Source organism: Nicotiana sylvestris, chromosome 4, assembly GCF_000393655.2.
Source record: "Nicotiana sylvestris chromosome 4, ASM39365v2, whole genome shotgun sequence".
In the NCBI taxonomy this organism is placed as follows: Eukaryota; Viridiplantae; Streptophyta; class Magnoliopsida; order Solanales; family Solanaceae; genus Nicotiana; species Nicotiana sylvestris.
The window spans coordinates 61,343,340-61,456,251 of record NC_091060.1 but is presented as its reverse complement, the minus strand read 5'-3'; the positions used below and the strand labels follow the sequence as shown (position 1 = coordinate 61,456,251).

Genomic DNA, 112,912 nt, shown 5'->3' with positions numbered 1-112,912 from the left:
ATAGAGAAGTTTTTTTGTTTACAGAGGTAACTCAAGGATGCACCTTAGGTTTGAGCTATAGTTAAGGGATGATTTTAGCCAAAAACTCTAAAATTACCAACAAAGAAGAAGAAAAATAAAAGGACGATGGGGTCATCTGTGTACAGTCTTATAATGCGATTTCATTTGACTTCGAATTTAGTGTTCTTTTAGTTAGCTTCCTCTTCCCCATCCACTAGGTTAAGTCGGCAAATATCCATTTCTAGGGCTGCTATACAGGGATTAGCCAATATTTATTTTATTCTTAAAATTTAAACTAAAGATCTTAATTTCATAACTTTGTGTCCTGAAAAATTGAATTGAAAAATTAAAATTCAGAGCACATTGGCTAATTCCTACGTCGCAACACTCTATAATGGCTATCTAGTCTCATTCTACAAAGGAATCTCATAATGATATGGATTTGGAAAATTCATATTCAATGAGATAGTTTAATCTAAATAGCCGTTCATCCAACTGTTTAAGCTAAAAATATTTGGCGGATGTGTAATATATCTATAATTCATATATTTTTTGTATATAATCGTATAAAATCTATGTATATCGACTAGAAAAAATTAACAAGAATCCAACCAGATATCCATTTAAAGATTCAATAATTGGTTGATAAAAGACTATCTTTTAGCATTTGACATACATAGCCTAAATTTAATATTTAAGAATCTTCTCTCAACCATCACCTTAATAATAAGCTTTCATTTTCTTTTAGTTAGTAGTCGAAAATCGTTCAAGATTTTATCCCAAATCTCTACAACCTAAGTATTCGAAAATCTTTCTAGATTTTCTCCCAAATTTCAATAATCTTTTTTTTCTGTTTTTTTAATTATTTTTCACAAGCACTAAAAATATAAAAAATTATAAATATAGTTGTATATCACAGTGTATAACACAATAATAATATGTAACTCAAAATATATAACATAATAATAGTTACATTATTTGTATATCACAATGTATAATAAATAATATGTATCACAAAAATTATATATCACAATTTATTAAACAAAAAGAAATAATTATTTTAAAGAAAAATATTACACCAATTTTTTAGTTTGTATATTGTGAGCACGTAATTTTTGCCTCACGAAAACTACTCTACAATAAATCAAAAAATAAAACAAAAATTCTCTTAGTATGCAGTTTTTAGAATTTATGTGGCGTTTATTAATTATTTGTATTTTGTCCGTAAATGTTTACTTTGTTATAGTTAAATAATAATAAATAAAACAAAAAATACATGTTGCATGCATATCTAGGATTTAATTATGCATTTAAAAGATAATTAAAAGAAAATCACAAAAATATGCATTTACCTTATTTTGGTCATTTAATTATGTCATTGTGTTATTAATGTTTTGTCTATGTGTTAATAATTGTTAAAAGGTAATTAATATTTTTTGTAAGGGTAATTTTGTTTTTATAATTAAAACTAGGAATTTAATAATTAAGGAATAAAATTAGAAAAGGAAAAGAGTTGATTAAAATGTAAAGAAAAACGGACTGGGCCATTTATTTGACAAAAAATTCAGGCCCAAAACAATGCATTTTACCCAGCCCAGGTCAGTCAACCCAAAGACCATCAAACGACGTAGTATAGGGCAAATACTACACCGTTTGATGATGCCCGGTCATTTAATTACAAATGCAAACCATACGGCGTCGTATGGTTGAAATAGATCGGGGCCGTTCATTATTTCTGATCCAAGGGCTCCCAGGATTTTGACCTAACCCGTGATCCCTACCCGATCCAGTACCCGGGCCAACCCATACCCCAGTTTAATTCAAACGACACCGTTCCTCTCATACCAATTAATCCAGGCCTTTGATCTCGGCTAATCCGACGGCCCTGATCCATCCACCCCAATCCTATATAAATCTAAATCCCTACCCCGACCCCCTAACTAAACACCCCCCCTTCTCTCCTGTTCATCGTCATCTCCGAAACACACCCCTAACCCTAGCCGCCCTAATTCCCCATTGCCTGAAACCTGGCGGCAACAACGCCGCCGGTCACCTCCTAAACACCCTCGACTCCTCACAACCCCCTCTTTACGGATCTAATATTAGTTTCCTTCGAATCAGATCATATAGTCTCGAATCTTCGATTGAAGGTTGGTCTGAAAAACCAACCTTCACCGATGGCCTCCAAATTAACACCACAGTCTCCCCTGTCCATCCTCATCACGGATCTGTTAGTGGCATGGTTCGAATCCGCCTGGAATTGCTCGAATCTTCATTTGAAGATTCGAGTGAAACCTGACCCTATCCCAACCTACCTCAAACTCACACCAGTTATCCACCTCACCCCCTCGTGCCTAGAACACCATTGCTTTGATTCGAATATACCTAGAAATGTTCGGATTTGAGATCGAAGAATTTGAAACCCTAAAAATTTCCAGTCATGGAATCTGTTCAATTCAAGTGAGGGATTGAGGTCTAAGAGACTTTAATCGAAGTATTCTCAATTGAGAATACTTCGAATAAAGTTTGTTTAACCTCAAAAAGGTCCGAATTCAAAAGTTAAGCTTGGGTCCGTATTCATTTGAAGATTCAGAGGTATTTTCTTATTTCTTTCTGTATTTTATGTGTATATTGTTGCCTGTTTCAATAGCCTGTGTGCTTTTCATATTTGTTTATTTAGTTTTGTGATTCTGTCTCATACCCGTTCCTGTGATCAAATAATGGCATTTGTCTCTGTATGTTATGTTTGTTTACAATGTGTGTAATCGACTCGATTAGGTTCGTCGATTAGTTATATTATGGATTCCCGTTTATGATAATACTGATTGAAACAATCTGTTTACCTATTGTTTGTTGACAATTGTTATAGATAGTCAGTTGATTAGTCTTTTAAATCATGCTTGTTTGTAAATCAATGAGTCCGTCAAATGGATGTTGTGTGTATATTGATTTCTGGGCAGTTAGTTTCAGGTAATGCCAATACTGACAATTCCCCTGCATTCATGCCAACTTCAATTTCGATTCAAATTTTTGTTCTGTTAAGTTGTTTTTTGTTAATATGTTTGTATGCAAGTTCAGTGTTAAATCTGAATTTAGCTTTTGTACATTAACTATTGCATTTCCTTATTTAGCATAGTCTGTAAGGACAGAATGTTTGTTTGATTTAGGAATTGGTTATTAGCTGCTAAATAGTTTAATTCAGATAAATCTGTTAAGGTTTAGGCAGTCTTTGGTCTGGGGCAGTAATAACAGTAATATTAAGGGATTTTCAAGGGTATTTCTGGGATAAAAACAGTAGGGTAATGTGATAATAGTAGTGTGCTGATAGTGGAGTGATAATGGCTATTACTTAATGAGATAATGGGAAACAAAGGGTAATGAGAGTGCTGAAAATCAGGAAAAGTTTTACTTAATGGAACTTAAAGTAATAAAAACAGAATTTCAGTGGGATTTTCTGATTTTAAAAGAAAGAAGGGGTCCGGGCAGCATTAGGGGAATGAGTTATATAAGAGAGGAGTTGGGACTGATTTTGAAAAAAAGAAAGAAAAAGGCAGACCTGTAAGAGAGAGATAGAGAACAGAACAACCATATAGAAAGAAATCTGAAATAAGAGGAAGATAGAAAGAAAGGAAAGCAGAAATAGTAAAACAGAATTCTACATCAGAAACTAGTATTGAAGCTGATTCTGTGTTTTGAAATTGAAAGCTTTTTTTTCAGTCTGCCTTGTCCTAAGTCTCAAAAATCAGAAATATTATTTTTCATTGAATCTGTTCGGATATATATGATCCTATTGTTCAGTTAAAAATCTGAAATTTCTAAAAAAAAAAAAAATACTGCTATTGTGTATCTGGGTTTCACGGGTCCCATTTGTTGCTCAAATCTGCTGAGTTATTTGGCGCTTTCTGCTGATTTTGTTACTGCTGCTACTGCTGAAATTTACCCCTTCTGCCCTCATTTCCAGGTACATATTTTTTAAGACTCATATTGTGAAAAGAACATTGGAAGAAAAAATGAAGTTTGGGATTATGATTATGTCTTTTACTCGTTTAAATCTATTAGTTTAAATTTCAGTTTTGTTTTAGTTATTTAACATGGTAGTATGCTTGACATAACGACTATAGTTAATCATTCCCATTTGAAGTTCGCATAAGTGTTGTAATAGTGTTATATATTTCAGAATTTCATTATGTATAGTTGTGATTGAATTATCAAGAAATAGGAAATATGGCATAAAGTTGGCCATTAATTAAGTCTTGTGGCATTGTTAGTTAAGTAAAGAATAGTATGGAAATGGCAAAAACTATATCGCTAGCCTATTTTGTCAACCATCCGATTTAGTTGTAGATCAAATGATGTTAGTTTTATTTTGTTCATATATGGCATAATAATGGTTATGTTTATAATCAATAGTTGAAAGATGCATTAGTACAATCCGCCGTTATGTTCATAATGTTGAAATATGGTGAATAATGTTATATGTAATATCATCTTATTAAGTCAACAGGTAGATTTGTTCTCTTTCTTAATAACAAATGGCCTAGGAATTTATACAATGAGAAAGTTAGTGTTTAGCAATAGTTCACATAGATTGAGAATCAAATTGGTTTGATTATATATATATATATATCCCAAACTCAATCATAAGCAGAATTAATCAAAATAATTTTGCCTATTAGATTAAGAACAAACGATGTAGAAGTAGATTAGATTTATAATGTGTAACAATTTTAAGAGTGCAAAAATAGCATTCGTTACAAATAGAATAATGAAAATTCTTCAAAAATAGCACTCTCTGTCGTGAGTCAGATTTTTTTTAGTTTCATATACATTCGCATTTGAGTATACATATATTGTATTTACGAGAAAAATGTTAGTATTAATCACACGTTGTTTATTTTATTCTTTAAATTAGAATGGCTCGGAGGAATATAATTTATACGCGAAAAAAATATAATTTGCGATCAACGAGGAATTTAGAGACTAGAAAAATATTGATTTCTCATGACTTTCACATAAAAATGCATGGACGTAATAAACAATTTATGGAAAATCTATACTACTATTAAGAATATTTTGCGTGATTAGGGATGCGTTCGCGTAACCTGATTATATTTCTAAAAGCAATTCGGATTATGCGTTCGCGCAACTTCGAGCGAACATTTAATAAAAAGGGGGTTCTTCGGAGAATATCAATATTAATTTCACATAACCCGAGATATGCAGTCCACTATTTAATCATACAAGAGCGACGAACGTTCTTAATTTTAAGCACAATTTCGAACATAAGTCTATTTTGTATAATAAAAATAAACAAGAAATAATATTATTAACCTTTCTGTGTACACGTATGCGTGGCACGATTTTTTACAAAGGGAATATAATACGAATATACGTACGCGTGATTCGTTTACATAATTGTAAACAATCTAAACAAAAGCGGTAATAAAATTGGGCAACAAATAAAAAATGTATTTAACAAATCAAGATAATTAAGCCAAATATAAAAATGGTTAAGCGACCGTGCTAAAACCACAGAATTCGGGAATGCCTAACACCTTCTCCCGAATTAACAGAATTCTTTACTCAGGATTTCTGGTTCGCAGAATAACAAACAGAGTCATATTCTCCTCGATTCAGGGATTAAAACCGGTGACTTGGGACGTCTTAAAATTCCCAGGTGGCGACTCTGAAACAAATAAACAAATCCCGTTTCGACTGTCCTTTAATTGGAGAAAACTCCTTTGCACCCTCGCGGGGGCGGAAAAAGGAGGTGTGACATATATCACAAATATTGTATATCATAATTACTTTTTCGGTTTTTTATGTCTCACAAGCACTAACAATATAAAAAGTATAAATATAGTTTGTATATCACAGTGTATAACACAATAATAACGTATATCTTGTATCTAAAACCATAATAATAATTGCATTATTTGTATATCATTATGTAAATACAATAATAATGTGTATCTGAAAATGTATATCACAAATTTGTATATCACAATTTTTTAAGGAATTCTACATCAATTTTTAGTTTGTATATCACAAAAATTGTATATCATAATTATTTTTTTCTGTTTTTTTATTTCTCATAAGCACTAAAAATATAAGAAATTATAAATATAGTTTGTACATCACAGTGTATAATACAATAATAATGTATATCTAGAGATATATAACACATTAATAATTGCATTATTTGTGTATCCCAATGTATAATACAATAATAATATGTATATCAGAAATATATCACAAAAATTGTATATCACAATTTTATTAAACAAAAAAAAAAAACAATTTGCTAAAGAAAAATATTACACCAATTTATCCCTCTTAAAAAGAAAAATAAATAAAGAAACAAACTTTACCATCCAGCAACTAATCCAAAAATAATTTTAATAAAAAGGTACTACAACAGTTTTGTGAGAAAAAAAGACCTCATCAAAGCTTCGTATCATATAGATCCTCAAAAATGACAAGAATTTCAAGGAGTTGTTATCAATCAAAGGAGAAATTGAAGCATATAAAGTATTTTCAAAGAAAAAGAAAAAAGAAAGTACCTGAGTATAGAAACGAAAGCGAGATCTATTAAGAAGATAGTTACTATATTTGTGGGAGATGGCTATAGAATGCCAAATTGTTTTTGGCTTTTTTGCCAAACATAATCTAAGGCTAATAGCCTGTTTGACCAAACTACAAAAATCAGCTTATTTTGAGAAGTATTTTTTTTTTTAAAAGTGCTTTTCTCAAAAGTACTTTTGGTGAGAAGCAATTTGTGTTTGGCTAATTAGTTTGAAAAACACTTTTGAGCAGCAATTAGTGTTTGGCCAAGCTTTAAAAAACTGCTTCTAAGTGTATTTTTCTCAAAAGTGCTTCTCAAAAAAGTGCTTTTTTAGAGAAACTACTTTTTTCTGCTTCTCCTCAAAATCATTTTTTTCCTTCCAAAAGCTTGGCGAAACTCCTCAATTTTTGGCCAAAAGTGCTTTTGGCAAAAAAAGAAGAAGCACTTTTGGCCAAAAAGAAGCTTGGCTAAACATGCTATAAAACTATGCCAAATTTTCAAAAATTATTATTGTTTAGTGGTTATTAATTTTCAAGAGCTACCATATACATATTTACTTCCTATAACTACTATTTAGTTGTTAGGCGACTGTATTCGCTGTATTCCAGCTACTGTATTCATGAATAGGGAGTCCAGTTGTACGACTTTATTCGTTGTATTCACACTATTATATTCATGAATACAGTAGTGAAATTCGCCTAAAAATAAGGGAGTCCAGCTATTTAATAACGGAAAGAGAATCAATTAGCGGGTATCATTTCTAATTTAACTCAACAAATTCAATTCTACATAAATTTCGCTACTACGTGGCCGTACTCGTTGTATTCGTGCTACTGTATTATAAGAACCCGGTCTGTCGTTTTGAGAATTAACGCTCCAATCCCCTATTAACTGCTTTTTCCGTGTCTTTTCTGCTATTGTGATTTGCCGGGATGATTCATTTTGAATTTCGGAGTGTTTTGGGATACTTATTCCCTAAATGAGAGTTTAAGTCTTAAAATTTAGACCGTAGTCAGAGCAGTGTGAAGACGACTCCGGAATGGAATTTCGTCGATTCCGTTAGCTCCGTTGGATAATTTCGGGCTTAGTGGCATGTCCGGATTGTGTTTTGGAGGTCCGTAGCTTATTAAGGCTTGAAATGGCGAAAGTTGAATTTTTGGAGTTTCGGGCCGATAGTGGAATTTTGATATCGGAGTCAGAATCCGACTCTGGAAGTTGGAATAGGTCCATAATGGTGAATATGACTTGTGTGCAAAATTTGGGGTCAATCGGACATGGTTTGATTGGGTTCGGCATCGGTTGTAGAATTTTAGAATTTCAAGTTCATTAAGTTTGGATTGGAGGGTGATTCGTGGTTTTAGCGTTGTTTGATGTGATTTGAGGGATTGACTAAGTTCGTATGATGTTTTAGGATTGGTTGAGGTCCCTGGGCCTCGGGTGAGTTTCGGGTGCTTTAATGGATGAAAACTTGGACTTGAGCAAATTCTGAAGTTAGTTGCTTCTGGTGTTTTTGCACCTACGATGGGAAGCCCGCAGAAGCGAGGAAGGAGGTCGCACGTGCGGTTTGAGGCAAGAGGACCAGTGGTCGTAGATGCGACTCAAGATCCGCAGAAGCGGAGCCGCATCTGCGAAGAAATGAGCGCAAGTGCTGTGTTTAGAGAATTAATAAAATTCCGTAGATGCGGAGCTATAGCTGCAGAAGCGGGACCGCTGGTGTGGTCCTGGGAGCACAGATGCGGAAATCGCTGGGCAGAAAAGAGGATTTCGAGGGTTTGAAATTTCATAACACAAAATTTGATTTGGAGCTCGGTGGGAGGCGATATTTTGAGGGATTTTGAAGGAGAACTATTAGGTAACGAATTCTAACTCTAATTTGATCATAATACATTAATCTATTATATTCCTCATCTAATTAAGGAATTTGAGTGTGGAAGTTTGGAAATTGGGAGAAAAGTTCCCCAATTGAAAATCTGAGGTTTGAATAGGAATTTGACATTGGATTGGGATGATTTTGGTACGAGTGAACTCGTGAGTGAATGGGTGTTCGTAATTTGTGACTTTTACCCGTTTCCGAGATGTGGGCCCGAGGAGAATTTTTGGGATTTTTCCTATTTTTTGCCTTAGCTTTTAATTCATTAGCTAAATTAGTTGTTTATAGTTATATTTACGTTATGTAATTGATTTGATTAGATTTGTGCCACTCGGAGTTGGATACTCGTGGCAAGAGCGTGATTTCAGATTGATTTGAGCTTGGTTCAAGGTAAGTTGCTTGCCTAACCTTGTGTGGGGGAACGCCTCTTAGGATTTTGGTATTATTGATATATGAGTGTCGTGTACGTGAGGTGACGAGTGTGTACACGACTATTTATTGTAAAACTCCATTTTTCACTAAGTCTTAACTGTTTTCCTTGTTGGACTACATTAATATATGTTATTACCTTGATTAGGTTAGAAAAACATGTTTACGTGTTACACTGTCTATTTGAACTCTGTGCAGCATGTTCTAATAAAACTTCCTGTTTTCCTTAAATGCAAACTTAGTTTAAACTTTAAATTTCTTTGATATAACTATTGTTTGTATTGACTGTGCTGCATATTACTTTGGGACTACGGAATGGTATTCCGGGAGATCCCCCTGCATATTTACGTTTGGGACTACGAGACGGTATCCTGGGAGATCCCATGTTGCTATTTTTGTGTTTTTGAGATATTGTTCTTCTATGCTTATTTCCTGGTTAAAACTTTAGTATTTACTTCTTAACTGCGATATTTCTTTCTGTTAAATTTTATTATATTAAAATCAGTAGGGCTCTGACCTGATCTCGTCATTACTCGACCGAGGTTAGGCTTGACACTTACTGGGTACCGCTGTGGTGTACTCATACCTTTTTCTGCACATGTTTTTCGTGTGTAGATCCAGGTACCTCTTCTCAGCCATACTTCCAGTGAGGCAAGGCGATCTTAGAGACTTCAAGGTACATCTGCCGCGTCCGCAGACCTAGAATCCCTCTCTATTCCACCTTCAGTTATAGACTTCATGTATTTTCATCATTGATAGATTTCTGTAGTTAGAAACGCTATGTACTTCTGTAGCTTGCGATTCTATCACGACCAAACTTCTCCCTCCGTGAACTGTCGTGATGGCACCCAGTCTGTACCACTAGGTAAGCCTAACAATTTACGAAAAAAGGAAATAAAGATACGAAACTAGCAATTTATGAGTAATATAATAGAGAAATTTAAAATGCCGCTCGACATATACAATAATAACACTCTCGACCAATAAAAACACTACCAAAATCCGGAATCTCATGAATGCTCCAGAAGTCTAAACAAAAGTAATTACAAAAGGTCTATAGCTAAAGGGAGAATAGAGAGGGACTTCTCGGTCTGCGGACGCGGCATATATACCTCGTAGTCTCTGAAAATTGCCTCGCTTCACTGATGGTATGGCTGAGCAAAAGAACCTGGATCTGCATACGAAAAACATGTGCATGAAAGGGCATGAGTACACCACAGCGGTACCCAGTAAGTGCCAAGCCTAACCTCGGTCGAGTAGTGATGAGGAAGGTCAGAGCCCTACTGGTTATATACATATAACAAGGTAAAACAGTATGAAATGTGACAGTATAATTAAAGTACTAACAGTCGATAAAGAATAAAATCACAGAAAGAATATAACTTGGTATACAGAGATAGCAACAGGGTATCTCCCAGGATATCGTCCCGTAGTCCCAAACGTAAATGTGTATAGGATCTCCCGGGATATCGTCCCGTAGTCCGAATCATAAATATGCAGGGAAATCTCCTGGCATACCAATCCGTAGTCCCAAAGTAAATATCCAGCATAGGGGAAATCTCCCGGGATGTCGTTTCGTAGTCCCAAATATAAATGTGCAGGGGGATATCCCGGAATACCGATCCGTAGTCCCAAAGTAAACATGCAGGGGATATCCCAGGATATCGCCCCGTAGTCCCAAAGTAAACACACAACAGTCTCAAGAAAGAATCTACAGAATAAACAAGAATTTATACTCTAAATATGCTGCACCGAATCCAAGTAAGCAGTTAAAGCAGGTAAGATAATTAGGTCACATAAGCATACTTTTCCTAAGCTAAACAGGAGGCTTCAAGTACAAGTATTTCTCAATTACAAGAAAAACACAGATATTTACTTAATGAAAATGGGGGTTTTCAACAATTAGCACATGTACTCACTCATCACCTCACGTACAAGGCACTGATATAACAACAATACCAAAATCCTAAGGGGAGTTCCCTCACACAAGGTTAGGTAAGCCACTTACCTCGAACCAGCTCAAAATCAATCCGAAATCACGCTCTTGCCATGAGTATCCAACTCCGAGTGGCCCAAATCTAATCAGATTAATTTCATAATGTAAATATAACTACAAACAACGAATTTAGCTAAAAGAATCAAAGCTAAGGTAAGAAAGTAGAAAAATGCCCGAAAATCCTTCCAGGGCCCACATCTCGGAATCAGGTAAAAGTCATAAATTATGAACACTCATTCACTCATGAGTCTAACCATACCAAATTCACTCAAATCCGATACCAAAATCTTGATCAAAACCCCAAAATTAGGCTCTCAAATTTTCCCAATTTTTCATCCCAAATACGAAATTAGATGATGAATTCATGTTTAGATTAATGGGTTATAATAAAAAAGGAGTTAGGAATCATTACCCACAAATTTACTCCGAAAATCTCTCCAAAATTTGCCTCCTACCGAGCTCTCAATCAAATTTTTGAGTTATGAACTCAAACCCTCGATTTTAAAATTTAAATTCTGCCTAGACGCGTTCTTTTTCGCGAACACAAGGCTACTATCGCGAACGCGATGCACAAAAATCCCACTGGCCAATTTCCATTTTCACGAATGCGAGGGTCCACTCGCGAATGCGTAGCTAGCACTGGCAGACCCTTCGCGAATGTGAGGACCATGTCACGAACGCGGGAGCTTCATTGCGAATGCGAAGCACAACTCAGCTCCCTCTCCTAGATGCTCTTCGCGAACGCGATACCCCTCTCGCGAACGCGAAGAAGCGTTTCTCTGTAACAAAACACCAGAAAAATCTGCCACTCCTCTAAGTCCAAAAATGACCCGTTGAGCATCCGAAACACACCCGAGGCCCTCGAGACCTCAACCAAACATACCAACTAATCCTAAAACACCATACAAACTTAGTCAAGCCCTCAAATCACCTCAAACAATGCTAAAATCATGAATCACCCTCCAATCCAAACTTAATGATCTTAAGATTTCAAAATTCTACAACCGATGCCGAAACCAACCAAACCACATCCGATTGACCCCAAATTTTGCACACAAATCACATTTAACACTACGAAGCTATTCCAACTTTCGAATCGGATTCCAACCCCGATGTCAAAATCTCACTATCGATCCCGAAACTTCAAAAATTCAATTTTCGGCATTTCAAGCCTAAATAAGCTACGGACATCCAAAACACAATCCAAGCACGCCCCTAAGCCCGAATCACTCAATAGAGCTAAAAAATCGACAGAATTCCATTCCGAGACCGTCTTCATACTGTTCTGACTATGATCCAAATTCTAAAGTTTAAACTCTCATTTAGGGACTAAGTGTTCCAAAACAGTCCGAAACTCCAAAGGAATCCTCCCGGCAACTCACAATAGCAGAAATAAACACGGGGAAAACAGTTAATACGGGATCAGGGCGTTAATTCTCAAAATGACCGACCGGGTTGTTATATCCTCCCCCTCTTAAAACATTCATTCGTCTTCGAACAAGCATAGAGACATACCTGAAGTGGTGAAAAGATGAGGGTAACGGTTGCGCATATCCTGCTCGGTCTCCTAAGTCGCCTCCTCGACCGGCTGTGTCACGACCCAAACCGATGGGCCACGACGGGCACCCGGTACCTTACTCAACCGAGTAACATCGTAACATATTTGTCTTATTACATTATCATATACACGTGACATACGGGCCTAATAGGCCAACATGATCTTTTATAAACACGAAACATAGGCCGACAAGGCGGCACAATCTTTCACGTACACGACATATGTCTACAAGCCTCTAAGAGTACATAAATGTAATAAAGGTCGGGACAGAGTCCTGCCATACCAAACAATACACGTCTAAATCATACTAACCAAACTCGCAACTCCAAAGAAAGTGGAGCACACTAACATCTTTCGTTGAGCTGATAGCCTACTAGGAGGGCTCTCGACCTATCTATCTAGACCCGCGGGCATGAAACACAGCTTCCCCAAGCAAAAGGGACGTCAATACGAATAATGTACCGAGTATGTAAGGAACATAAATAAATACGTCAGAGACATGGAAGAAATATAGAGTACATGACTCAACCTGTAAGTCTGAATAACTTTGTAAGTCATAAATTACTTTTAGCGTCATGCATATGGTATGAATGTCATGTCGTGCATAGGTATATGTTTCATAACATCATCAGACTCTGAGGGCATCCCATCATATCATATTGGCCACTGTGGGCAAAATCATCAACGTATACTAGCTGATCAGGTGGTGGTACGTATATAATTCTATAACCTTTCCCATATCCTATATACATACATATATATTGTTACAACCCATATCCACATGTGTTAGTTCATGACATATATTAGTTAACATAAATCCAAGAAGGAATTATCTTTGAGATGATAAGAAGTCAATCCTATTGGTCTTAAGTGATACAAGAGTGTATAAGGGTGATTAACTAGTATTAGAAGTTAAACGAATCAAGGATGTTGTAACTCGTATTTTCAGGTAATCTAGCGGTGCTTAATACACTCAAGAGGTCATTTATTAAGGTATTTTAATCATATAATATCCGTATCATAAGTCTTGAAGTCAAACGAGTTATGAAACAAAAGTCGACAAAAGTTGTCGCAACTTAGGTTCATAATTTTACTTAAACATTAGGTCAAATGTTTCTAAACTTTTCTCATAATATACAAGGAATTACGGGGTGATCTACCAACAAAATTAAATATCTATGAGTCTAGTTTCCAACGCATTAAACCGTTCATCGATACGATCTCGTAGTAGAGAGATATTCACGTTTTCGCGAGACTGCGCCAAGCACCTCTCTATGGGGCCCACTAAGGCGATTTAAGATATTTGGACCTATATAGGATGCCTCCAACCCGTTTTAAGTCATTTCTTCTCACTATTTTCAGACCTTAGAACCCTAGGAACATCCTCTCAAGGTTCTCTCAATATTCAAGACCCAAAAAGGGCAAACAACACAAATCAAGTGTCGGAAATTCCGTGGCGCTAGTAAGTCTCTTGTTCTTCTTGTTGTTGCTCATTTTTGTCTTTACAGCTCGTGTGGGAGGTTGTTTTAAAGGGTTTATGTTCTGTAAATACTCCCTCATGTTCTTAATATCAATCCTAGGTGATTTCAAGCCTTCTAAAGTGATTCTAGTGCCGAAAAACAATAATTGATCGCTAGTTTCGCTTTTTTGTTGTTGTGGCAGCATTGGAGGGATATTTCATGGAAATTTAAGGTCAAATTGGAGTTGTTCTTTATGTATAAAGGTAAGGAACCTATTACTCTATATGTATTTAAGATTATCCAAGTTGCGGCTAAGCCATTGAAGCTAGAACTTGTGAGATATATATCGAAAGGCTTGGTAGTAATGCTATTGTTTTGTGGACTGTTCTGCGTTGTTGTTGGGCTGCGTATTTTACTACTATCTTGTGGAGTTTTGGAGGAGGAAGGGTGTGGATAAACACCATATATATGTAGGGTTATGGTCTGATAGTTATTCCTAACATTTCCAGGTTGTTTGACACGACTACGGTGGTCGTCGTATGTATGGAGTGATTAGGTTGTGTGTGGACTATTTTGGGAGGCTCAATATGTTTATTATTGATGTTGTTTGGGCTGTTTGGTGACTGTTTTGAATGGTGTGAGGTCATATATATAGGGGAGGTGCTGTCCGTTTCATCGTAAAATAGGTTGTGGTCGATACATAATAGTTATGACGCTTAAATGATAACGATAGTATCGTTTCTCTTATTGTAGACTAAGGAGTTTTGACAATTGCATAGCTTGAGATTGGGGCAGTATATACAAGGTATGTGAGGCTATCCCTTTCCTTCTTTTGCACGACTCCGATTGTACATAATGTAATGAACGAGCTTCCAAGATACTCTACTCTTAGAAGCTAGCAGTACTTACATTGTTTTCCCTCTTATGGAACGATTAATGTTAATGTTACTTCTCTTATTCTTATGTTATCAATGTTGTTCGTACTTCCTAAATCTTATAAGGTTCATAGTGAAGAGTTAGTCCTAATAACGTGTATAGAGGATACCGACCTTACGTCACTCCGAAAGGTTTAGAATGTGATTCCATGAGTCGAGCATGCATTATATATATGTATCTATTTTACTCTACCGAGCCACGCTATAGTTGGCCGGGTACGACACCTATTGTGCAACCACTGATCAGTTGGGTTTTACCGAGCTCCACGTGGCCGGGTACGATTCTACCGAGCCTATTATGGCCGGGTACGATATGATGATGATGATGCCCACAGAGGCGAATGCTTTAAAGGTTTATGTATTTATACATATGTATCATGCATTTCATGTAAGTAGCCCTCAGAGGTACTAAGATGTTACAGGTTGTATATTCTCTATCCTTGCTTACATTACTGATCGTATTTATGGTTCCTTGCCTTACATACTCAGTACTTTATTCGTACTGACGTCCTTTTATTTGTGGACGCTGCATGTCGTGCTGCAGGTCCTGATAGACAGGCAGGTGCAGCTCCCCCACCACAGTAGACTGTCCAGTTCAGCGGTGATTGGCGAGATCCCTTCTCCGGACTTGCCTTGGTCTTGGTATGCAATTTTTGTTATAGACATTATGGGTATGTCGGGGCCCTGTTCCGGCTATGTTGCAACACTTATGTTCTTTTAGAGGCTCATAGACAGGTGTCGGCTCATGTATAGTTTGGTATGCCTTGTCGGCTAGTTTTTGTTGTATAGTCTTTCATAGTAGCGTGGTAGCTCATACCTTATATGTAGTTTCTTGATTGTCTGGTCATCCCCTGCTATGTATGTTCATGTCGTCATATTTTATTGCTGGTTGTCCATGATCTAGGTCTACCATTTATATTGATCTCGTCAGCCCTAAAAGATAATAATGAAGGTTAGATGAAATGTACGTTGGTGCTCGGCAAGTGTGGTCGGGTGCTAGTCATGGCCCTTCAGTTTGGGTCGTGACAAACTTGGTATCAGAGCAAGTCTGTCCTAGGGGTTGTCTATGAGCCGTGTCTAGTAGAGTCTTGATTATGGATGTGTAGCGCGCCACATTTATAATCAGGAGGCTACATGACATCTAGGGTTGTTACCTTCTTCCTGAATCTAGATCGTGCGTAGAGTTGAGTCGTAAGTGTTCGTCTCTAATATTCACCTTGTTTTTTTCAGTGATGCCTTCGACTAGGAAGCAAACGATTAGTAGACGGCTTGATACAGCAGCGGGAGAGGGTACCAGTCAGGTGCCCCAAGTCAGAGCAGGACAAAGTGAGGCTCAAAGTGAGATGCCCTCTCATACCTCATCTACTCCATCTCCTCCAGAGGATATTAGAAGGCACCCAGCGCCTCCAGTTCCTCCGTCTGGCACTCCAGACCAGGATATGCGGAGTGCTTTGCAGTTATTGACTAGCTTGGTAGCTGCTCAGGCTCAGAGGCAGAATACAGGTGCTGCTGAGAAACCAGTTAGTACAAGAGTTCGTGATTTTATTAATTTAGACCCTCCAGTGTTTACCGGATCAGACCCCAAGGAGGACCCACAGACTTTTATTGACCAGGTTCATCGTACACTTCGGGTTATGCATGTTAGTGATACAGAGGCAGTAGAGTTGGCTTCTTATCGGTTACGGGATTTAGCGGTTCTCTGGTATGATAGTTGGGAGAGATCCAGGGGTCCGAACCCTCCTCCAGCTGTGTGGAAGGAATTTTCTGAGGCCTTTCTTCGTCACTACTTGCCAGTTGAGATACGACGAGCTAGAGCTGATAAGTTCTTGAACCTTAGACAAGGTAATATGAGTGTGCGAGAGTACAGTATGCAGTTTGATTCTTTGGCAAGGTATGCTCCCCATATGGTGGCCGAGATGAGTGATAGGGTGCATATGTTCGTGAATGAGTTGGGACCACATCTAATAAATGAGTGTACGACAGCCTCCTTGGTGGAGGGCATGGATATTTCCCGTATTCAAGCTTATGCCCAGACCCTAGAGGATCGTAAGCGCCAGCAGAGGGCAGTTAGGGAGCAGGATAGAGGCCAGCATAAGAGGGCGAGATTTGCAGGGTATTCTGATGACTTCAGAGGCCGCATCAGGCCACAGTTTTCGAGGAGTTCGGCGCCACCTGTAGCTAGTGCTCCTCCACAGTTTCAGAGGCCTCGATATGATCGATCCTATTCTGGTCCAGGTCAGAGTTCGCGGGCATCTGGCTCGCAACATCACAGGGATACTAGTCAGATGAGACCCCCAACACCACATTGTGATCAGTGCGGCAAGGCCCACTTTGGACTGTGTCGTCGAGGTTCTGATGCATGCTATTCGTGCGGGCAGCCTGGCCATATGATGCGGGATTGTCCTAATAGAGGAGGTGATGGTATGGCTCAGCCGACTGGATCTGTGTCTGGTTCTTCCTCATCAGTTCGACCTCCAGCACGGGGTTTTCAGCAGTCGACAGGTCGTGGTAGGGGTAGAGGTGCAGTGCCGAGTTCGAGTGGTGCTCAAAATCGAACCTATGCTCTAGTAGGTCGACAGGATCTCGAGTCGTCTCCAGATGTTGTTACAGGTATTATATCTGTGTTTTCTTATGATGTATATGCGCTGATTGATCTGGGATCTACATTATCATATGTTACACCCTTTGTGGCTAATAAGTTTGGCATTGAACCTGAATTGATAAGTAAACCCCTCGCGGTATCTACTCCGATAGGAGATTCTGTGATTGCTAGAAGGGTATATAGAGGTTGCACTATGATGATTTGTAGTCGTCAAACCTCGGCAAATTTATTTGAGTTAGAAATGGTTGATTTTGATGTGATAATGGGAATGGACTGGTTGGCCTCATGCTATGCAAATGTTGACTGTCGTACGAAGATGGTTAGGTTCCAATTTCCGGGTGAACCCGTCATTGAATGGAAAGGGAACATTGCTACACCGAAAGGTAGGTTTATTTCCTATCTTAAGGCAAGGAAAATGATCTCAAAAGGTTACATTTATCATCTCGTTCGCGTTAGGGATGCGGAGGCGAAACCGCCTACTTTACAATCAATCCCTGTGGTCAACGAATTCCCAGATGTTTTCCCAGATGAACTCCCAGGCCTTCCTCCTGAAAGGGAGATTGAGTTTAGCATTGATGTGTTGCCTGACACTCAACCGATCTCTATTCCTCCATACAGAATGGCCCCGGCAGAGTTGCGAGAGTTGAAGGTGCAGTTGAAGGACTTGCTGGATAAGGGCTTTATTAGGCCTAGCACTTCACCTTGGGGTGCACCAGTCCTATTCGTGCGGAAGAAAGACGGGTCGTTACGGATGTGTATCGACTATCGACAGTTGAATAAGTCTACTATAAAGAACAAGTATCCACTTCCAAGAATTGATGACCTGTTTGACCAACTCCAGGGTGCCAAGTATTTCTCTAAGATTGATTTACGTTCAGGGTATCATCAGGTGAGGGTTAGGGAGAAGGATATTCCAAAGACGGCCTTCCGGACAAGATATGGGCACTTTGAGTTCTTGGTGATGTCGTTCGGGCTAACAAATGCCCCAGCAGCTTTTATGGATCTCATGAATACTATATTCAGGCCCTATCTTGATGTGTTCGTGATTGTATTCATTGATGACATTCTAGTGTATTCTCGTTCGGAGGCGGAACATGCGGGCCACTTGCGGATAGTATTACAGACGCTTCAGGATCGTAAGTTATATGCTAAGCTCTCCAAATGTGAATTCTGGCTGAACTCAGTAGCATTCCTTGGCCATGTGATATCTGATGAGGGTATTAGTGTCGACACTCAGAAGATCGATGCAGTAAAGAATTGGCCGAGACCTACAACACCATCAGAAGTCCGCAGCTTCCTAGGGCTAGCAGGATATTATAGGCGGTTTGTAGAAGGATTTTCCTCTATATCATCACCATTGACTAAGTTAACACAAAAAGCTACCAAATTCCAGTGGTCTGACACTTGTGAACGTAGTTTTCAGGAGCTGAAGAATCGATTGACATCTGCACCAGTGCTCACTCTTCCTGAAGGAACAGAAGGTTATGTGGTATATTGTGATGCCTCAGGTATAGGTTTGGGGTGCGTATTGATGCAGCGTGGGAATGTGATTGCTTATGCATCAAGACAATTGAAGAAGCATGAAAAGAATTATCCAACCCATGATTTGGAATTGGCTGCAGTAATATATGCTTTGAAGATATGGCGGCACTACTTATACGGCGTCCATGTTGACATCTACACAGATCACAAGAGTTTACAATACATCTTCAAGCAGAAAGAGTTGAATTTGAGGCAGCGTAGGTGGCTTGAATTATTGAAAGACTACGACGTCGAGATATTGTATCATCCCGGTAAAGCCAATGTTGTGGCAGACGCTCTCAGCCGTAAATCAATGGGAAGCTTAGTACATATTGAGGCAGGTAGATGGGGGTTGATTAAAGAGCTTCATCAGCTAGCCAATATGAGAATCAGATTGTTAGACTCTAATGACGGAGGTGTTACTGTACAGAATACATCAGAATCATCTTTGGTAGCCGAGGTAAAAACACGACAATATGAAGATCCTATTTTAGTACGATTAAGAGAAAGCATTCAACAGTGTAAAAGTATGGCTTTTGGGATCGGAAAAGACGGGGCACTGAGATACCAGAGCCGATTGTGTGTGCCTAATGTGGCAGGGTTGCGAGAGAAGATTATGAATGAGATTCATCAATCCCGATATTCCATCCATCCCGGCTCGACAAAGATGTATCATGATGTCAAGGAGCAGTATTGGTGGGATAATATGAAGAAGTCTATTGCAGAATTTGTAGCCCAGTGTCCCAATTGTCAACAAGTAAAGATAGAACATCAGAAACCCGGTGGATTGCTTCAAAATATAGAGATTCCGACCTGGAAGTGGGAGGTGATTAATATGGACTTCATTATTGGATTACCTCGCTCTTATCATAAGTTTGACTCCATCTGGGTGATAATTGATCGACTTACAAAATGTGCCCATTTTCTGCCAGTGAAGACAACTTACACGGCTGAAGATTATGCGAAGTTGTATATCAAGGAGATTGTTAGGCTTCATGGTGTGCCCATATCTATTATATCAGACCGAGGAGCTCAATTTACGGCTAACTTTTGGAGGTCTTTCCAGAAGGGTTTAGGCACACAGGTAAATCTCAGCACTGCATTTCATCCGCAGACTGATGGACAGGCTGAACGTACCATTCAGACACTGGAAGATATGCTACGAGCATGTGTTCTAGATTTTAAGGGGAATTGGGATGATCATCTTCCACTCATAGAATTCGCCTATAACAATAGCTACCATTCCAGTATTAAAATGGCCCCATATGAGGCACTATACGGGAGGAGATGTAGATCACCAGTTGGATGGTTCGAAGTCGGTGAAACAGAATTATATGGGCCAGATTTGATTCACCAAGCTATTGAGAAGGTGAAAGTGATACAGGAGCGATTGAGGACGGCACAAAGCAGGCAAAAATCTTATTCTGATGTCCGACGTCGTGATCTAGAGTTTGAGGTTGGTGATTGGGTTTTCCTGAGGATCTCACCAATGAAGGGTATTATGCGTTTTGGGAAGAAAGGTAAGCTGAGTCCAAGGTATATCGGGCCGTATAAAATTCTTCGACGGATTGGACAGGTTGCTTATGAGTTAGAATTGCCATCCGAATTGGAATTTGTCCACCCGGTATTCCATGTATCTATGTTGAGAAAATGTATTGGAGACCCTTCTCGAGTCATCCCTATCAAAGATGTACAAGTTACAGAGGACCTATCATATGAAGAAGTGCCAGTGGCGATATTAGATCGGCAAGTCCGCAAGCTGAGAACAAAAGATGTAGCTTCCGTCAAAGTATTGTGGAGGAACAAAAATATGGAAGAAATGACATGGGAAGCAGAAGAGGAGATGAAGTCTAAATACCCTTACTTATTCCAGAATGAAGATAACAAGGATGCTGGTGGAAGACAGGATACATTGGAAGGTGAAACGGCTCTATGAGGTAAGCAATAATTTGAGAATACTCCTCCTTAATACAAAATGGTGATATGTAGATAATGTAAATACGCATAATGCTTTGTGTAGCCTTGTGAAGACATATGTTGGGCTTAATTACTTGCAAGTTTTGCTAGTGACCATTTTATAGGGGAAAATTGATCGGAAATTTCCATTGGAATCCATGATGATTTAAACTCCCCATAAACCCTTACATTCGAGGACGAATGTTCCTAAGGGGGGAGGGTGTTACAACCCATATCCACATGTGTTAGTTCATGCCATATATTAGTTAACATAAATCCAAGAAGGAATTATCTTTGAGATGATAAGAAGTCAATCCTATTGGTCTTAAGTGATACAAGAGTGTATAAGGGTGATTAACCAGTATTAGAAGTTAAACGAATCAAGGATGTTGTAACTCGTATTTTCAGGTAATCTAGCGGTGCTTAATACACTCAAGAGGTAATTTATTAAGGTATTTTAATCATATAATATCCGTATCATAAGTCTTGAAGTCAAACGAGTTATGAAACAAAAGTCGACAAAAGTTGTCGCAACTTAGGTTCATAATTTTACTTAAACATTAGGTCAAATATTTCTAAACTTTTCTCATAATATACAAGGAATTACGGGGTGATCTACCAACAAAATTAAATATCTATGAGTCTAGTTTCCAACTCATTAAACCGTTCATCGATACGATCTCGTAGTAGAGAGATATTCACGTTTTCGCGAGACTGCGCCAAGCACCTCTCTATGGGGCCCACTAAGGCGGTTTAAGATATTTGGACCTATATAGGATGCCTCCAACCCGTTTTAAGTCATTTCTTCTCACTATTTTCAGACCTTAGAACCCTAGGAACATCCTCTCAAGGTTCTCTCAAGATTCAAGACCCAAAAAAGGGCAAACAACACAAATCAAGTGTCGGGAATTCCGTGGCGCTAGTAAGTCTCTTGTTCTTCTTGTTGTTGCTCATTTTTGTGTCGTTCCAGCTCGTGTGGGAGGTTGTTTTAAAGGGTTTATGTTCTGTAAATACTCCCTCATGTTCTTAATATCAATCCTAGGTGATTTCAAGCCTTCTAAAGTGATTCTAGTGCCGAAAAACACTAATTGATCGCTAGTTTCGCTTTTTTGTTGTTGTGGCAGCATTGGAGGGATATTTCATGGAAATTTAAGGTCAAATTGGAGTTGTTCTTTCTGTATAAAGGTAAGGAACCTCTTACTCTATATGTATTTAAGATTATCCAAGTTGCGGCTAAGCCATTGAAGCTAGAACTTGTGAGATATATATCGAAAGGCTTGGTAGTAATGTTATTGTTTTGTGGACTGTTTTGCGTTGTTGTTGGGCTGCGTATTTTACTACTATCTTGTGGAGTTTTGGAGGAGGAAGGGTGTGGAGAAACACCATATATATGTAGGGTTATGGGCTGATAGTTATTCGTAACATTTCCAGGTTGTTTGACACGACTACGGTGGTCGTCGTATGTATGGAGTGATTAGGCTGTGTGTGGACTATTTTGGGAGGCTCAATATGTTTATTATTGATGTTGTTTGGGCTGTTTGGTGACTGTTTTGAATGGTGTGAGGTCATATATATAGGGGAGGTGCTGTCCGTTTCATCGTAAAATAGGTTGTGGTCGATACATAATAGTTATGACGCTTAAATGATAACGATAGTATCGTTTCTCTTATTGTAGACTAAGGAGTTTTGACAATTGCATAGCTTGAGATTGGGGCAGTATATACAAGGTATGTGAGGCTATCCCTTTCCTTCTTTTGCACGACTCCGATTGTACATAATGTAATGAACGAGCTTCCAAGATACTCTACTCTTAGAAGCTAGCAGTACTTACATTGTTTTCCCTCTTATGGAACGATTAATGTTAATGTTACTTCTCTTATTCTTATGTTATCAATGTTGTTCGTACTTCCTAAATCTTATAAGGTTCATAGTGAAGAGTTAGTCCTAATAACGTGTATAGAGGATACCGACCTTACGTCACTCCGAAAGGTTTAGAATGTGATTCCATGAGTCGAGCATGCATTATATATATGTATCTATTTTACTCTACCGAGCCACACTATAGTTGGCCGGGTACGGCACCTATTGTGCAACCACTGATCAGTTGGGTTTTACCGAGCTCCACGTGGCCGGGTACGATTCTACCGAGCCTATTATGGCCGGGTACGATATGATGATGATGATGCCCACAGAGGCGAATGCTTTAAAGGTTTATGTATTTATACATATGTATCATGCATTTCATGTAAGTAGCCCTCAGAGGTACTAAGATGTTACAGGTTGTATATTCTCTATCCTTGCTTACATTACTGATCGTATTTATGGTTCCTTGCCTTACATACTCAGTACTTTATTCGTACTGACGTCCTTTTATTTGTGGACGCTGCATGTCGTGCTGCAGGTCCTGATAGACAGGCAGGTGCAGCTCCCCCACCACAGTAGACTGTCCAGTTCAGCGGTGATTGGCGAGATCCCTTCTCCGGACTTGCCTTGGTCTTGGTATGCAATTTTTGTTATAGACATTATGGGTATGTCGGGGCCCTGTTCCGGCTATGTTGCAACACTTATGTTCTTTTAGAGGCTCATAGACAGGTGTCGGCTCATGTATAGTTTGGTATGCCTTGTCGGCTAGTTTTTGTTGTATAGTCTTTCATAGTAGCGTGGTAGCTCATACCTTATATGTAGTTTCTTGATTGTCTGGTCATCCCCTGCTATGTATGTTCATGTCGTCATATTTTATTGTTGGTTGTCCATGATCTAGGTCTACCATTTATATTGATCTCGTCAGCCCTAAAAGATAAGAATGAAGGTTAGATGAAATGTACGTTGGTGCTCGGCAAGTGTGGTCGGGTGCTTGTCATGGCCCTTCAGTTTGGGTCGTGACATATATATATATATATATATATATATACATACATACATACATACATATATACATACATACATACATACACGTATATAACGCCATTTGAATCATATTTCAGCCACTATGTGCAACATCATCATTATATACCAGCTGATCAAGTGGTGGTGCGTATATAATGCCGTAACCTTTTCCCATATCACATTTACATATATTTACATATATATGCGTATATAACGCCATCTGGTCATGGGTCAATGCATATGTATAAATGAGTGAAATGCATGAAAAATACATAATAATCTCGATATTCCTTCCGGATAAAATTTTCCAACTGCGTATTATTCTGAGACCCATGAACAAAAGATAATAATAATTCGTATGGGGAATCAAGAATATAGACACCCCTAGTATTTCTATGAATAAAGTAATTTATGGAAGTTATGCATTTTCTTGTTTCGTTTGTTACGTATGGATCATGCCAAAAGAAAGGAGGGATAACCTTAACATACCTGTTCATGGAATTATTCGAATAAAATTGAGCTTCTGCTTCAGTGAAATATGTTGAACGATATTTGCTTGAATCTTTCGAAATTCTTGGAATGAAATTGTTCTGCTTTTCACGTCATGGTGTAGTTATCTCCCAATGTTATTTGTTCTTATTGTTGAAAAGACATAATACTTTAAATGCAAAGTTTGGAATTTGCTTTTGTTTGTATTATGTTCCTAATGGGCCTACGTTGGAATTGAATTTCAAAGAACCAGAACAACGTTCTGTTCTTAAGACTTATTGCAAAGTCTTCAAAATAATGGCCACTAGACTTATTTTCTAAGACTCAAATCTTAGTCATTCCATAATTAGCCATGTGGCCAAAAGTGACTACTTAGTCACTTTTCAATTTCGTGGCTTCTTGCCACGTGGTGTGGGGTTTAATTTATTAATTTTTATTCACTCATTAGTTAACTGGGTAATATTTTGTTACTCGATAATTAATTAATTATCCGCATAATTTAAAAATTACCCCAAATTACTTAAAATTTTATTTATTTTTAAAATACTCCATATAGTTTTTATATATTATACTACCGTGGTTATGTGGTACCTTGCATGGTACTAATTTATAATTATCAAATATTATCGCTCGACCCGTATTTTATTCCAAATTGGCCATTCCCAACAAAACTCGTTTTCGTTAATCCGTGTACCCCTTTATCCTTCATAACATATATTCATCGCTTGTTATAAGTAGCATAATCCTTATAATCTCTAAATAAGCTTTTACTTGGGCTGATGTCAATTACCTTACGACAAATCCAACGTACAATACTACAGGATGCAACACTGTCGTAACTTAATACTAAAAAGCGTAATATCGACGTAATATTGCGGGGCGTAACATCATTCCCCCCTTTGGAACATTCGTCCGTGAATGTTGGCTGATGCTCTTATCATTTTCGTAACTTATAGCTATTGTGAATACCTTAATACTCTTCTTGCCATTTAATTAGTTGCTCTGTGAATAAATCCAAAGTTTAGGGTATTCCTCCCTTTAGTCTTTTTGCTCATATCATGACCTGTGGTCGAAATCTTCCTAGTCTTGCAACTACTGTTACTACCTGTCATGCAACCTGTATGACCCTGTCTTTGTAAGTGTACTTATCCGATTCATCTTTCATTTTTTCCTTTTATCTTTTAGTCAATATCTAGGCCTTACTTTTTATATACAAGGTTTAATAGGATGCCTCTCTAGGCCTCTATAGCTGTACTGAAGTCCTTTGCTCGATACTTTGTAGAATCTGCGAATATGGTCATATCCCATTTCATAGATTTGGTTACCCATTCATATGACTTTACTGCATTTACATGGATTATACTATACCATAATTTTTGCTTCAATCTACATTTACTGAGGTATCCTTACCAAGCTCCCAGTTACTTTTGTTGCCTACTCTTTAGGTATAAATCTTAGTCCTTCAATGCTCCTTCATTATCGTTCGTCTTAAGAATGGCGGCCAAATCTCATCTTATACTTTGTGACTTTTTTCCATCCATTGTTGATTCACCTCAATATTAATCTACAATATACCACTGATAACTTGAAACTTCTTACGTCATACCTTGCCACTAGGGCTTACGTTCAATCGAGGAATATTTGAAGTGATTTTCCCGATCCACTTAGGGGTGATACTATACTTCAATGACCCTATTTTATAGTATCCCAATGTGATTCACTTATGTGGGTATTTTAATCTCGTACAATCCATGAAATCCTCTTCAAATCATTACTCACTCGAAGGTCTAAACGTCATCCTTTATCCATCACAATTACATCCTCATTGTACTATCAGGGTAGCATTCCATCTTTTCTAGATGCTACTAGTCTTAAACTCATTTGAGTTCATTCAGGCTATACTGAACTTTCTATAACTTAGATAAACCATCAGCTCTTTTTGTTTTCATGGGCTTAATCCTGAGGACTTATCCATTCTCGTCACCTTCTCACTCACCTTTTCTTATCCTTACTCCTGTCTTCCTAAAACCTTGTCGCTATCATTCCTGGATATTGAATCCCGCGCTTATAGTCTCTTTTATGCAGTATGGACTATTCATAACCTTCTGTATTTGAGTATCTTGTATGTTATTCACCTTTTCCTTACTTACTTAAAATCTCATATCATATCTTCTATCTCTTTCATAACCTCCCTTCCACCTAGGTGTAATTCACGTCCATAATTTGAAGCTCTATTATAATACTCTCACCTCTGGTACATACACAATCCGGTAGGATCTTCGTATTGACTTCTTATGAGGCTGGTACTTCTTCTAACTGGCTTCCTTGTTGAGCCATTATAGATTATAGTTGTTGTGTTATTTCTATTGTACATCTGATATTAAGAGTGATTCTCTCATGTTCTCAAGCACAACTTCTATAATTTTTCTAGGTCCAATAATCAGACTCCTGATTTACTTAGGTGATGTAATTCTTTAGTTTCCTCTTCCTTCTGATCAGCCTTTACGTAAGCTTAAGCTATCTTCCGATCTGTGGCTCATGGTATCAGTTATTACCTTATCCCTCCATGGGTGTTATGGAATATTCATAATACAATCTTCTAACAATTCAATCCTTTGTCTATGTCCTCGGCTCAATTCTTCTTTTGTTTTAACTTATACCAGAATTTTTTACGGCTGTATGATTGTCAACATATATGCCTCATGTATAAAAATCCAAACTCTTAAGTGAGTTCATAACGTCACCAACTCGGGATCATTGATCAAATAGTTCCTTTCTTTCCTTCTCAGCTTTCTTTTAACATAAGCTATTACCTTTCCTTATTGTTATTCCCCCTTGTTGCGTGCATACTTATCTTATCTTAGCTCCCACACATGCCAAAATTTCCGTACAACTCATATGATCTTCGAATATTTCTTTTAATTCTTACTTCCCGTTCATTAGCCATGGTAGGTGCCACTTTCCTTTGGAATGATTATAATGTTGTTGCGAGATTGTTGTTACACGACCATTTCCTCTTTAGGTTGTTGTGCTTAGGTTGAAGCCTTCTTTTTTATCTCCTCAGCTAGTTTTTTGTTGTAGTTCTTAGGGAGAACCCCTGATTCTCGTAAAGCTGTGAGCTTATTACGAACCTTTTTGATGTCCTTACTTGCCTATAATCATTCGTAGTTGCTTACTTCCATGCCCTTGTGCTTGTATGGTTGCTTCTGAACTGATATTTTGACTGCCTTCCCAGTGGCACTTTCTTTTATCCCCGTAACACTCATATGATACTTTTAACTACCCCGACGCTTGTTTGAATATATTTCAAGTATTATAATGATATTCTTCGAGGCTAAATTCTCCATGTTGGGTTCTACTATGTTTATCTTACATGATCTGATGAATCGCCTGTAACCTCCTGTTTATCCGTAACTAGGATCTTCCTGGCCAATTACTAACTACTCGTTGGCCCATTCTCATATCTATATTCCTCGTAATATTTCTTGGGTTATTTCCTTTTCCTTAACTTACGTCTCACACTGGCTCCTTATTTATTAATAACAGCTCGGGCAGGAACCTTTACTTCCTTTACCATTCCATAGTCACTAGAACCACTTAATTCTGACTTAATGCCATATCACTCCATTTCCCCACTTTAGGGGTGAACTAAAAGCTGAAGCCACGAAGATCTACCTACAGATGTTTTAACTCTTCATCTTTGGCATCGTTTCTCAACATCAATGATCCTTACTTTCCTCGCGGCAATCCTTCTATACCAAGGATGACAAATTCCCTTACTCGCGAGGGTGACACTTAGCGTAACTGGAACATACAGTCTCTTAAGCTTAACTTTGCTCACATTGATTGCTCTAGGGAAGTGATAACTAGGGATTTTGACGCATTTCATGCTCCTTCTTGCTTACGCTTTGATTATAAATTCATACAAAATAGTCCCAAAAGGTTCATAAGTTGTGCTTGATTGCAGGTTTGATCAACAAAGTGACGAGATGTCAAAGTCGGATCAGAAGGAGTGAAACCGACACAAGTACCAAAGACAAGACAAAACTCAGGAGAAACAGGCCTAGTGCGGCCGCACTACACTTTGTGCGGTCCGCACTAGGGAGATTCAAAGAGTTGGATTTTCAAGCATTAAAGCAATGTGGCCACAGTAGATAGTGTGCGGCCCGCACTGAAGGCACCGCGGCCGCACTACCATTATGTGCGGTCCGCAGAACCAAAGTTCAGAGAGATGCCAAGTTCTAAAGATCAAGCCTGTGCGGTCCGCGGTCATGTTTGTGCCGACCGTACTAGATGCCTCCGCGGCTGCAGTCCATTCTGTGCGGTCAGCAGAGCCTAGGTTCAGAGAGTTAAATTTGTAGAGTCAAGAGCCTAGTGCAGCCGCACACCATTTTGTGCGATCCGCACTGACCCTGCAGGGGTATTTTGTCCAGTTTTTCCAGCTTAGTATAAATATAACTTTTTTCCATTTTTAGGGCATCAGATATTATCAGACGTTAGCTGCGCTCGTAAGAAGACTTTTCTTAGCCATTTTGAGCATTTTTACTTAGTTTTTATCATTGAATCTTTGTATTTACCTTAGCAATTAATTAATATGTCTTTATCTTCATCTATTTCTCTATTTTTCTCTTCAAGCATGAGTAGCTAGACCCATTAGCTACTGTTGTGGCTCAACCCTAGTGTGGGTAATTGATTGATGTTGTGATTTAAGGTTAGATTGACTCTGGGTGTTTGTTATTTGGGTCAATTTCATGGTTTAATCTATGAATTAGTGGTTGCAAACACTAGTTTGTGCTAAGTTGACTTGTGTTCTTCTTGTGAAAGAGAGCCTAAGTCTCTGAAATTGATCTAACAAGGAATTGGGATGGACTCAAGAGAATTGATAGTCCCAATTAAAGGGTTATACCTCGAGAAAGTAATATCCGACTTGAACCCTAATTGCTTGAGCAAATTTGCCTACCCTATTGGCCTTGAGAAAGTCAATTGGGCAAAATCACTCTCTCTACCGAGAGGTGTGAGAGTGGGTAAAGTTGTGAAATGGTTATAACATATTCTCCAATCATGTCAATCGTGGATTAGGTTCAATTACCCGTCAATTGGCCACCTAGGAGGATGCCACTACCCTAGTGCCTTTTAAACTATTAGATTCAACTTGTAGCAATTTACTCGTAGTTAATCTAGTAGCAATTGTAATTTGTAGTTTGATAATAGTAGAATATAAAGAAAACCCAAAAATGATTAGAAGTGATATTTGGAACAAATACGCAATTCCAACCTAAATAGATACTCGACTCCATTCCTAGCTCTCTGTGGAAATCGATCCCGACCCACAAATCGGGTAAAAGCTGTTACGACCCTCTCTTCCTACTTTTTAGTAGTGTGGAGTAGGCTATGATCACTTTTTGGCGCCGTTGCCGGGGAGCTAACGATTTTGGCTATCTATTTAGTTAGTTTTGTGTATTGTTCTTCTTTCCTTCTTTGTTACTTACTTGTTTGTGTCATTACTCAGGTACCAACATGGCTTTAAACAATGCTAATGACCCTCTTGGAAACGTGATAGCGGGGGAGGAAGTAGATGATCTTGAGTAAGATGAGGTACCTCTTGCACCTCAAGGACAATGTTGAGGCCGCAATACCAATGCGAATCCAAATGACAATATTCCAGACCCTCTTCCGCCACCTCCAAGAGTGGTTCCCAGAGTACTTCCGAACTAGGGTTATGCAAGTGCTATTGTCCCACCAAGAATCCGGGCGGGCAACTTTTAAATAACCAATGTGATGTTGACCTTACTTGAGCAGCGTGGGTACTTCACGGGCGCTGCGAATCAAAATGCCTACAAACATCTCAAGGGGTTCGTAGATACATGTTGGGGGAGCAAGCAGACGAATGTATCCGAGGATGCGCTGAGATTGAGACTTTTCCCGTTCTCACTTCGGGGGAAGGCATTAGACTGGCTCGAGAGACTCCCCAACCATTCTATCACAACTTGGGATGAGTTGGCGGATAGGTTTATTGTCAAATTCTTCTCTCTTAGTCATATGGCAGCACTTCGAGATGAAATATTAGCCTTCAAGCAAGAGCCAACAGAACCTTTGCATGAGATCTGGGAGCGGTATAGAACGATGGTGAAGGAGTGCCCAAATAATGATATGACCGAGGCCATGATCCAACAAACCTTCTACCTGGGCATAAATACTACAAATCAATGCATTGTTAACCAATTGGCCGGGGCAATTTTATGAATCTTTCTTATGATGAGGTATGTGATGTACTTGATGAAATGGCGGACACTTCTTCAGTATGGCAGAGTAGAGCAAAATGTGCCTCAAGGTGACCCTACGGTTATCTATTTGCACAAGGAATTAAATGATCACGGGCAAGCGATAGCTGAGCTTACTACTACTATGAACCAATTGGCTAAGGCGCAGTTGCAACAAGTTCAGAATCCTCGCCAAATGAATGCCATGGAGGGTGTTAGTATGCTTGTCAACAAGAGAAGGCAAAGGAGGCAACAAAATCAAGGGAATTCTGAGCAATATGATGATACATGTGATGGGTTCAAAATGATAGTTATAAAGATCAAAATGAAGAGGTACAATATGTCAATAACTATCAAGGCAATAGAGGCAACTCTTCAAACCAACAATGGCGACCCCAAGAAAATTGGGGCAATCAACAACAAGGTGGTGGTAATTGGAACAACAACAACCAAAACAACAATTGGGGTAATCAAAACAACAACCAAGGCAATTGGAATGGAAATAACAACAATTGGGGCAAGAATAACAATTAAGGCGGGTGGAACAACAATGGAAACCAAGGTAACCGGGGGCAAGGTTTTCAAAGGCCCCCAATGTACCAACAACCGAACAATCCACCCCCTTTTCCTTCTCAAGGTCCTAGTTCTTCTGGTAATGATATGGGTAGAATTGAAATGATGTTCGAGCAGATGATGAAGAGAAATGCGGATTCTGATGCACAGTTAGCTTCTTACAACACCTCTATCCGAAACTTGGAGGTGCAATTAGGCCAAATCTCTCAGGCATTGAATACTCGCCCGAAGGATGCTTTACCAAGTTATACGGTAGTGAACCCAAAGGGTGGTAACAATCATGTTATGGCGGTCACAACAAGAAGTGGGAGAGGCGGTGATGTGAATGCCTCTAAGCAAAAGCAAGTCGTGGATGATGATGTTGAGTTGCAAGATGATGAAGTCCCTTTGGTAGTTGAAGATGTGGTTGATGAAAATGTGAACAATGAAGTGAGGATTGATATTCAAGAAGTCGAGGTGGAAACCCAAATGATGTGAACCCGTCTAGGGAACACATAATTGACATGCCGGAGTCGGTTGTGCCAAAAGCCATGGCTCCTTTGCCAAGGCCACCTCCACCTTATCCTCAAAGGCTCGTGAAGCAGAAGAATGATAATCAGTTTAAAAAGTTCATTGACATGATGAAGAGCTTATCTATTAATGTACCTTTGGTGGAGGCGCTTGAACAAATGCCGGTTTATGCAAAATTCATGAAAGACTTGGTTACAAAGAAGCGTTCTATGTATTGTGAAACTATAAAGATGACTCACCAAGTTAGTGCTAGAGTGCATTCAATGGCCCGGAAGCTTGAAGATCCCGGTGCTTTCACCATTCCTTGCACCATTGGGAGTGCGGATTTTGCCAAGGCACTATGTGACTTGGAAGCTAGTATCAATTTGATGCCATACTCAGTTTTCAAAACTTTGGGTATCAGGCAACCTAGACCAACTTCAATGAGACTTCAAATGGCGGATCGATCGATGAAGCGACCTTTGGGCATTATTGATGACGTGCTTGTCCGGGTGGACAAATTTATTTTGCCGGCTGACTTTGTCATTTTGGATTGGGAAGTGGACTATGAGGTTCCTATTATCTTGGGTAGACCTTTCCTTGCAATGACGAAGGCATTGGTTGATGTTGAAGCGGGTGAGTTCACTCTCCGAGTGGGTGACGAAAAGGTCATTTTCCATGTTTGCAAGTCTATGAAGCAACCCAATAGCACCGAGGTGTGCTCATTTGTAGACCTTGTCACAACTGTGATTGTGGATGATACCAGTGCTATGATCAACGTGGAGGATCCTCTTGAGGCCGTACTATTAAATCTTGATGTCAATGAAGATGCAAGAAGGGTGGAGTATGTGAATGCCTTACATGGGATGGACTCTTATTCTTATGAGCCTAAAAAATTGTCTTTGGATCTTGAAAACCAGAAAACTCCACCAACAAAACCATCAATTGAGGATCCACCGGTGTTGGAGTTGAAACCACTTCCTCCACACCTCAGATATGAATTCTTGGGCTCAAACTCTACTTTACCAGTTATTCTTTCTTCTTGCCTTACTAACATGCAGGTTGAGGCCACTTTGGCGGTGCTTCAAAAGCGGAAAAGGGCAATTGGATGAACTCTAGCTGACATTCGGGAAATAAGCCCCGCATTTTGTATGCACAAAATTATATTGGAGGATGATGCAAAGCCTTCCTTGGAGCATCAAAGAAGATTGAACGAGGCTATGCAAGAAGTGGTGAAGAAAGAAGTGATCAAATGGTTGGATGCCGGGGTTGTGTACCCCATTTCTGATAGCTCATGGACTTCTCCGGTGCAATGTGTACCAGTCAAAGAGGGGCAGCTGTAAGCACGTGATTTTTGACCCTCCCCGAGGATTTTCACATTTTTTTAGCATAAATATGTAATTGGGTCTAATATAGCCATTTTAACTATTTTTACTTTATTTCGTTGCAAAAAGAAAAATTACAAAAAATATATATATAAATTTTAGTTTATGTATTTCTCATAAACTTGAAAAAATACAAAAATTGTACTTTATTTTGGTACTTTATATAAATTCGAAAATTACAAAAAAAATATAATTCTATTAATGTTTTGTAGTCATTTTAATTTTGGAAAAATACAAAAAAATATTACTTTATATTTTGTCTTTATTAAAAAATGAAAATCACAAAAAAATAGTTATATTAATATTTTTGTAGCTATTTTAAATCTTGAAAAATATTTAAAAAAGATATAGTTTTGTTTAAATATTAGTCTTATTTTTGGTAGTTATTTTGCTTGCATAGGACTAGTTAAGAAACGTCGTGTCCTTAATCAGGTCCGAGAAAAAGAATAAATATTCGGGTTCAAACTTACCCGCTTTTAGGCCTAATTTTCGGACCTAGCCCATAATAATCCGAGTACGCCACACGTGGGGAACACGGACGGAATCCCATACACGGGGAACCCCACCACGCGTGGGGAACACAAGCCTCGAACCCCACCACGCGTGGGGCTCATTTTTCTGGGCAAATGGGCACAAATACACGGATGGAAACATTTTGAAAGGAGACTTTGGAAAAGATTTTTGGAGAGAGTACTGTTCAATCATCTTCTTCCTTTTCCTAAAGGAACCAACGAAAAACCCTATGGTGAAAAAACAAAAACAAAAAGGGACTTTGGGAAATTTTTAAAACAGACTTTGAAAATTGGAGGAGGGGACTGTTCATCTTCCTCCTCCTTTTGAAAAACAGAAAAAAACCTAACAAAACCCTACCCCATGAACCACCGGCGACCATAACCCCACTCCCCCACGTCAAAGCACGACCACCACCAAACAGAAACCAATCGCAACCACTCCATCACCATCCAAACGCCACCTCCATCAGCTTCACTAGCCTCACGTCCGAAAACCACCAGTCCAAACACCACCCCCCACGACCCCTCGTTCTTTTGAGCAGCAACAATCACTGCTGCGTCGTCAACCACCATTGCCGCCCGCTACGAGCTCCAGCTCCATCTAAACCAACCTGTTGCTGCGTGCCAAGCAGCTGTGGCTGCGTTTCTGAGCAGCTGTCGCTGCGCGTCTTAGCCTTCGTCGTCATGGCCCATCGTCCACTGCCCGTCGACCACAAGTGACGCCCAGCACGCTCGCCACCACCCGTCGTGGCTTCTACCTCCTGCCTCACCCATCACTGCAATATAGAAATTGGTATGGTAATTTTCTGCCCATGTTTCACTGTATGCATTTTGCTTCATTTTTATGTTATGTTATTCTTGTTTATTTGATGTCATTTAATTAAGTTGGATTAGTTGTTCAATGACACAAGTTTGACGTTAATCTGTTCGCCCTTCCTTTTGCTTAGGTCATTCGGACAAAAAATTAGTATTAGTGCATGTTGTTACTACTCCCGAAAGACTCATTCGCTAAACTCCCTTTATTAAATTTTCTAACAAGTTATGGGATATTAATTGTAGAGAGGCTGTAGGGTTTAGTATTGTTAAAGGCATAAAAATGGTATTCCCTCTAAAAATAAAAAAAATAATAAAAAATAAAAAACGAGACAAGCTTCGCCAAATAAAAATGTACAGGTTGCGGAACCCTCACAAAATATATGTATTAAATACTCAGATTCCGGGATGGGCCGTTTAGCAAATTTCACGGCCCTACCCAAAATAAATGATACGCTAGTCGCTTTAGGCGCGCCTTTAATAATTTAATTTTCTTAAACTCGGGTGCACATTTATGTGACCCAAATCCAAATCTCAACGGAATCGAAATGTGGCTCTAATCACGGGTATATTGATTATGGCGTGGCTCGAGATGCATTTCCATGACGTTGCAAATTCTTTAATAATAAATGAGACGAGCCTCGACAAACAAAAAATGTAGAAGCTGTGGGGCCCTCTAAATGTATACATATTAAAAATACTTAGAATTCGGGACATGCCGTTTAGTAAATTTTACGGCCTTTCCCAAAAATAACAATACGTTAGTTGCTTTAGGCGCGTCTTAATAATTTATTTTTCTTAATTCGGGTGCACATTTATGTGACCCAAATCCAAATCTCAACTGAGTCGAGATATGTCAATAACTACGGGTGCATTGATGTAACGTGGTTCGAGATATATTTTCACGACGTTGCAATTCTCGTAAAAAATAATAATAAAAGCGGTCAAGAGTTTAAAACTTGCACATAGGTTTAACATGTACAAAATCAGATAATCAAGCCAAATATAACAGTTGAGCGACCGTGCTAGAACCACGGAACTCGGGAATGCCTAACACCTTCTCCCGGGTTAACAGAATTCCTTATCCGGATTTTTGGTACGCAGACCATAATATAGAGTCATTCTTTTCCTCGATTCGGGATTAAAATTGGTGACTTGGGACACCCTAAATCTCCCAAGTGGCGACTCTGAAATAATTAAACCAATCCCGTTTCGATTGTCCTTTAATTGGAAAAAACTCCCTTGCGCCCCCTCGGGGGTGCGGAAAAAGGAGGTGTGACAGCTCTGGCGACTCTGCTGGGGACTAATGACCCAGAACCACTGGTTCAGGGTTAGAAATTCGAGCTTAGATAAATTGTTATATTTGGTTTTATCTGTTTTTTACATGTTTGAGCCTAATGTGCTAAATGCTACTTTTACCGCTTTGATATTATTTGAACTGTATATAAACTGTGCCGAAACCCTTCTCTTCTTACCTCCGGGGATGTGCTTACTGGTTGAGACTCCCTATTCTGTTAGTGTCATACCCTAAATAAAAGAGGCTCGGAAAGTTTCTAAGCCGGCTGGCCTTTTGGTTCCCGGAAAGGAGCTCCTTCCTCAGCTCGAGTTGTCCGCTCGGGTACACTGTCTAGAACACCGACCCAGGTTTTTGAACCTAGTATAACAAAGCCACATGCCGGATCCCTAGTAGGAACGTTTATTTGCATCATGTGCATTTGACTTAGGGGACTCAACATAGGGGTTGGGTCCGTCTAGGACAAGCAACCTGAAAATAATAGACCATCTTTCGGCATCCTATGTGCTACATGTTGTATTTAGTCAAGGGCGAATGAGTCATTTGGTCATTTCCAGCATGATGTTATTTTAATCAAAGCATGGGGAACATTTGTGGAATCCAAGAAGCCTTGGAATTCCCTATGTCCCCCACGCTTGCTTTTTGGGAAAGCACATGGGGAACATTTGTGGAATCCAAGAAGTCTTGGAATTCCCCTATGTCCCCCACGCTTCATATGTTGGGAAAAGCGCATGGGGAGCATTTGCGGAATCCAAGAAGTCTTGGAAATCATTATGTCTCCCATGCCACATTTTTGAAAGAAATAATAAATATAAAAAATAAAAATACAAATAAAACAAAGCATGAAAATTCAAAAAGATTTTGTATGTTGTCATCATTTTCCACATATAAGAAAACCGTGAAAAAAGGAGAAAATAACAGCATAGAGAAAAAGTCCGAGTAGAGTCGAAGCTCCGCCGAAATTTTGAGAAAATGAAAAAAAATGTCTTATTAAGCTTGTTTTATTAGCAAGTCTTGTTTTGAAAAAATGTCAAAAAGTCCAAAAGTTTTATTATATTAAAAAAAAAGGGGAGTCGGACGTTGAAAGTGGTTTTATTATTGCAAATAAATATATGAAAAAATAAAAATAAAAATAAAATAAAATCCAAAAAGTTTTTCTTTATTTCCAAAAAATGTATATATATCTTTATCTTGTTGCAAGAACATTTGTCTTGCCAAAAGTTTTTAGAATCCCAAATTTCAAAACAAATAATCCAAAAATATTTTCCATTATTGACTTCTTTAGAAAGTCTTTCTAGTTGTTTCTTTTAAAAAAAAAAAAAAATATAAAAAAAAACAAATCCGAAAATATTTTGATTTCTTCTTTCAAAAATTGAAAAGAAAATTCAAAATTCAAAAAAATATATTTTAGAAGCATTTCTTATATTAAAGGTAAAATTCCAAAAAATATATTCTTTCTTTTTCTTTAGAATAAAAAATAATGCAAATGAAAATTCAAAAATATATCTTAGAAGTGTTTCTTTTAAAAAGAAAATCAATCAAAAATCAAAAAATATACTTCCTTTCTTCTTTTAAAGTAGTTCTTTCAAATTCAAAAAAAAAAGGTTAGTTCATCTACTTATTCTTGATTGCCCGAACTACGCGGGTTTGATTCTCACCGGATGTGAGATACATAGGCAACCCTCATCGGGTCCAATCCCACCTTTTTCTAAAAAAGCCAAAAAACAAATAATAATAATAATAATAAAAAATACATGTCAAATTTTAGTTTTTGTCATAAAGAAGTCGGGTGACGCTGTTTTATCAAGACATAGCCGAATGTTCCCGAAAGGGACGCCGGAAGGCTGACTTTGCATAAACAGCCACCTTTGGGTCATTTTAAGATTTGGTCCAGTTGACCCACACAGCCTTAAAAATCTTCGTCCCCGAGACGTTGACAGGCCGTGTTTGCAATATTGAGTTTCCTATTTTTGAAAAACAATAAAAGAGTCATAACTAAGTCAGGAGATGCTGTTTGTCATAAATAGCCGAATGTTCCCGAAAGGGACGCCGGAAGGCTGACTTTGCGTAAACAGCCACCTTTTGGGTCATGTCTAGGAGTTTGGTCCAGTTGACCCACACAGCCTTAAAAGGCTTCGTCCCCGAGACGTCGAAAGGCCGTGTTTGCAACACAAGGTTTTTATCGTAATTTGAAAAAAAAACAAAGAGTAAACGATCAGGTGAATGCCGTTTGGATGTTTAGTCAAAAAAAAAATGAAAAAATAAAATAAGCCGAGGCAGCTTCGGCCGCGTCTTAAACCGTTCTTGCCGAAATAGCCTTAGAGTATCTTTCAGTTGTCGAAAAGCTATTTTCGTAAAAGAATGGACAAGTTTGTAAAGTGTTGTAAAATAATCCTCCCCGGCCTCAAAATTCATGTGAAAGTTGGAAGGGGCTACATTTGCAAAAACAACCATTTGGTTAAAATTGGCAAACGGGGAAAGGAAGCTGGCCTTTTTGTTTTGAAGTTTGTAAACCTTTTGATTAAAATAGGCGGGTTGTTTGATTTTCAAGTTTGTAGGTCATCTTTAAACCTTTGAAACCCAGTTTGTTTTAATATGAAAGTGAAAAGAAAAAATGTTCATTATTGTTTATCTTTTATTGGTCCGAACTACGCAAGGTCTGATTCATGCGGGGTCATGATACGTAGGCAATCTCCATAAGATTCGACCACAACAAAAAAAAAAGCACAACAAAAACAAAAACAAAAGCAAAACAAAAAAAAAGAGAATGAAAAAAAGAAATGAAAAAAAAGAATGAAAAAAGAAAAAAATGAAAAAAAGACAGAAAAATGAAAAAAAGAGAAAAGAAAAAATCGAAAAAAAGAAAGAAAAAAAGAAAGAAAAAAAAGAAAATCGAAAAAAAGAAAGAAAAATGTTATTAATAATGAGGACTGACTGAGTCCGTTCCAACCTGTTGGTTTTGCAAGGAAAGTTAAGGTGGTTGGTTTGTGGTAAGCCGGACAATGACACCCAGAATCCTTCACTTGCATCTCATGATACACACTCTGCGGGGATTGGGCCTGATAGCAGAAGCACTTAAATCCTATCGGGAACTTGTTGACGGAGGTTGATGATATTGAAGCTGGCAATGGTCTTGACAATACTAATGCAAAGCTCAGTGGCTAAGATGCCAGTTTTGATAAAGTGGGAGGACGCTCCGTTCCTTGGTTAGAAAGAAAGAGGCATTTGGTGGTTTATTTTGTTGTCATTTCTGTTGTTCGGATTATTAAGATTGTAATTCGGATATTGTTTTGTGTCAATGTCTTTCCGCTTATCTTTCCGTTTTGTCATAGCGGTTTGTTTAAGTTTTGTCCAGGTTGTTTAGGATTTTATTCCGGTTTGTTTTTGTTTTTTTTCAAACCATTTCACCGGTAATCTAATGCAAAATCCGGTCTGCTATTATTTCCAGTTTTCTTTTGTTTAGTCCTTTTATCATTTTTATTCAACGTCGATTCTAGTGACATGACATGCGCACACACTTTGGGCCTAATCTTAAAAGTTAATCATAAAACCCCGAAAAGGTGATCAGACCATTTAAAGGAAATAAGGACGGTTGAGATTATTCAGAGCTCGAGTCATATGGAACTGGGGCAAGTAAAATATGAAGAAAAACCGTTAAAAGCAAGATTCGCCAAATTGGCATGAGGGTCGTTCATGATAATGAGAGTGTCGCCCAACGGTGCTTTAGAAAGGACCAATGAAAAAGCAAATGTTGAATATAATTGTCAAGTCCAGCACCATCGGAAGAGGCTATAAATCTATTGTTTAATTGTGTTGTTTGCACTTGGCATGTCTTGAAGACTGGAATGACGAAGGCATTTTGTTCTGCTACCCAAACACTCTATCCTTCGTTACCCCTTTTGAGCCTTATTTATTTTTCTTTCATACCCCTCGTTCGGAATCAGTAGCAACGAAGAAAAAAAATAGAGAAAGAAAGAAAACAACAACGAAAAAAAAAAGAAAAAAAAAGAGAAGAAGAAAAGAAAAGAAAAGAAAATTGATAACAAAGAAAGAAAAGAAAATCAAACGAAAAAGAGGAATTGGGAACTACGTTTGACCTGATTCCTCAAAGAGGATACGTAGGCGCTTCACGGCTCGGTCATAGTTTTGAAAAATTAAAAAAAAAATCAATTAAAATATCCCCAAGCAATAAACTGGGGCAAAAGTTGCGTTTGTTGTAAATAAATCTAATTCCGAAGGTTGTAATTAATAACCCAAAACTAATGCATTTTTTGAGCCTTTAATACCCTTTTATTTCTAGCCCTATCCAAAACCCACATTACGGTCCAAAGAAAGACCTTCTGATCAGTCTTAAAAAGATGTCAAGTCAGACAAATGAGAGTCTTACCGGTGTACATAACACTCTGTTCCACAACAGAAAGGGCTCTAATCCCCGGCAGAAAGAGTCATACCGGCGACACTCCAAATCCCCCAGCTGGAAAGTGATACAAATGAGAGAGTCTTATCGGTGAAAATCTTCACGGACACCATAAGACGATGAAAGCTAAGAGAAAAACCAAAATGAGAGAGGCTTGATAGTGAAAACCCTTCGGGCACTACAAGTCGAATAAGATTGGGAATCAGATGGGGAATCGCCAATTGAAGATCTTGAAAGATGATTGACGGTAGAGGATAGGCCACATACGCATGTCATGGCCATTAGAGTCGGTATCTGCGTTTGATAGATTTTTATTTATAGTTTCTTTTGTAAAAGAGTCATCGTTTCCTTTGTCTTGTATTTTGTTTCTCTTATCTTTCTCCTTTCATAGAAAACCCCCCGATAGAGTCTGTCTAGTCAGAACAAGTATGAAATGACTTCAAATATGCCATCAGCTTTTCAAGATGAGATCTGACTAGTACATCCAAATGGTATAGTCAGCAAGGAACAAGCGCGAGGCCAGTGTCAATAAAGATATCCCCAGCAAAAGGGAATTGACAAAAGGATTGACGAGCGTCAAGAGGGATATCCTTGCCAAAACCAAGGTTATAAACCTCAAAGACAAGGCCCGTGAACAAAGCAAGGAGAGCAGTGAGCATGATTTGGCGAAATCCATACTAGACTAAAAGGTCGGGGAAATGCCAGTTTCCAAGCTATGCCACAAAAGAAGAGGGATATCCCCAGCAGGAAGGGATTATCCCCAGCACATAATATCATCCCCAACAAGTCGTGGAGCACAGCGCAATGAAGGAGAAAGGGAAAGCAATCCCAATAGGAGTATCACAGCCAACCACCATGTTTTAAACTAACAAATTTTGTTTGATTTGAAGCAGGTAAAGGAAATGGCATTGATGCCAGAACTGCATGCCACAAGGGATATTATCAAACTGGGGCAGAAAATTTTCCTTCCATTTAGAAAATTTTCTGGAAGTCAGGTACCCCCAGCTGATAACATTTTACCCAACAGTGTTATCCCTAGCAGGTAAGTAAATAATTCCCCAACAATGTTATCCCTAGCAGTTGCGAGGAGTCCAACACAAGGTTGGAAAGTCGGTATCCTCAGCGGTTCCTTTCGGGGAAAGGCAAAACGACTCTCAAGGGAGGTAGTCTTCGAAGGAAGAAGCTATGCAAAAAAAAAAAAAGAAGAATAATAATTAAAAAAGCAAAACAAAAAAGAATAATAATAATGAAAAAAACAAAAAAAAAAAGGAAAAAAAGGGGGTAAAAAGTCATCCCCATCTAAATAATCCCCAACAGTTTCGAGGGAGGACAACACAGGTAAGTAAATAATTAAAAAAAAAAAGAGAAAGCGAAGGTTTCATTAATAGGAGACGCACTTCCTAGTTTGAAATCGTTAGAGTTCTACCCATAGGAGATGCATTTCCTCCTAAGTTCGTTTTAGTTGCACCCATAGGAGATGCATTTCCTCCTAAGTTTTAGTTTTACCCATAGGAGATGCATTTCCTCCTAAGATTGTTTTAGTTTCGCCTCATAGGAGATGCATTTCCTCCTAAAATCTTAGTCCGATGAATCTTTCTCCTAAGATAACCAAAAAACAAAAAATGACCTAGTCTGATGAACCTTCTCCTAGGATCAAAATCTTAGTCTGACGAATTTTTCTCCTAAGATAGAGACCTAGTCTGACGAACCTTCTCCTAGGATCCAAATCTTAGTCTGATGAATCTTTCTCCTAAGATACCAAAAAACAAGACCTAGTCTGATGAACCTTCTCCTAGGATCAAAATCTTAGTCCGATGAATTTTTCTCCTAAGATAACCAAAAACAAAAAATGACCTAGTCTGATGAACCTTCTCCTAGGATCAAAATCTTAGTCTGACGAATTTTTCTCCTGAGATAGAGACCTAGTCTGACGAACCTTCTCCTAGGATCAAAATCTTAGTCTGATGAATCTTTCTCCTAAGATACCAAAAAACAAGACCTAGTCTGATGAACCTTCTCCTAGGATCAAAATCTTAGTCTGACGAATTTTTCTCCTAAGATAGAGACCTAGTCTGACGAAGTCTGATGAACCTTCTCCTAGGATCAAAATCTTAGTCTGACGAATTTTTCTCCTAAGATAGAGACCTAGTCTGATGAACCTTCTCCTAGGATCAAAATCTTAGTCTGACGAATTTTTCTCCTAAGATAGAGACCTAGTCTGACGAACCTTCTCCTAGGATCAAAATCTTAGTCTGATGAATCTTTCTCCTAAGATAACCAAAAAACGAAAATGACCTAGTCTGATGAACCTTCTCCTAGGATCAAAATCTTAGTCCGATGAATTTTTCTCCTAAGATAGAGACCTAGTCTGACGAACCTTCTCCTAGGATCCAAATCTTAGTCTGATGAATCTTTCTCCTAAGATACCAAAAATAGAGACCTAGTCTGACGAACCTTCTCCTAGGATCCAAATCTTAGTCTGATGAATCTTTCTCCTAAGATACCAAAAACAAAAAATGACCTAGTCTGACGAACCTTCTCCTAGGATCAAAATCTTAGTCCGATGAATTTTTCTCCTAAGATAGAGACCTAGTCCGATGAACCTTCTCCTAGGATCCAAATCTTAGTCTGATGAATCTTTCTCCTAAGATACCAAAAACAAAAAATGACCTAGTCTGACGAACCTTCTCCTAGGATCAAAATCTTAGTCTGATGAATTTTTCTCCTAAGATAGAGACCAAGTCCGATGAACCTTCTCCTAGGATCAAAACCTTAGTCCGATGAATTTTTCTCCTAAGATAGAGACCTAGTCTGACGAACCTTCTCCTAGGATCCAAATCTTAGTCTGATGAATCTTTCTCCTAAGATGCTAAAAAAAATGTTTTGAAAAATAAAAATTAAAAAAAAAAAAACGTTTGAAAAATAAAAGAGTCATTTTCCTAAATCCAGGCGCCCACCTGTATAACGAAAGGAATACATTTCAGTCTTTACTTTCAAGTGTTGAAATTGGGAGCCCGCCCATAATAACAGAGGCATACATTCAGTTTTTACTTTCAAGTGTTGAAGTTGGGAGCCCGCCCAGATAACAGAGGCATACATTTCAGTCTTTACTTTTCAAGTGTTGAAATTGGGAGCCCGCCCATAATAACAGAGGAATACATTCAGTCTTTACTTTCAAGTGTTGAAATTGGGAGCCCGCCCATAGAACAGAGGCATACATTCCAGTCTTTAAATTTCTTGTCAGGCGCCCACCTACATAACGAGTGGAATACTTTTCAGTCTTTAAATTTCTTGTCAGGCGCCCACCTACATAACGAGTGGAATACTTTTCAGTCTTTAAATTTCTTTTCAGGCGCCCACCTGTATAACAAGAGGAATACTTTTTAGTCCTATATTGCAGATTTTGGAAATCAGTAACCCCACCGGAAGGTAGAAGGTTACAACAGGAATCCCCAGCTCCGGGAAGCAGAAGGCTACAACAAAAATCCCCAGCATTCAACCAAGTTATAAATAGCAGAAGCTCGCCTCAAGAATGCGAGTCAACATCTGAGATGGTCGACAAAAGCTGGACACAACAAAAAGAAAAAAAGAAAAAGAAAAAAATGAATGAATCCGAAGCACGGATGTGGAGAACAGATGTGATCTGCTCAAGAACTAGCGCCTACAACTAGCAAGTATCAAGGTTCAAATCCAAAGTCTGTATGAAGCACCATTCAAGACTCAAGATCAAGTTTCAGAAGACTTAGAGATAGGAATCCTTGTAACTAGTAGCTGATAGGTTTAGTTAGTCTTTTTCAGTTATCATTTTTTTGTTGTAATGACAGGACCGCGGACCGGAACTTCAACGGAACGGCACCTCGATCGGCTCTTCACCTCGGTACACTTTACCATCTCTCGCATTTTCGAACTACACGTGGCTTGATTCCTGTATAACCAAGGATATGTAGGCAGCTCAGATACCAGGGCTCGGTCACATTCCCTTTTTTCCCTAGTGTGGTCCCTCCAAATAATGGTCGGGTCAAAAACATGTCTAGTCGTTCTTTGTCGGAAAACTCTTCGTGTTTCCAGTCAAAGAGGGGCAGCTGTAAGCACGTGATTTTTGACCCTCCCCGAGGATTTTCACATTTTTTTAGCATAAATATGTAATTGGGTCTAATATAGCCATTTTAACTATTTTTACTTTATTTCGTTGCAAAAAGAAAAATTACAAAAAAATATATATAAATTTTAGTTTATGTATTTCTCATAAACTTGAAAAAATACAAAAATTGTACTTTATTTTGGTACTTTATATAAATTTGAAAATTACAAAAAAATATAATTCTATTAATGTTTTGTAGTCATTTTAATTTTGGAAAAATACAAAAAAATATTACTTTATATTTTGTCTTTATTAAAAAACGAAAATCACAAAAAATAGTTTTATTATTATTTTTGTAGCTATTTTAAATCTTGAAAAATATTTAAAAAAGATATAGTTTTGTTTAAATATTAGTCTTATTTTTGGTAGTTATTTTGCTTGCATAGGACTAGTTAAGCAACGTCGTGTCCTTAATCAGGTCCGAGAAAAAGAATAAATATTCGGGTTCAAACTTACCCGCTTTTAGGCCTAATTTTCGAACCTAGCCTATAATAATCCGAGTACGCCACACGTGGGGAACACGGACGGAATCCCATACACGGGGAACCCCACCACGCGTGGGGAACACAAGCCTCGAACCCCACCACGCGTGGGGCTCATTTTTCTGGGCAAATGAGCACAAATACACGGACGGAAACATTTTGAAAGGAGACTTTGGAAAAGATTTTTGGAGAGAGTACTGTTCGATCATCTTCTTCCTTTTCCTAAAGGAACCAACGAAAAACCCTATGGTGAAAAAACAAAAACAAAAAGGGACTTTGGGAAAATTTTAAAACAGACTTTGAAAATTGGAGGAGGGGACTGTTCATCTTCCTCCTCCTTTTGAAAAACAGAAAAAAACCTAACAAAACCCTACCCCATGAACCACCGGCGACCATAACCCCACTCCCCCACGTCAAAGCACGACCACCACCAAACAGAAACCAATCGCAACCACTCCATCACCACCCAAACGCCACCTCCATCAGCTTCACTAGCCTCACGTCCGAAAACCACCAGTCCAAACACCACCCCCCATGACCCCTCGTTCTTTTGAGCAGCAACAATCACTGCTGCGTTGTCAACCACCATTGCCGCCCGCTACGAGCTCCAGCTCCATCTAAACCAACCTGTTGCTGCGTGCCAAGCAGCTGTGGCTGCGTTTCTGAGCAGCTGTCGCTGCGCGTCTTAGCCTTCGTCGTCATGGCCCATCGTCCACTGCCCGTCGACCACAAGTGACGCCCAGCATGCTCGCCACCACCCGTCGCGGCTTCTGCCTCTTGCCTCACCCATCACTGCCCGTCGACACTACATCCAAACCACCAGCCCACGGCCATTTCTTCTCCTTCGTCGTAAAAAAAAAAAAAACTAGTCTGACGATCCTCCATTAAATCCGGCCATCGCTGCTGTTCCGTTCAGCCCCCTCACGCCCAAATGACCGCCTGGAAAAGTCAGTTGTAGCCATGACTCATTTTTAGTCCGTTCGTGTTCGAGTTTCTGGCGCGAGTTATTCCGTCCGAGCTTTGATAACCTTTTCTATGGTTTCCCGGTAGAGGTTGTCCGTAGAGGTCGATGTTGAGGGCTGTTCCGTGGCTCTATCCGTCTCTGTTTGTTCAGGTAAGTAAACTTCAAGCATTAGACAAGGAAATGTTACGGAATGTTCAAAAATGCAATATAGAAATTGGTATGGTAATTTTCTGCCCATGTTTCACTGTATGCATTTTGCTTCATTTTTATGTTATGTTATTCTTGTTTATTTGATGTCATTTAATTAAGTTGGATTAGTTGTTCTATGACACAAGTTTGACGTTAATCTGTTCGTCCTTCCTTTTGCTTAGGTCATTCGGACAAAAAATTAGTATTAGTGCATGCTGTTACTACTCCCGAAAGACTCATTCGCTAAACTCCCTTTATTAAATTTTCTAACAAGTTATGAGATATTAGTTGTAGAGAGGCTGTAGGGTTTAGTATTGTTAAAGGCATAAAAATGGTATTCCCTCTAAAAATAAAAAAAATAATAAAAAATAAAAAACGAGACAAGCTTCGCCAAATAAAAATGTACAGGTTGCGGAACCCTCACAAAATATATGTATTAAATACTCAGATTCCGGGATGAGCCGTTTAGCAAATTTCGCGGCCCTACCCAAAATAAATGATACGCTAGTCGCTTTAGGCGCGCCTTTAATAATTTAATTTTCTTAAACTCGGGTGCACATTTATGTGACCCAAATCCAAATCTCAACGGAATCGAAATGTGGCTCTAATCACGGGTATATTGATTATGGCGTGGCTCGAGATGCATTTCCATGACGTTGCAAATTCTTTAATAATAAATGAGACGAGCCTCGACAAACAAAAAATGTAGAAGCTGTGGGGCCCTCTAAATGTATACATATTAAAAATACTTAGAATTCGGGACATGCCGTTTAGTAAATTTACGGCCTTTCCCAAAAATAACAATACGTTAGTTGCTTTAGGCGCGTCTTAATAATTTATTTTTCTTAATTCGGGTGCACATTTATGTGACCCAAATCCAAATCTCAACTGAGTCGAGATATGTCAATAACTACGGGTGCATTGATGTAACGTGGTTCGAGATATATTTTCACGACGTTGCAATTCTCGTAAAAAATAATAATAAAAGCGGTCAAGAGTTTAAAACTAGCACATAGGTTTAACATGTACAAAATCAGATAATCAAGCCAAATATAATAGTTGAGCGACCGTGCTAGAACCACGGAACTCGGGAATGCCTAACACCTTCTCCCGGGTTAACAGAATTCCTTATCCGTATTTCTGGTACGCAGACTGTAATATGGAGTCATTCTTTTCCTCGATTCGGGATTCAAATTGGTGACTTGGGACACCCTAAATCTCCCAAGTGGCGACTCTGAAATAAATAAACCAATCCCGTTTCGATTGTCCTTTAATTGGAAAAAACTCCCTTCGCCCCCCGCGGGTGCGGAAAAAGGAGGTGTGACAGTGGTAACCAATGACAACAATGAACTTATTCCTACTCGGACAGTCACAGGTTGGAGGGTTTGCATGGACTACCGGAAGCTAAACAAGGTGACCTGAAAGGACCATTTCCCATTGCCATTCCTTGACCAAATGCTTGATCGTCTCGCGGGGCATGCTTTTTATTGCTTTTTGGATGGGTACTCGGGGTATAATCAAATCTTAATTGCCCCGGAGGACCAAGAGAAGACCACCTTTACTTGTTCGTATGGAACATTCTATTTCTCTCGGATGCCGTTCGAATTATGTAATGCTCCGGCGACATTCCAAAGATGCATGATGGCTATTTTCACCGACATGGTGGTGTGAGCACGTGATTTTTGCCCTACAAGAACTACTCCAAAAAATTCAAAATAAAATAGTTTTGTGTTATTTTGGATAATTATTTGTATTTTGTCTGTGAATGTTTATTCTATTTTAATTAATGAAAAATACAAAAAAAATTATATGTGTTGCATCTGCATTTACAATTTAGGATTAATTAAACAGTAATTTGTTTTACGAAAATGAAAAATCAAAAAAATAACGCACTTCGCATTTTTAGTGTCTAATGTCAAATTGTGTGATTATCTTTGTATTTAATTTTGTGTGATAAATATTATTAAGGGTTAATTAGTATTTTCTAAGTTAATTTTGGTTTTACAATTTAATTTAGAACTTTTGGTAATTAAGAATTAAAAAAGAAAGAAAAGGAAGAAATGAAAGAAAGAGTTGATAAACTCGGACCAGGCCAATTTTTTCTACAGGCCCAAACAATATGTCTGCAGGCCCAGTCCGAATATCCCTTTTACCCGGTCCAACCGACCTGGCAATACGAAGTCCAAACGACGTCGAATCTGTCACGTCCAATCTCAGCCGTACATCCCAATCCATCAACGGCCAAGATCATCTCTCCCTTACCCGTTCCTATACCCGCCTCGACCCCGTTACTACCAAACGTCCCCGTTTTGATCAACAAATCAATTGTGTTCGTTGGATTCCCATCATCCAACGGCTAAAATCAATTGATTAAACTCTAACCTATCAGACCCCCTCCCAATCCCCTACCCCTCTCATTTCCAAACCCCCCCTCAGTCGTCTCTTTTAGAGACGAACCAAATGACCCACCAAACCCTAGCCGCCCTCGTTCCCTTCGCCTGAAAACCCAGCGGCCTGAGGACCGATAACCCTCAAATTCACACCCTGAACCTTCTAACCACCCTCAACACAAATCCCTACCCCTTTAACCTCGAATCATCCCGGTTTGTTTCGAATCTTCAATCGAAGATTCGAGCAAAACCCTAAACCTACCCAACCAGTCCCAAGTTCACACCCTAGCTCCACCTGACCTCCCTCGTTCCCAAACCACCCCTACTTTGGCTCGAATCTTGCTAGAACTGGTCGAATTTTAAATCGATTGAAGAACCCTAGAGAGCCAAAACCTGGAACCTATCCGAGTAAAGGGGAAATTTGAGGTTCTTAATCGACTTTAGTCGAGTGTTTTCAGTCGAGAACACTCGATTGAGGTCCGTTTGGACCTCAAAAGTTCGAGTCGAAGTTTAAAATGGGAACTGTTTGGAGTTTAGCCTGTAATTTTGAGGTATTTTTCTTCTTTTTCTTTTCTATTTTTGTTATTGTTTATCTGCTTAAGCTTCATTGTATTTCATCATCTTTTCGATTTATTTCTCTCTTCTCTTTCGGACCTTTTTTCTGGTCCAGTTTTTTTCTCATGTGGTTGATTGGCATATGTTGAATCGATTGAGTGTGTTTGTCCTTTAGTTTGGTTGTAAAAGTCAGTGTCCGTAATGTTCTTGTACAAAAACTGTGTCTAGTCCTGTAATTGGTTACTAGTATTACTAGTTCAAATGGTCTCATTTTCTGTGATGTTTGGCTCCTTGTTTTTGTTGTTCATCATTTTACATATAAATTCAGTTTATTTTCGTCCAGTATGTTACAGTATTTCATTCATTTTTGTTTAGTTTAGAGTTGTGAATATAGTTAGTCATTCCCACGTAATGTGTCAATCATAGTTGGAAGTTTAACCTGGTTATGTTCAAATATGTTTTGTCCTAATTCGTTGGCCTTCATTTGGATACCATTTGATCTAATCTGAGTTCTAAGTTTGAACTGCTAAGTGAATTTGAATTAAATTGGTTATAGCTGCTGTAGTTTGGTGATCAATTAGGAATCAGCTTAGTTATTTGATTAGGGAATGAGTTATAGCCGATAGGTTTTGGGTACAGATTGAAAGGGGATTGGGTAGGACAATAATTTCAGTAAGTTTAGGGGGGTAATTTGGGAATTGAAAACTTGAAGAAATGGGTAGTTTGAGTGTTCTATCCACTAAGTACTAATGTACCATAAAAATAATGTATTTGTTTAATAATTAGTGGGGAACACAACATATTGCTATGGGGGGTAATGATAAAAGTTAAAGGGATGCACATGGGAGGGAATAAACAGGCTGAAAAGTGCAAAATTTTAAAAAAAAGAGTTTAAACATTGGTCTTTAAAAGGGGAAGACCTAAGAGAAGAAGAGGGGGATTTTGTTTGGACAGAGTTAGGAAGTTTTTGAGAGTTTTTTTTAAAAGGCAGTCTTAGACAGCATTTTAAAAGCTAAGGCATTCAGCTTTTTAGAGTTCTGGAGATTTTAAGAACAGAAAAACCAAAAATATATTGTTTCATTGCATTCATAGGTGTAATTCGAATTCTGGACAGAGTTAAAGGGGGTTGGCTTTTGAAATTAGACTCAAAGGTGACACAAAAAGAATATCAAGAAATATAGAAAAAAAAAGCAATTAGTCCTCTTAGGTTCTGCATTTGATCCTTCTTTAATCAGTAAAAAAATAGCATTGCAAGTTTGAAGTAAAGTGCCTGATTTTCAATTGTTGGGGTGTAGTTTCCAGTTTCAAGCGTGTTTATTGGAGTGTTTGAGATTCACTCGTTGGTTTTCTTGTTGAGTTAGAGGTCCAATTAGTTTCCCGGAGTTATTTGTTGTTGCTGTTTGGTTTCACAACTGGTTATGAGTTGTGGTCAAGTGTTTTACTGATTTGAAACCGGGTTTGGAGCTTTTTCTGAATTCCAATTTGTTGTCTGCTGGTGTTATTTGCTGCTATTGTTGTTTGCTGTGCTGTACTGCTACTGACTTCCTCTTTATTCTTCTGTTCACTCCAATCCAGGTACACAACTAAGCTCAATTTGATGTAGCCTTGAGATGTAAACATGAAATGGAAGTGCTCGGGCCCTTAATTATTTGATGTTGTATCTGTAGCTCAGTAGATATAGATGATAAGTAGTTGTATAGTCCAATTTGATCTATAACTCAATGAAATGTAGACTGTGAAGTTTGTACCTAATTAGGACTGTTTAAACTGTTAATTCGTGTTCATTAGTTGTAGACTTAGTATAGTTTAGTACTGATTTCAGTTAACATTGAGTTAAAAATCGGATATCAGTATTGTTTGGACCTACAATTAATTCAGAATTCAATATGTGGTGCTTATTCTGATTTCAGGTTAAACGCGCTTTTAAAACAGCCTAACATGCTAGTTATTGATGTCCTATCCTTTGTTCGTTAAGCTCACTATTTCAACGTAGGAACAAGTAATTGCATGTTAATGGTTAATATCAATAGTCCACTTGAATTCGAATCAGTTAACTTATTCATGAATGTTAGCAGAATCAAATAACCGAGTCGTGTAGTTCAAAACTCGATCCAGCATATGGATTGGGTTCTTTGGACCTAAAGTTGAAATGACATTTGGTCTACTAATATTCAATTGATAGACTATAGGATTTTCTAATATTAACTAATTAGGGCCCCCTTTTATTTATTTCTTTAGAGACAAATAAATAGAAGAATAATAGTCATTTTAGGATTAGCCTTTAAATAATAAATGAGACGAGCCTCGCCAAATAAAATGCATAAGTTGCGGGGCCCTCAGTAAATATTGCGTTTAAATACTTTAGATTTCGGGATGGACCATCTAATGAATTTCACGGCTTTCCTCAACATAATAATGCGCTAGTCACTTTAGGCGTGCTTTTAATAAATTACTTTCTTAAACTCGTGTGCACATTTATGTGACCCAAATCCAAATCTCAACGGAGTCAAAATGTGTCAATAACCACGGGTGCATTGATGTGACGTGGTTCGAGACGTGTTTTCACGACGTTGCAATTCTCTCTTTACATAACAACAATAAAAGCGGGAAAGAGTTAAAATTTGCACACAGGTCCAACATGTATAAAATCAGATAAATAAGCCGAATATGACAGTTGAGCGACCGTGCTAGAACCACGGAACCCGGGAATGCCTAACACCTTCTCCTGGGTTAACAGAATTCCTTACTCAAATTTTTGGTTCGCGGACTGTAATACAGAATCAATCTTTTCCTCGATTCGGGATTCAACCGGTGACTTGGGACACCATAAACCTCCCAAGTGGCGACTCTGAATTAAATAATAAACCCCCTTTCGATTGTCCTTTAATTGGAAAAAACTTCCTTATGCCCCTGCGGGCGCAGGTAAAAAGGAGGTGTGACAGATCTAGCGACTCTACTGGGGATAACACTCATAACTTCTGGTTCAGGGTTTAGAATTCGAGCTTAGATGAATTGTTATATTTGACTTTATCTATTATTTGATCTTATTACATGTTTGGGCCTAAGGTGCTAAATGTTGCTTTTACCGCTTTGATATCATCTTAACTGTATATAAACTGCTACGAAATCCTTCTCTTCTCATCTTCGGGGATGTGCTCGCTGGTCGAGACTCCCTATTCTGTTAGTGTCATACCTTGAAATAAGAAAGAGGCTCAGATAAGTTACTAAGCCGGATGGCCTTTTGGTTCCCGGTATGTAGCCCCCCCTCGGCTCGAGTTGTCCGCTCGAGTACACAGTCTAGAACGTATACCCAGGTTTTGAACCTAGAATAACTTAGCCTCATGCCGGATCCCTAGTAGGAACATTTGTTTGCATCACGTGCATTTGACTTTGGAGGCTCAACACAAGGGTTAGGTCTGTCTAGGACAGGTGTACCAAAAATGGAAAAGACCATGCTGATGCATCTTACTTGCTACTTGTGCATTTATCTGCTTCGGACTTGCATGCTGACCGACTTTTTGAAAAATAGAGGAAAGATAAATAGCAGTATGAGGGTAAAGAGAATTAATCGCCTGTTTTGAAAACCAATGTCCAAATGGTGTCGAAACTCTACCAAATTTTTTAGAAAATGGAAAAAAGAAAAAAGAGTCTTGTTTTCAAAAATAGTTTGTTTATCTGCCCGAACTACACTGGTTTGATTCTCACAGGGCGTGAGATACGTAGGCAACCCTTATCGGGTCTAACCTCTCCCTTTTGCAAAAATAGCCAAAAAAATGTCAAAATTTTAAATTTTTCGTCATAAATAAGTTAGGTGATGCCATTCTTGTAAAAATAGTCGAATGTCCCTAAAAAGACGCCAGAAGGCTGTTTTTGCGAGAACAACCACCTTTGGTCATTTTCAAGGTTTTTGTTCGACACAGCCTTTAAATCTTCTTCGAAGTGCTGAAAGGCCGTATTATTAAGACTAGAGTTTTATTTAAAGGTGTGTCAATTTTAGTTTATTCTTTCTTTGAGTCCAATAAGTCTTAATCACCCCAAACAAATATGCAGAATGAGCACGGGTCCAAGTCTGCCGGTAACAGTTAGGAGCAATATCCCTTTAGAGTTGCGCTTGCGGTGGGAGGATTTGAAAAAATTAGAGCGAGATAAGATCAAACTACATCTGGGAGGTCTCACCAGTTTGTTAAACGTTTGACCCAGATGTGACATCATAAAGGCTTTGGTTATATTTTGAGACCCGACCCACAATGTATTCCACTTCTCAGATTTTGAACTCACCCCAACCTTAGAAGAGGTAGCAGGTTATATGGACATTGCTGAGGGGCTAAGGCACAAATATCTGATTGCTCCAAGAGCCATCAATGCGCACAAGTTCATGGATCTACTGAAGATAAGCAAGGGAGGCCCGTACTCTGAGTTGGATAGGGGTTTTTCTACTCTGCAGTTCATATACCAGAGGTATGGGCATATAGGAGGGTTCGGCGATCCAAAAAGCGGGGTTTGCAGCAAAAGGAATCGGACAAAATAGGATGAACATAGGCGGTTCGCCTTCATGGTAGCGTTCTTGGGCATTGTGGTGTTTCCCCGGAAAGACAGAAATATTGATTTAAAGGTGGCGGGAGTCATCAAAACCCTGATTACCAATAACAAAAGCACGCTTGCCCCTATGATAGTATCCGAGATGTACCGAGCTCTCACAGCTTGTAAAGCCAGGGCAGATTTCTTCGAGGGGTGCAGTTTGTTATTGCAGATGTGGATGATCGAGCACTTGTGTCATCATCCTCAGTACATGAGCTATAGATCTATAGACAAAAGCTGCAGTAAAGAATATAACAAGAGGGTTTCAGGGCTCAGATTGCCGGAAGGGTTTGAAGACTGGGTATCCTATCTCTGTGCCGTCACCGCGGAACAAATAGATTGGACATTGGGTTCGCTTCCTGTTGAAGAAATTGTGTATTTGCCCGCCACTGGTCCTTACTTCCTCTTAATGGGATTATGAGGTATTCAACCTTATGCGCCTTACCGGGTGATGAGACAATTGGGAAGATGTCAGGTGGTACACCCAGACGAAGATCTCAGTGTTTATGCAGTCGAGGTTAGCAACGACGACCAATTTCATGAAAAGAGCGTTCGTTATATATGGAGCGAATGCCAGTATTTGCCGGCAAATACTCGAGTGTGTGACCTATCTAGAGGCGAAGTCTCACCTGCTTATCTCGCCTGGTATAGGAAGAAGAGCATTGCAAGAGACGAGCCAGAACGACCAACCAAAAGATCTCACTTCCAAGATTTTGCCGAGTCATCATAAGAACAGTGGGGTTGGCTTGCAAAAGAAGAAAACTACATGACAGAAATAGGCAAGCTGAAACAACAGATTAGGGACCTGGAGTTTGAAAACAGTGTGCAAGCTGTTGCCGAAATAGGGGAAAAGAACAAATTGGCCCAAGAAAATAGGGCGCTGAAGTCCTAAACCCGACAAATAAGAAAAGATGCTGACAACCAACAAAGGAGTCGGTCAGACAAAAGGTTGATAAATGGGCTAAAAAATCAAATCACCGAATGTCAAAGAGGTTTAGAGAGATCAGAAGCTAGCGTGACGAGAATCCGAGCCATATGGGCAAAGGGTACAGAACCGCGAGCAAAGCATATGCGGCAAATAAAGAGGGACTACGAAGGGAACATCGCTATATTGAGAAAAACAATATCCATTCTCAAAGAGCGGATCTTCAGACAAGCCTAAGATGCCAGAACAGATAGGAAGCACTGCTATGATCTGATGGACCGAATGGAGAAACAGGTGAATGAGTCAACTCTTTTACAACGCTCAAGTGTTGGGGACGCGGAATCAACAAATAGAGCGATTGCTTATCGAAAGGGACAGAATCAAGGAAAGAATCGACGATATCGGGCACTACATCACCATAAAGTGCCTAGCTTGTGAGGATATGTCCCGTACCACCTTATTTGCTTCAATAATGATTTATGTCCACCAGATCATGGAAGATTTGAAAGATCTACAGAGGGGCCTTGCACCAAAGCCCGTGGCGAGGCCGAACGACGCCCCGCGGGCGCCAAAAATCAAAACTCCGAGACATTCATAGTTTGAAGTCTGTATGTTCCTTGTCTTCAGAGTCTGTTGTCCGTTAGAGTTTGTATTTCCCTTTTTGCATAAAGTCTGTAGTCTGTATCAAGTCTGTCAGTTTCCTTTCAAAAATGTTTTGCCTTGTAATAGAACGTTTTGCTAATAAAGATTGAAAAATCCAAAAATGGTGTCTTTATTTTTCGGACTTGTGGTCAGAACTACGCACAGTCTGATTCATGCGGGGACATGATACATAGGAAATCCACATAAGATTCGACCACCATCAAAAAGAAAAAAAATATATATTTATAGAAAAGAGAAAAAGGAGAAAACAAATAAAATAAAGGAAGGCGTTCAAAAGGAGCACAATTATAAGAAGTCGGAATGACGCACGTAACTGAAGCAAATACATGATAGAAAGGGTTAACTGCCTAGTTGCATTGCATCCTCAATGTGTGTTTTCCTATCTGTTGAAAACCCTAATGCTAACAGGTTTCTCCCATTTTGTTCTCTTTCAATCTCAAGAAAGGTGGTTGGTTGTGGTTCTAAAGTAACGCTTCCCTGCAACACAAAGGCAAAAGACAATGACAGAGAACAACAGAACTAAGTGGGTTGGTACCGATGCCCGAAAACAGCTGGTTGAATAGGACTATGGGTTGGTAGAAGAGGTAAAAATGTTGAGACAGCATGTCGCAGACATGTATCGGGCATGGATGACTGGGAAAGCACCACCTCCGCCACCGCATAGCTTCCTGAACTCTGTCCTTACCCAAACACCTAACACAATAACAGATGATCCTCCATACTCTCCATATCTACCCACTTATGACAGCTTTCCCATCCACCCGAGTAGCTCCATCACTCGTTGTCCAACTATATTTTTCCAACACTACTCCCCTCCCCAACGCAACTTCTCTCCACGGGACTCCCAAAGACATGCTTCACTTTCCAAGTACCCAGCTCCACAAAATGCCTATCCACCCCCACGAGCACACCAGAAACCCCCTGGATCAGGTTTTAGGCCAAATCAGGCATTTATGAACGAGAGGTTGCTGAAACGAGAAAAGGCTCTCACCCATATCGGAGAATCTTATGCAAGTCTGTTTGAAAGGCTAAAGCATGCTGGCCTGATTGAGACGCTCCCCGGATATACTCCAGATCCACGTGCAAGAAGCTTTGATCCTACTGCACGATGCGCATACCACTCCAATGTCCCAGGGCATAGCATTGAGAGTTGTCATTCATTGAAAAGGGAAATAGAAAGAATGATTCACGAAGGAGTGATTGCGATCGACGACAGTAATAAAGAGCATGTGAACCCACTTGGGATATTGACTAAAGTTGAAGATGTTGAAGCGGATAGTGGTCTTGGCAATATTGATGCGAAGCTCAGTGGCTAAGATGCCGTGCTTGGTAATTGGGAAGACGCTCCATTCCTTGGTCAGCCGGAGTAGAGCTTTTGGTGGTTTATTTTGTTGTCATTTATGTTATCCGGGTTATTCTAAGGTTATGATACGGATATTGTCTTGTGTCAAACCCTCTTATCCTTCCATTTTGTCATAGCGGTTTGCTTAGTTTTGTCCAGGCTTGTTTCAGGTTTGTTCCAAGATTGTACTCTAGTTGCTTTACTTATCTTGTTGTGCGAACCGTTTCACCGATTGTCTAATACAAATTCTGGTCTTTTTTTACCTCTAGTCATCTTCTTTGTTTAGTTATTTTTTATCCTTTTGTGTTTTCTTTTGTTCAAACGTCGATTCTAGTGACATGACATGCGCGCACAGTTTAGGCTTAATCTTAAAAGTTAATTATAAAGCCATTGGGAGATGATCGGGGCACTTAAGGGAAATAGGAACAGCTTGAGATCATTTGAAGCCCGAGCCACGTGAAACTGGGGCAAGTAAAACATAAAGAAAACCATAAAAGCAAGTTAGCCATATTGACAAGGGGGTCGTTCATGATAACGAAAGTGAGAGTGTTGCCCAACGGTGCTTTAAAAATGACAAATAAAAAGGCGAATGTGTGGATATGGTTATCAAGTCTGACATAATCAGAAGATGTGGAGAATGTTTAATTGTGTTGTTTGTGCTTGGCATGATTTGAAGATTGGAATGACGAAGGCATTTTATTCTTCTATCTAAACACTTTATCCTTCGTTAACCCTTTGAGCCTTATTGGTTTTCTTTCACCCCTCGTTCGAAGTCAGTAGCAAAGATTAGAAAACACAAGCATGGAAGATAAAGAAAAAGAAAAAGAAAAAGGAAAAGAAAACAACAGAAACAACAAAACAACAAAAGAGAAAGGAGAAATGAGAAAAGAGAAAGAAAAAGAAAAAGAAAAGAAAATAATAAATAAGTGAAAAGGAAAACAAAAAAGGAATTGGGAACTATGTTTGACCTGATTCCTCAAAGAGGATACGTAGGCGCTTCACGGCTCGGTCATAGTGTAACAAAATCAAATATCCCCAAGAAATAAACTGGGGCAGAAGTTGTGTTTGATGTAAAGAAATCTGGTTCCGAAGGTTGTAAATTTTGAACCCAAATTGATTCGTTTTGAGCCGCTAATACCCTTTCTTTATAGCCCTATCCAAAATCCCATGTTACGGTTCAAAGAAAGACCATTTGACCAGTCTTTGAAAGATGCCAAGTCATGCAAATGGAAGTCGAGAATAACACTCTGATCCCCGACATAAAAGTAATAAAATGAGAGAGTCTTATCGGTGAAAACCTTCACGGGCACCTTGAGGCGGCTATAAGTTGAGAGAAAACCCAAAATGAGAGAGGCTTGATAGTGAAAACCCTTCAGGCACTACAAGTCGAATAAAGATTGAGAATCAGATAGGAAAGCACCAGACGAAGATTGTGAAAGGCGATTAACGACGGAGGATAGGCCACATGTGCATGTCATGGCCAATAGAGTTGGTATCCGCATCTGATAGGTTTTACTTTGTAGTTTTTCTTGTTAGGAGTCATCTCTTTCTTTTGTCTTTTACTCCGTTCCTTTTACCTTTGTCATTTCCTCTTCTTGAGTCTCTTTGGTCAGAACAAGTGAGAAATGATTTCAAAATTTGCCATCAGCTTTCCAATTATGCAAGACGAGATCTGACTAGTACATCAAAGTGGTATAAGTCAGGAAAGAACAAGCGCAATGAGCTGGTAATAGTCAACATGCTTTGAGGTTCGCGCAAAATACCCAAGATTGGTCCATATCAATTCATGGACAATGCAATAAAAGGAGGGCCAGGGTGATTGAACCAAGGGTATATTCAATGATGAGATTGACAAAAGGGTGGACCAGTGTCAAGAAGGATATCCCCAGCAGAAATCGAAGGTTATAAGGCCAAGGACAGTGGAAAAATCAAGAAAGAACAACGCGGAGAGCGATAGACATAATTTGGAAATTCATAGGAGACTCAAAGGTCGGGGAAATTCCAGTTCACGAACAGTACCACAAAGAAGATATTGGGTCTGCACGGGAAAAAGGTATTTCAGTAACACAGACGATGGAGAAAGTGGTTAATCAATAAACATGCAAGATCTTCAAGTGAAATCGGCTGTCATAGAAAATACATGGGGTCAGATAAGAAGACTGGGAAAATGGTTGAGAGGTTTGTGAATAAGGAATCATCAAGAAGGTCGGAAGGTATCAGCCAAGTTTCAAGATGGTCAGACAACGCATAGCATGAAAGGAAAAAAAAAGGAAAACCATCCCCAGCAGGAGTATCACAACCAACCACCACGTTTTAAACTGACCAAATTCTTTCTTTGATTTGAAATAGGGACAGGAAATGTTATTGATGACGGAAAGGTATGATATAAGGAAAGTTATCAAACTGGGGCAGAAATTTTTTCCTGAAGTCAGGTACCCACTTGAGGAAGAAGGAAGATAACACAAGTTTTAAGGGAGGTAGTCTTTGAAAGAAGAAGATAAAAAAATAAAAAAATAAAAAAAAAAAGAAAAAAGAAAAAAGAAAAAAGGAAAAAAGAGGGAACTAGTTTGCAGAGGAATGAAACACCAGTCTTAAGGGAAATAGTCTTTGAAGGAGGAAGATAACATATTTTGAAAAAAAAAAACCCAGTGTTATCCCCAGCAGTTTGCGGAGGAATGGAACACCAGTTTTGAGGAAAGTACTTTTGAAGAAGGAAGATAATACAAGTTTTGAGGGAAGCAGTTCTGAAGAAAGATAATTCAAGTTAGAAGGAAAATGGTTCAGGAGGCAAGGGGGAACAATGGCAATACGAATGCAGTTTTAAGTTGTTGTTGAAGTCAGGAGCCCGCCTGAAGATCGGAATGGCGTTTTAATTTCTAAATTGTTGTTGAAGTCAGGAGCCCGCCTGAAGATCAGAATGGCTTTATATTTTCTAAGTTGTTGTTGAAGTCAGGAGCCCGCTTGGAGATCAGAATGACATTTTATTTTCTAAATTGTTGTTTAAGTCAGGAGCCCACCTGAAGATCGGAATGGCGTTATATTTTTAAGTTGTTGTTGAAGTCAGGAGCCCGCCTAGAGATCGGAATGGCGTTATATTTCTAAGTTGTTGTTGAAGTCAGGAGCCCGCCTGGAGATCAGAATGGCGTCTTATTTTCTAAGTTGTTGTTGAAGTCAGGAGCCCACCTAGTGATCGGAATGGCGTTTTATTTTCTAAGTTGTTGTTGAAGTCAGGAGCCCGCCCGGAGATCGGAATGGCGTTTTATTTTCAAAATTGTTGTTGAAGTCAGGAGCCCACCTGAAGATTGGAATGGCATTATATTTTTAAGTTGTTGTTGAAGTTAGGAACCCGCCTGGAGATCAGAATGGCGTTATATTTCGAAGTTGTTGTTGAAGTCAGGAGCCCACCTGAAGAGAGGAATGACGTTTTATTTTCTAAGTTGTTGTTGAAGTCAGGAGCCCGCCTGAAGATAGGAATGACATTTTATTTTCTAAGTTGTTGGTTGAAGTCAGGAGCCCGCCTGAAGAGAGGAATGCCGTTTTATTTTTAAGTTGTTGTTAAAGTTAGGAGCCCGCCTGAAGAGAGGAATGACGTTTTATTTTCAAGTCTTGAAGTTGGGAGCCCGCCCATATAACAGAGGAATACATTTCAGTCTTTACATTTCAAGTTTGGAAGTTGGGAGCCTGCCCATATAATAGAGGAATACATTTCAGTCTTTACATTTCAAGTTTTGAAGTCGAGAGCCCGCCCGTATAATAGAGGAATACATTGAAGTTTGAAGTCAGTAAAGCGAAGGGTTACAACAAAAATGCCCAGCATAAATTAAAGTTCAGAAGTCGGAAGGAAGGCAACACTAGTCAGAAGAAGGCAGTTCAAGCTTCGAAGGAAAAATAATACGAAGCTCACAAAAGGAAATAAGCAGTTCAAATTCGGCAATCAAGAGAAGACTACGAGTCAAGACAGAAAGAAAGAAACATCAGAGGAAACACCAATCAGCAAGACATCAAAGCAATAAGAGACACAAGAGCAAGTCTGAAGATCTAGATAAGATTTTGTAATTCATAGACTACAGTATAGTCTAGCTTCTTGTTTTCTTTTAGCATGGTGTAATAAGGAGGCCAGTAAGTAGCGGCGGCAGCAGCAACAACAGTAACAGTAAATCCATAGCTCCATGGTAGTCTCAGCTACCAAAACTTCCCGAACTACATTAACCTGATTCCCTTTTAGCCAGGGATATGTAGGAAACCTTCGAAGAAGAGGTTCGACCAACTCTCTTTCAAAAATATGCTTCACACGGAGTAGCCGAACAGGCAAAAATAGCTCGTATCCGCTTACTTTATCTTTGCACAAAAACTCTTCATATTTCCGGACAAAGAGGGGCAGCTGTGAGCACGTGATTTTTGCCCTACAATAACTACTCCCAAAAATTCAAAATAAAATAGTTTTGTGTTATTTTGGATAATTATTTATATTTTGTCTGTGAATGTTTATTCTATTTTAATTAATGAAAAATACAAAAAAAATTATATGTGTTGCATCTGCATTTACAATTTAGGATTAATTAAACAGTAATTTGTTTTACAAAAATGAAAAATCGAAAAAATAACGCACTTCGCATTTTTAGTGTCTAATGTCAAATTGTGTGATTATCTTTGTATTTAATTTTGTGTGATAACTATTATTAAGGGTTAATTAGTATTTCCTAAGTTAATTTTGGTTTTACAATTTAATTTAGAACTTTTGGTAATTAAGAATTAAAAAAGAAAGAAAAGGAAGAAATGAAAGAAAGAGTTGATAAACTCGGACCAGGCCAATTTTTTCTACAGGCCCAAACAATATGTCCGCAGGCCCAGTCCGAATACCCCTTTTACCCGGTCCAACCGACCTGGCAATACGAAGTCCAAACGACGTTGAATTTGTCACGTCCAATCTCAGCCGTACATCCCAATCCATCAACGGCCAAGATCATCTCTCCCTTACCCATTCCTATACCCGCCCCGACCCCGTTACTACCAAACGACCCCGTTTTGATCAACAAATCAATTGTGGCCGTTGGATTCCCATCATCCAACGGCTGAAATCAATTGATTAAACTCTAACCTATCAAACTCCCTCCCAATCCCCTACCCCTCTCATTTCCAAATCCCCCCCAATCGTCTCTTTCAGAGACGAACCAAACGACCCACCAAACCCTAGCCTCCCTCGTTCCCTTCGCCTGAAATCCCGGCGGCCTAAGGACCGATGACCGTCAAATTCAAACCCCTGAACCTTCTAACCACCCTGAACACATATCCCTACCCCTTTAACCTCGAATCATCCCGGTTTGTTTCGAATCTTCAATCGAAGATTCGAGCAAAACCCTAAACCTACCCAACAAGTCCCAAGTTCACACCCCAGCTCCACCTGACCTCCCTCGTTCCCAAACCACCCCTACTTTGGCTCGAATCTTGCTAGAACTGGTCGAATTTTAAATCGATTGAAGAACCCTAGAGAGCAAAACCTGGAACCTGTCCGAGTAAAGGGGAAATTTGAGGTTCTTAATCGACTTTAGTCGAGTGTTTTCAGTCGAGAACACTCGATTGAGGTCCGTTTGGACCTCAAAAGTTCGGTCGAAATTTAAAATGGGAACTGTTTGGAGTTTAGCCTGTAATTTTGAGGTATTTTTCTTCTTTTTCTTTTCTATTTTTGTTGTTGTTTATCTGCTTAAGCTTCATTGTATTTCATCATCTTTTCGATTTATTTCTCTCTTCTCTTTCAGACCTTTTTTCTGGTCCAGTTTTTTTTCTCATGTGGTTGATTGGCATATGTTGAATCGATTAAGTGTGTTTGTCCTTTAGTTTTGTTGTAAAAGTCAGTGTCCGTAATGTTCTTGTACAAAAACTGTGTCTAGTCCTGTAATTGGTTACTAGTATTACTAGTTCAAATGGTCTCATTTTCTGTGATGTTTGGCTCCTTGTTTTTGTTGTTCATCATTTTACATATAAATTCAGTTTATTTTCGTCCAGTATGTTACAGTATTTCATTCATTTTTGTTTAGTTTAGAGTTGTGAATATAGTTAGTCATTCCCACGTAATGTGTCAATCATGGTTGGAAGTTTAACCTGGTTATGTTCAAATATGTTTTGTCCTTATTCATTGGCCTTCGTTTGGATACCATTTGATCTAATCTGAGTTCTAAGTTTGAACTGCTAAGTGAATTTGAATTAAATTGGTTATAGCTGTTGTAGTTTGGTGATCAATTAGGAATCAGCTTAGTTATTTGATTAGGGAATGAGTTATAGCCGATAGGTTTTGGGTACAGATTGAAAGGGGATTGGGTAGGACAATAATTTCAGTAATTTCAGTGGGGGTAATTTGGGAATTGAAAACTTGAAGAAATGGGTAGTTTGAGTGTTCTGTCCACTAAGTACTAATGTACCATTAAAATAATGCATTTGTTTAATAATTAGTGGGGAACACAACATATTGGTATGGGAGGGGGGGGGGTAATGATAAAAGTTAAAGGGATGCACATGGGAGGGAATAAACAGGCTGAAAAGTGCAAAATTTGAAAAAAGAGAGTTTAAACATTGGTCTTTAAAAGGGGAAGACCTAAGAGAAGAAGAGGGGGGATTTTTTTTGGACAGAGTTAGGAAGTTTTTGAGAGTTCTTTTTAAAAGGCAGTCTTACACAACATTTTAAAAGCTAAGGCATTCAACTTTTTAGAGTTCTGGAGATTTTAAGAACAGAAAAACCAAAAATATATTGTTTCATTGCATTCATAGGTGTAATTCGAATTTTGGACAGAGTTAAAGGGGGTTGGCTTTTGAAATTAGACTCAAAGGTGACACAAAAAGAATATCAATAAATATAGAAAAAATAAGCAATTAGTCCTCTTGGGTTCTGCATTTGATCCTTCTTTAATCAGTAAAAAAATAACATTGCAAGCTTGAAGTAAAGTGCCTGATTTTCAATTGTTGGGGTGTAGTTTCCAGTTTCAAGTCTGTTTACTGGAGTGTTTGAGATTCACTGGTTGGTTTTCTTGTTGAGTTTGAGGTCCAATTAGTTGACCGGAGTTATTTGTTGTTGCTGTTTGGTTTCACAACTGGTTATGAGCTGTGGTCAAGTGTTTTCCTGATTTGAAACTGGGTTTGGAGCTTTTTCTGAATTCCAATTTGCTGTCTGCTGGTGTTATTTGCTGTTGTTGTTGTTTGCTGTGCTGTACTGCTGCTGACTTCCTCTTTATTCTTCTGTTCACTCCAATCCAGGTACACAACTAAGCTCAATTTGATGTAGCCTTGAGATGTAAACATGAAATGGAAGTGCTCAGGTCCTTAATTATTTGATGTTGTATCTGTAGCTCAGTAGATATAGATAATAAGTAGTTTTATAGTCCAATTTGATCTATAACTCAATGAAATGTAGACTTTGAAGTTTGTACCTAATTAGGACTGTTTAAACTGTTACTTCGTGTTCATTAGTTGTAGACTTAGTATAGTTTAGTACTGATTTCAGTTAACATTGAGTTAAAAATCGGATATCAGTATTGTTTGTACCTACAATTAATTCAGAAGTCAACATGTGGTACTTATTCCGATTTTAGGTTAAACGCGCTTTTTAAACAGCCCAACATGCTAGTTATTGATGTCCTCTCCTTTGTTCGTTAAGCTCACTATTTCAACGTAGGAACAAGTAATTGCATGTTAATGGTTAATATCAATAGTCTACTTGAATTCGAATCAGTTAACTTATTCATGAATGTTAGCAGAATCAAATAACCGAGTCGTGTAGTTCAAAACTCGATCCAGCATATGGATTGGGTTCTTTGGACCTAAAGTTGAAATGGCATTTGGTCTACTAATTTTCAATTGATAGACTATAGGATTTTCTAATATTAACTAATTAGGCCCCCCTTTTATTTATTTCTTTAGAGACAAATAAATAGAAGAATAATAGTCATTTTAGGATTAGCCTTTAAATAATAAATGGGACGAGCATCGCCAAATAAAACGCATAAGTTGCGGGGCCCTCAGTAAATATTGCGTTAAAATACTTTAGATTTCAGGACGGGCCGCCTAATGAATTTCACGGCTTTCCTCAAAGTAATAACGCACTAGTCACTTTAGGCATTCTTTTAATAAATTACTTTCTTAAACTCGGATGCACATTTATGTGACCCAAATCCAAATCTCAACGGAGTCAAAATGTGTCAATAACCACGGGTGCATTGATGTGACGTGGTTCCAGACGTGTTTTTATGACGTTGCAATTCTCTCTTAAAATAACTACAATAAAGGCGAGAAAGAGTTAAAATTTGCACACAGGTCCAACATGTATAAAATCAGATAAATAGGCCGAATATGACAGTTGAGCGACCGTGCTAGAACCACGGAACTCAGGAATGCCTAACACCTTCTCCCGGGTTAACAGAATTCCTTACTCAAATTTCTGGTTCGCGGACTGTAATACAGAATCAATCTTTTCCTCGATTCGGGATTCAACCGGTGACTTGAGACACCATAAACCTCCCAAGTGGCGACTCTAAATTAAATAATAAATCCCGTTTCGATTGTCCTTTAATTGGAAAAAACTCCCTTACGCCCCTGCGGGCGCAGGTAAAAAGGAGGTGTGACAGGTGGAAGATATATTGGAGGTATTCATGGATGATTTTAGTGTGGTTGGTGATTTCTTTGAAGAATGTTTGAGAAATTTGGATAGAGTATTGGCCCGATGTGAAGACACAAACCTCGTACTCAATTGGGAAAAGTGCCATTTCATGGTTGAAGAGGGTATAGTGTTGGGTCACAAAATTTCAAAGCATGGAATTGAAGTTGACAAAGCCAAGATTGAGGTGATTTCAAGGCTTCCTCCCCCCATTTCTGTCAAGGGGGTGAGGAGTTTTCTTGGGCATGCAGGGTTCTACCGAAGGTTTATAAAAGATTTTTCAAAGGTGGTAAACCCCTTGTGCAAGCTACTAGAAAAGGATGCAAAGTTTGTGTTCGATGAGGGATGTATGCAAGCATTTGAGCTTCTTAAGCTTAAGTTGACCACTACCCCAATCATTACCGCACCAAATTGGAGCTTGCCTTTCGACCTCATGTGTGATGCAAATGACGTTGCGGTTGGGGCTATCTTGGGTCAAAAGGTTAACAAGATGTTTCATCCGGTGTACTACACAAGCAAGACCATGAATGAGGCTCAAAGGAACTACACGGTTACCGAAAAGGAGTTGTTGGCTATAGTATTTGCAATGAAAAAGTTTCGGCCGTATCTTATGGGGGCCAAGGTCATAAGGCACACCGATCATGCCGTTGTTAGGTACTTGATGACAAGGAAAGACTCCAAGGCAAGATTGATGCGATGGGTGTTACTACTTCAATAGTTTGACCTAGAAATTATGGATTGGAAAGGTAGTGAGAACCAAGTGGCCGACAACTTGTCCCGTTTGGAGGAGGAGGGGAGGCCTTGTGATGGCCTTGAGATCAATGATTCATTTTCTGACGAACAACTCCTTGCAGTGTCAATGAATGATATGTCATGGTTTGCCAATGTTGCCAATTACCTTGTGACTGGAGTAATATCATGTGAGCTCTCTTCTAACCAAAGGAAGAAGCTCAAGCGGGATAGTTTGGATTTCTATTGGGATGAGCCATACTTGTTCAAGATTTGCAAGGATGGTGTGATTCGTAGATGTGTCCGGAAGGAAGAACAATTGAGTATCTTAGAGGCTTGCCATTCTTCACCCTATGGTGGCCATCACGGTGGGGCGAGGACCGTCTCAAAAGTTCTTAGTTGTGGATTCTATTGACCAACCTTGTTCAAAGATGCAGGTGATTTTGTGAAGAGGTATGACGATTGCCAAAGAGTGGGTGGAATTTCAAAAAGGGATGATATGCCTCTCAATACCATTCTTGAATTGGATACCTTTGATGTTTGAGGCATAGATTTCATGGGTCCATTTGTTAGCTCTTGTGGGAACACTTACATTCTCATGGTGGTTGACTATGTCTCAAAATGGGTTGAAGCCGTGGCTCTGCCTAACAATGAAGCCCGGAGTGTTGTTGCATTTCTTAAGAAGAGCATTTTCACAAGGTTTGGCACTCCCCGTGCGATTATTAGTGATAGAGGATCTCATTTTTGCAATAAAGCTTTCGACACATTGCTTTCTAAGTACGGTGTCAATCATAAGGTTTCGACCCCTTATCATCCTCAAGCTAGTGGTCAAATGGAAGTCTCCAACAGGGAAATCAAGAGTATCTTGTCAAAGATGGTCAATGCTAATTAGACCGATTGGTCGAAGAAGTTGGATGACGCTCTATGGGCTTATCGGACGGCTTACAAGACTCCGATTGGTATGTCTCTGTATCGGTTGGTGTTTGGGAAAGCTTGCCCTCTACCGGTTGATTTAGAGAACAAAGCCATGTGGGCTTTGAGGAAGTTGAATTTGGAATGGGATGTTGCAGCTAATCTTCATGTTGAACAACTCAATGAACTTGATGAATTTAGATTCCATGCCTACTGTGAGCACGTGATTTTTGCTTTAAACTACTCCAAAAAAATAAATCAAAAAAATAAAATAAATTTCTTTTACTGTGTAATTTTTGAATTTGTGTGGTGTTAAATGTTTGTGTTATGTTCGTAAATGTTTATTTTGTCAAATAAATCAAAAAATAAAATAAAATACATGTTGCATGCATATAGGATTTAATTATGCATTTAAGAGTTAATTTAAATAAAATTACAAAAAATATGCGTTTGTTCTAATTTTAATGTTTCACTATGTGATTAATATTTTTTGTCTATGTGTTAAATTGTTAAAGGTTGATTAATATTTTGAAGGAGTAATTTTTTGTTTTTATAATTTTAATTAGGATTTTTAATAATTGAAGAATTAAATTAGAAATTAAAAAGAATGGTATTAAATGGGCAAAAACGGATCTGGGCCAAATTTTTCTAAACAAAATCAGGCCCAATCCAAATGACCATGTCCGGTCCAATTCAAAACAGAATCAAACGACGTCGTTTGGTTACCCCTTATCAAGGGCCGTTGGATCAAATCCAACCAACGGCCAAGATCTCATCACCCTAACCCAAGACCCTTACCCGATCCGATACCCGGTTCAACCCATCCCCCCTAACCTGAACCAAACGACACCGTTTGGTTAAGTGAGTAGATCTCAGCCATCCATTCTACCTGATCCAACGGATGATACCAGTCCACCCCACCCCTATATAAATCCCAAACCTTACCCCGGCCCCTAACCAAACAACCCCCCTTCCTACACTGTTCATCATCGTCCCAAACCCCCACTCCTAACCCTAGCCGCCCTAGGATTCCACCGCCTGAAACCCGGCGGCATCAACGCCGTTGGTCACCAAAGTAACACCCCAGAACCCCATGAGCCTCCTCTATCCAAATATGTTATCTGCTTGGTTCGAATCTCCCTGAAGGTTCTCGAATCTTCATTTGAAGATTCGAGCCAAGTTCAGATCTAAACCAAACAACACCTAGTTAACACCATAGCTTCCCCTAGTCATCCTGAGTATGGATCTGTTGGTTGTTTGGTTCGAATCAGTTCGGAACTGCTCGAATCTTCTTTTTAAGATTCGGACCAAACAAGAACAAACTCAGATCCAATCCAAACTAACACGAAATAACCCATAGGCTACCCTCACCCTTGTATCATGTTTGGTTCCCTTCAAATCTGCCCAGAAATGTTCGGATTTAAGATCCAAGAACCTGAAACCCTAAAAATTTCCAATCTTGGAATTTTTCCGATTTCAAGTAAAAGATTGAGGTTCAATCGACCTTAGTCAAAGTATTTTCAGTGGAAAATACTTCGACTAAGGTCTGTTTGATTTCAAACAAAAATCCGAAGCTGAGTTGAGATCGAGTCTGATTAAAATTCAGAGGTATTTTTCTATTATTTTGTGTATTCTAAGTGTATTGTTGTCTGTGTCAATAGCTTTTTGATTTTTCATATTTTGTTTTGATCAATTCTGTCATTTCTGTCTCCTACCTATTTACTTGATCCGAATGTGAATTGTTTCTATTTGTTATGATTATTTACAATGTATGTAATCGACTCGATTAAGTTCGTCGATTAGTTATGAATTCTCGTTTATGATAAATACTGATTGAAACAATTTGTCTACCTATTGTTTATTGACAATTGTTATAGATAGTTAGTTAATTAGTCTTTTAAGTCATGTTTGTTTATAAATCAGTGAGTCCGTCAAATGGATGTTGTGTATGTATTGATTTCTAGGCAGTTAGTTTCAGGTAATGCATATACTGTTAACACCCCTGCACTTATGCTAAATTCAATTTCAATTCAGATTTTGTTCTGTTAAGTTCTGCGTATTGTTAAAATGTTTGTGTACAAGTTCAGTGTTCAAATCTGAATTTAGTTTTGTCCATTAGCTATTAGACAATGGGTGTTGGATCAATTAGTTATCATTGAATAGACAGAATGTTTGTTTGATTTAGGACTTGGTTATCAGCTGATAAACAGGTTTGATTCAGATAATTTGGTTAAGGTTTAAGCAATTTTGGTCTGGGGCAGTAATAACAGTAGTATTGAAGGATTTTCAGTGAGTATTTGAGAAATGAAACAGTAGGGTAATATAATAATAATAGTGTGCTTATAATGGAATGTTAGTGGCTATAATTTAGGAGATAATGGGAAACAAAGGGTAATGGAATGCTGGAAATCAGGAAAAAGTTCACTCAATGGGATTTAAAGTAGTTAAAAGCAGATTTTAGATATGATTTTCTGTTTTTAAAAGATAAAAGGGGGTCCAGGCAGCACAAAAAGGAAGGAAGCATACCTGTATAAATACAGGGGCAGATTTCAGGAAAAGGAAAAAAAAAACAGAATTTTGAGAGAACTTTTTAACAGAGAGAGAATTTTTAAGAGATTTTGAGGGCTGAGATTTTAAAGGAAGGAAACAGAAAATAGGACACTCACATACACACTCACATACAGATACAGCAGCAGAAACAGAAAATCAGAAACAAACTGAATTTGAAACTGAAGAAAAAACTGAAATCTGAAATGTTGTTCTTTTGTTGAATCTGTTCAACTTTATGTGATTCCACTGTTCAGTTAAAATCCGAAGTGTTTCTTAAAAGTACTTTACTGTGCATCTGGGCTCTTCGAATCCTATTCCTGTTCAGATTTACTGTGTTATCAGTATATTCTACTGAATTTGTTACTGCTGTAACTGCTGAAACTTACTTCTTCTACCTCCATTTTCAGGTATATGTCTTTTAAATTTTAAGTTGGAAAGAGATTTCAGCATGACCCATCAATGAAGTTTGAATTGAAATGCTATTTCCAATTGTCCAAGTTCATTATTTTCATTTTTTATGTTGATTAATTAGTAGTGAACTCAATTTGATAGCCATGAGTTAAATTGTCTTATTTTGAAATTCATATAAAACTTTGTAATAATGTTATCCATGTCAAACTTCATTAGTTTAAGTTATCTATGAGTTATGTAAATAAGAAGCATGGTAGAAAGTTGGTTTTATTTACACTTCATGGTGTTGTTAGATAGGTATAGCATAATATAGCATTATCAAAGAAAATATGCTATAAGTTTATCTTGTTAGTTAATTAGTTGTTGTTTAAAGCTATATGATGATTAGCTGCAATTTGCCATCTTTTGGCATAATATTGGTGGTGTTCATAATTTATAGTTGAAAGATGTATTAGTATAATCCGTATGTTCAAAAGTGTCAAATATAGTAAATAATATTGTATGCAATATCATTTTATTAAGTCAACAAGACTTATTCTCTTTCTTAGTAATAAAAGGCTTAGGAACTTATACAATGCGAAAATTAATAGTTAGTAATAATTCACATAGATTGAGAATCAAATTGGTTTGATTATATCTATATCTATCCTAACTCAATCATAGGCATAACTAAGTAAGTTAATTTCATCTATTAAGATTAAAACGAGTATGTGAGAATAAGTTGAGTTGTATATACACAAATGGCAACATTTTAAATCAATGGTAATTAAAAATAGAATTTGCATTAAGTAATCATGAAAATTCCCGGAAAATATTTCCTTCCTTTATGAATCATTTATTTTCGGTTTCATATGCAATTTATTCTTTGGCATATATATATATGTCACATTTGTTTTAAAGTTAGTATTAATCATATTTTTATTCTGTCCTTTGACTTTGAATAATTGGAATGAATATGATTTATATTCGGAAATTATAATCAATGGTCAATATTTAATAAATTGTGGTTTATTTTCCAAAAATTAAAGAATATCTTAAAACGAGATTTCTCGTGCTATAACAAACATTTTTTTTTTGGAAATTCCATAATATCATTACAAATATGTTGCGCAATTAGGGATACGTTCGCGTACCCTGATTATACTTTTAAAAGCAAAATTTCGGATTATGCGTACGCGCAATTTCGAGCGAATATTTAATAAAAGGATTTTTCTAAAGGCGTTAAATCAATTTCATAAAAATCCGATATGTACGGTTCATTATTCAAGAAAAATAATTATTCTTGATTCAACGCAATCTCGAAAAAATGTGCTTAATAAATATATTGTCAAAAGTAATTGTGTACACGTGCGCGTGACACAATTCCGCATCTTTTTTAATTTATAACATGAATATACGTACGTGTAATTCGATTCAAAGAAGGTTTCTCAATCACAATAAGTATAAGCGGTAGTAAAATCAGATAACATCAATATTTAATAAAATCAAGTTGATTAAGCCAATAATAAAAACAGTTAAGCGACCGTGCTAGAACCACGGAATTCGGAAATGCCTAACACCTTCTTCCGGATTAACAGAATTCCTTACTCAGGATTTCTGGTTCGCAGAAAAATAAACAGAGTCATATTCTCCTCGATTCAGGGATTATAATTGGTGACTTGGGACGCCTCAAAATTCCCAGGTGGCGACTCTGAAACAAATAAACAAATCCCGTTTCGACTGTCCTTTAATTGGAGAAAACTCCCCACGCGCCCCGCGGGCGCGGGAAAAAGGAGGTGCGACAGCTCTGGCGACTCTGCTGGGGATCTAAGTGTTGTCGTAACCCAGAACCATTGGTTCAGGGTTTAAAGAATTCGAGCTTAAAATATCTGTTTTTATTGGCTTTACTTACTATATAATTTTCAACTGTTTATATGCTAATATGCTAAATGTTTTTTTTACCGCTTTAATATTATTTGAATTGTGAATATATACAACTGCTACGAAACCCCCTTCTTTCTGAGTCTTCTGAATTTATGGTGTACACGTGCGCGTGACCCACCTTTCTGTTAAAGTCATACCAAATAAGACGGAGTTGGGACAAGTAACTAGGCCGGGCAGACTTTCGTGCTCCCGGTACGTTGCCCCCGCTTCGGCTCAAACTGTCCGTTTGGGTAAGCCAGGTTTAGAACAATCAACCTAAGGTTTTACACTTAGAATAACTCAGCCATGTACCGGATCCCTAGTAGGAACGAATATTTGCATCATATGCATTTGGCCTTGGAGACTCAACACAGGGGTTGGGTCTGTCTAGGACAGGTGAACCAAAAATTAAAAGACCATCATGATGCATCCTACTTGTTATTTGTGCATTCATTCGCCTCGAACATGCTTGTTGACCAGTTCAAATAAAATCTTGGTAAGAAGAAAGGTATAAAATGGGTTGCCTTATAAATTTCTAAAAAATATAGTTTTAAATTTTGAAATAAAGATATTTAATAAATAAAAAAAAAATTCGAAAATGATTTTTAGTATAAATTTTTCCAAAATAAATTTTGACTTTATTAAAATTAAATTTCAGATACAAAATGAGCACTACACAAAGCCCCTCATCCACAAGTACGGAGGAATTTCTATGTCAGCTTCAAATGTGGTGGTATGATTTAGGCGAAGACGGTCAAAAATGGGTCGTCAAGCATTTGGGAAATCTCACGGACATTATGAAAGTTGAGCCTCGGGATGATCTGATTACGGCATTAGTAACTTTCTGGGATCCTGTTCACAATGTTTTTCGTTTCTCTGACTTCGAGCTTACTCCTACATTAGAGGAGATAGCTGGCTATGTTGGTTTTGACGGAAGTTTAAGAAATCAAAGCTTGATATTCACAAAGGCTCCTTCAATACATCGATTCTTCGGTCTTCTGAACATCAGCAGTCAAATCAGGAAAAGCAATGTCATCAATGGATGTTGTTCCTTCAACTTTTTGTATTCCAGGTTTGGAAAGTCAGATGGGTTCGAAATTCATGAGAAAGGCCTTACTAATAAGCAAAACAAAGACACTTGGCAGATGCACCGTCGATTTGCTTTCATGGTGGCTTTTCTAGGAGTCATGGTCTTCCCAAATAAAGAGCGAACAATTGATATTCGCACCGCAAAAGTTGTGCAAATCCTCACCACTAAAGAAAATCACACCCTTGTCCCCATCATTCTATCAGATATTTATCGGGCTTTGACTTTATGCAAATCAGGAGCGAAAGTTTTCGAAGGATGCAAAATTTTGTTGCAAATGTGGGTGATTGAACATCTCCAACAACAACCCAAGATCATACAGTATGGGTCGAACAAAGCTAATTGCATCGAGAGCTATGAGGAAAGAACAAAAAATTATCAAGCTCCAGAAGGGATAGAAGCATGGGTATCTCATCTAAAGGCTTTAACGGCAAATCAAATTGAATGGACTCTGGGATGGCTCCCGATGAGAGAAGTAATACATATGTCAACCTCAAATAGTTATCTACTACTATTGGGATTGAGAAGCATTCAGCCATATGCACCACTAAGAGTCCTAAGGCAACTAGGGAGATATCAAATAGTTCCTGATGAGGAAGATTTGAGTATGCAAGTAATCGAATTACACCCAGAAGCCACTATTCCCGAAGCTTTACTTCAGCAAATGTGGAATGGGTGCCGATACTTGAAAAGTGATACTCAAGTCCTAGACACTACCAAGGGTGAGATAAATCCTGGATATGCGAGGTGGTTCGAAAAGCGGTCTCGCGTGGATGATGTACCAGAACCTGAGCTAAAAAGGCCAACAAAAAGACCCCATGTTCAAAACTTCAATGATAAAATCCAAGAACGGTTAATCTGGGGAGAAAAAGAAAAAGGGTACAAAGCCACTATCCATGCCCTAAAAGAAAATCTAAGAAGCCTCAGTTTGGAGAAAGATTTGCAAGAACAAGAAGCCAAAGGCGAGAAAAAGAGTCTAGCTTGTGAGAATGAAAATCTTCATGCTCGATTCCTAAAAATGAAAAGAGTCTCTGAAACGCCAAAGAGAAGCTGGAAGGATCAAAAAATCATCGCCAATCTCTTCGAAAAAATGCAAGATTATGATTCCATTCTTGCGGAAAACGAAAGGGCATTGAGCAAAGCAAAAGAAAGGATCCAACAATTAAACGAAGAAGCCAGATCTAACAAGGAACGCCAAGATAGGCAATCCGAAAAAGACAAGGCTCAATTCAAGAAGGAAAAAGACTATTGGATGCGATCAGAAGACCAGCTTCGTGCACAACTAGAAGAGGCAAGAAGATGCAACAGAGAATACCAACAAGCAGACCTCGACAGGGAAAGATCACAAGCAAGATTAGAGCAGGCCAGACTCCGAGCTCTATTAGAATCAGCTTTAGATCGTGAAAACCGTGTCAGAGACATAGCCACCACTCGTCAGCAGCAATTGCAAGACCAAGACCAACGTCTCCAAGGTTTCAGGGCACAAATCCACGACTTGGCAGTCTTCACATCTCAAAGTTATGTAAACTGCCAAGGAATGGATTATGAAAGGTTTACAGAGCATGCGCCCACTTTTGCTCGTCATCTAGCAATGGAGTTGGAAAGGATGTATCGTACGCTGGGAGGCCATCCAGGTCAAGCCCCACATTGAGCAGATAATCCAATATTAGAGAACAAAAGTGGAAAGTGGGGCATTTTGTGAGATGTTATGAATTGTATCTTTTATTTTGATTTAAGTGTGTGTGTTTCAAGCTATTTTCTTAAAGTTTTCAAATGTAATTCCATCTTTGTGTAATAAATAAACATGATTGACTTTGGTCCGAACTACGCAAGGTCTGATTCATATTTGACATGATACGTAGGCAATCTCTAAGATTCGACCACCACGATAAAGATATATATAGTAAAGCGAATGACAATTTTTCAATTTCAAGAAAGCTGGGACGATACAAGCAACCGAGCGAATGCATAATAGAAAGGGATTATTTGTCTAGGAGCATTGCATCTCAACGTGTGATTATATATGTGTTAAACTCTCAAAACTAACAAGTTTGTCCATTTTCAGAATTCAACCAGTTAGTTTCTCTAAAGAGTATACTGGCATATTATCACTATCACACAAGATCAAAAGGACCAATACCCGAAAGTATGTCTATCCCAGATGTTGACACAGGTATGGAGATAGAAGAGATGGATGTCGGGAAAATGAAAGAAGAAATGCTTAAGCTCAAGCAGCAAATGGCTGAAATGTACCAAGCTTGGTCTACAGGACAGTTACCCCCATCTTACCCAAATAACCCTGCTCCATCAATGATCCAAACTCAGGATAATATCACCACTGAATTATCCCCAAGTTTCCCCATTTATCAGCACTACCGAGGCACCACCTCTCAGACACCACAGTCTCCACCTCCAAAACCAGTTCCGTACCTTCCTCCACCTATGACTCCTGTTTTTGTAGCACCTCCCCCTGCTACATTTCACAAATCTCCTAGTGAGCCTACATTTCAGGCCCAAGACAACCAATATTACCCCCCGGAGCCCACCTTCAAAGCCTCCGAAATCAATTCACCTGCTCCTCGGTTTGATCTCCCAACCGAAATTGACAAGCCAGCCAAAAATGTTGAACAAGAAGAGATGTTCAGGAAGGTCAAAAGTCTAGAACAGTTGTTCCGAGACATGCGAGGATTAGGTGGGCAAGTCAGTGTAGCATACAAAGATTTATGCTTATTCCCTAATGTACAATTGCCATTTGGCTTCAAGATGCCCAAATTTGACCTATACAGCGGGCACGGCGACCCAGTAGCCCACTTAAGGGGTTTCTGTAGCAAGATGCGAGGAGCTGGGGGAAAGGATGAATTATTGATGGCTTACTTCAGTCAAAGTCTAAGCGGATCAGCTTTGGAGTGGTATACACGCCAAGACCATGGAAGATGGTACACCTGGGATGACCTGGCACAGGCATTCGCATACCATTTCCAATACAATCTGGAAATCATCCCAGATCGATTATCTTTGACCAAATTTGAGAAGAAACACAATGAAAGTTTCAGAGAGTATGGTTTTCGGTGGAGAGAACAGGCAGCAAGAGTGGATCCTCCTATGAAGGAGAGCGAAATGGTAGACTACTTCCTCCAAGCCTTGGAACCAACTTACTACGCCCACTTGGTTTCAGCGGTTGGAAAATCATTCAACGAGGTAGTGAAGATGGGAGGTATGGTGGAAGAAGGCCTCAAGACAAACAAAATCATGAGCTATTCAGCAATTAAGGCAACTACTCAAGCTATTCAAGGCGGGGTAGGAGGAATCGGAAGAAAGAAGAGGGAGGAAGCAACCGTAGTTGATTCAGGAATTTGGCCGGGACCCAGGGGTTCACCGCTTTACTATAATCAGCAACGACCTCGCCAATCAGCTTACCACCATGATTCATCCCAACATTACTATCACCCTTCAGAGCCTCATTTCGCCATTAACCATGCTCAAGCATACAATCAGCCACCTGTTCACACCAATTGGCGTGCTCCTGTCACACCAAATACTTACCCACGAGCCTATCCCGGACCAGGTTTCAGGCCTAGGCCAGCATTCAGGGGAGAAAGGGAACAGAAAAAGAAAACTTACACTCCATTGGGAGAGTCTTACACTAGTCTGTTCCACAGGTTGAGACAGCTAGACATGCTGAGACCAATACAATCCAAACTACCCAATCCTCCACCAAAGAATCTGGATTACACCATTAGCTGTGAATATTGCTCCGGTACACCAGGCCATGATACGGAGAAATGTTGGCATTTGAAAAATGCAATACAAGAGCTGATTGATACTAATAAAATCGAGGTTCAAACCCCCGAAGCTCCAAATATCAATAGAAATCCAATGCCAGCCCATCAAGAGGCTAATATGATAGAAATCATACAAGCTGATGGGGAGACAAAGAAGCCGTCACAAACTGTCATGATGATCAAGTCTCATGAAACCAAGCCAGATAAGCAGTTAATGGAGGAGAAGCCGGTGTCTAAGCATAACAAGAATGGTGGTGAACCGTCTATGATAGTCGATGAGGGATCATCGAACAAAGTTGCCGCAAAACAAGAGAGGACAAAGGTGATAGTACCAGGGGTTGCTAACAAACCCGTTGTATTCGTGGAAGGAGCACGTACAGATCGGGTTATTATTGCACCTGTAATCCAGCTGCCAATCATCAACAACAAAACCATCCCATGGAACTATGAACGGGTGACCGTAATGTACAAGGGCAAAGAAATCAAGGAAGAAGTGTGTGAGGTGCAAGGCTTGACCCGTTCGGGAAGATGTTTTACTCCCGAAGAGCTGAGAAAAACTAAAAACAATCCAATGCCAACAAAGAAAGCCGTGACGGATGAAGAGGCGGAGGAGTTTTTAAGAAAAATGAAGCTCCATGATTATTCTGTGGTGGATCAATTAAAGAAGACCCCCGCTCAGATTTCATTGTTGTCATTACTAATCCATTCAGAGGAACACCGTCTGGCGTTGATGAAAATCCTGAATGAAGCTCATGTTCCTGAAAAGATCTCTGTAAATCATTTGGGCAAAATAGCCAACAGAATCTTTGAGACAAACAGGATTACATTTGCTGATGATGAATTACCTGTGGAAGGTACCGAGCACAACAGAGCTCTTTACCTCACCGTGAAATGTGAAAACTCCGTAGTAACCCGGGTATTGGTCGACAATGGGTCCAGTGCAAACATATGCCCTCTCTCCACTTTAAACAAATTAAAAATTAAAGAGGAGAGGATCCAAAAGAATAGTATCTGCGTACGAGGATTTGACGGTGGAAGCAGAGATTCATTTGGCGACATAGTGTTGGAACTAACTATAGGGCCAGTTGAATTCACAATGGAATTCCAAGTGTTGGACATGACTGTTTCTTACAACTTGTTGTTGGGTCGACCATGGATCCATGCTGCTAAAGCAGTCCCGTCAACACTACATCAGGCTGTCAAGTTTGAATGGGACCATCAAGAAATAGTCGTGCATGGAGAAGAAAATTTAAATACTCACAACAGCACCATTGTACCAGTCGAGGGAGCAGAAATTGACCAAGGACCATGGGTATACCAAGTGTCCGACACGGTGACGGTAGAGAAAATTCCAGAAGGAAAATACCTTGTGAATCCAAAGGTATCCTCTGCATCAGTCATGGTAGCTTATGAAATGCTGAAGAATGGCTTTATACCCGGCAAAGGTCTGGGCTTATCTTTGCAAGGAATTGTACAACCAGTATCTCTCCCCGAGAACTGGGGAACATTCGGTTTAGGATTCACACCTACCACCAATGACGTGATAAGAGCCAGAAAATTGAAACACCAAGCGTGGGTTCTTCAAAAACCAGTACCACAGCTGTCGAAGTCTTTTGTCAAGACCGGTGCTAAAAATCAGCCCGATAACAACAATTCCTAAATCCCAGGTCAATCCTGAGGAGGAATTAATTGAAAGGTTCGAGAAATTGTTTAGTGATGTAAATATGCTGGAAGACGGAGAAGGGTGTAGCAACGCAGAAGTTCAATTCGTTGGACCAAAAACAAAGCTCAATAATTGGAAAGCCACTCCTCTCCCAATTCGAAAGGAGTCTTGGTAGTTTATTTTGATTTTCTTTCAGTTTGTTTGGGATATTTCAAGGTTGTAATCCCAAAATTTATCTTACAGTTGGTTTGAAGCGTGCAAAACCTTGTTATCTTTCATTATCCAATAAAAAGCAGTTTCCTTTTTATTATCATTCCTAATAGCTTTCTTTTCTTTTTCTTCTTTTCTGTACAGTTCTTTTTACGCTGGCTCTAGTGATATGGCATGCATGAGGAATCTTCAGCCCAGTCTTAAAAATCAATCTGGTTCCGAAATATTAATTCAAGAAACATATTGTGATTATGAATCAGAATATGATGAAGAATGAGGTTTTTGAAGAGATTAGTAAAGAGTTAATTCACTTTGAGGAAAAAATCAAACCTAACTTGAGTGATACCGAGGACATCAATATAGGGGACACGAGTAATATCCGAGAAACTAAAATAAGTGTCCATCTCGAACCAAAGATCCGAGAAGAGTTAATTAAAGCACTCATAGAATTCAAAGATGTTTTTGCATGGTCGTATGACGACATGCCGGGCTTGAGCACTGATTTAGTGGTCCACAAATTGCCCACCGATCCAACGGTGCCTCCTGTCAAGCAGAGGCTGAGAAAATTCAAGCCTGATATGAGTATGAGAATTAAGGAAGAAATCACCAAACAATTGGAAGCAAAGGTCATTCGAGTCACTCGATATCCTGTTTGGTTGGCTAATGTCGTTCCTGTGCCAAAGAAAGACGGCAAAATTAGAGTATGCGTCGACTATCGCAATCTCAACAAAGCAAGTCCAAAGGATAATTTCCCATTACCCAATATCCATATTTTGATCGACAATTGTGCCAAGCATGATATAGGGTCTTTCGTGGATTGTTATGCCGGATATCATCAAATTCTAATGGATGAAGAAGATGCAGAAAAGACGGCATTCATCACACCATGGGGAACTTATTGCTACCGGGTAATGCCATTCGGTTTAAAGAACGCCGGAGCAACCTATATGAGAGCAATGACCACAGTGTTTCATGATATGATACACAAGGAAATTGAGGTATACGTGGATGATGTGATCATAAAATCAAAGCATCAGGCCAACCACGTTGGGGATTTGAGGAAGTTCTTCTTAAGACTTCGCAGGTACAACCTCAAGCTTAACCCTGCCAAGTGCGCATTTGGAGTTCCATCCGGAAAGTTGCTGGGATTCATAGTCAGTCGACGAGGCATCGAGCTAGACCCATCAAAGATCAAAGCCATCCAAGAACTGCCACCCCCAAGAAACAAAACTGAAGTAATGAGTTTGTTGGGAAGGTTAAATTACATCAGCAGGTTTATTGCTCAGCTCACGACAACCTGTGAGCCAATTTTCAAATTGTTGAAAAAAGATGCCGCGGTCAAATGGACTGATGAATGTCAAGAAGCGTTCGATAAGATAAAAGGGTACTTATCGAAACCACCCGTGTTGGTCCCGCCAGAGCCAGGAAGACCTTTGATTCTTTACTTAACGGTCTTGGAGAATTTATTTGGTTGTGTATTGGGGCAACATGACCTCACGGGCAGAAAAGAACAGGCCATCTACTACCTTAGCAAGAAGTTCACGGCTTATGAGGTTAAGTATACTCATCTGGAAAAGACATGTTGCGCCCTAACATGGGTAGCTCAAAAATTGAAACACTATTTGTCATCCTACACTACTTACCTCATTTCTCGGTTGGATCCATTGAAATACATTTTTCAAAAGCCTATGCCAACGGGAAGACTTGCAAAGTGGCAGATATTGCTCACGGAATTCGACATCATCTATGTGACTAGAACTGCAATGAAGGCTCAAGCACTGGCCGATCATTTAGCCGAAAACCCGGTCGATGAGGAATATGAGCCGTTGAAGACTTATTTTCCTGATGAAGAAACAATGCATATCGACGAGGTGGAACAAATTGAAAAACCTGGCTGGAAACTTTTCTTTGATGGAGCCGCCAACATGAAAAGGAGTCGGAATAGGAGCTGTAATCATTTCTGAAACAGGGCATCACTATCCTGTTACGGCTCAACTACGATTTTATTGCACCAATAATATGGCTGAATATGAAGCTTGCATTTTGGGGTTAAGGCTAGCCGCCGATATGGGTATCCGAGAAATCTTAGTCATGGGAGATTCGGATCTTTTGGTACATCAAATTCAAGGAGAATGGGAAACCCGAGACTTGAAGCTCATACCATACCGACAATGTTTACATGATCTTTGTCAGCGGTTTCAATCAGTGGAATTCCAACATATTCCAAGAATCCATAATGAGGTTGCCGATGCATTGGCTACCCTAGCATCAATGTTACACCATCCAGACAAAGCTTATGTAGATCCAATACATATTCAAGTCCACAATCAGCACGCCTATTGCAATATGGTGGAAGAAGAATTTGATGGAGAACCATGGTTCCACGACATCAAGGAATATATCAGGATGGGGATATATCCCGCACAAGCCACAGGAGATCAAAAGAGGACCATTAGGCGATTGGCAAATGGATTCTTCTTAAGCGGAGGAGTTTTGTATAAAAGAACACCAGATCTTGGATTATTAAGATGCATAGATGCCAGACAAGCTACAACTGTCATGTCTGAAGTACATTCAGGAGTTTGCGGACCCCACATGAGTGGATATGTGTTGGCAAAGAAAATCCTCCGAGCTGGTTACTATTGGCTTACCATGGAGAGAGATTGTATCAATTTTGTGCGCAAGTGTCATCAATGCCAAATACACGGAGATTTGATTCATTCTCCACCATCCGAGTTGCACACAATGTCGGCACCATGGCCTTTCATTGCTTGGGGCATGGATGTGATTGGGCCAATTGAACCGGCAGCATCCAATGGACACAGATTCATTCTGGTAGCTATTGATTATTTTACCAAATGGGTTGAGGCCAAGACATTCAAATCAGTGACCAAGAAAGCTGTGGTCGATTTTGTCCACTCAAATATCATATGTCGATTCGGAATCCCGAAGGTGATCATCACAGATAACGGTGCTAATCTTAACAGCAACTTAATGAAAGAAGTATGTCAACAGTTTAAGATTACACATCGTAACTCTACCCCATATCGGCCCAAGGCGAATGGAGCAGTAGAAGCAGCCAACAAAAACATAAAGAAGATACTGCGGAAAATGGTAGAAGGTTCAAAACAATGGCATGAAAAATTACCATTTGCATTATTGGGATACCGCACTACTGTTCGCACTTCAGTAGGAGCAACTCCTTATTTGTTGGTATACGGCACTGAAGCAGTAATTCCTGCAGAAATTGAGATTCCTTCCCTTCGGATCATCGCCGAAGCAAAGATTGATGATGATGAATGGGTCAAAACCCGTTTAGAACAGTTGAACTTGATTGACGAAAAACGATTGACCGCAGTATGTCATGGTCAATTATATCAAAGAAGAATAGAAAGAGCATACAACAAAAAGGTGCGTCCCCGGAAGTTTGAAGTAGGTCAGCATGTGCTGAAACGCATTCTTCCACATCAGGTTGAAGCAAAAGGCAAATTTGCTCCGAATTGGCAAGGACCATTCATTGTGACCAGAGTATTATCGAATGGTGCACTATGTTTAACAGATATTGAAGGCAAATGCATAGATATGGCGATCAATTCTGACGCGGTAAAGAGATATTATGCATAACTTTTTGAATGTTTGTATTTAGCACTATTTCGAAGATTGAAATGACAAAGGCAATTTATTCTGCTATCCAAACACTATACCATTTGCTTCCCCTTTGAGCCATACTTGTTTCTTTCATACCCTCTCTTGGAATCAGCAAAAAAAAAAAAAAAAAAAAAAGAAGAAGAAGATCAAAATCTTCACTATTATGTAGTGAACTACGTTTGACCTGATTCCTCAAAGAAGGATACGTAGGCGCCTCACGGCTCGGTCATAGGATGCACAACATACACAATGTGCACAAAAAGAAACATTAAGAGACTCCAATCAAGAAACTGGGGCAGGAATTGTATTGGAAATAAGAAAAGATTCCAAGAGTTGTAATTTTAAACCCATACCAAAGCTATTTAGCTTTTAATACTTTTTTCATTTCTAACCCCATACCAAAAAGACCTTTCGATCAATCTTAGAAAAATGCTGAGGCAAGCAAATGAAGATGGTTCATAACACTCTGGTACAAACAAGAAAAGAAAGTAAAAATGAGAGAGTCTTATAGGTGAAAACCCACAAGGGCACCATAAGGCGACGGAAGTAGAGAGAAAAACAAAATGAGAGAGTCTTATTGGTGAAAACCTTCGCAGGCACCATAAGGCGAAAAGGAAGTGAAGAAGTGAAAAACGAGACAAATTTATCGATGAAAACTCCTTGAGACAATTGAAAGGAGATTGATTAAAAGACTGGGTTGATTAATCCGAAATGCATACCCTGATCATTGGTGCCAGTAATTCCAATCAGATAAGTCCTTTATTCTTTTTCCAACAGTCATCCAAAAATTGGATATTTCTTTTCATTTTATAATTGTCGAAATCAGCGTATTTCGTTACTAATAATCTTACTTTTTCCAAGCTTTGAGATAAGTTTTATTCCAAACAAATAAGAAGGAATGTCAAGGTATACTACCAAGATTCAAGGTTACAAAATACAGCCACGAAAGGTAGGAGATAAAGTACGGGCATAAGAAAGATGAAATCAAAAGAGGATCAGCAAAGTCAAAAGAGGCACATGATTACAGTTGAAAGATTTTGAAGGAAAACACACAGAAGGGAATCCTATAGTCAAGGATCAATTACAAAGACAAAACAGTCTTTTCAATCATTCCAAGGCAATAAAGAGAGACGAAGAGAAACATCACCATCGGCAAGAATACCACAGCCAGCCACCCTGCTTTAAACTAACGAAGTTTTCTTTGATTTAAAACAGGGGCAAATACAATATTTGTGTCAGGAAATACCTGGTAAAGAAAAGAAGAAGTCAGGCGTCCACCTGGAGAATAAGGACAAAGAATTGAAGAAATCAGGCGTCCACCTGGAGAATGAGGATAAAGAAAAAGAAGAAGTCAGGCGTCCACCTGGAGAATGAGGACAAAGAATTGAAGAAGTCAGGCGTCCACCTGGAGAATGAGGATGAGAAAAGAAGAAGTCAGGCGTCCACCTGGAGAATGAGGACAAAGAATTGAAGAAATCAGGCGTCCACCTGGAGAATGAGGATAAAGAGAAAGAAGAAGTCAGGCGTCCACCTGGAGAATGAGGACAAAGAATTGAAGAAAACAGGCGTCCACCTGGAGAATGAGGATAAAGAAAAGAAGAAGTCAGGCGTCCAAATGGAGAATGAGGACAAAGAATTAAAGAAGTCAGGCGTCCACCTGGAGAATGAGGATGAGAAAAGAAGAAGTCAGGCGTCCACCTGGAGAATGAGGACAAAGAATTGAAGAAATCAGGCGTCCACCTGGAGAATGAGGATAAAGAAAAAGAAGAAGTCAGGCGTCCACCTGGAGAATGAGGACAAAGAATTGAAGAAGTCAGGCGTCCACCTGGAGAATGAGGATGAGAAAAGAAGAAGTCAGGCGTCCACCTGGAGAATGAGGACAAAGAATTGAAGAAATCAGGCGTCCACCTGGAGAATGAGGATAAAGAAAAAGAAGAAGTCAGGCGTCCTCCTGGAGAATGAGGACAAAGAATTGAAGAAGTCAGGCGTCCACCTGGAGAATGAGGATGAGAAAAGAAGAAGTCAGGCGTCCACCTAGAGAATGAGGACAAATAATTGAAGAAATCAGGCGTCCACCTGGAGAATGAGGATAAAGTGAAAGAAGAAGTCAGGCGTCCACCTGGAGAATGAGGACAAAGAATTGAAGAAAACAGGAGTCCACCTGGAGAATGAGGATGAAAATTGAACGAGTCAGGCGTCCACCTGGAGAATGAGGATAAAGAGATTGAAAAAATCAGGCGTCCACCTGGAGAATGAGGATAAAGAATTGAAGAAAACAGGAGTCCACCTGGAGAATGAGGATAAAGAATTAAAGAAGTCAGGTGTCCACCTAGAAAATGAGGATGAAGAAAGAAAAGAAGCAGTCAAGGCACCCACCTGAAGAACGAGGGAATGCAATTGAAGTGTTGAAACCAAAAGCCCACTCATGTGAGAAAGGAGCACACTTAGAATCAATAAAGCAGAGGAGTCCAACAGAATCCCCAGCAAGAAACAACAAGAGTTCCAAGAGGAATACGGAATAAGCCAAATGCCCAAGATTCACCAAGATATCAAGACAACAAGAAACGCAAGGGCATGATCTAGATAAGATTTTTATAATTCCTGTACCATAATCTAGCTTAATTTTGTATTTCCTTTGAAGTAAGGTGTAATAAGGAGGTCAGAAAGCAGTAAAAACAGCAAGAAGCAGCAGTAACATCACAGTCCCATGGTAGTCCCAGCTACCAAAACTTCCCGAACTACATTGACCTGATTCCTTTATAGCCAAGGATATGTAGGAAACCTTTGAAGCAGAGGTTCGGTCAAATCTTTCAAAAAATGCTTCCCACGGAGTATTCGAACGGGCAAAAATCGCTCGTATCCGCTCACTTTATCTTTGCACGAAAACTCTTCGAGTTTCCGCACAAAGAGGGGCAGCTGTGAGCACGTGATTTTTGCTTTAAACAACTCCAAAAAAATAAATCAAAAAAAAAAATAAATTTCTTTTACTGTGTAATTTTTGAATTTGCGTGGTGTTAAATTTTGTGTTATGTCCGTAAATGTTTATTTTGTCAAACAAATCAAAAAATAAAATAAAATACATGTTGCATGAATATAGGATTTAATTATGCATTTAAGAGTTAATTTAAATAAAATTACAAAAAATATGCGTTTGTTCTAATTTTAATGTTTCACTATGTGATTAATATTTTTTGTCTATGTGTTAAATTGTTAAAGGTTGATTAATATTTTGAAGGAGTAATTTTTTGTTTTTATAATTTTAATTAGGATTTTTAATAATTGAAGAATTAAATTAGAAATTAAAAAGAATGGTATTAAATGGGCAAAAACGGATCTGGGCCAAATTTTTCTAAACAAAATCAGGCCCAATCCAAATGACCATGTCCGGTCCAATTCAAAACAGAATCAAACGACGTCGTTTGGTTACCCCTTATCAAGGGCCGTTGGATTAAATCCAACCAACGGCCAAGATCTCATCACCCTAACCCAAGACCCTTACCCGATCCGATACCCGGTTCAACCCGTCCCCCTAACCTAAACCAAACGACACCGTTTGGTTAAGTGAGTAGATCTCAGCCATCCATTCTACCTGATCCAACGGATGATACCAGTCCACCCCACCCCTATATAAATCCCAAACCTTACCCCGGCCCCTAACCAAACAACCCCCCCTTCCTACACTGTTCATCATCGTCCCAAACCCCCACTCCTAACCCTAGCCGCCCTAGGATTAAACCGCCTGAAACCCGGCGGCATCAACGCCGCTGGTCACCAAAGTAACACCCCAGAACCCCCTGAGTCTCCTCTATCCAAATATGTTATCTGCTTGGTTCGAATCTCCCTGAAGGTTCTCGAATCTTCATTTGAAGATTCGAGCCAAGTTCAGATCTAAACCAAACAACACCTAGTTAACACCATAGCTTCCCCTAGTCATCCTGAGTATGGATCTGTTGGTTGTTTGGTTCGAATCAGTTCGGAACTGCTCGAATCTTCTTTTGAAGATTCGGACCAAACAAGAACAAACTCAAATCCATTCCAAACTAACACGAAATAACCCATAGGCTACCCTCACACTTGTATCATGTTTGGTTCCCTTCAAATCTGCCCAGAAATGTTCGGATTTAAGATCCAAGAACCTGAAACCCTAAAAATTTCCAATCTTAGAATTTTTCCGATTTCAAGTAAAAGATTGAGGTTCAATCGACCTTATTCAAAGTATTTTCAGTGGAAAATACTTCGACTAAGGTCTGTTTGATTTCAAACAAAAATCCGAAGCTGAGTTGAGATCGAGTCTGATTAAAATTCAGAGGTATTTTTCTATTATTTTGTGTATTCTAAGTGTATTGTTGTCTGTGTCAATAGCTTTTTGATTTTTCATATTTTGTTTTGATCAATTCTGTCATTTCTGTCTCCTACCTATTTACTTGATCCGAATGTGAATTGTTTCTATTTGTTATGATTATTTACAATGTATGTAATCGACTCGATTAAGTTCGTCGATTAGTTATGAATTCTCGTTTATGATAAATACTGATTGAAACAATTTGTCTACCTATTATTTATTGACAATTGTTATAGATAGTTAGTTAATTAGTCTTTTAAGTCATGTTTGTTTATAAATCAGTGAGTCCGTCAAATGGATGTTGTGTATGTATTGATTTCTGGGCAGTTAGTTTCAGGTAATGCATATACTGTTAACACCCCTGCACTTATGCTAAATTCAATTTCAATTCAGATTTTGTTCTGTTAAGTTCTGCGTATTGTTAAAATGTTTGTGTACAAGTTCAGTGTTCAAATCTGAATTTAGTTTTGTCCATTAGCTATTAAACATTGGGTGTTGGATCAATTAGTTATCATTGAATAGACAGAATGTTTGTTTGATTTAGGATTTGGTTATCAGCTGATAAACAGGTTTGATTCAGATAATTTGGTTAAGGTTTAAGCAATTTTTGTCTGGGGCAGTAATAACAGTAGTATTGAGGGATTTTCAGTGAGTATTTGAGAAATGAAACAGTAGGGTAATATAATAATAATAGTGTGCTTATAATGGAATGTTAGTGGCTATAATTTAGGAGATAATGGGAAACAAAGGGTAATGGAATGCTGGAAATCAGGAAAAAGTTCACTCAATGGGATTTAAAGTAGTTAAAAGCAGATTTTAGATATGATTTTCTGTTTTTAAAAGATAAAAGGGGGTCCAGGCAGCACAAAAAGGAAGGAAGCATACCTGTATAAATACAGGGGCAGATTTCAGGAAAAGGAAAAAAAAAACAGAATTTTCAGAGAACTTTTTAACAGAGAGAGAATTTTTAAGAGATTTTGAGGGCTGAGATTTTAAAGGAAGGAAATAGAAAATAGGACACTCACATACACACTCACATACAGATACAGCAGTAGAAACAGAAAATCAGAAACAAATTGAATTTGAAACTGAAGAAAAAACTGAAATCTGAAATGTTGTTCTTTTGTTGAATCTGTTCAACTTTATGTGATTCCACTGTTCAGTTAAAATCCGAAGTGCTTCTTAAAAGTACTTTACTGTGCATCTGGGCTCTTCGAATCCTATTCCTGTTCAGATTTACTATGTTATCAGTATATTCTACTGAATTTGTTACTGCTGTAACTGCTAAAACTTACTTCTTCTACCTCCATTTTCAGGTATATGTCTTTTAAATTTTAAGTTGGAAAGAGATTTCAGCATGACCCATCAATGAAGTTTGAATTGAAATGCTATTTCCAATTGTCCAAGTTCATTATTTTCATTTTTTATGTTGATTAATTAGTAGTGAACTCAATTTGATAACCATGAGTTAAATTGTCTTATTTTGAAATTCATATAAAACTTTGTAATAATGTTATCCATGTCAAACTTCATTAGTTTAAGTTATCTATGAGTTATGTAAATAAGAAGCATGGTAGAAAGTTGGTTTTATTTACACTTCATGGTGTTGTTAGATAGGTATAACATAATATAGCATTATCAAAGAAAATATGCTATAAGTTTATCTTGTTAGTTAATTAGTTGTTGTTTAAAGCTATATGATGATTAGCTGCAATTTGCCATCTTTTGGCATAATATTGGTGGTGTTCATAATTTATAGTTGAAAGATGTATTAGTATAATCCGTATGTTCAAAAGTGTCAAATATAGTAAATAATATTGTATGCAATATCATTTTATTAAGTCAACAAGACTTATTCTCTTTCTTAGTAATAAAAGGCTTAGGAACTTATACAATGCGAAAATTAATAGTTAGTAATAATTCACATAGATTGAGAATCAAATTGGTTTGATTATATCTATATCTATCCTAACTCAATCATAGGCATAACTAAGTAAGTTAATTTCATCTATTAAGATTAAAACGAGTATGTGAGAATAAGTTGAGTTGTATATACACAAATGGCAACATTTTAAATCAATGGTAATTAAAAATAGAATTTGCATTAAGTAATCATGAAAATTCCCGGAAAATATTTCCTTCCTTTATGAATCATTTATTTTCGGTTTCATATGCAATTTATTCTTTGGCATATATATATATGTATATATATGTCACATTTGTTTTAAAGTTAGTATTAATCATATTTTTATTCTGTCCTTTGACTTTGAATAATTGGAATGAATATGATTTATATTCGGAAATTATAATCAATGGTCAATATTTAATAAATTGTGGTTTATTTTCCAAAAATTAAAGAATATCTTAAAACGAGATTTCTCGTGATATAACAAACATTTTTTTTTGGAAATTCCATAATATCATTACAAATATGTTGCGCAATTAGGGATACGTTCGCGTACCCTGATTATACTTTTAAAAGCAAAATTTCGGATTATGCGTACGCGCAATTTCGAGCGAATATTTAATAAAAGGATTTTTCTAAAGGCGTTAAATCAATTTCATAAAAATCCGATATGTACGGTTCATTATTCAAGAAAAATAATTATTCTTGATTCAACGCAATCTCGAAAAAATGTGCTTAATAAATATATTGTCAAAAGTAATTGTGTACACGTGCGCGTGACACAATTCCGCATCTTTTTAATTTATAACACGAATATACGTACGCGTAATTCGATTCAAAGAAGGTTTCTCAATCACAATAAGTATAAGCGGTAGTAAAATCAGATAACATCAGTATTTAATAAAATCAAGATGATTAAGCCAATAATAAAAACAGTTAAGCGACCGTGCTAGAACCACGGAATTCGGAAATGCCTAACACCTTCTTCCGAATTAACAGAATTCCTTACTCAGGATTTCTGGTTTGCAGAAAAATAAACAGAGTCATATTCTCCTCGATTCAGGGATTATAATTGGTGACTTGGGACGCCTCAAAATTCCCAGGTGGCGACTCTGAAACAAATAAACAAATCCCATTTCGACTGTCCTTTAATTGGAGAAAACTCCCCACGCGCCCCGCGGGCGCGGGAAAAAGGAGGTGCGACACCTACTCTAGTTCGTCCTTGTTTAAGGACAAGATGAAGTACCTTCATGACAAATATGCTTGTGGAAAGGAGTTCAAAATTGGTGATTTGGTTCTCTTGTTCAACTCCCGGTTACGTCTGTTTCCGGGAAAGCTTAAATCAAAATAGAGTGGACCATTTGAAGTTGTGTTTGTGACCCCTTTTGGTGATCTTGATTTGAAAAACAAAAATGGTGAAGTCTTTAGAGTTAATGGGCACCAGGTCAAGCATTATCTTAAAAAGTTTGATGACAGCCACGTGGTGGTGCTCCTTCATCTCAAGTGATGTGGTGGTAACATGCGTCGTGCCACGACGTTAAATTAGGCGCTTATTGGGAGGCAACCCATGTCTTTCTCTTCTTGTCATTTTCTTTGATTTTCTTTGTAGTATAGGATTGATTTTTGGGCTAATTGATTGTGAGCTGTTGCAAGATTGTGTTGATGCAGTGTAAGGCATAATGAGAAAAAAAAATGCATAGGTATCTGAAGTGTCCAGTGCGGCCGCAGTACATTCTGTGCGGACCGCATTGGTGTGGGTAAGAAGAAGCTTCTCTGAAGTTTGCCACCGCGGCCGCACTACATTTTGTGCGGTCTGCGTTGGACCTCTACGGTCGCAATCCGTTTTGTGCGGACCGCAGAAGGTTTCCTTCTCAAACTTGTACTAAACAAGGCTATGCGGACCGCGGTTCATTTTGTGCAGTCCGCACTGGTAGGTGAGGCTGGGCCCTAGGGGTTTTTCTATAAATAGACCCTGAGGGTCCCCTTTTACCCTTTTCACGAATTTGAATCTCAGAGTTATAATCACTGTTCACTTCCCTCATTTGCTCGTAAATTAACTGCTGGAACTTAGTTACTTCAATACATCTCATAATCTGGTACATTATTCCTTCTTTTACTTATTTAATTTTGGTAATTTCCTTTGATTTTCATTCTTCTTAGCTTTTAGCTCTTCTTCCTCCTGTACTTTCTTAAATTGTTAGGTTAGGTTAGTTAGCTTTTTTATCCTTATATACCTTGTTAGTTTAGTAGACTGGGTAAACATTTAGGGATATAAATTAGAGACCAAATTGACCTTAATAGCAAAATCTGTTGAACCCTAACTCAGTGCCAAGTTTGGGCATGTAGTGCGGACCGCGGTCACTTCTGTGCAGTCCGCGGTGCCCTAGTGCGGTCCGTAGTACCACTTTGTGTGGACTGCACTATTGAACATCTAAAAGATAACCCTTGGGCAGTGCATCCGCATTATATTTTATGCGGTCCGTACTGGCCCAGTGCGGCCGCGGTACCATTTTGTGCGGGCCACACTGGTCAGATTCAGAGGATGAGTAGTTTGAACCCCATCCCATTGCGGACCGCACTGGCCCCTATGCGGCCGCACTCCATTTTGTGCGGTCCGCACTGAGCAACTTCTGCAACCTGTCTGTAACACTGGAAGTCTATTCTAAAATTCTTTCTGCACCAAGTTTCTCACTGCTTCTATTGATACTAACAATGTTATATGATTGTGTGTGCAGACCATGGTTAAACATAGAGGCAAGGGATTAAAACAACCCGGCAGAGGTGAATCTTCCCGGGGTGGAAAACAGAAAATGGTCAAACTCACTCCCCAAGCTAGGCAAAACATCAAGAACATGAGGAAGGCCATAAAAGCGGCTGATAGAGCCATTGACATGTCGGGGAGTGAGTACGAGCCCTCTCGGGAAATCTCTTCCGACTTAGTCCCAGAATACATCCCGTATTCGGAGAGGGCCAGACATAGAGACACCCCTCCCTCATCACCTACTGCCCAAGCACCAGGGCATGTTTCTACTGAGTCATCTGAGGGCTCAGCCGCCGGCAGTGGTGAATACTACACCTCCCCCATAGCTTCATTATTCGGGGAGGGTGCAGGCGGAGGTGAGGAGGAGGTACAGGGAGATGGGGAGGTAGCTGAGGGTGGTGAGCCTCAGGTTGGAGTCATTGCCCGAACTAGAAAGCCCGATGTTTGGGAGGATAGGTTTGTGAGTCAGGTGGCATACCACAAGTTTAGGGAGTGGTGGCCAGTGAGAAAATTGATACCGAAACGTAGTTTCATTGACAGAGACCTTCTACCCCACAACCCCAACGTGCAAAGACAGTTCAGGACTAGAGTGGGTTGGGAGCACTTCTTAGATGACTGTGTGGATGTCAATGAGCATTTGGTCAAAGAGTTTTATTGCAATGTAGCCCACATAAAAAAGGGTTCCAAAGTGACCAAAGTTCGTAATTTGAAAGTTTTGTTCGTGGGAAGTCAATAAACGAATATTTGGGCTTCAACGAGGAGGATGAGACTCTATATATGGGAAAGATGGAGATGGGCGAGGAGGTCCGTCCATGGTTAGCTCAGTAACTGGCAATCCCGGGTACCGTTCCTGATTGGTTGACTGTGGGGGTAAAAATATTGCGGAGGACCTTAAACTTTGAGGCGAGGGTTTGGGAGACATTTGTGTGCAGCCGGTTAGATCCTACTAGTCATGACCAGACCCTTCCTCTCCACCGGGCTTTTTTGGTTGCTTCCATTATGGCGGGGTACCCCATCAACATGGGGAATGTGATGTCCCGAATCATTTCTATAGTGGGTGCGGAGTCTGACCGAAACTATCCTTTCCCCAACACCCTCACTATGTACTTCCGGGACTTGAAGGTGGACAAGAGGCCATACGATATCAAGGTCAAGGCGACAACCCCGTTCTCTTGGTATAGCTTGAAGGGGAATGACAACCCCAAGGATAAGAACTACAAAGCCCCTGCTTCTACCCCAACTGGCCAGTCTGAAGAGCCAGTTGTGGTAGAGGTCCTTGCTGAGCCTACCTCTATTTCTGCTGACATGCCTCCCGGACCCTCCACATCTTCATCCATTCCTCTTGGCCCTTCCAGATCAGCATGCCCGGAGATCCTATCTACTCGGGACCATCCCATCACTGCCTACCGGCTGAGCTAGGCCCTGCTGAGTATAAACAACTGGATGCAGACTGCCTCATCCAAGTTATACACATTGACTACCACGGTAGAGGCTCAGTTGGCTCCTCCATCCCCTCAGGTGCCCCAGTCGATAAAGGATGCTTTGAAAAAGATACTTGAGAACCAGAAGAAAATCCTCACTACTCAGGCGACACTGACCAAGGTAGTTTATTCACACAGTAGAGCTCTCAAGGAGCTTGCTCGGGAGCACAAGAAGCTTAGAAAGACACGGGCCTCTAAGGAGTCTGTGAAGGAGCTGCGAGCAGATGCAGATAGACTGAAGGCAGACCAACTGCCTTTGGACCTATTACTTGATGATCTAGTCCTAGCAGCTCATCCACAATCGGAGCAGACCTAGAGGCCTCCGAAGAGGAGGAAGATCCCAAGAGCAGATGATGCCATCATCCAGTTGGCGGACCTACCGGAGGCTTCCTCCAGTCAGCCACAAGATGTACCAGTTCCACAGCATGTCGAGGTCTAGGCCCAGGTCCTAGTAGTAGCAGAGCAGACCATCGGGAACTAGTTTGAGGTTCCTGAGCACATAGAGGACCCAGGGACCACCCATGATCCTATGCAGACAGACACGACTTAGGGAGTCTACTATATCCCTTTTCTATTGTTTTTGCTGCTTATTTAAACTAGTTGGCATTGGGGACAATGCCGACTTTTATTTGAGGGGGTGAGCCCTACACATTTATGGATGACTGTATATATTGATATCTTTATGCTTTCTTGATTTTTCATTTGGTCTGTATATAATTTTATATTTAGTTACTTTTATCGCATTTTTTATCTTTCCTTGGGTCTGTATATAAAGTTACATCATATTGTATATATTCATCCCCCGTTGTATATTCAAACACCCTATTATATATATTCATTCTATTTTCCGCTTTTTTTTTTCATTTTTAGCTTCTTATTTATGTTCGTAGCTTTTTGTTTTGTTTTGGACGTTTTTAATAAGTCTTTGGTTTTCTTAATGCCACGGTTCTTTCCAAAGGTGGAGTGTTGTGTGAACTGGGTGGCTCTTCCCAATGATGGATGGCATGACAACCTTCTTAAGGGTTTGAGTCCGTTTTTGTTTTTGTTTTTAGTAGTTTGTAGCTAAGGGTACCTCAAGCAAAGCTTCACTTAGGCCTAGCACATTTGCCTTTGATCCCATGGTCAAAGACAAAATGTTGTGTTTAGGATGGTAAAAGTTGTGACCTTGAGAATCTTGTGTTGACCGATAATCATCAAGTGGTTTTTCGGGACCATTGTGTGCTCAAATCGTATCTAAGGTTGTTGTGGGCCCCCGACTCTATGTCTTTAGCGATCCTTTCGCTTGTGTGGTGAGAAATTGAATTGCAAATCCAAGTCCCGAGCCATTGGTCTAGAACTTGCCCCGAATGTTTGTTGAGGTGAAATCCTAAGTGAATTTTGACTCGAGACATCGTTATAGGCTCTCCTTGATCCAAATGATAGTTTGAACAAATTCCATAGCCTACCAATGATATAATCCCTAGTTGACCCTTTTGAGCCTTAGACCTTTTTCTTTCAAGAACCATGATACAAGCCTATACCTATTCTAAAAGATAGCCTCTCTTGGCACCCGATCTTTCCTTGAGCACATGGCAAAAGTATAAGTTTGGGGGGAAAGACGAGGATGGCAACAAAGTGCTAAAAGGCACAAAAATGAAGAAAAAGAAAGGCAATGAAAAAGAAAGAAAAGCAAAAGACAAAAAGAATGCTCAATGTGAAAAAGAATAAAAAGGGATTCAAGAAAATCAAAAGAATGAAAGGTGTGGAAGGTAAAAAAGGAGAAACAGTTTGAATTGCATAAGAAAGAGTGACAACGTCTCTCTCTAACCCCTTAGAAAGAAGTGAGATGAATCAAAGAGTCAACAAAATGTATGCCAAATGAATCGAAAGAAGTGCTTAAAGGAAGATGGAACCCACTTAGATAAAAACATTTCCTACCCTGAACCAAAATCCTTCACAATGATTCCACAAAAGCCCTATAGGATCTTGAGTTGAATGAAGCTTACATTAGTAGATACTTACATAAGGGGCAAGCATATGGTACTTAGAGCCGGACTTGCGACTTTTTCTTGAGAGAGATGAGTGAATTTCTATTAACCTCGGTTTTTGTGCCAATATTAAAAAAGGTGAGGTTTGCTTAGGGAAAGTTGAGGATGTGTGAGTTTGGGTTCCACAATGACCAAAGAAATTGAGAGAGTTCTTTGATGTGTTGAGTCAACTCTTGATGCTCTTGTGTCACACTTGATCCATGGTTTTTCAAAAGTTAAAAGTTGTTAATGATTCATTTGTATTGAGGGCAATTGTTAGTCCCAATTGATGCTAGTTGAGGTCACTTTAGGATAGATGAAAATTCTTGGATTTTCCCTTAAGGAGTGAGTCTTATTTTGTTTGCTTGAGGACAAGTAAAGGCTTAAGTTTGGGGGAGTTGATAACTAGGGATTTTGACGCATTTCATGCTTCTTCTTGCTCACGCTTTGATTATAAATTCATACAAAATAGTCCCAAAAGGCTCATAAGTTGTGCTTGATTGCAGGTTTTATCAACAAAGTTACAAGATGTCAATGATCGGCTCAGAAGGAGTGAAACCAGCACAAGTACCAAAGACAAGACAAAACTCAGGAGAAACAGGCCTAGTGCGGCCGCACTACACTTTGTGTGGTCCGCACTAGGGAGATTTAGAAAGTTGGATTTTCAAGAATTAAAGCAATGTGGCCGCAGTAGATAGTGTGCGGCCAGCACCAAAGGCACCACGGCCGCACTACCATTCTGTGCGGTCCGCAAAACCATAGTTAGAGAGATGCCAAGTTCTGAAGATCAAGCCTGTGCGGTCCGAGGTCATGTTTGTGCGGACCACACTAGTTGCCTCCGTGGCCGCAGACCATTCTGTGCGGTCCGCGGAGCCTAGGTTCAGAGAGTTGAATTTGCAGAGTCAAGAGCCTAGTGCAGCCGCACACCATTTTGTGCGGTCCGCATTGACCCTGCAGGGGCATTTTTGTCCAGTTTTTCCAACTTAGTATAAATAGAACCTTTTTCCATTTTTAGGGCATCAGATATTATCAGACATTAGTTGCACTCGTGAGAAGACTTTTCTTAGCCATTTTGGGCATTTTTACTTAGTTTTTATCACTGAATCTTTGTATTTTATCTTAGCAATTAATTAATATGTCTTTATCTTCATCTATTTCTCTGTTTTTCTCTTCAAACATGAGTAGTTATACCCATTAGCTAAGGTTGTGGCTCAGCCCTAGTGTGGGTAATTGATGGGTGTTGTGATTTAAGGTTAGATTGACTATGGGTGTTTGTTATTTGGGTCAATTTCATGGTTTAATCTATGAATTAGTGGTTGCAAACACTAGTTTGTGCTAAGTTGACTTGAGTTCTTCTTGAGAAAGAGAGCTAAGTCTCCGAAATTGACCTAACAAGGAATTGGGATGGACTCAAGAGAATTGATAGTCCCAATTAAAGGGTTAAACCTCAAGAGAGTAATACTCGACTTGAACCCCAGTTGCTTGAGCAAATTTTCCTACCCTATTGGCCTTGAGAAAGTCAATTGGGCAAAATCACTCTCTCTACCGAGAGGTGTGAGAGTAGGTAAAATTGTGCAACGGTTATAAAATATTCCCCAATCATGTCAATCGTGCCTTAGGTTTAATTACCCGTCACTTGGGCGCCTAGGAGGATGCCACTACCCTAGTGCCTTTTAAACTATTAGATACAACTTGTAGCAATTTACTCGTAGTTAATCTAGTAGCAATTGTAATTTGTAGTTTGATAATAGTAGAATATAAAGAAAACCCAAAAATGATTAGAAGTGATATTTGGAACAAATACGCAATTCCAACCTAAATAGATACTCGACTCCATTTCTAGCTCTCTGTGGAAATCGATCCTGACCCACAAATCGGGTAAAAGCTATTGCGACCCTCTCTTCCTACTTTTTATAGTGTGGAGTAGGCTGCGATCAGGAAGTCTCCCTGAATGACCATTTTCTGAATTCATCATGAATCTCCTTCTGTGGTCCATTCTATTACCTCCAGAATGAAATCTAAAATTACCATGATGTCGAGTACTTTCCAATCATTCAGTCCCTAATTCATATTTAGTTTATCTCATTTACCAACCCATACTGATTTCTATTACTCTGGGGATTAACTCTCCCCTATGGTAGTCGTGTTGGAGTCACGAAGTTATTTCTCGAAATGAGGATATAACCTTATGGCCTATACTCTTTTGTTGTCCTAAGGCTCATCACCTTTTGTCTCTTCCTTCATTTGACTATAGGTTATGTAACACTCTACCGTTTTTATCCATGTGTCACACCTTATTCATAATGCTTCCTTATCTCTCTTCTCATTACTCTGCTAATATTTCTGCATATCCCTTTTCTTGTGAAAACTTCAATACGACATTCTTTTGCTTTTAGCTTTCCTTTGCTCCATCCAGTGGCTCTTCAAGTTGCTTAATGTTCTCGCTTTACCAGGGACGCGAGCCACACTAAGGTAATATTTATCCCTTCAAGGCTTATAGTGCGTGTCTTTGTAGTACTCATATCTGGCTGCACTATTTTGGAGTGCACCATCTAGGTGTCTCATAAAGAGATCTATTAGCACATTTGCAATATCCTTCGGATATGTCAACTGACGTAATCAATTCATCCATCATATCTTCTTATACTACTTTTGTTAACCCCCATAGGGCATATCTAGAAGGGGTGCGACCAATTGTATCTACCTCTGTTACTATTGAATATAACTCAAAAAGCTTATGTTCCTCTGCCTCAATTATAAATTTTGTTAACCTTCATTAACTGGGCGCTTCGTACCCTTCTTCATCTTGCTTCTTTTGCTTATTGAAACTTGTATTTATCTTCTTAATCTCTCATTGTCTTTCACCATAAAAGTGGATATGCATTCTTGCCTTAAGGCTCCTTATCACGAGGCTTACACCTTTCAGTACGCACATGATCTACTGGAGACCTCATATTTACTTATCATAAGCATAATACAAAGTCGAGTTCCTCTAATTCAACACTTCTACAACTATATCTCTTATCGATCCTCTTTCTGAACGTAGGCATCGTCTTATTACGAATAAAAATAGAAGATCAGGACTTGAATTCTTATAAGTGAGCTCTACCACACGATCTAGAGTAAGAAGAAAGAGTGATAGTTAAATGCCCTGTAGCCTCCTGCTTAAAAGTGTGGTGCACGACATACCCATAAACAAGACTCTACTAGACACGACTTGTAGACTCCCTAGGATAGAACTACTCTAATACAACTTTTGTCATGACCCAAACCGATGGGCCGCGACGGGCACCCGGTACCTTACTCAACTGAGTACCAACGTAACGTATCTTTCTTATTACATTATCATATACACGTGACATACGGGCCTAATAGGCCAACTTGATCTTTTATAAATATGAAACATAGGCCGACAAGGCCGCACAATCTTTCACGTACACGACATATGTCTACAAGCCTCTAAGAGTACATAAATGTCATAAAGGTCGGGACAGAGTCCCGCCATACCAAACAATACACGTCTAAATCATACTAACCAAACTCGCAACTCCGAAGCAAGTGGATCGCACTAACATCTTCCGCTGAGCTGATAGCCTACTTGGAGGGCTCTTGACCTGTCTATCTGGACCTGCGGTCATGAAACGCAGTGTCCCCAGGCAAAAGGGACGTCAATACAAATAATGTACCGAGTATGTAAGACATATAAATAAATATATCAGAGACATGGAAGAAATATAGAGTACATGACTCAACCTGTAAGTCTGAATAACTTTGTAAATCATAAATTACTTTTAGCGTCATGCATATGCTGAATGCCATGTCGTGTATAGGTATATGTTTCATAACATCATCAGCCTCTAAGGGCATTCCATCATATCATATTGGCCATTGTGGGCAAAATCATCAACGTATACTAGCTGATCAGGTGGTGGTGCGTATATAATGCCATAACCTTTCCCACATCCCATATATACATACATACATATATATGCGTATATAACGCCATTTGAATCATATTTCAGCCACTGTGGGCAACATCATCATCATATACCAACTGATCAGGTGGTGGTGCGTATATAACGTCGTAACCTTTTCCCATATCCCATACACATATATTTACATATATATGCGTATATAACGCCATTTGGTCATGGGTCAATGCATATGTATAAATGAGTGAAATGCATGAAAAATACATAATAATCTCGATATTCCTTCCGGATAAAATTTTCCAACTGTGTATTATTCTGAGACCTATGAACAGAAGATAATAATAATTCTTATGGGGAATCAAGAATATAGACATCCCTAGTATTTCTATGAATAGAGTAATTTATGGAAGTTGTGCATTTTCTCGTTTCGTTTGTTATGTATGGATCATGCCAAAAAGAAAGGAGGGATAGCCTTAACATATCTGTTCCTGGAATTATTCGAAGGAAATTGAGCTTCTGCTTCAGTGAAATATGTTGAACGATATTTGCTTGAATCTTTCGAAATTTTTGGAACGAAATTGTTCTGCTTTTCACGTCTTGGTGTAGTTATCTCCCAATGTTATTTGTTCTTATTGTTGAAAAGACATAAGAGTTTAAATGCAAAGTTTGGAATTTGCTTTTGTTTGTATTATGTTACTAATGGGCCAACGTTGGAATTGAATTTCAAAGAACCAGAACAACGTTCTGTTCTTAAGACTTATTGCAAAGTCTTCAAAATAATGGCCACTAGTCTTATTTGCTAAGACTCAAATGTTAGTCATTCCATAATTAGCCATGTGATAGTCACTTTTCAATTTCGTGGCTTCTTGTAATTTTTCAATTCCATAATTAGCCATGTAATTTTTATCCACTTATTAGTTAACTGGGTAATGTCTTGTTACCCGATAATTAATCAATTCCCCGCATAATTTAAAATTTACCCTAAATTACTTAAAATTTTATTTATTTTTAAAATACTCCACATATACTTTATATATTATACTACCGTGGTCATGTGATACCTTGCATGGTACTAATTTATAATTATCGAATATTATTGCTTGACCCGTATTTTATTCCAAATTGGCCATTCCCAACGAAACTCATTTTCGTTAATCCATGGGGTTACGACAAAACCAACGTACAATACTACAGGGTGCAACACTGTCATAGCTTAATACTGAAAATCGTAATATCGACGTAATATTGCGGGGCGTAACAGGCTGACCCCGCCACTGAACCTTCACTGATGCAATGTTGTTTGACCTCAGCTTTCGAACCTGTCTGTCCAATATCGCCACTGGCTCCTCAGCATAAAATAAATCCTTGTCCAACTGGACTGAATTGAAATCCAACACGTGTGACGGATCACCGTGATACTTCTGGAGCATCGAAACATGAAATACCGAATGAACTCCTGCCAAGCTGTGAGGTAAGGCAAGCTCATAAGCAACCTCCCCAACACGTCTCAATACCTCAAAAGGAACAATAAACCTCAGACTCAATTCCCTTTCTTCCCAAATCTCATAACGCCCTTCATAGGAGAAACCCGAAGCAAGACCCACTCTCCAACCATATAGGAAACATCGCGAACCTTTCGGCCCGCATAACTCTTCTGTCTGGACTGGGCTGTACAGAGTCTATCCTGAATCACCTTAACCTTCTCCAAGGTTTCCTGAACCAAGTCTGTGCCCAATAATCTAGCCTCGCCCAACTCAAACCAACCCATTGGGGATCTACACCGCCTACCATACAAAGCTTTATACGGTGCCATCTGAATGCTGGACTGATAACTGTTGTTGTAAGTAAACTCCGCCAGTGGCAGGAACTGATCCCAAGAACCTCCAAACTCCATCACACACGCAAGGAGCATATCCTCAAGAATCTGAATAGTGCACTCGGACTGTCCATCCATCTGGGGGTGAAATGTTGTGCTCAACTCCACCCGAGTACCCAACTCATGCTGTACGACTCTTTAGAACCATAATGTGAACTGAGTACTCATATCGGAAATGATGGAAACTAGAATACCATGCAGACGAACAATCTCCCGGATATAAATCTAAGCCAACTGCTCCAAAGAATATGTAGTACACACAGGAATGAAGTGCGCGGACTTGGTCAGCCGATCCACAATCACCTAAATGGCATCGAACTTCCTCAAAGTCCATGGGAGTCCAACTACGAAGTCCATGGTGATACGCTCCTACTTCCACTCTGGAATCTCTATCTGCTGAAGTAAACCACCTGGTCTCTGGTGCTCATACTTTACCTGTTGACAGTTGAGGCACCGAGCTAGAAACCCAACTATATCTTTCTTCATCCGCCTCCACCAATAGTGCTGTCTCAAATCTTGGTTCATCTTCGCGGCACCTGGGTGGATGGAATACCGCAAACTGTGGGCCTCCTCTAGAATCATCTTCCGAAGCCTATCAACATTGGGTACACATATCCGACCCTACATCCTCAAACCCCATCATCACTAATGGTCACATGTCTGGCATCACCATGCAGAACCTTGTCCTTGAGAATAAGCAAATGAGGGTCATCAAACTGATGCTCTCTGATATGATCCAACAAGGAAGATCGAGAAATCACACAAGCTAGAACCCGACTAGGCTCCGAAAGATCTAATCGCATAACTGGCTGGCTAAGGCTTGAACATCCATCGCCATGGGCCTCTCCACTGCTGGTAGATAAGCCAAACTCCCCAAAATCTCTGCCCGGTGACTCAAAGCATCAACCACCACATTGGCCTTGCCCGGGTGATACAAGATAGTGATATCATAGTCCTTCAGTAGCTCTAACCACCTCCTTTGATGCAAATTAAGGTCCTTCTACTTGAACAAATGCTGCAAACTCCAGTGGTCAGTATAGATCTCACAAGGAACACCGTACAAATAATAACGCCAGATCTTCGGGGCATGAAGAATAGCAGCTAACTCGAGATCAAGGACAGGATAATTCTTCTCATGTACCTTCAGCTGTCTAGACGCGTAGGCAATCACCCTACCGTCCTGCATCAATACCGCTCCAATGCCAATCCTCGAGGCATCACAATAGACAGTATAAGACCCCGAACCTATAGGCAATATCAATACTGAGGCTGTAGTCAAAGCTGTTTTGAGCTTCTCGAAGCTCTCCTCACACTCTTCCGTCCACTTGAACGGAGCACCCTTCTGGGTCAGCCTAGTCATAGGTGCTGCAATAGATGAAAATCCCTTAACAAATCGATGGTAATAACCTGCCAAGCCAAGAAAACTATGGATATTTGTGGCTGAGGATGGTCTGGGCTAACTCTACACTACTTCCACTTTCTTCGGATCCACCTTGATCCCTTCATTCGATACCATGTGACCCAAGAATGCCACGGAATACAACCAAAACTCACATTTCGAGAACTTCACATATAATTTCTTTTTTCTCAAAGTTTGAAGCACTATCCTCAGGTGCTACTCATGATATTCCCAACTCTGGGAGTGTACCAGAATATTATCAATAAAGACAATGATGAACGAGTCAAGATATGGCCGGAACACGCTGTGCATCAAATGCATAAAGACTGCTGGGGCATTGGTCAGCCCAAATGACATAACAAGGAACTCGTAATGATCATACCGAGTCCTGAAAGTAGTCTTCAGGATATCTGGCTCCTAAATCTTCAACTGATCGTAACCTGAATGCAAGTGAATATTAGAAAACACTTGTACACCCTGTAACTGGTCAAACAGATAATCAATATGAGGCAAAGGATACCAGTTCTTTACTGTAACTTTGTTCAACTGGAGATAATCAATGCACATATGCATAGAACCATCCTTTTTCTTCACAAACAAGACAGGAGCACCCCAAGGTAATACACTTGGCCAAATAAAACCTTTGTCAAGCAATTCCTGCAACTACTCCTTCAACTTAGGAGGAGCCATACGATAAGGAGAAATAGAAATGGGCTGAGTGTCCGTCAACAAATCAATACCAAAATCGATATCTCTATCGGGCAGCATACCCATAAGATGAGATGGAAACATATTAGGGAAATCCCGTACTACCAGAACTGAATCAACTATAGTGGTATCAATGCTGATATCTCTCAATAAGCTAGATACACATCACACACCTTCTCAACCATTCGCTGAGCCTTAAGAAATGAAATAACTCTACTGGTACTGTGATCTAAAGTACCCCTCCACTCTACTCGCCGTACACCTAGCATAGCCAATATCATGGTTTTGGTGTGACAATCAAGAATAGCATAATGGGGCGACAACCTGTCCATGCCCAAGATAACATCAAAATCTACCATGCTGAGCAATAATAAATTGGCTCTGGTCTCAAATCCATTAAGAGCAATAGAACAAGACCGATAAACGCGGTCCACAATAAGAGAATCTCCCACATGAGTAGAAACATAAACTGAAGAACTCAAAGAATCCCGAAAAATGCCCAAATGCGGGGCAAAATAAGAGGACACATAAGAATAAGCGGAGCCTGGATTGAATAAAATCGATGCATTTCTATGACAAACCAGGACAATACCTGTGATGACATAATCAGAGGCGACAACCTCAGTACGGGCAGGAAAGGCATAGTATCTGGCATGGCCTCCCCCTCTAGGGCGACCTCTACCTCCCCAACCTCCACCCCTAGATGGCTGGTCAGGTGGGATAGCAACTGGTGTTGTGATCATAGCCTAGGAACTCTACGGAGCACGTTGTGGCTGAGAAGCCTGTGGAGGTGCACCCCTCCTAAGTCTGGGGCAATCCCTCACCACATGGCGTGTGTCGCCACATTCAAAACAAGCTTTGGGAGTACGTGGCAGCTGTGACTGGCTCGGGCTAGATCTGCTAGACTGACCACTGAAAGCACCCCGTGCAGGAGGCGCACTAGATACTGGAGGTGCATAATACGGCTCCTAAGGTCTAGGAGGAGCTGGAATACCACTGGCTGCTGGAAGAGCTGAATGAACGGGGTGACTCATATAACCCCTACCATGACGAACTGCAGCTGGGGCACGGGCACCAGAATAATGGCCTGACTCTCGAGACCTCTTGGCCTCCCTATCCTCTCTATCCCAAGCATGCATACCCTCTACTCTCCTAGCAATGCTCACCACCTGCTGATAAGAAATATCCATCTCCAACTCCCAGGCCTTGCTAGACCTGATGCTAGGAATGAGCCCCTTAATAAACCAACGAACTCTCTCACAAACTGTAGAAACCAAGGCCAGTGCATGCCTATCCAAGTTAGTGAAACAGACAGCATACTCCGAAAAATCATAGTACCCTAGCGCAAATTCTCAAACTCTGTGTGCCATGCGTCCCTAAGGCTATGAGGAACATACTCCCTCAAAAACATATCTGAAAACTAGGTCCATGTAAGGGAAGCTACCTCAGCTGGACTGTCCAACTCATAAGTACGCCACCTCTAATAGGCTGCTCCTCGAAGCTGGAAGGCAATGAAAAAAATCCCACTCGATCCTAATATACACATAGTACGGAGAATACGGTAGCCCTCCTCCAGAAATCCAGAGCATCATCTGATGCTATACCACTGAATATAGGAGGCTTATACTTCTTGAACCTCTCAAGCCTCCGCTTCTCATCCTCTAAAGCTGCTACTCTATCCTCGGGATGAACTGGGGCTACAGGCGGTACCGGTATAACCTCCGAGATCTGATCGACCTAGACCCACTGCTCTGGGGTGCGGGCGGCGGGAGTCTGTGCTCCTCCCCCGGCCTGGGATGTGGCTGCAGCAAGGGGAATCAACCCTGCCTAAGCTAGAGTGGTGTACATGCTCATAAACTATGCAAGGGTCTCCTGGAGAGCTAGAGTAGTAGTAGCAGTAGGCGTATTAGGCGCATGTGCTCCGCCTAGAGCTGCTGGTGGCTCCTCTGTGGTAGCTTGCGCGGGTGCTCTGGCTACACCATGCGCACATCCTCGGCCTCTACCCCAACCCTGACCTCTGACAGCTTTAGTAGAGGGCATGGGTTCCTAGTCATCTCCGGTAGCACATGTCCTCACCATCTGTGAGAGAATAGAAGGCAGAGGTTTAGAATTGTGATATAAAAAATCTCGCACAACAAGGAAATCAAATGAATTGGAATTTTCCTAACAGTTACATAGCCTCTCATTGATAAGTACAGACGTCTATGTACTGATCAGCGAGACTCTAATAAACCAGCTTGTGATTCATGACTCCTATGAACCTAGAGCTTTGATACCAACTTGTCACGACCCAAGTTCTCCCTCCGTGAACTTTCGTGATGGTACCTAGTCTCTACAACTAGGTAAGCCTAACAATTTGCAGGAAAAAAGGAAATAAAGATAAGAAACTAGTAATTTACGGGTAATATAATAGAGAAGTTTAAAATGCCGCTCGGCATATACAATAATAACACTCTCGACCAATAATAACACTCTCTAAACCCAAAATCTCATGAATCACAAACTAGAGGAAATACATAGTGTTCTAACTCCAGAAGTCTAAACAAAAGTAATTACAGAAGGTCTATAGCTAAAGCAAGAATAGAGAGGGACTTCTCAGTCTGCGGACGCGGCAGATACACCTCAAAGTTTCTACAAATCGCCTCGCCTCACTGATGTTATGGCTGAGCAGAAGAACCTGGATCTGCACATGAAAAATATGTGCAGGAAAGGGCATGAGTACACCACAGCGGTACCGAGTAAGTGCCAAGCCTAACCTCGGTCGAGTAGTGACGAGGAAGGTCAGGCCCCTACTAGTTATATACATATAAAAAGGTAAAACAACATGAAATGTGACATTATAATTAAAGTACTAATAGTTGATAGAGAATAAAATCACAGAAAGAATATAACTCGGTATACAAAGATAGCAACGGGGGATCTCCCAGTATATCATCCCGTAGTCCCAAACGTAAATGTGTAGAGAATCTCCCGGGATATCGTCTCGTAGTCCGAATCATAAATATGCAGGGGAATCTCCCAGCATACCAATCCGTAGTCCCAAAGTAAATATCCAGTACAAGTATTGCTCAATTACAAGAAAAACACAGATATTTACTTAACGAAAATGGGGTTTTTCAACAATTAGCACATGTACGCAGTCGTCAACTCACGTACACGACACTCATATAACAACAATACCAAAATCCTAAGGGGAGTTCCCCCACACAAGGTAAGGTAAGTCACTTACCTCGAACCAGCTCAAAATAAATCTGAAATCACGCTCTTGCCACGAGTATCCAACTCCGAGTGGCCCAAATCTAATCAAATTAATTTCATAATACAAATATAACTACAAACAATGAATTTAGCTAAAAGAATGGAAGCTAAGGTAAGAAAATAGAAAGATGCCCGAAAATCCTCCCCGGGCCCATATCTCGGAATCTGGTAAAAGTCACAATTATGAACACCCATTCACTCATGAGTCTAACCATGCCAAATTTACTCAAATCCGATACTAAAATCTTGCTCAAAACCCCAAAATTAGGCCTAAGAACTTTTCTCAAATTTTTCCCAAATTTTCACTCCAAATCCGAAATTAGATGATGAATTCATATTAATGGGTTATAATAAAAAAAGCATTAGCAATCATTACCCACAAACTTCCTCCAAAAATCTCTCCAAATTTTGCCTTCTACCGAGCTCTCAATCAAATTTTAGAGTTATGAACTCAAACCCTCGATTTTAGAATTTAAATTCTTCCTAGACGTGTTCTTCTTTGCGAAAGCGAGGCTACTATCACAAACGCAATGCACAAAAATCCCACTGGCCAATTTCCTCTTCGTGAATGCGAGGGTCCACTCGCGAACGCGTAGCATCACTGGCGGACCCTTCGCGAATGCGAGAACCATGTCGCAAACGAGTAGGCTAAAGGGTCTACGCCTTCGCGAACGCGGGAGCTTCATCATGAACGCGAAGCACAACTCAGATCCCTTTCCCAAATGCTCTTTGCGAATGCGAGGCCCCTCTCGCGAACGTGAAGAAGGGTTTCTCTGCAACAAAACACCAGAAAAATCTGCCACTCCTCTAAGTCCAAAAATGACCTGTTGAGCATCCGAAAGACACCCGAGGCCCCCTGGACCGCAACCAAACATACCAACCAATCCTAAAACACCATAAAAACTTAGTCAAACTCTCAAATCACATCAAACAACGCTAAATCACGAATCACCCTCCAATCCAAACTTAATGAACTTAAGATTTCAAAATTCTACAACCGATGACGAAACCAACCAAACCACGTACGATTGAGCCCAAATTTTACACATAAGTCACATTCAACACTACGGAGCTATTCCAACTTTCGGAATCGGATTTCGACCCTGATATCAAAATCTCACTATCGATCCAGAAACTTCAAAAAGTCAACTTTCGGCATTTCGAGCCTAATTAATCTACGAACCTCCAAAACACAATCCGAACATGACCCTAAGCCCTAAATCACTCAACGGAGATAATGGAATTGATGGAATTCCATTCCGAGGCTGTCTTTAACTATGGTCCAAATTCTAAAGCTTAAGCTCTCATTTAGGGACTAAGTGTCCCAAAACAATCCGAAACTCCAAATGAATCCTCCCGGTAACTCACAATAGCATAAATAAACATGGGGAAAGCAGTTAATAGGGGATTGGGGCATTAATTCTCAAAACAACCGGCATGGTCATTACAAATTCATGAGATTCCGAGTTTTGGGAGTGTTTATATTCAGTTTGAGAGTTTTTTATTGTATATGCCAAGCGGTATTTTAAACTCCTTTATTATACTGACCTATTAATTGTAAGTTTTTGTATCTTTGTTTCATTTCTGCAATTTGTTAGGCTTACCTAGTCGTAGAGACTAGGTGCCATCACGACAGTTCACGGAGGGGGAAATTGGGTCGTGAGAAGTATTTATGAATTGTAGTGACCCGACCAGTCGTTTCATGCGTTACCGCTCTGTTTCCCCCATTTTTGCTTCTTATTGTCTTATTCAGCTGTATTATATGATATCGGGTTGGTTAGTTTGGGTTCAGAGAGGTTTTGGAAAGGAATGAGACACTTAGTCTCTTTTGAATAAGCTTAGGTTGGAAAAGTCAATTGGGTTTTGACTTATGTGAAAATGGGCTCGGATGTGAATTCCGATGATTTAGATAGCTTGAGAAGGTTATTTGGGACTTAGGAGCATGGTTGGAATGGGTTTTGGAGGTCCGGAGTAGATTTAGGCTTGAATTGGTGAAATTGGAATTTTGGCAATTTCCGATTGATAGGGGAGATTTTGATATAGGGGTCGAAATGGAATTCTGGGACATAGGAGCGTGGTCATTTGTGACGTGTGTGCAAAATTTCAAGTCATTCGGACGAGGTTTGATTGATGTTTTGAACGAAAGCGGAATTTGGAAGTTTTTGGAATTCTTAGGCTTGAATCCGATGTTAATTTGGTGTTTTGATGTTGTTTTGAGTGTTCTGAAGATTGGAATAAGTTTGAATGATATTATGGGATATGTTGGCATGTTTGGTTGTGGTCCCGAGGGCCTCGGGTGAGTTTCAGGTAGTTAAACGGATCAAATTCATGTTTGAAAAGTTGCAGATTTTCCTTCAGGTCTGTTGGAGACAATTATTCATTGCGATCATGTAAAGGGGTCCGCAACCACGTAGGCTTTGTGGGGAAGAGGTGGAATTTATTTTGTGCGATCGCGAAAGTCAGTATGTGATCGTGTTTGGTTAGGAGTTTGTTCTTCGCTAACGCGTGGTCAATGTCGCGTTCGCATAGGAGAAAAAGAGCTAGTGTGAGTTATGAGTTTTGTTCTATGCGGTCGCATGAGTTAGACAGCAATCGCGTAAGGTAGCCAAGGTAGTGCTACGCGATAGCGTGGAGTGTTATGCGATCGCGTAGGGTTAAGTTTGAGTCAGCAAAGTTTGTGCTTTGCGATCGCGATGGTCTTCCCGCGATCACGATTAAGTAATTTTAAATCGCTGGGCAGAATGTTTAAAAGGCCATTTTCGCAATTTTTGGCCATAGTTCACCATTTTTGAGTCAGTTTTGGAGCTTTTTGAGAAGAATTGAAGTTGGAATCAAAGGAAAACATTTGGAGGTAAGATTTATGGACTTAATACTCGTTCTTATTGTGATTTTTACCTAATTAAACTTGAAATTTGTGAAATCTAAAGCCCAAAATTGGAGAGTTAGGGCTTGAAACTTAAGACCTTGATTTGAGGATTTGAGGGGTCGTTTGTGGTCGGATTTTGATGTATTTGATATGTATGAACTCGTGAGAGTGTAAGGTTTCTAGTTTCGGGTTTGGCCAATTTCGGGATTTTGATGTAAATTGGCTATTTTCTAGTGAACTTTTTTCCCTTAGCATATTTTGATGGTATAAATATATTTTTGGTTAGATTTGGAGCATCCGGAGGCCGAGTCGAGAGGTAAAGGCATCGTGGTCTAGAGTTTGGACCGGATAGAGGTAAGTAATGATTGTAAATGTTGTCTTGGGGGTATGAAACCCCGGATTTCACATCGTTGTGCTCCTTTGAGGTGACACACACGCTAGGTGACGAGCGTGTGGTCGTGCACCGTTGGGGATTGTGACTTAGTCCGTCCTGTATGACTGTTAAGTCGCATATTTGATTGAAAACTGTTTGATATCATTGTGTTTTGGAAATATTATCATGTTTTTGGGCGGAATGCCATATTTGGGCCTCGTGCCAACTGTTTTGGACCCTTAGGGGATTTTTACTACTATTTCTCACTGTTTTGACTTCATATTTGTACTCAGTCATACTGTATCCTACTATTTTCACAACTCAACCATATTTACTTTGTTTTGATATTTTAAATAATATTTTGGGCTGAGCATCATGTTTTACTGTTTCCCGAGTAGCTTGAGAGATTTCTGATTGAATGAGGCTGAGGGCCTGTGTTGTGAGGATATTATAGGATCAGACTGGTGCCGCAACAAGTTGTACTGATTCATGATTATGAGGCCGAGGGCTTGATTTGTTATGCCATAAGGTGGCTTGTTATAAGGCCGAGGGCCAGTTTGATTATGCCACGAGATGGCTTGTTATAGCGCTTGGGATATAGGAGCCCCTCTAGAGTCTGCACAGCCCCAGTGAGCATGGGTACCTAGTGAGAGATGTGATATTACCCGAGGGGATGTAGTTGTTTCATGTTATTGCTCGAGGGGCTAATACGAATGATTGTGAGGTAGCCCAAGGGGCTGGTTCTGCTGATATTGTGCCCCAGGGGTGGTTGTGGTATATGTTTTGCCCGAGGGGATGATTTATGTTTCTATCCTTTCTCACTGTTTTCATCACTCGTTTGAACTATTGAAAGATGTGTAAAAAGGTTTTTAGTGAACTGAGATATTTTTACGAGTTTTACTGCTTTACTGCATTATTCTGGATTTATAGTGTTTTGTTGTAGCATTATGCTGTAGTTTACGTGTTTTCTTACTACTCAACTGCCTTTACTTTTATTATTTTTTGAGTTGGCATACTCACATTAATCCCTGCACCCTATGTGTAGATCCAAGAGTCTCGGGTCATGCTAATGAGTGCTGATTTGTCATCCAGCATGCTTTCGGAGTTTACTAGGTAGCTGCTTGGTGTTCGCAGCCCAGTGCTTCTCCTTTCTATCTTTATTCCGTTTTGTATTAGTTCTGATTTAGACTATGTTGTCTTTTCATATTTCTATACAAGTTGTAGTTTCTCATGACTATTGACACCCCGATGTCGGGTTGTGTTCTGTTTCCGCACTATTCTATTCTACCTTATACTATGGGATTTTAGCTTATTAATGTCTTTAAATGACTTATTATAATTTGTTTAGTTGGTTTTGGGGTTTGGGTCGGCTGGCCTAGTTTCACGATATGCGTCATCATAACTGGGTCCGTTTTAGGGTCGTGACAAGTTGGTATCAGAGCGTAGGTTACATAGGTCTCACAAGTCATGAGCAGGTTTAGTAGAGTCTCGCGGATCGGTACAGAGACATCTCTATTTATCCTCGGGAGGCTGCAAAACCTTTAGGAAAACTTCATATTCTTGAATTCTTGTCGTGCGAATCTATTGATCCGAGTACTAAACTTCTGTTATTCTATTCTCTTACAGATAGTGAGGACACGTGCTACCGGTCAGGATAGACGACCACCAGCACCACCAGCTGGGGCCAGAAGAGGCCGAGGACACGGATGAGGTCGTGGTAAGGACAGAGGTGTAGCCTGCATAACAGCTAAGGCAGCACCTGCAGATCCACCAACTGCCCTAGTTCATGATCAGGTCCCAGTTGTGGACACTCCAGTAGCACCAGCTCAGGCACCGGCTGTGCCTATTGTGGTTCCACTCCTTCAGGAGGCCCTGGCCCAAATTCTATCAGTGTGCACTGGCCTAGCTCAGGCGGTCTTAGTTACTACAGTCGCAGCTACTTCTCAGGCCGGGAGAGGCACTCAGACTCCCACCACTTGCACACCTGAGCAGGTCGTGCAGGGACTTCAAACACCGGGGGCACCTCCAGCCCAGCCGGTTGCAGCTGCTCAGGACTATGTAGCTCCTATTATGCCAGAGAACGAGCAGCGCAGATTGGAGAGGTTTGGTAGACTCCAGCCTCCGACTTTCAGTGGTACATAGGGCGAGGATGCCCAGGGTTTCTTGGACAAGTGTCAGAGGATTCTTCATACAACGGTTATTCTAGAGACCAGCGGGGTAGCATTTACTACTTTTCAGGTTTTTGGAGCTGCCTTCACTAGGTGGGAGGCTTATGAGAGACGTAGGCCTATGGTGCAGCGTCCCTTACCTAGCAGCAGGTCTCCATTCTCTTTTTGGAGTAGTGTGTGCCATAGTCTCACAGAGAGGAGATGCGTAGGCAGTTCGAGCAGTTGCGTCAAGGAGATATGATTGTGACACAGTATGAAATGATGTTCTCGGAGTTAGCTTGTCTTGCTGTTTGGTCGGTTCTTGTAGATAGAGAGAGGATCAGGAGGTTTGTTGATGGCCTCACATATCAGCTTCGGATTCTCATGGCCAGGGAGAGTGTGTTTGGTGCTACTTTTGAGGAGGTTGTTTACATTGCTCGTGAGATTGATTTAGTTCGTCGCTAGAAGCGAGATGAGAGGGAGGCCAAGAGGCCTCGGTGATCTGGTAGTTTTGGTGGTGCTCCTTCGAGGGGTCAGTTTTAGCACGGCAGAGGTCGTTCATTCAGGAATGCTCAGTCAGCTCGCCTAGGTTATCGTGAGACATCATCGGGTCATGGTTTTCATAGTTCTCATCAGGACCATTTATCACTCAGTGCCCTTCCAGCCCAGATTTTGTCCCGTGCTCCATCAGTTCAGGGCTCTTCTATGCAGGTTCATCTGCTAGTCATCCAGGTGCTAGAGGTTCCCTTCAGTCCCCGTCTCCAGCACCAGGGAGTTATTATGAGTGTGGAGATTTGGGTTACATGTAGAGGCAGTGTCCTCGTCGTCTTAGGGGTTTATCTTAGCAGAGGAGTCAGCAATCGACTTCAGCACCAGTTAATTCACCACCCACCACCCAACCAACTAGGGGTGGAGGACAGTCAGCTAGGGGTCACCCTAGAGGGGGAGGTCGATCAGGTGGTGGTTAGGCCTGTTTCTATGTACTTCGAGCTAGACCCCATGCTATTGCTTCAGATGCTGTGATTACAGGTATTGTCTCAGTCTGCCACAGAGATGCCTCTGTGTTATTTGATCCCGGTTCCACTTTTTCATATGTGTCATCATATTTTGCTTGTTATTTGGATACGCCTAGTGAGTCTCTTGTGTCATCTGTTCATGTATCTACTCTGGTGGGCGATACTATTATTATGGACTATGTAAACCGGTCGTGTGTGGTGACTATTGGGGGTCTGGAGACCCGAGTAGACCTGTTATTGCTTTGTATGGTGGACTTCGATATGATATTGGGCATAGATTGGTTATCTCCGTGTCGTGCTATTTTGGACTATCATGCTAATAAAGTGACATTGGCTATGCCGGGTGTGCCACAGATTGAGTGGCGAGGTTTGACTGATTTTGTCCTAGTAGGGTGATTTTGTTCTTTAAGGCCCAACAGATGGTTGTGAAAGGTTGTCTTTCATACTTAGCCTTTGTGAGGGATGTTAGTACAGAGACTCCTAGTATTGATTCTGTTCCTGTAGTGAGAGATTTTCCCGATGTGTTTCCTGTAGACCTGCAGGCATGCCACCGGATAGGGATATTGATTTTGGTATTGATCTGGTGTCGGGCACTCAGCCCATTTCTATTCCACCATATCGTATGGCACCAGCGGAGTTGAAGGAGTTGAAGGAGCAGCTTCAGAAACTCCTTGATAAGGGGTTTATTCGGCCTAGTGTATCGTCTTGGGGTGCGCCTGTTCTACTTGTGAAGAAGAATGATGGCACAATGAGGATGTGCATTGATTACAGGCAGTTGAACAAAGTAACAATCAAGAACAAGTATCCTTTGCCTCGTATCAATGATTTATTTGACCAGCTTCAGGGAGCAAGAGTGTTCTCCAAGATTGATCTTCGTTCAGGGTATCACCAGCTAAAGATCAGGGACTCGGATATTCTTAAGACAGCTTTCAGGACCCGATATGGTCATTATAAGTTCTTGGTGATGTCTTTTGGGCTGACTAATGCCCTTGCAGTGTTTATGCATTTGATGAATAGCGTGTTTCAGCCTTATCTTGGCTCGTTCGTGATTGTTTTCATTGATGATA

At 39.6% G+C, this 112,912-nt stretch overlaps 1 pseudogene; it reads left to right on the top strand.

Moving 5' to 3' along the window:
* The first annotated feature begins 30,732 nt into the window (after positions 1–30,732).
* On the top strand, positions 30,733–92,580 carry LOC138889596 (uncharacterized; annotated as a pseudogene).
* Positions 92,581–112,912: the final 20,332 nt, after the last annotated feature.